This window comes from Hakea prostrata, chromosome 10, assembly GCF_041222555.1.
Source record: "Hakea prostrata isolate BN-2017 chromosome 10, UWA_Hpros_2, whole genome shotgun sequence".
Taxonomy (NCBI): Eukaryota; Viridiplantae; Streptophyta; class Magnoliopsida; order Proteales; family Proteaceae; genus Hakea; species Hakea prostrata.
The window spans coordinates 41,202,627-41,325,280 of NC_142609.1; the positions used below are offsets into that span (position 1 = coordinate 41,202,627).

Consider the following 122,654-nt stretch of genomic DNA (forward strand, 5'->3'; position numbering starts at 1 on the left):
TGTTGGAAACTCTCCCTGCCCCTCCAATGGCTGAGTGTAGCTCTCCACCCTTGCTTCGGTCATAGATCCTCTACTTGGAATCTTCTTGCTCTAATTTGATGGTGAGTGGGACCTTGTTTCCTTGAAAAATGGACATGGCTGATCGTTTGGGATGCGATGGAAAAATTTGTTGCAGCCAAGTGCATCATTTTCGGTCTCTCTCGACAATGGCGATTGAGGCGGAAGCTATTATGGCTTGAGATTGGCTTATTACCTGAGGTTGCAACACCTTTGGTTGTTCTCAAATTGTCTCCCCGTCAATTATGTGTTGAACTCCACTTTTGCTTCTCTCAAGTGGTGCTCAACGGTGGAAGAAATATAGAGCCTGAATGTTTTCTTTCAATCAGTCTAGTTTATCTTTCTTAGAAGATCTAGTGATCTCCTTGCGGATTATTTGGCATTAGGTGATCCATGATCGTAAGTTTATGATGTATAAATCTTGGTGGATAGTTCCACCTTCTTTCGTTTTGAACACTTTTGCTACGAATACTTCCCCTGCTCATTTTGAATAAATTTTCAATTCCTCTAACAAAAAAAATATAAATATATATATAAATTAAGGAGTCATGTATTTTGAGTTTATACCATTGAGAGAAGAGGGAAATGAGGAATTGGAGTTTTTTATTTTTTAAAATATAAATTTATTGATTACCAATATATATATTTTTTTTTATCCAACTTATTTCTATATAAATTTTGGCAATGAATTTCTATGTAATTACTCTCTAATAATGTTTTTAATTCAACGTCCATGATTCTTTGATGAACAAGGGAGCACAGAGACAAGATAGTCCTAATTATTTGATTCAACGACCACGAATAAGAGAACGACACGTTCCACTATCCGACCTAATAAAATACGTTAAAGAACCCTAGCGCTTGTTCTTACTTCTTACCCAATTTCATCCTTCCCTGTTTATCCGGTGGTGCTGCAAGAGCATCTCTCGGTAATTTCAGCTCTGAGCTTCAAATTTTAACCACTTAACCCTTCCCTTCTCCGTGACTTCCCTTGACTCTGTTTGGAATTTTTTTACCTTAACCGTCTCTGTAACCGCTGCAACTAATTTCCGGCCACCGGAAATGGCAGACACCAGCTTTCCCGACCCAGTCACACCATTTCCCGATGCCGGAGAGCTACTTTACAGTCATCGGACCTCCTTATATTCTTACCAAGAAGTAGAACTACCATCTCAGCCGCCGCTGCAGAAGCTTCGTCCAATCAGAGGAGGCAACAAGAAAGAGTCAATCGATTATTCAGAATTTCCATTGGGCGTTGAGACCTTGCCTGAGGTAGAATTTCAGGCTCAGGTGTCTAAGCAGAGTGACGATTCACTGATGAGTGCCGATGAAGTAGAGTTGCAGGAACAAGAGATTGATGATGAAAACAAATGGCCGGTGGCGGAGACTCTAGCGTTGATGAAAATTCGGTTCGAGATGGATTCTGAGTTTAGAAATGAAAACCTCAAGGAGCCTCTCTGGGAAATTGTATCTAGGTAAGGCTTTCTTCTTCATAACCGTAGTGCTGATTCATTTCGCATTCTAGTGTAGCCTGCAGGGAATATTTTTTTTCTTCCCAAGAAAACCCTCCTAGTTTAGATGTGGTAGTTTTGATACGTAGATATTGGGAGCCACCTGTAAGGTTGATGTGGCAATTTTGACATGGGAAAACGGGAGATTTTCAAGCTTGTTTTGCCAAGCGGAAGGGTGATGTGGCAATTTTGACAGGTGGATATGGGTAGATTGGTCGAGAATGGATACGTATTTTCGAACACATATCCAATTGCAGCCTTTTTCTCATGAGTCTTTGAATTCTGTGTTGATCATAACAATTATGAAGGTAAAAGCATGAAAAATGTTGGAAACCTTACTTGCTCAAATCTGGTGCCTAAGGGTATCGCCGAGCACTATCTACCTATGAAATCCTTTACCAGAGAGAAAAATCTACCTATAAAATCTCGGCCCAATATAAATTTGAGTATGGAATGGTAGTTGAACTCCATGTGGGCATGTCATTGAATGGTCTGTAATTGATACATGGCTAATCGGGGGAAATCATGCCAATTGAAAATCTGAAAGTTTTCACTTCAGCCACCAAATGACATGATTGGGTGGGAAATTATGTCAAGCATGGCACATGCACATCAGCATGGTGCAGTGGTGCTGTCCTTTTGTATAATTTCACTTTAACATGTCTTCTCTATTATTCTGCTAGGATTTCTGATAAAATGGTGTCAAAACAGCTATTTCACCCGTCTTGGCACCATCTAGTTTAGCTATTTGGTGGATGATTTTAACTGTCTAGACCAATAGAGGATCCTGCACCTAAAGCGAGATTAGCTAGATGTCAAATTTTGGTTATTAATTCAATCATATGGTTCAGTTGTATTTGAATTCCTAATCTTCTCCGAGTAGAGGCATAGGATGACCATATAACAAGTCAATAAAAGATGGTGAATAGGGATCATGTATGGACTTTATCTAGCTTTCTCATTTTTGTAGTTAACAAGTTATCATATTGACTCCAAAAGTTAGGAGCATTAGGACAATAATGGAACATAGAGGTGCAAATAGTGGATTTGGATGGACAAGCTGGGTGGTGGAAGAAGCATATGAGAATTTTAAGGAGATTCCAATGAAGCTTATTTTTTTCTTGGTAAAGGGATCTTAATTCGGTCGTATTAAATAGCTTCATCGTTGCCTGTTGAAACTTGAAATCACATTCAGCTTCTTGTAGATGGAAGCTTGAGCCATGTTTTACTAGTTGACCCCAGCGGCCCAGCCCAACCTTGGATCAACAATTCAACATTGTGCTTGTTGTCAATGTTATGCTATTAGGTTGTCAGAACCATTTGGCAACATTGAAATTATGAAGGAGGGTTTGAATGACCCTGGGTGTAGCTCAGTCCAAGTGTGGTGGTATGCAATAGAAAACAGAAGGGTGTGTAAGATGTCCTTAACTTCTTTGAGGTGGTGGAAGCTGGCTTTTGTTATAAAAATTAGAACAGGCAGGTTTTGGGTCATTTAAGAAGAAAAAAAAACTGCCAGAATAAAAACCCTTATGGTGATCCCCATGATTTTCATGTTTGTTGGAACTTCTAGGGGGAAATCAGATTATAATCAGGGTGTCTTTTCTTTATTGTGAATGCAACTGTTAATGGCTTTTAACTGTGAAAGCAAGTGAACAAGACATAAGATAACACACATGGTTCTTACACATTTCCTTAATCCCTCTGCATTTTCAACATTCAATATATTTAGTTTTTAACTTTTGTTGTTGACCTGAAATTTTATGCATGGACAATTGATGGTGTTGGCTAGATATGCAGCCAACCTGATCATTGGAGTACCAGGCTGGCTGTTACGTGCGAATTGTGATTCTGTGACATATGAGTAGGCCATTGTGACCATAGTTGTCAGTTGTCACGTCACCTAAGCAAGCAAGGCACCCAAGGTGGGGACAGATTCGGGCGGATCCAACCAAGGCAACACCCTGGATGCCTAGGTGAGGTCTTGACAACTATGATTGTGGCAAACTCTATGGTTGCAATATTGCACTGCCAACTTCTCAAATTATGAGGCATTTTATAAGGATGACATAAAACAGAAAGGAGGCAAAGATATGAGATTGAATCCTGCCTTAATCCCCCTTATCCCATGCCAAAGACCATGTTTTCCTTCACTTGGGGTGGTTGAGGAGAAGAAACCTACATTTTATTTAAGCACAAGTTTAAGATCGTCAACTTAGGGCTGAAATACCTAGCACACATTTTATAAGGACGACTCCAATGGTGACTTGATTTAGATTGTTTTGAGATGCAGGAGAATTTTACAATTCGATCAAGGATATTTTTATGAATTTTTTGTTCCATTGCAAGTTGCAACCTAGACTGGGCAATCAGATTTGCCTGCCAACTTAAGAATGGGGTAGGAGTTACTGTTTATATATGACTTCAATCAAGGGCTGATTTATTGATATTCTCATGTCCAAATGGGCACATGCTTTTCCTCTTTTTTTGAGATGTGGGCTTTTACTTGTTTATTTTTGCTGCTTCTGTTATGTGCTGCATATTTCTTCTATTCCCCCTTTTTTCTATCAAATTTCCTCAAAAAAGGAAGAGCTCCTTATGGAAATCATGCTCTGCTCATGTTGTTTTTTTTTTTAATCAGGTACTATCTTAAAATTTTTATATCGATTGAAATTCATCATTGACCAGTTGAGGTTGATTTATTGCATATTTTAATTTCGTCTTCCTCACTCCAACAACCCCCCCCCCTCAAAAAGAAAAAAGAAAAAAAATCACAACAAGAAAAGCTCATTTGCTGGATTTTCCTAAACTAGTCTTTTGTTGTTGACCAATCAGGAAGCTTGAGAGACTGGGATATCACCGACATTCTATGAAATGCAAGGAGAAATTCGAAAACATCTACCCTAGTATTAAGAGAACCAGAGGAAGACAAGTGGGAGCCAGCAATGCTGACAAGTTCTTCAGTGAACATGTAGCCCTGCATGGTTCAGACGACACACCACCACCACCACCACCCCAATAGCTGAGACCACATTACCAGACAAGACTGGAAACCAAGGTTTATCTCCTGTTGAGATCCCATCCCAATTGGTCAGACTTGAAACCAACTCAGTTGATTTTTCACTTGATTTCAGCACTTGTTCTTCTTCTGATGATTCAACATCAGAGGACATTTCAGAACCCATTAATCGAAAAAGAAAAAGAAAAACAAGGAAGAACTTGCAACATTTCTTTGGAAGTCTAATAAAAAAGGTACTTGAGAAGCAAGATCAAATGCACAAGCAGTTGATAGAGATGATTGAGAAGAGGGAGAAAGATTGGATCACCAGAGAAGAAGCATGGAGGCAGCAGGTAATGGAGAGGTTGAAAAGGGATAAGGAGGTGAGGGACCAAGAGATTTCTCGTAATCTAACCCTTATTTCCTTTATACAGAAGATCCTTGGCAAGGAATTCTACATCCCACAATCCCCAGAAACCTTGTACCCTGAAGAAAATCAAGATGAAGAAAGTGACAAGAAGGACAACAAATTTGATCCAATCAACAGGCGCTGGCCAAAATCTGAGGTACAGGCACTAATCACACTCAGAGCCTCAATGGACAGTAAGTTTCGTAGTGCTACTCCAAAAGGTTCAGCATGGGAAGAGCTATCACTGGCAATGGCATCCATGGGTTATAACCGAAGTGCGACAAAGTGTAAGGAGAAGTGGGAGAATATTAACAAATACTTCAAGAGAACAATGGAGAGTGGCAAGAAACGTCCAAGAAACACAAAGACTTGCCCATACTTCAATGAATTGGAGATCTTGTACAAAAATGGACTCATAAATTCCTCAAATGCCTTCACCATTGTGAAGAATGAAAATGAAGACTGCAGAGGAGATGAAATAGTTACTGCTTCGACACCTGCTTCTAATTCTTTATCAACACATGAGATGATGAAGAATCAAGTTGATGATCAATTTCATGTGCAACAGTCGGACTTGTCCAGTGGTATCCATTGACCAGTTTCCTGATTTCCTTTGTGCACCTCACCATCCTTCTTCCAATATATTTAGCTCATGATTGCTTGAGCACCATGAGAATGAATTACTTCTGTTTCTTAATATACCTTGGATGGATTAATATATAAGAACTTAAAGTTCAATTCAGCAGCCAACCTGTGTAATGGTATCCATTGGTCATTTCTATGATTTGCTGTGGATCTCATTGCCCATTGCCCTCTTCATGCTATCTTCTGCATCGTGAGAAGAATTACTTCTGTTATGTTATTTATCCTTGCAATGGTTTAGAAGAAATAGCCGACCTCATTTAGTATGGGGGAGGCTGAGTGCTTCTTATATGGGTTAGAAGAGACTCTTCTCTCCCCCCCCCCCCCCCCCCCCCAAATTCCTTTTTGCAATGATACCTTTAAATGCAGTGTTCAGTGTTCCGTGAGGCAACTTACTGAGAAGATGCTTCAATGCCTTGACCTGCGGCTAGTCGGTATTAAATTTGTGTTAGTTTCATTCTACTTGTGCCTATTTTCACCCCCTTGTTTTGTTAATTTCATTTCACTTTTTTTTATCTGTAGGGAGAAGAAAAGAAAATAAAAATGACCGGGTGGAGATAACCCGACCTCCAGGGTCATCATGCATGGTGGGTCTTTTAGGTGTGATCATAATACCTGGTGTTGGCCACTGCAGAAGATGAAGATGACACCCATTAACTCTCTAAACAGGGTGGTCCCTTTACAGATAACAAATAGGGTGGTAGTCTCTTTTTAGTACCTAAATTTTCTTTTATTGTCAAGTGCTCAGAGCCTCAAATGCTGCTTGGGGATGTAATGGAGAGAAAAAGGCACAAACCACCAGCTCATCACATTTCTAAATATAGAACAAGTTGGAAGCCTAACAGTGCAGCTTCAGTTGGTTTCTATTGTTTAGTTTCTTACTCAAGAAAGCGTACAGGTGCTGTTGACTCTAACTTAAATATAGCTTAAATGTAGTTTACAAAAAAAAGATAACAATGGATTAAATTGGAACCATCCTGGCAAAGTGGCAATTCATATCAATGCAGTGTCTTGTTTGGTAGACGTATATGCCATTATGATGGTTTCTGGGTTGGTACCTTTCCTGAGTTGTAATTGCTATAAAGTGGGGTTTGGCAAAAAAAAAAAGGTCTCATGGCAGGGTAGCTACTCTTTGTATCTTTTCTCCCTTTTTACATGAAATGATTTCATTCATAATTGCATGATACTTTTCTGACCTATATCATTTGTGTGCTTTTAATTTCTTTTCTTCATATGCTGATTCCATGGATTAATTTTAGAATCAATGCAAACATCAGTGAAATTATAGATGCTTGATAACCCATTAAAAAACAGTTTGTAGTGTTTCTTGCTTTGAGAAATAAAAGAATCGGTTGAGAATTGTTTGATAAAACTGTTTTGTTTCAAATGATTTATGAAACATTAATTGCTATTTATGCTTTGATAAATACTTTGACGCAAGCGACAATTTTTGTGACTGTTTCTTGAAACAAAAGTTATGTACAAACCATGTAACTGAAACAGTTTTTAAAGCAGTATTCATGGAATTTGCCAATATTATTCTAAGCATAAGAAATTAAGAACCTTGATAAAATCGTCTCAAGGTGCTAAAACTTTTGTTGCTTCTTCAACTTTAATGGTTAAGGTTCGTTGATTCTTTCATTTTGGGGTTTTGGGTTTCCATCTCTATTTGAAACCCTAGCCATCATCCTTCCAAAAGGGATTTTTGGGGTTGGTTTTTTTTTTTTTTAGGTCTAGTTCTTCTTTACCTTAACAAATTTTATCAATAAAAATACTCAAATTTGTTTCTCATGTTTTTCAAAATAGAAAAACTTTGGCGTATTATCAAACAACCCCTAAGTAACCAAATACACCGTAAATGTATCCAGTTGAAGTTCTAGACAAAATTTCTAAATTTCTCTACCTCTCTGGATTCAAGAAAAATCGTAATTGCGACAATGTAAATACTTACTATGAGAGGGTTTTAAGTGTTTATTTGTTTGAGATGGATTTTAATCATTTTATCACCTAGCATGGTGGGAAATATTGACGTGACATTTCAAAATTTCATATCAATCTTCTAAATTGGTTTGGTAAATTTATAAAAATTTCTTAATTTTTTATCTATTTATTGTCCTACCTTTTTTTTTTTTTTTCGGGGGGGGGGACATCAATTAAATCTCCAACCGGGGGCCGAGTGGTTGGGACATCACCACTACTAATGGCCCGATGGCCGTCTGTAATAAAACTACGGAGTGGTAGAAGGCCATGATGTTGAGTGGCTAATATTTTTAATGTAATTCATTGGACAACACCATCGGTTGGAATACTAGTATATTGGCCAGACGATGGATCTTGGCCATCCTTTAAACCTTGTAATATAGGTGTAATTACAACTTGTAAACTGAGAAGCAAGATAAAGGTATCTAAACAACAAGTAGCGCATTCAAGGGGCTAGGCTTGTTTGCATTCTTGAACCATTATTGAACAGTGAAACCAATTCCACATTGTCAAATTCAATCACCATATTCTACAAACCAACACCTACAACCTTTTGAAGTCTCTCTCTCGAACAACCATTGCTTCTCCCTCCAAGATATCACAAAACATCATTGGGATAAAACCAGCCCTGAGAGATTGTCCCTCAAAATATTTGTTGTCCTATCTATGATTTGTCAATTAAGCAATTCCAAATTTTTTTTGAAACTTCGGATTTGTTTGGGCCAGCTTACGCCCACCTTGACTACTTCTTAGGGTAGTTATTACATATAATTTAAATATAATGCGAGACTTTGTCCTTAACTTTGAAGAAATACAAATTCAAACTTTCTACATTGAAGTGTTGGTCTTTTGCCAACTGTTCCCTGGTGCTTAAATCTAACAATTTTCTTTGTTCTTCTTGAGAAGAAATGACTTTACCTCTCTTTTTTTGACCTTGACAAAAATTGGTCTTCCTGTATTTCAAATTGCACATCAAATATAACCTATTGTAAGAAAATGGGGTTTAACTGATGACGAGCATTTACTATGTTTTTTAAAAATCTTGAACTAATTAACCTCTTTTTTCTGCAAATCCTTTTTGACTTTTAAAGAAAAGGAGGAAAAAGAGAGCCGATTTTAAAGTATTATTTCAATTTCTTTTAAGCAAGAGCAATTATTTTCTTTTAAATTTAATATAGTGTTAGGCACATTTGGATGTTTACAATAAGGGTGTTAATTGTGTATCGAAACCGTTTAACCGTATTAAACAGCATTTTTCAAAATTTGGTATGGTATGTATTGAAACTTAATTTATTCGGTACAGTTATGGTTTAAGATACTCATACTATCGGTATGTATCGAAACTGTACCGTACCAAATTAAGGGATATAAATATAATTTTACAATTAAAACACTTTACCTTTACCTTATCCCTAATTCCCCATTTTAGTTTTTCATTTCATAATTTACTCTTCTTCTTTGATTTACTTGTTTTGTCTCTATTAATATAAAATTTTATCGATTGTTTGATCGCAATTTTATTAAGACCTTAATGAACTACTACAAAAGTGATATGGGTTCGTTCGTACCAAAATTGTATTACATTAGATACCGTGTTTAAACCGTTTTCCTGCACCGATTTAATATCCAAAACTGTACCGAACCATTTTTGCAAATGCCGAAACTGTACTATACCCAAGGTTTAAAGTATCGAGTATTGTATCGGTCAGACGATTTTAAGAGATGTTTTGTCCTGTATCGAGTATCGTATCGTTATGGCTAATGTATTTTAGTATAATTCAATGGAGAAACGTATCGAGATGTATCGTATCGGTTTGGTCAAATATAGATACGTATCGGCTAGTATTGTATGATATTGTGAGATACTTAAAACCTTGATTGTATCGTGTAAATTCGATATAGTACGGTTCTGATTTTCGATATTCAAATTTGGTATTGTACCCAATTGACACCCTTAGTTTACAATGTAATAAATTTAGGAAAATATAAATATAAAAATTTATAAATTATTTGGTTTACAAATAAATAAGAATTTATTATTTATAAATATATTTATCACACCAAAAATCCATAAAAAAAAAAAAAAAAAGGACGAAGAAGGGCATGATGGGAAATTGAGAAGTTATAACTCCAACAGTCCTCAGTTATGGAGGCATGGGCATTGGCGTCAATTGGAATTTGGTAGAGAAAGAGTTCACTTTTTCGCCATGTTTGGGTTGGGATTTGTGAAGCTGTTTCCTATTGAAGTCCTGGGAAGCAATACAGACGTACAGTATTCCATGCCTTAAAGCTCAGAGACTCATTTGGAAAATCTCTTTGCAAGGAAGAAAGAAGAATTGTTCGATACCCACAATGTCACTTGGCTATGCAGAGAAACTTTCCTACAAAGAAGATGTTGGTACAGTTGGAATGTCTGAGCTTTTCGACCCTCCTGATCTTTTACAACAAAAAGTGGGTTCTTTGATTCTCTCTTTCATTTGGTTATATTGTATTTTGCTTTTTAATCCGTACTGTACTTCATCCCTAATCTTGTGATACTGCAAAGTCCATTCAAATTACTTAGAAAAGCGTGATTTCATCTGAGAATATTTGAGTAATGTTACTTTAGAATGAGTTTGGTGGGCTCAAATTTTTGTATTCTCCCTGTTTGTTTCTGGGTCCCGGCTTATATGTTTTCTACTTCTTTGGTTAGTGTGGAGTCGTTCTGCTAAATGAGTTAATGTTTTGGTTTTAAATAGCTTAATGCTGGAAGTTTGTTTTTACTTCTTCGATGAGTTAGTATCCCTATGCTTATGCTGTTTAAGAATCAGGTTTTTGGAATAGCTACTCTGATTTTATTTAGGGTTATAGAAATTTAGTGGGGAATGCTACTCCATGGGGAAATAGAAATATGACCAGAATCGCTATCATCTTTTTTACCTTTGGATTTTTCTTAACAATGGTTTATGTATTTGAGATATAATTTTGTGCAGTTGATTCACGTTGTAGGAACAAGGATTTGCATCCAGTTATTTTAAAACGGGCTTGTTGTTTTGTACAATTTGTTGACAGCGGATGTTGGACGGATTGGTAGGTTGTTGTTTGATATACAGAGATTAGAAGACCACACAATCAATAAATAAACAAATAAAGAAGATGGAATTGCGTTCATTATATGTTTGTGCTTTCTGCAACTGTTGCATGGTTGATCCTGTGTACTTCCAATTGTTTCTTTCAGGTCAGTACCTGGAAAGGAACAATTTTTTGGGGCCATACTTTCCATTCCTAAGTTCTGATCATGGCTGTGTTGCATATTCACCATTATTGATGGGTTATACGCTGTTCCTTCTTTTGGTGGGCAATGACTTCTTAATTTTTGGGGTTGAAATAAATGTCAAAGAATGTGTGATCCTAACACTCATGGAAGGGTATTTTTCTTTAATACATAATCTTTGTTGAAGGGTTTTCAGTTTTTATTGTTCATTTTTTGGTTGGCATTCACTTCTTGTGCATTTTATTTGAAGCAAACATTCTATGGAAGTTGTAGGCTATTAACTTCGAAAGTTTGTGTTGTATCAAAGTTTTAGCAATTCAGCTTGGCTGATCTCAGTTAAGATGCATAGGCCTATAAGACTTGCTTGATTATGTTCTCTTCTTGTGAGTTGGTGAGCAGTCTGATTGTATCAAAGCTTGTTGAAATTTGATATCAAACCGATGGATGGCTTACATTACATGGTCTTTACTTGAGAGGCATGAGTTCCATTGTTTTTGGTTGTAGATAAGGCAGTTCAAATTTGCATGGTTTATTGTGTCCTTTGTGAGATTTGATGCATAATGTGGTGTTCATATTTGTCAGCACTACTTAGCAAAATCAGAAGCAGATATTTATTATGCACTTATGCTTTTCATATATATTCTTTACTCATATGCTATTTATTTTTGAGTTGCTGACATTTGACATTGAGTTTAGTTGGAACTAATACTGTGTGCAATTGTGGCAATTCTACTTTTGCTTTTGAGCCATGGATAAGAAAATTCTTTTTTTTGGTGGGGAGGGGGGGTTTAACTTTGTAATAAAGTTCTTGTGCTTCTCTTAGGTTTTGCTTATGAACTGGACCATCCCCATCCTGATGGTCCTATGGTGATTCCAACTGAATCTCTTCACGATCTGAGCTCACTGAGAAAGAATTTCCTGTATGACACAATATGCTTTATGAAATAAGTTTTGGTTGTTGGACTTATTGATTATCGGAACAGCAGATGCTTTTCCCTATTCCTTTCCTATGCTCTTTTTCTTTTTATGCTTCTTTTGTAATGGCAGTATTCAAGGTTTAAGGCTTCTTATAATGGTTAGACTGCAATCCTTAGAACTTTTCATTGTCTCTTTCTTATTTTGCTAATCCAAATGGATATTTTTTTGGGTTAAATGACAGATTGAAGAGTTAGCTATGATGATAAAAAAGGTGAGACTTTTTTGTTTATAAACGTGAGTTTTTTTTTTTTTAAAATAATTTTTTTTTGTATTGCACCTAAATTCTCCTGGTTTTTGTTCTTTGCATTGCAGAGTAAGCATCTAGTAGTATTTACTGGGGCAGGAATATCAACTTCTTGTGGTATACCTGATTTCCGCGGTCCCAAGGGAGTTTGGACTCTTCAGGTGAAACAGTAAACTTTATTGAGTTACCGATTTACATTTTTGATTGTTTGAGAAGTAGTTTAAGCAGACCCTTATTTCTATTAGTTGCAATTGTAAATTAGTTTGTTTTGTTTCACCTATGAGAATTGAGTCTTGACCATACCTTTTTGGTTCAAGTAATTTGCAAAGAACCAAGCAACAGGTATCTCTGTCAGAAACAGGCGCCTAAGTCTGAGTTGTATCAGTATCAATACATACCTATAATAACAACAACAACAACAACAAGCCTTTTCCCAACTAAATGGATGGATCCTTGCCTTGCAGTCAGCTTTATTTGACACCATACTAGATACAAGGCCTAAGCTAAACATCTCCTTTCTCAAAACTTCTGTTAAGGTTACTCTAGGTCTGCCCCTAGTTCTTCTAATTCCTTTAATTTGGATTAAATTGCTTCTCCACATAGGGGCAATTAAAAGCCTCTGTTGAACATGTTTATGAAAATATGTCCCAGTGCAGATGTTTTTTTCAATGTGATTTGATGTTACTATGTAAACTCATAATAAACTATGATTTTTGCATTACTATAGCTAACTGCAATAATATTATTTTTTATTTTGTTAATTTCATGGAGTTGCAGCGTGAAGGAAAAGGTGTGCCTGAAGCATCGTTACCATTTCATCGTGCAGTTCCAAGTTTGACTCACATGGCGCTGGTTGAGCTAGAGAAAGCTGGTATTTTGAAGTTTGTTATAAGCCAGGCATGTTCCTGAGTTTACATATTACATATCTACTAATAAATATATGAAATTGATGGTGGCTCCTTTCCAGCATTTATTCTTTTCTATTATATCATTTAAAGCTATAGTTCTTTATCAAAGAGGCTCATATTTGGTTTTTGGGTAACTGTACTAAAAAAATGTTGAAGACAGGAAGTTATTACAGGATTTGGACCGTTATTGGAGAAATTAATAATTTAACATGTGCTCGAGTATCTGATGTCATTTCTATGAACTTATATTTCCAGAATGTGGACAGTCTTCATCTTCGATCTGGAATACCAAGGGAGAAACTTTCTGAATTACACGGGAATTCCTTCAGGGAACTTTGCCCTTCTTGTGGAGCTGAGTAAGAGTTATCTTTCAATCACAATTTACATCCTTATTATGCCTTGCAGTTTTCTTCTAATATTTTTGAGGCCATGCTTGATGTGTTAAGAGTCAAAAGCATTCTTTAATGTGTTATGCAAAAGATATAGCTTGCAAATACTCTTTGTTGAAATTCTATTGAACTCAATTCAAGGTATTTGCGAGACTTTGAGGTGGAGACTATTGGACTGAAAGAGACATCCAGACGTTGTTCTGATGTTAAATGTGGAGCAAAACTCAGGGATACAGTCCTCGATTGGGAGGTAATTATTTTTTTCCTGTTTGCAATGTAGTTGGATGATGAGTGTGGAGAAATGTAGATTTGTTTATAAATGTTTGCTTGGGGCTTGAACAATTGTGCTTAACTTAGACAACCTGCAAACCAGCTTGAATCCTTGTGTTGGCTACTATAATGAGTCACTGTTTGTAAAATAACTACCTTTTATGCATTTAGAAGAACTAACTAAGCAAGGCTTGAAAATAGTGCATTAGTCTTCCCTTCTACATGTGCTCATTATTATTCACTTGGTTCACATTAAGTTGCACCTATGGCTTGCTAATTGTAGGATTAGTGATGCAGGGAGTTCTTCACTTATGTTATGTATCCCAGAACCTGAAAATGAGTACCTACTGTGGAGGAAGGGGTAAGAGTGTGGAGGAAATTCTAGAGCCATGATAAAATTCAGACCTTAGTCTATCATGGCCTAGGTCATTGGCTTTGTTTTATTTAGTGTGGTACTAATAGTCTAATTACAGTCAAAGAAGTAAATAAAATAATAACAAAATAAAAATGACCAAGACTCCTCAACATAGATTAACGTAAACAAACTAATGTAGAGGAAGTTCAACTAAGAACAACTCTATAATTGGACCAACAACAGGTTGTAGCATAACATTTATCAAAATTGCAAGAAAATCAGGATTAATAACTTAGAGATAAGAACCAATCAGCAAAATAAATCTAGGTTTGAACTTTGTATTGGTCAAGTGAAGAGATGTTGAAGGGCTGGGGTGATCCAATGATAAGCCAATTCTGATGGTTAACAACTAAAATACTAGGCAGACTCAAAATTTCAAGGTTTGTTAAGATCTTGCCAATGATAATTACAACTGCAAACCAGGGTCGGGTGGAGCTCTTGGTGGTCTGAATTAATCTTCCAAACACATGCTGGGTTATTGAAGGTCGAAGTTGTAGAAGAAACAAGACTGAGAAGCAGGTTCATGGTGATGTTACCACGATTCTTGGGTTTGCGTGATTGTTTCCCTAGACTTAGGGTTAACCCAGAATCCTTTCCTTGTGAACGAGCAAATTAGTTATCAAACCTGGGAATGGGAGATTTTAATGACCCTAGATGGGGTGATTACTGTTTAGGAAAATTAGAGTTTTGGTAAAAGATGGGGATTAACAAAAACCTAAAGGGCTGTAGAATTTGGTTAACCACGGAATGTGGGATGGGTATAAGGTTTTGTTGAGAAGTTAGGGTCCTAGGAAGATCCTAGAGAGTAGAGACAGGTTAGGATTTTGCTAATTTGAGATGGGTTGGTTTTGGGATGGTTAGGGTTTTAACCTAATTCGTATGGGATTGTTTTGAGATACCCAGAATCACCCTAAAGCTGAGAGAAAGGGCTGTGGTTAGGTATGGGAGGGTTTAGGGATGATGAATGAAGGTATGGATAAAGATATTGGCTGTTATAGGGTTCTTGGTTGATCTTTGATTGGATTCCTGAATTCTTGATTGGATCCTGGGCTTTTCACTCCTTTCTTGATCTATCTTTCTTTTCTTTTCCTTTCTTCTTCTTCTTTTCCCCCCTCTTTCCTGAATATCTCTTTTCTTCTAATTTTGCTGCAAGATCAAGAAGGGGGAAAGAGGGGCTGAAAGAAAGAAAGAGGATGGAAGGGTGCCACAGGGTTTTGGGGGGTGGGGGTGGGGTGGGATAGGTTCTTCAGGGATGCCGCAAGGGTGGGGGAGGGGTGTGGGTGAGGGAGAAGTGGCTGCACTGCTGTACTTGAATCTGCTGCTGGGTTGTTGAATTGGCGCTGGAGATTGGAAGAAGCTTGCTAGAATTGATGAAGAATACCTTCTAAAACTGCCATGGCCCTCCCAAGAAAGCCACTTCTTGATTTCCCTCAGGACTCAATTCTTTGTATTCAATTCGACTTATCTTTACAATGAGAATGGGTGAGCTATATATATATAGCCTTCAGTCAGAGGGAAAAGACTTAGACTCTAACTAGGAAACAAAACTTGACTTAACTAGGGAATCCTTTATAGAGTAGGATCCCCTTTACGACTCAATTAAATAACAACCACAAATAAAAGCTAATTATCCAAAAAGGATCTTTATTTAAAATAGATTCTAATTGGGATTCCAATTCTAACTAGGATTCTCATACATGGTATGTGTTATCACAAGATCTTGCTTTTTTGAGATGTTGAGACGAGATCGCAGCCACTCAGCCACTTTAAATGTCATCTCTCAAGCTAGACAGGTTGAGATCTCGACCTATCTTGCTCTCTCTCGCCTCCCAAATCACCAAGACCTTCTAAACCTCCATTTTGCCTAATTTTTTGTTAGATTGATGTCGGATTTTGACCTACAGCAAGGTTTAGTACATCTGCATCAAGAATGAAAGATCAAACAAGGCCATTTGAAGGAGTTCTTCAATCAAGGCCACAACATCTATTCAAAAGGATATACTGCCCCAAAGATAATCTTCATGTAATCTCTCCTTGGGCCCCATAGAATCCCCTAATAATATTCTCACTAAGTTCAAATATCAGGCTGGATAGGCAGTGGAAACTACCAATGGTAGTGGGAATTTTTGGTGGAGCAGTGAAATGATCAGAAAGAACATTAACGGCACGAGCACTTTGATGGGCTGACACTAACACTGAGAGGCAAAAGCTAGGGAATGAATGGGATTAGATACCCCAGTAGTCCTCGTTGTAAACAATGGAAACTAGACATTGTGCATATCAACCTGAATTTGGCATAAATTAATATCTAATCCTCAGAATCAGGTGACTTCAACTCCATTATTGATACTATGAATCATAATTCAGCTTGCATCACTTATCTGATTTATCCATGGTGGGAGAATACCAATATCGGTTGAGATATACCAAATTTCTAGCGTAAACTTGGTGGCCCATCTCGGTGGGTTTTAGGGCCCCGATTGGGCTGAAACTTGGTATTTAGCCTATTTAAGGCCTTTTGAACGCACTAGTGGCCTTAGATTTGTGAGAAAATAACCCAAAGTACGTCTTCTAAGTCAACCCTATGTGTAAAACCGAAATGAAATGCAAGGTTAGACACTATGTAATGTAGAGATATCAAGTAATTCAAGTTATCAACTATCTAGTATCAAATACATTAACATCAAACTATCAAAGAACTTAAATGTCTTCAAAATTTTACAACCATAAGAAGTTTTAGACTTTTAGTAAGTCATAAATCATAATCCATAAGTTCACAATCACAAGAGTACAAGAGTAACAAGATTACAAGACTATAACTCTTGGGTTTATACTAGTAGATCAACATATATTTATACTAGACTCACACACCCATTGTAGAACATTCTATTTAAAAAAAACTCAAATTTGGGGAAAAATCTTACCTTTGTTGAAGATCTAGTTGAAATAGGCTTGAATGATGATAATTTGATGTTGCAGATGTGTTAAGGATGTTTAGAAGTTGAATCCCCAACAAATTTCGGCGAAAAATAAAGTTTCCGGCAAGTTTTGAGGGTTGCAGTGAGAAAGAGGCGAGATATGCCTCTCTCGAGCGAGATAGGGGTTTTAAAATCCCCTAAACCAGGTGGTTGGACCAGAGATGGCCAGATCTCCCATCTCTCAGATCTTGTCTCTCCTCTTGTCTTGCTATCCCAAGATACTGAGATATATCACAAGATCTCCCGAACCAATTTCTTAAAACTACAAGTTCATGGCCAAAAAGAAAGAGTTAGGTTCCAGAGGACTAATTGGTCGAATTGCTAGTTTTTTTATATGAAAGACCCAAAAGATAATGCAGACCTTAGAAAGACTCTGGTATGGTGGGTTAAACAATGGGAAAACTGAAATAAGAAAGGGAAGATTGCAGGGGAAGGAAAGAAAACAACAAGCACACACTCTCAAATGACAACACACTCAGGCCTCTATCTCAATTTGTTCTAGCAATTACTCGATTACGAGCAAATATATAAGGGAATTAATAAGACTCCTACCAAGTACTAAGACTTGAACTACAGATAACCTTGCAACTCAACTCTAACTCTATCTCTCATACATAAGAAACTAAACTAGTAAAGATTTAAAAATAAAATACTGAAGTAATTTAAGTTTTTAAGTCCAACCCTTGATGGACCAAACCCCATTGGACCACTTCTCTTGATTCTTTTATCATTTATGGGTCCAATGGAATTCATAGCTGTAGGAAGAAGCCCTATCAAATAGACTTTTTTGCCCCTCTGTTGACCATATTCGATTGTTAATATGTAGGAGAACCAATACTACAAGCAATCCTACTTTGATCATACAATATTGATTCAATATTTGTGTCTGCATTTTGACTTGTAAAAGATGAAATTCTCACACACAATTCTCAAAGTGGGAGTCCCCTTTTTTTTGGAATATTAAATAATTCATCACCAAAGAAAATAAAGGAAATACAAAAGCACAGGCGACAAAGCCTAGGCAAAACGAGGCAGAGGCCTCAACTAAGAAGCAACCTAAGAGGCATTGAGCCAAACAACTATCTAAGAGCAACAATTAAAGCAAACTCATTACAAGCACAAGTGGCCCAATAGGAGAGTAAGAGGCATCGAGCCTAGCAACTATCTGAGTGAACAATAAAAGCAAGCTTTATACAACACAGAGGCCCATAGTGACACATAGAAAGAGCCCGAGCTAAACTGATGCAGTCTCCAATCCTAGCCATGAGAAGCTTTCCTTGTAACAATGCACATGGACCTACTCAGCAGCACCATGGTCGCAGGGAAGCTAGCATCACAAGGTTGAGACGAAGAATGAAGAGAACAAATCAGAGTCCTAAACAAATTCAGAGAGTTCAACAACAATGGCCCTAATGGCTTTCCCCCAGAGCCAGAGAAGCGCCATTAATGGCTAGAACCCTCGACGAAATCAAGCAAACACCAGAAACAAGACAAGAAGAGGAGGAGAAACAGAGAGAGGAGAAGAATATGGATCTGAGCTCAAACCTAAAACGGAGAGATCAACAATGATGGCTCTTAAGGCTTACCTGTCAACACTAGAGAGGCCAAAGAGGAAAAGAACCCTCAACGATGTGAAGTTGAACGCAAAAACATAAAGGGGAGATGGAGAGTGAGGAGAAATAGAAAGAGGAGATGAGTCAGTATCAAAGTTTGAACTCGATTTAGAGAGAACAACAACGATACCCCTTAAGGCTTCTCCCCTGGTGCCAAGGAGCCATTGAGAAAGGAACCCTCAACAAACAAAGAAGAACCTTGAAACGGCCTCAAACACGCCCATTTTTTTTTTTATAGAGGCTGGGAGAATAGAAGAAGATGAGTAGAAGAGAGAAGTGGAGAGGGAGTTCGAATCACAGAACTGAGATCTAGCTCGACCTCTCCACCAAAGAAATAGAAGGAGAAGAAACAAACAGAAGAAGAGAATCAAAGTGAAGAGAGCATGTTCGACCCAACCTCTGGAGAGAACAAAGAGAGGAGGAGAAGTAAAGGGAAGAGAAGAATCAGAGGGGAAGAGAGCGATACCAAATCTGAGATCAAGATTGACTTAACCTCTACAAAAATAGACTAGAGGCAGGAGAAGGTGCTCAGATATTAGAGCATGACCAGAGAATGGCCAAAACATAGAGGAGATGAGGAGAGGAGGAGGAGAGGGTGGCGGAGAGAACACATGGTGGAGGCCCACTAGTGTCTCTCTGCCCCGAGAGATGCCGGACGAGGAGAAGAACAAGAGAAGAGAGAGAGGAAGAGAGAGAAGGAGGAGGCGGAGAGACACATCGGAGGACCACCAGCGTCTCTTCTCCTCCAGAACCGCTGGACAAAAACCTAGTAACCAGCTGCCAATCAGTTGCCGGCTTCTTCAACTTCTGCCTTGAACCTCTATAGATCTAGCTTTACTTGTTGTCTCCTCAAAACCCAGTTCGTGAAGGCTGAGAACCAAAATGGGCTATCCTCATAGATATTACTATCACTTAAGTGGGAGTCTCCTTAGTTTATATATTTCAGTAAAGTATATGATTGGGCCGAAGAAGGTCTTGAGATTCAGGCTGAGTATGTAAATAAATCACAAATATAATCCAAGTAATAAATGCTTTCTTTGGGGTCCCAATTCCATTAGGCCCCCTATGCTTCCTTAGCCCATATTGCTCCCAGAAGGATAGTGATGCAGAATTGGCAGCATATAGAAAAAAGAGAAAAGCCCAATGGTCAAGCCCATCAAAGCCTAAGGATACGATCCAAAATAGCCCATGGCTTGCATGGGCTAGGACTATTGTAGTGGGATAAAATGAGCCCATGGTTTCATGGGCTTGGATTACTTTAGTGGGAGAAGATCAGCCCACTATTTTGAACTAAGCCCAAGTCTAGCTTTGAAAAGTCAACAATAGGAGCTAGTAGGTGGTGTTGGGTAGTGGTTGGATGTTTCCATTGTTGTTTTGACTAGTGGTGTTGGGTAGTAGTTGGATGTTTCCATTAATGTTTGTAGTAGGTTGTGTTGGGTAGTGGTTGGATGTTTCCATTATTGTTTTGGTCTCTTTAAAGTGCTATATAAGAGACTTATGTAAGAGATGAAGAAAACAACTTATGAATTGAAATCAAATTGCTTGCTAGCATTCTTCCTCTTTGGAGAACCCTTGTGTTTGATCAAGGTAGGTTGGTGTTCGATTCAATCGATCCACCTTGTGGTGTGAAGCCCGGGTGTTAAGACTCCTTGTGTTTGATCAAGGAAGGTTAGTGTTTGATCCAATCGATTCACCTTGCGGTGTGAAGTCCGGGTGTTACATGTTACATTGTTATTGTCACTTTCTTCATAATAGTTCTGCCCCTATTTGAAGATATGTTCAGCCCGTTTCGTTATATGCTATTATCCTTTTAAAACCACTTTAGTTCCAGCCCTCTTTTACATCTAACTTCTGTTTCATCTTAAGTCTATCAAATCTGAACTTTATTCCCTATGAAAGGTCCTATTTGGCTACTGTTTTGATCAATCAAATACAGTACTACATTAGATAGCCATGGTTAGAAAGATAAATTCTTAGACTCAAAACACTATGTATGGATGGTATGAACTACGTTCACTTGAACAAGAATGTGGACGGTGTTGTGGCCTCCACTTCTTCTTCATGTTTTGATCTACATGGAAATGGAAACAGAGTGGACAATGATGGAGGACTGTCAGAACTGGAGCAAATGGTTGCAGATCAAACGATTGCTGAAGAGGAGTCTGTTCCAGACAATTGAATGAAAGGGTTGCAGCTGGCCTGACCAAAGAAATGAAATATTAATCATTAATAAGTGACTAGTCTTAGTTGTACTTCTTTCATGCATTGGCTACTCTTTCATAAATAGCCACTACTCACTTCCATGGGGAAATATGGGGTCATTATGCAGCTTTGACTGGAATGGTCCTTGTTCCCGAAAAATTTAGCTTATGCAGGGACATAGATTCATTTATGACAAGGAAACAGATACCTTTGACTTCTACATGAATGGCTTTGTCAAAATTGAGGGGTTTGGGAAACTTGACACTTAAAAAAAAAAAAAAAAAAAAAAAAATCTGACTAGGAGGTCCCAAAAATTTAACTACTTTTCTTCTATAGTGTTTTCTGTAGAGTTATAATTTGCAACTTTCAGTTTTGATTGTGTTAATTTTAAATGTTATTACTGAGTCAGCCACCACTTCCTTTTTTCTTTTCCCCAGGATGCATTGCCAGCTAAGGAAATGAATCCAGCAGAGAAGCATTGTAAGATGGCTGATGTTGTTTTGTGCTTAGGTACCAGGTAATCATATGTATTTAATTTCCAGATGTCTGATTTGAAGCCACTGTTATTTGTCATTGTTTGCTTATATGCTATACTTGAATGCATATGGTCCTGAACTTCCAGGTAACCGGAGGTCAAATTTCATACATATGGTGTAATTTCACTGCTTGATTGGTTTTATTTTGGATTTTTAATGCATACATGTTTTTGTCAGTTTATAGATATAGAAAATGGTTAATGAATGTTGTGATCTTGGGTTTCAAAATCCCTGTTTGGAATCTCTATGGGCCAACTCAGATGCTAGATATACCCCATTTTGCTGATTGATCTTTAAAAAGTGATTGTGGTGTTTAGGGTGAGAAATTTTACAGGGAACGGAGTTCTACAACGAATGGGAATGGGAATTATACAATGAATAGGACTGCTAATCTTTGTATCATATTGAAAGACTAACATCCAATAACACTCTCCCTCAAGTTTGATTGAAGATTACATCTGAGGTCAACTTGCCCAATACTTCTTAGAATGTTCTCTTGGATAGATCTTTTGTAAAAATATTTGCGAGTTGATCTTCACTTCTTACAAATGGAGTTTCAATAGTTCCATCTTGAACTTTCTCATGGATAAAATGGCAGTCTACCTTGATGTGTTTGGTTCTTTCATGGAATCCTGGGTTAGAAGCAATACGGGTAGCTGCTTGATTGTCACATAAGAGCTTCATAGGTCGACGAAAACTGTCAAATCCTAATTCTTCAAATAGAGATTTGACCAATAACAATTCACTAGTTGCAAATGCCATTGCCCTATACTCAGCTTCAGCACTAAACACACTTTGTTTCTTACTTTTTGAGTTACCAGGTTTTCTCTAACAAATATTCAGGAGCCCGTAGTTGACTTTTGATCAATAGGATTACCATCCCAGTCGGCATCACCGTATCCTTCAATAATTATATTTCCATTCTTCTTCATCCTTGTGTCCTTTGGTAGGTGCATGCATGAATGGACTGACATAATTCACTACATATGCAATATTAGGCCTGGTAATGACTAATGATAGTAAGATTAGTTGTCTAACTAGTTGTTGAAACCAACCAATATCTTGCAAAGGAGTTGGGTTGAAATGGGGGCTCTACTCTCGATTTGACGAGATTTTGCAAGAAGCGTGCAAAATTTCGTCGAGATCCAGCTTTTATCCCCCCCCCCCCCAGAAAAAACAAAAAAATTGCAAATTTTGAGTATATCCCATCCCGTCTTGGATATCTTGGTGAGATATCAAAGAGATTTTGCTGCCTAGTGTTTTGCCCTTGTCTTGTCTTGTCTTGTCTTGTAATTGTCTAGATGAGCAAGATATGACAAAACCTTGCGAGATTGTGAACACTGTATAGGAGTTGCCTCAATTTGTGACAAGCTTCGATAATGACGTCTGAGGTGGTTTGGCCATTTGCAATGGAAGCCTGGAGACTCCTCAGAAAGGAATGATCTGATTCAGAAAGTAGTATTTAAAAGAGGTAATGGCAGGCCTAAAGTGACCATTATTAAGGTTGGGAAGAACAGATGCATATGCTGGGTTTGACCTCAGAGGCTCAGATAGAGCCTATTGGAGGGCAAAGATCCACATTGTTGACACCTTGTACTTGAGATTTTCCTATTTTCCTGTGCTGGTTCTTTTGTCTTTACTTATGATTTCTCATTTTCCATTTCTATTTTCTTGTCTTATTGCTTTTCATTCCCCCCCCCCCCCCCATTTTTTTTCTTATTTGCATTTGCCTTTTTGCAGTTCTCAATTTTACGTACTTTGTTTTGAAAGGAATCAAAGGATCGATGTAGTTGACATCATTTTATCATGATAAGGCTTGTAATTTAAAAAAGAAATCCAGAGACCTAATTTAGTTACAGGCTTACAGCTCAGTTCAGTGGAGGCCTTTAAATTCCTTTGTAAGGAGGAGTGATTTAAAGGAAATACATAGACCTAATTTAGTTACAGCTCAGTTCAGTGGAGGCCTTTAAATTCCTATGTAAGGAGGAGCGATCTAATCTAGATTGAAGGAACTAAAAGCGCTAGGGTAGACCCAAAACAACCTTAGGATAAGTGGTGAGAAAAGATATGCATGGTTTAGTCCTTGTATCCAGTATGGACTTAAATAGATCTAATTTTAAGGCAAGGATCCATGTAGCCAACCCCATTTAGTTGGGATAAGGCTTGCATTTTTGTTGTAATTTAGTTACAGCTCAAATATTATGCCATGGTACACTACTCGCCATACCATGTTACGCCATACTAACCATGATATGCTTTAACAAATAACAACACAGAAATAGAAACTCTATAAGCAAGCAAATATGTTGTATATCAATCGCAGCAGCAGGATTATGAATTCAGTCGGTTGGATTTCTGTGAACAACACATGCACAACTTATAATGGAATCTGGTGAATGCTGTTAGAAAGAAGTTCTAAAGCTGTGAAGATGACATTTCTGATGGTAATTCTTAAACCAGAACAGAAAGCAGGTCTGGAAACGAAACTACAATGAAGGATTTTTAAATCAGATCTGAAGAAACTGTGGAACAAAGGCAGTACATCTACCAGCTGAATAGATTGGCTTGAAATTGAATTTAGTAACTGAATAGTGAAGAAACAAGAAAATAAAACACAACGATGACAGTAAAAAACAGAGATTTGAAATAAGAAATGACATATAGGTATCTCGTGTACTGCAGAGACTGCGTCCCCTCAACTCCAGCCTTTGCCTCCCACAAAGGTTTCCATATCACATCTCACAGTAGACTAGTCTTGAAACCCACAAAACTAAAGTCCGTCTCTCACAAACTCACAAGCTTAAGGCTAAATTATTTTCTCAAATTAGCGCATGTGAGTATGAATCCTTAGGCTTTATTTGTTACTTTATGGAAACAAGTGAAATAACAAACTATTTGGGAGCTGTATTTCTTTCGAGTTGTCTTGATTTTGGGTGTGACCGAATTAAAACACTGTCATAATATGTGGTTGAAAATTGAAACTAAGGTTTCCAAGGAGGCCCACAGTCAGACCTGGTGTTAAAGCCTTGAAATAAGTTTCTCTTTTCTTTTTTAAATTGTCTTAGAAAATCACAAAATATGAACTAACTAATTAATCCTCTATGGGACTTGACTCCCTAATATTTCGGCCTATAGAGTTGACTTATTACAATAGCGTACTCGAAAGTTTAAAGCTGGTGGCCTTTATAACCCATTGAACACTCAAATTTATAACCCATTGAATGCCTAAACTTTTAACCCGTTGAATAGTCTATTAGTCTATTCTTGGTCCAGTTTGATGACCTAAATTTCTGCTGGCATTCTTGTTCTTTTTAACTATGACAATTTCAGCTAGTTGTTGTTTCCTGCACTTATCTTCTATTTATCTTCTAGCGTTGTTGATAATCTCTTGTATCCCATCTCCCACACAGTTTGCAGATCACTCCTGCATGCAACTTGCCTTTGAAATCTCTTCGTGGTGGAGGAAGGATTGTAATAGTAAACCTTCAGGTATTCCCTTGTTCCTTTGTAATGCATCTGTGGGTTTGTAAAGTAAACACTTTTAGAACTATGCTGCTTGGTAAATAACTAGTGCTTTTACATAGCCAAAGTTTTCTCCCCTTTTTTTCTTTTCTGAGATGGCTTGGAAGAACATACTGTTATTATTCTTTTGGATTTTGGGTGGATAAAAATAACATATTGTTATTTTAGTATTCTAAGAAATTAATGACTTGTGTTAATGTTAACTATTATTTCCAGAATTCCCTAAATATTATTGAGAAGCATTATTCTAATTCTTAGATATATTCTTAGAGTTTGTTAGAATTGATAGATTGTTCTGTATGTACAAAGGACATGCATTCTGAGACCATTGATACTCTTTATCTGTTCAATATATTTGTTAATATTTTCGCATGAAAAAAGAGAAACTCTCTTTTATTTTTTTGGTCTTTAAAATACTAATTAATAAATAAGAAAACATTTTTGAGGGATTTTGCAGATAAACTTGGATGTCTGCATATGCTCGTTTATGTTGCTGCTGATTTGTTTCCAATGTTTGATGAAAAATGTTCTGGCATTTTCTCTTTTACACAATGTTTAAGACATTGTGGATGATATCTAATGTCGTTGCACTGGATATTAATCCCGTATGGAGGTCTTTGCACAAGTTTGGGAGGCCTATAAAGTTATTGTGGCAGCAGTCTGATGAGCTGAAAGCTTGAAATGGACCTATGACTAGTTATAATATATGTTGGGCCTTCTTTCTAGTTTTTTCATTGTAACAGGACTGATTATACTCCTAGAAACTGGGGTTAAAGTTAGTACATGGTTACTATTCAATTGTAGTGTTTGAGAATCTGAGATAGACTAATATACTTAAGATATAGTTTTATTTGAGTCTGTTTACCTTATTGAGTGTTTTAAAGTGATAAAGGTTCCTTTTGAGTCCGTTTAAGTAGCTCTTAATATATGTAGTACATCCTCCATCAATTATAGATGATCTGAATAAAGAATTTCAAATTTATATATGTGATTCATCCTCTATCAATTTTAGATGATTTGAATAGAGAATGTAAGTTTTTCAAAGAGTTTTGATGTTATTGACCAGTGCATATTGCATTGATATTCCATACCTTCTTTCTTCCTTCTTCCTCCTAAGCCAGTTGATTTAACCTTTTCTTAGTTTCGTCAATCTGATTTCTTCCCTTGACATAACAGTTGCGTCTTTTATCTCAGACCTTGATCATTTGACTTGCTTGCTAGTTACCATAACCCAGATTTTCACAATATTTGGTGGACAAAAATGAGCGGAGGAGTTATGGGTCCTACATGTCATGGGATTAAAGAACGTGTAACAGAAGGAAATGGAACTATATCAAGCAATGGAATTTTACAGAACTTTTCCAATGTGAAATATTGTTTTGGGCCCCACATGTAATTGGCATTCTCCTCTCTTCCGCTCAAATTCTTGCATGAAATGGAAAATGGATTTTGGGAAGGTTGGGATAGGATAAATGGCTTGCCGCCTAGGTGGACATGTTTCCTTAATTCATGTTAGTAGTTTGCCTAGTTTCCCACTCCAAGAAACCAAACACCTGCTTTTTTTTTTTCTTTTTAAAATTTATGGAAAACCGTACTGTTATCTCACTTTTATCCAGCTTCACTATTTTCCATTAAACAATTACCGGTTCCACTATTTTCTGTAAACATAATAGAGTTTTAGGGATGATTTGAGTAGAGAATGAGTTTTCTCTTCTTTCTTTTTTTTTTTTTTTGGGGGGGGGGGGGGGGTTGGTTTTTGGGGGGAGGGGGTGTGAGAGCAGTGCAAAAGAATGTTACCTGACTAGACAAAAACCACCTCCCCCCCCCCCTTGGAAATGCAGAAAACCCACCTAGGTCAGTGCTTGTGCACAGTCACGTGACCTTGGCGGTGTTCTGTTATCCTTCTTAAAAAAAGTCTTGGTGCTGTTGAGTAGTGCATACCGGATTGGTATCCTATATCCACTTTCTTCTCTTCTCTTTCTATATTTCCTCCCAAGATCCATCATGTCTAGTTTCTTCCTTTTAACAATGCAGTTGCTTGCTTAGCTGTGGTCAATGAGTCTTTTTGCATCAAGAACCATTATTTGGATCTTTTATTGCTTCAAGATCATTATCATCATCAGCAATATGCGGAGTTACAAATGTTTTTTTCTGGAGATACTCTGACCTGAAATTAATCCATCATCGATTCCCAATTGTCATCAAATTCATGGATCGTTATTTCTCATTTGTCCCATTACAGTGATGACTGATATAGATCAAAATATAAAGGCAAAGAGGTCAAATTACTGTTTACATGAACAGTGTTACAGCCCCTTATTTTGCCTTTTTGGAATATATTAGAAGATCCTATGGGACTCAAGACCAGATCGTGTTAAAGATTTCTGAGAAGGCTAATTTTTCTGTGCATGGGGACTTGGGAGTTTACTGACTGTCTATCTTTGACATCGGCTTAGTTCGTATTTTTGTTAAGTTGCTTCTTTCTATTTTTTGAGTTTCTACTTTAGAAACTGTATCATTCTACTTCGCTAATTTTTGTTTCTATTTCCTCGCTTCTAATTTTAGAACACTCTCATAGTTTCCATTTCTTTGTGATTGGAGGGGCAAGCTATTATCATCTATTTATATGTAACAGCTCATAGAGGCTCCTCACACTTAAATGATATATGTGGATATGCTTGTTGTGTAAAACTATTTTCCTATTGTGGAACGAAGGGATGAGAGAGCTAAACTCTCATTCCAGCTAATTCTGTGTTTTAATTTGTTTGGATTGTAATTTACCAAAAAAAATGTATACAATATGGCGGATTTTTTTTTTCAGTGTGAATAATTGCTTGACATATTCTAAACTTCCTCCAATTTTGCAGCAAACACCGAAGGACAAGAAAGCAAGTTTGGTAATCCGTGGGTTTGTGGATAAGGTACTCATACTTTTGTGTGCTTAATATTGTGCCCATCAAATTGGACGCAGGTTGTTAGAAAATAGAAAAGAAACAAGGATTCAGAAACACTAACCCACCTTGCACGAAAGAAAGTCTCTCAGGAAAAGTCAAAATTAGAAAAGTCAAAATAAATTGCTGTGGCATTAGTTAGGGGGAATTTCTGATGTGTGGTAGATGTGAAGCAGGCATGGATTGACAAAGTAAATCTTTTGACTGCCCGAAAGGTTGCTTACCTAATGAATTCAACAATATCAGGTGTAGATGTATGGTGTACCTGGAAATGTCTATATGTCAACAGGACTTAAAAAAGCTTTCTCACTGTCACAGCTGCTTGGGCTTGCTGAAGCTAATCCTTCACATTTCTGCTGTCTGTAGTTTTTGCAGACATTTTAGGCTTTTCATCGGAGAACTGTGATCAGAATTTGTAGTCCATGCGGCAGAAAAAACTTCTTGTTCTACCAGAAAAAAGAACTTGTTATGTCTGCAATGCTATATATGGAGTGGAATGTCAAAAGGATTTGTAAAGCTCACAGATACATGCATGTGTCAGACTTTCAAAAGTTCATACTGTTCACGAAATAGTTATTTAGTTCTTTCCTAGTCTCTTTTCTTCCCAACTACATACTAGGGATGAGGTCTTCAAAATGATCCTCATTTCCCTCTTGGACAGTTCCAGTGAAAAAACCTTGATTGTTCACATCAGTGAAATATTTTCAGAATTTTTTGCCTCAAGCAATTGTTTTTTGCATATTTCTCCCCCTTTATCGCTTTGGCAAATTATGGAGATTAATCGCAATGTGGGAAGCCTTTGGCACTGGGTTCACCCTTTCTAATTGTGATGTAGGAAGAAATTTTAAAGGATCTGTTGAAAATACATAGACACCACGATTGCAAGTCCAGATCGTGTCTACATCGGTTTTAAAATCAATTAAACCCCAAATGGTTTTTCCTCCAGTCTGGGGACCAGTGTAGAATTACAATTTGAAGCCCAGCTCTTTCTGTTGAAAATTCAGATTCTTTGATATCAAAATAAGTAGCCCCATTACCTAAAATGTTTCTCTCTTTTTTTTAGGTTTGGGTGGGGAGGGTGGGTCGTTGGAGCCAACATTGTTAAAACTATAATGAAGACAGGTGGTTCCACAATCTCATGCAGGATGGTTCACCCTATTCATAAATGAAACAACTAATCATTTATATATCTTCATTTTGAAATTGCATATATGAGCTGGTCCTTGCATCTTTTCCTCCCCACCCCACCCTGATATGCCCCCCCTGGCTGGGCGCTCATAAGGGCACCATTGCTATTCCGACTTCAAAGCCATGCCCCTTACTTGTGGAATCACCCCATTATTGTCAGCGCTGTGGAAGAAAATTTGGTACCAGTAGAATGAGTTAACAAAGTCTTGATATTTGTTTGACAGAATCAACCTAGCTTCACCACCATTAATTGTTTAACAGAATCAACCATTTCCTAGCTTCAACACCATTAATATGTGCTGTACGTGGGCATTTACACATTAGCATTTATTACATGGTATATATATTTACTTCTAATTTGAACTGGAACAGGTAATAGCGGGCGTCATGCACTTTCTTAATCTGCGGATTCCTCCATTTGTGAGAATTGATCTTATTCAGATCAGTCTTTCACAAAAAACCAGAAGTATGGGTAATTTTTCTTTGGATTTTCTGTTCTGATTTATTATTTATGATCCATAACTGCAATCAGATGCATAGGTATGTATATGAGTGACATTTTGTTGACACTTGACATAGACCATCCATATGATGGAGCGAACCTTACTACTGTAACAGTGTTTGAGGACTCAAACAGTAGTACAATAGGTCCTTTGTCTCAATAAAAATTCAGTTCTGGAGAAAAATTATTAGAATCAAGTCAGATGGCCAGATCGCTAACTCCAATCAAAGTTCAACACATATAGGAATGAACCCTTGAAGTTCATAGATTAATTCAAGAGTGGGTCGAAAATTATGAGGCAGTCTTAGTTTGTGCCAGGAGAGGCGTTAGAACAGTAATTTCATTACCCAAACAGGTTTTCAGAAATGAGGAATTTGTAGATAATTGATTCTGATTATAAACTTTAGATCTCAGAAAGAATTTGTTAGTAAAACCAGTAAATTGATGCACTATTCAGAGAACATAATCCCTCTTTAAGAAATAAGAGAAAAATAGGAAGATTGAATTTAATACAGATCAGCAGGCCAGAATCACACCAAAACCGGAATCAGGATCGGTGAACAACTTACCCAAATATGGGGTGATTCTAATACTTGGATTGCCATAATCAGAATTCATGCCCAAAAAAAAAAAATTACTTGCTTATGAATTCCTGTTAGAGCATTTTTTTAATTTCAGAGCTGAACTAGAACTTGAAGATGAATTGCATAGAATGGATGGGAAGAAGAATGGAGGAATAGTCTTGAGATAGGAATGCACCTAGGTTTCACACCGTAAGGTCATTTGGATGAATCAAACGACAACCAGCATTGTTCAAATGCAAGGACCCATGACTTGAAGAATTGAGAAGAAGAAAAGAATAGGTTTTTTATGAATCCAATTGTGTACAATGCTCATCTCTCTTATAAACTTTAGATAAAGACTCAAAAACTAGTGCCAGGATCCTCTCCAATGAGCTGGAGAACCTAGCCAGCCATCAAATGCTTAATGATCAGTGGCTGAGTTGGATCCATATCCTAAAAGTGACTCCTACACCAAAAAGGAAAGGCTAAGACGATCCTTATGTTGTATGGGTTGTAAGCCTGTAAGGTGACCTAAACTGATCAGGTAACTGAAATAACACAGAGATGAAGACCGTAACTAACTAATGAACTAATCCCATATATGTAGCATCTTACTACATTCTATATTCATTACAAGTGACACATGACCATAAGACAGATGGATCAAAAGCCCAACAGATGTATAACCCAACCCAGATCTTTCGAATACAAAATTCCAATTTAGGTGATTTTAGTGCCTTAACTCTCCTGAGCTTGAAAACTCTACCTCAAGTTTTGCAAATATGAGGAGAAAACAATATCTGAATTGCAGTCTTAGACTATTCCAGAACAGAACTGCGGTTGCTTATGGACATTGGGACTGTAATCTTCAAGGTGTGGGGCTTTGTTTTTAAGAGCAATGGCATAATGAACTCTATATGCTGACCTCTTAATCGTATCAATTGTGAGCATGGTATTAGTAGAATCTTCCATGTTGGTGACCTTCTTTCTGGTGACTTGAGGCACAAATTCTTTCTCTCAAGAACAACATCATGAATATTGGAGATTTCTTATGAAGTTTTCTCATTCACTATCTCATCTTCCATGTTACAGTCTTGTCTACTTTGATCTATTCAATGTAGAACTCTTCAGTATAACCTTCTACCTTGATTTCAGCCACTGAGAAATGGCTAACCACATGAATGCCATAGGACCCTTTTTCATTTGCATTGGCCTCTTCATTTTCATGTCCAATAGATCTCCGTCTTCAAGTGGATATGGGAATGGATCAGGATCACTATCATTGTCAGTTTCTTTTACTTCAGCTACTACATTTATTTGTTGACTTGGTGGATAAGTGTCTGCAGGATGTGGAAACTCCTGGCAAATGATGGCAATTTGCTATGTTCTTGCTGGTAATAGGTGCCATACCTTTGTTGTTTAAAAAGGGTAGGGACTGTGGCACATGAAGGACCTGTAGGAATGGGATTAGTTGCTGGAAAATTTTCTCTGTTCTCCCTAGTTGAAACCCAAATTCCTCCTTGGAGGTTTGACCAAGTCTTCTGCTTGAATAGCTTTCTCAAATTAATCTGAACATTAACATCTGTAGTACTCATTGCTCTACTGATACTAGACCTTAACTGCAGTCTAAACCAAGATATTATTGATGACTTGATGTAATACTGTATTTGGGGACTCAATATGAAAAGTGGATCTTCTCTCAGAGAATAGAAGCCCAATTAGGGGATTAATTAATAAAAGCAAGTTATATGGTCTGATGACCATCAAACACTAATCGAGTTCAACAGATATAGGGCGACACTTCCTGAAATCTTCAGATTGATCCAAGCGTTGGTTCAGAAGATTTGAGCCATCCTAATTGTGCCAGGAGAGGATGGAATGGTAATTTTACTAATTAAACAGGATCGATTAGTACAACCAGTGAATAGGTGCATTACTTAGAGAACAGAATCCCTTTAGCTGAAGGGATATCAAAGTAAACACAAATCAGCAGGTCAATATTGCATCATATTGGGATCGAGTTTCTAGGTATGGTTGATTGACAACTGATCAAAACATTGAACTGATCTAATGCACAGATTGCCTTAAAGAGAATGCTGCAAAAGAAGCCTTTTATATAAATTATAGTTAAACAGAATTTAATTCAGAAATAGAACAGGAGCTAGTATGAGTTGCAGAAAATAATTGGAACTTGTACTTGTTAATGGAAGGGAAGAATGATGGAAGAATATAGAATAGAGATTGAGAAATGTTTCGGCAGCTCACCGCAAGGTAATTTGGATGAATCAAACACCAACCTCGATCAAATATAAAGTGCCTTGAGCTGACATAGGGTTTCTTCACCAATAGAGAAGAAGAGCAATAAAATCTTTTCATTATTAAAATTTGGAGCAATTCCCCTAGGTTTGCAGACTGTTATGTTTACTCTTTACACCCTGTAAATTTTTTTCTGTTACATGTACATCTCCTATGTTTCAAATTATATATCAACTGTACCCCTACTGTTTGAATAATGGGGGTTAAGTGATGACCCAACATCTACTGTATTTCCCAAGTTCCCCTATTGCACTTATTTAACCTCAAACCCATTTGGCTTTGACTTTCAGGGAAATATATTTTTTTTCAAACAAAAAATAAAAACCCAAAAAGGGGAAGACCGTGCTGTCTTCCATTGATGGGTTGCAACTACTAATTTTTAGGTAATTTTCAAATCTTTCCATCTTATAAAAAAATTCAGCAAGGGCAAATATGTCTTTTTCAAAAAAGCTAACTGTGTTGAGCACAAGAGATGTTTGTAATAGAATACATCTCAGGGGGTGTAAATGTGATAGTTTACAAACCTAGGAGGTATATATGTAATTTGCTCCAAAATTTGTGAAAAATGCTGGCATTCCTTGCAGATGTAAATAGAAAACTCAAAAGCTGACTGCTATCCTTAAAATGAAAGTTAAGGTAACCTAACTTCACTACTGGCTATAGATAAATACACTGACTTAATATCCCGTATGCCTAGCCTCTATCCACACTATAGGACAATTGAAGTGACCCACTGCAGGGAAAACACTTGGAATAAGGCCTAGTTCATAAACAACCCAACCCAAAGGTTACTCCCATGAAATAAACCTGCTTCCCTAAAAGTTTACTTTTCAGGCTTTATGAGCCACTGGTTTTGGGTTAATTATTGTCAAACCAAGCGGTTGATTTTTGGTCCAAGTAGTATTTCTGGCTTGACAAGCATGCATGCCATTTCTAATTTATATATTGATATGCAACTCTAAGAAATCTAACAGTAACAATCGAATCAGTAATTAGAGATGAAGAGAGAAGGTCGAACCAGCTTGGAGAAGAAACTTCCTACAATTTAGACATGCTCCCAGAACCCCTTATTTATAAACTGTTATTATGAATCTGGACAGAATATTCTATCCACTTCCCCAAAATTAGGGATAGGCAAAAATAGAAAATTCTACCTACAGCTTACTCAAAATCAGATCTCAATACAAATAAAATTATAACCCTACTAATAGAAACTTAATTATTGCAACTCTCAACAAACCTCAAGAGATGAACATCTCCATTTGCTGTCTTTCCTCATATAACTCTTCATTATGGTGGTCAATAAGAGCCAAGACTTGATGAAGATCAAGTTGTATGAGCACTAATTTCTAACTTTTTCATTAACTGCTGATTCACTTGTTATGCAGGAAGCAAATACATTAAATGGACCTTGAGAATATCTAGCATACATGGACAGAGAGCTCCATTGCCATTCCTGAAATCAGTTGAGGTAAAGATATTTTAGAAAGGCTTTCCCAGCCCTAACAGTGCCAAAATTAGGATTTCTCAGTTGCAATAATGAAACATTTTGTTCCCTTCACGAATATACCCCTCCTCTTGTAATCTGTACTCCAAATCCTGGTGTACATGAAATTATTAGTGGTGTTTGGTGCTTGCCATCAAGTTCAAGTGCACTTTGATGACTACTACTGTACCTGTTGGTTGGCTAGGTTGAGTTGTTACAGGAGGAATCACCTCTCTGTTAAATAAGAAACATGAGGGCCATGACATGTTCCCCCATCCTCTACCCCCCTTTTTATGAAATGTTTCTCTATTTCCCTGGGAGTTGTTATGGTCCCTGATGTCTTATGTTTAGTTCATTGAATAGTCAATTTTGACCTGCAGATCAGATATTTTTGTTATCCAAGATTATCAGATGTGCATATTTCTTATAACTCATCCATGAGTTTAATACTTTTTCCCCCCAACTCACCTTTTGTGATGTAGGTATCCTTCTCGGATAGGACAGACCTAAAAACAGCCACTCTACTTGAGCAACCATTCCAGCTAAAAAGGTACTTTGTTACAAAAAATCTTGTGCATGGATTCAGAAAGCTATTATATTACGTTTCAAGAGTACTAATGTGTAGTGCATGGGCTGACCCTTTCTTCGATCCTCTCTGCGATCCTACTGGACCCAAATATTGAGCATTATAAAATCTGGGTTGGGCCAGATAGAGATGTTGTGCAGATAATGTATTCTATAAAAAAGGAAAATTATAGTGATGTAGGTCAAAGCCATCAGTAAAAGCTAATAAGCTATGCTCTTTCATCACCAAATAATGCCTTAGGCAATAGAAAGTAACTGAACTGAACCTGATCTGTAGCCTGCTAAGTTCCCTATTAAGGGAGTGGCGTCCTAGGTTGGCCATCCCATTTGCCATATGACTTCATTGGTTTTTGACTTTTATTTTGTACCTGTGTTATGCTTGTGATTCATAGTTGTAGAGGCCCCAAGGCGATCCCAGGATGTAGGGGGATGCCAATGCCCAAGGGTTATTTATTATTTCTTTTTTCCTTACATTTTTTAGATGTTACAAATTATGCCCTATAATTATATCATAAAAATTCAACAGCTTGCCAGATCAAGTCTTCAAAAATCAATATTAGGCCCACCAAGTCATCAAAAATCAATATTAAGTGACATAATTAAATTAGTAAACTCAGCAGGGTCTCTGATTGGAATGAAGGAAAGAAGATGATGAAGGTTAACCAGTAACTAAATCTTCTCAGTGGCAGCAACCTGGTTCCAATGAAAGTTCTAGCAGCAGTTTGTTCAGCAGCTTGATGGTCTTCTTTCAATTAACCGCAGCTACACATTGTCAACTCCAGTAGGACTCGAACAAGAGCAGAAGTGAAGAACTGAAAAAAAATAAGAGGACAGGATGTAACAGGGATATCCTGTGGGCATTTTGAGCTCCCTCAGCAAGGTTCCTCAACCCTGGTCCCTGGGTGTTTAGCTCTCATAGCAGTGCCTTAGTCCTTCTTGGAACTCAAACATGGACAGAAGAATAAAGGACTTGGCGCAAAAGCATCATTCAGCCAACTTCAGAATCACTGGGAGTCCATAAGTGGCCCAATACATATAAATGGAGCATAAAGACTTGCTCCAAAAATTAGTTACTAGTTCTGAATTTGAAACTTACATGAAAATAAACATTAGGGAGTAGGGAAATAGAAACTAATAATGAACATAATAGTAAACTCCTGAAGTCTTCAAGTTTTCTTCTATAACTTCAGCTGAAAGGTTTTATCGTTAGGGTCCAACCTTGAAAATGGTACCTGTGGGTTCTCCTGGAGGTGATTGTTTTCCTTTAAAAATCCTCCTTGTACTCTCCCTAGCTTTCTCTTAATTAACAATGCTCAATAAACTGTTTTCAGTTAAAAAACTTGATCATAGTTGTCGTGACACCAAAGTGATCCAAGGCATTGAGGGCAGTTGAAGCGCTTAGGCTGTAAGGTGCCTGCGGAGGTGGTGTTGAGGCAAGTATGGCGATTTAAGTGTGCATGCCCTTCCCCTTCTTTCTAATAAAAATACACCATACATGGGGGGTTGACCTTCTATCTTTTAGGGACTTTGTTTTTTACTATTTTCATTGGATCCAAATAGGTGATATTTTGTTATTTATGAATAATATCGTAAGTGAATGAAATATCAAATATAAAAAACAATTTCCTATATGGTGTTTGGCATACGTAAATGCCAGATTTTGGTCCAATACCAATTAAACTGGTGCAAGGTGCCCCCCCAAATCGGTGTCGCCTCATTTTTGGCAATAAGGCACCGCCTTGGGGTACTGGGGCATTGTCGGCAACCACCTAGGCCCCAAATGTGCAAATCAGCCTACTAGACCATTGAAAGATTGAACTTAAGCAATGCATGGTGATAAAAAAAAAAAAAACATACTCCCCCCCATCCCGCACCAGCAAGCCAATGCCTTTGACAGATATGCACTTGGTTAACTTGAATGAGAATGAAATGACCAAAATACCTTAAAGTATCTGGGGTTTGATCGAACTAGCCTAACGCGGCCCCGCGGGCCGACTCCCAGCCCTATTGGGCTGACCCAACTTATGGTTGGTTGGCCGGTTGGCCCTATGGCTCAATAGCTGATTACTTGATTCACCAGCCCCAGTGTTATTAGGTCCTCTTTAACATATTTCTCTTCAGATGTCTTGGCATCAGCATCACATACCCACAGACTTTCCATTCTCCTTGGGAGTGAAACTTTCATACAGATCTATATATGCTTGACATATTTTTATCTTTAGAAAGACTTAGTTTGAGATTATCCAAGACGCCCTTGGCAGTCTTTTGAAACATGACATTAGCAGCCATAGATGGTTCCATCCTGTCACGGTGCCAGCAGTGTGAAGTAGCATTTTTAGATTGCCAATCTTTGTAGTGGGGTCGGTGGGTTTTTAGTCCAATAATCCTTCTTATGGTTGAATGTGGTATAAACTTCCACTACCTGAGCCCATATAAGGTAATTGGAAGCCCCATTAACTTTACACAAGTGATGATGTAAACCACACGCAGGGTCGAAACAAGGCCTAGGGTTGCTCCCCAAAACCCTGCGGCCCCAAGGAATCTACATGTACTCTTAGAATTCAAATTGGATTCCTCTTGAGTAAGTTATGAAGGTTCTTTGTGTGAGTTAAAACCTAGCCTATTAGAAGTTGGAGTCTGATTTGGATCGCAAGTTAGAGTCCCAGTTTGATTTCTTTTCTAAAGTTGAGTCCTAATCTAATTTCTTTTGGTAGGCTATAAATAAGCCTTTGAACTTTGTAAACAGCAAGTTGAATTGGATTAAATTAATAAAAACTGATTGAGTGTTGAAAGCAAGGGAAGTCATGGGTTCCCAAGAGGGGGCCTGTGGCAATTTAAGAGCACTGAAGCTTTCATCCTCGACCCCTGAGTATGTGCAAGCCCCTCCCCCAACCCCAGCCCGATTCCCTCTTCTTTTCTTTCATCCACAGCCCTTCCCCACCCTTTCAAACCTATTCTGCAATTCCAGCACACGTCCCTTGTTGCAAGCTTTCATTCCCCCTCCTCAAACCTTGCATCAACAACCTAGGACTCCCACCACCCATATTCCATTAATCCTTCCCCTCCCCCAACCCTAGGACAACCTTCTGGCACCTCCCTTCTTACTTTCTCTCCATCTTCAACCTTCTAACCTGTGGCAGCTTAGGAAACCCGGAAAACATAAAACCAGAATTTACCCAACCCCTTAACACCTAGATTACCTATATCTTCTAAACCCTAACCCCAATTCCCCCAGCGTTTTAGGATCATCTTCCCCATTCTTTTACTCACACTCAATCCCCACCTCCATCCCTATCTTACATCTAAATCCTATAATTTCTGCAACTTGTTTTCTTATTAGGAAACCCTAACCCGAGAATTTTCAAAGCCTATATCACTCTTATCTTTCATCCAAACCTATAATGCTTTTAGGTTTAGCTTCCCTAATATCCAATTGACACTTGACCTTAACCCTAGCTTGATCCAAACTCTAGAAACTTTCTTAAACCCTAACTTAAAGTTACAGAACTGAAATTACAAGTACGTCAAGGTTTCAAGCTCTAAAACATAAAACCCTAGACCCCTAAACCTGGCTGAATCTACGCTAACCGTAGCCTAATCCTTACACTCCTAGAATTCACCCATAACCCTCCACTGTAAGGTACTACAGCCCTAGAATACTGCAGATTCTTTGGGAAGAGGATCATGGAGTGAGCCTAGGTTTAGGTCATTATTCCAATCAGCCAGAGATCCTGTTGAATCAAGTGATCTGCCATCACAAAGAAGAGAGGACCATAATGTGTTTGTCTTTAAAAGGAACCAAGATCAAGACTTTGGAGTGAGCAGCTGAAATGAAAAGAATCAAATACCTTGTGGTAAAACTAATTGGCTATGAAACTTTTGAAATTTGGGAATCTTTAATTGCATCCTGAGGGTGAAAAGAATAACGAATAGCAAAGCAATAGGGCTGCTAGGAAAGAAGGAAGTCTTATCTCCACAGGCAGAAAGGCTAATCTTTTTCAGTCTAGTTGAGTTGAGTCTATTCTGATAAAAGTGACTTACCGCTCTTAAGGGGGGGGGGCGGAGGGAAGGCCTTGCTATATACACGTACAGCTGCCCCCCAGAGATGCCTACGAGAGACTGTGCTGAAGGAAGGCTAGTCTTTTTTCTAGTCCAGTCAAGATAGTCTTTTCTGTTTAGAGGGACTAACCTGCTCTCCATGTCTGCAAGCAGACGCTCACAGGCTGGTAGCTTCACACCTTTGGACTACCGATTATCCCCTTTTGGTCAGGTTGCCTACGCTATAAAAACCAGGATGGCCTCTTGGTCAAACGATATTACCATAGTTTGTAATTGCAATAGTCATCAGGTGATGATGTAGAAAGCACTCCATAGCATGGTAGAAGATCTCGCCACCTTGAAAAAGAGAGATCTCGAACATCTCGGTGAGATCTCGGTCGAGATATTCAATTTTTTGGCGTCAACTCGGTGGCCCATCTTGGTGGGTTTTAAGGTCGCAATTGGGTTGAAACTTGGTATTTAGCTTATTTAAGGCATTTTGAAAACGTTGGTGGCCTTGGATTTGTTAGAAACAACCCTATGTATGATTTCTAAGTCTACCCATAGTGTGAAACCGAAATGTAGTAGGATTAGGGAATGCAATGTTATACAACATGTAATATAGAACCTTTAAGGCATATAAATGAAAAGCAAGTATATCAAATGCATCAACTAACTTAAATGTTATCAAAATTCCATCCATATGAGTATCACAATCTCAATTTTCAAGAATAAAATAATTATACAACCATTAGAAGTTCTATATTAGTCATTAAATCATAAATTCATAAGACAAGTAGAGAATGATTGATCTTCCTTGTTGTAGATGTGCTAAAGTAGTTGCAAGTGAAAATTCAGCCAAAATCCACTAAAAAAGGTAAAAATTGAGAGTTCCAGCGAGATCCAGGGCAAGATATGGCGAGATCTCGAGTGAGATATCCCAACTCTTTGCTCTCGCACTCCATCTCGTCTCGCCAAGGTGAAAAAAACGAGATATCTCACGAGATCTCCCACCATGCTCCATAGCAGTAGGAAACCCTAGTTCTTCACTGTATCATAAGCTAGGGTTTCTGAAAGAAAAAAAAATTATATGTATATCTCACAGTATTTGTTGCTATTGACTAATCAAAGGAGAAGACCAAGGAGGACCAGTAATAGGAAAACAGTGGTGCCACCGGATCTTTAATGCTCTAATACTATTTAACAATGCCAATGACTTGAAGACCTGCAATTCCAAAGATGAAGAAGAAGAGAAGTCAATAGAGAGAAGACCCGGAGAAGAAAATTGGAGTGAACTAGCAAACAGTTTGTGTTGTGAAGTCAACCACACCGTGGGAAGGAAACCGTTTATAAACAGAAGGATAAAGTGCAATGACACCCACCTCCTACTTAAACACACTGTGATGTAAATCCGATCCTAGGGTTAGGGTTTCTCTGGAATATTCCCTAGAATTTAGGATATTCCCAGAATCTTCCAGCAAATAATCCCCATAATTGTATGGGATCCCTAAAATAGATGGGAGTTGAATGGAAATACTTGGGGAAAATTTGATGGGTTCTAAGGGGATGATGGGAATGTTTTTGGGATATCCAAATTCCAAAATTAATGTGGGATGTGACAAAAATAAGAGGAAGGGAAATATCATTCCTTAGAAAAGAAATTCTTGGATTAGGAAACGATGGAGATGGTTGGAATTTGGAAAGTACGGAATAGCCAATATGGGAAGAACCTTGAAAGGAAAAAATAAATCTTTCTTTCTTGCTCTTTCTTCTTCTTCTTCCTTTTCTTTCTTTTTCTTGCTTTCTTCTTTCTTTGCTTTTTTCTTTTTTATGTTTTTTCTGTTTTCTCTGCTGCAAGGAAGAGAGACAGAGAGAACTCAAGAGAGTTGGGAGGGAAAGGGAAGGAGTCATACGGCAGGGGCAGGTACAGGGTGGGGGAGGGCTTTCGGAAGGCTTGCAGGGGTGGGGAGGGGCTGTGATGGACAGGGGGTAGGTTCTTGGTGTTGCGCAAGAACGGGGAAGGACGGGAAGTTGCAATGGGACTGGGGAGGGGTTTCTGGGTGTTTCTTGATTCTGGAACAGTAGGGGATAGGGGCTGCAATAAGGAATGGGAGTGGGAGAAGGGCTGGGGTGCTGGTACTTGATTACTTGCTGGAAATGACTGAGAGATCCTGATTTGTTGAGGAGAAGCTGCTGCAATTGAATCAAGAATCTATAAATCTGCCAGGGACCTCTCAAAGAGGCCCCGACTTGTTTTCCCACAAGTAATATTCAATCTTTATTCAATGCAGACCAAAGTTTACATCATATGTTGGCTTATTTATAGCCTTCCATCAAAAAAGAAAGAACTTAACTCAAACAGGGGGACTCTATCTTGACTCAACTAGACTTAGAAACGAACTAAACTAGGGTTTCCTTTGTAAGTTAGGTTACCCTTTTACAATTAATTAACAACCACCTAAATAAAAGACTGACTTATCCAAGAGTCTTCTTTCGAAAAGGACTCACTGCCTAAGTAAACCACAATCACTAATAAAGGACAAGTTCCAATTAAAAACAAACACCTAAAAGATAGGAACTCTTCTTGTAAAAGATTCTTATCTTATGTACAACTTATCTAATGGAAACCAACTCAGACACAACTCAGTTAAATAGATTTGGACTCTTCCAACCAAGCTAAAATTCTGATATTTAGGTTCCAGCAGTAAAATTGGGTCTAGAATCCCCAAATTGCCACTAAAATAGGGTTTAGCCAGCTTGCTTGGGTGGGTCTTAGGGCCCACTTTAGGGTTTGGCAGGGGGGGTTCAATCCTTCTTCACATCACACTGTTCCCAAACTCCCTCATGTACTAGTGTAAATAAAACAACACATAACATGAAGACCAGACTGACACAGCAATAATTAACATGCGCCATGTAGGCTATCTAACAAATATTGAATAATTCATCTAGGTGGTCTAGTAAATAGTGAATAATCTGTTTGATCCTAACCATCAAATTGGTAGACCTTTCATCTGTATGCCGATGGCATTGTAATTTGTCTGTGATAATTCAAGTGAATCAAGTTTGAGGCCTAAGATTGCATCCAGCAAAATTTGGGGTGAAAATAGTTGGGTATGCTTTTTGTCAAGAGAAATTTTGGTTTAAAAAAGGTGATTTTTTACCAAATCTGTCCAGATATGTGATTTAAAGTGATATCTATGCCGCACCAAATGTCTTTTTGACCATGTTTATGCATTAAAACCTTTGCTGTTTGTGTAGTAGATGCTTGTGACTTGAGCACCAAATGTAAAACAGAGTGGGGTTTGCGGAACACACCTGCAACTGGTTTGTTGATTGTTTTATAGACGTCTTCTATGGCATTGTAACTTGTAGTTCCTGTGAATTTTGCATTCTTAATGCTTTGTTACATATTTGAGTTGAAAACACACAAATCTATTGGGGCATTAAATTTTGAAGTTGTTTGTTGCATTCCTCTGTATTTTACTAACTGAATTGCATGTACTCTTTTGGTTTTTCACTTCTTTACGTCTGTTCATTTGACCAGAGAGACAGTGAAGACAAGGCCATTTAATTTGGTGTTGATGCTCAATTTTGGAGATGGTTGTGCTTCTCCTCCGTGCACTAAAATCGAGATCCCTGTTGACTTTGAGGTGAGGACTTAGGTCTTGTTGGGCATGTTGACTGAAGATTTCCTAACCCATTGTCTTCTGCCAACAGTAGGGTTGTGCATTAGAGGACCAACATTCTTCTAGTTTTCAGGTTTTAGCCCAAAGCATTCATAATGAAAAGGGTATGTTTGGTCTGATACTGCTAACAATAAGATCCCCTGGAATAAAATGAAATGAGAAGATTAAGAAAAAGTAATAGAAAATAATTTATACAGCTAAAACTATTCAAAATTTCAAATGTTTTACAATTCCAATGGTTTGTCATTCTTCCGTTTTTGTTGGGCCTGCTATAACTGCATAAGCAATGATTAACTGTGACTTCTCAGGAACAGATTTGAAAATAAATAAATAAATAAATAAGGATTATTACTTAGTGTGACTCGAGAAATCTGCAGGTTCCGGCAGAAAGTTTTAATCATGGAAAGGATGCTGTCTCACAAAAGCTGAAGGACATGGCAATCCAGGACTCAAGTTGTGGGCAGTATGCAGCCATTGAGAAGAAAACTGTGTTGGTTCCAAGAACAGAGGTCACTGTCTATGCCCTTGCAACCAATGTTGTCAGGTACAACTGCCTTCTGGCAACCCCGAAATCATGTGAAAGCTTTCCAAAGTGTGATGGTAATGGGTTGAAAAGACGCAATGATGGCATGAAAGTGATGGAAATGTCTCCCAAGAGACCAAAAGGGTTCTAACTGTAGGTTCATTTTTTCTTTTCTTGTCCATTTTATGTTTTCTGTTTTTTAGGTTATTCTACTGATTACTAGGGAGGAGATGTTTGGGTTGTGTAGATATTTTAAACTTAGTATACATTGATTCAGGCTGCGTAGATGTTTTCTAGTCATACAATTCATGGTCATGTATGAAGTGGCTGGGTGAATTTTGCATGCTACACTCAGTCTCCCCAACTGTGAATATGTTAATGGGGAAGCGTGTTTGGTGTCTTCTGTTGGTAGGTTCTCAGCAGTGGTGATCACATCATAGAAAAGGTCTGTGGGGTTTGCAGTTCTTGGGTTCTGAACGAGGGGATGTCAGGGGGTTTATTTGCAGTTTTGATGTATACATATTCAACTTTGTGGGATCTTGGTACTCTTGCAATGCCTTCTTGTTTGGATGAACACATTTTGCTTTTATTTCTTGTTTTCCTTGTGGCTTCCATCTTGATAGCAAAAGCTTTTTGAAAGAGGAAAAAAAATTGCAGCCTGTGAATGGAATATCTAAACCAGGGGATTAACAATGACATCTGAGGGTAGGATGGTGAGAAGCATAGGTTTAGCCATAAGTAAATACAAGAAAATCACCAATGGGAATTTAATCAGATTTAATGTCCCGTCCTGTTGATGCAACAAACTGAGCAATGCTAAGAAGTTTGCGGTTGCTTGACAAAGACTTGGTGGTGGAGCTCCGTTCTTCTAAGAAGAAGAAAAATAAAAAATGCTAGCCCACTTCTGGGGTTTTGTGTAGGCCTCTTAGGCCTTGAATTCTTATTTGTAATTCCTTTTCATTGTATTGCTTTGTTTAGTGCCCGCTTGGCATGGTTGGGCTTTGCCGTTGCCTCCTGTATCACTTCCCTCCCCCTCCTCTTCTTTCTCCCCTGAAATGGAAGCACACATAGAAACATGAGTTAGAGATCAGGTTGTAAGCAAAAATCTTCACTTTCAAGACCGCGATCCTCTCATGGGCACTTTTAAGGAGATTTTACATAACAACATGATTCATATTAGTTTGGTACTATTGTAATCTGTCATCTTCTTGTCAAAATCACAAGGACAAACCCAGAAAGAGTGAATAAATGAACCATGGAATCCATGCAAGGAATCCGGTTTGAGGCCTTTGGGCTCTGATTCCAATCAATAGGATAGACCACTGAGGTCAAGTAAATACTGTGTCTGATTGAGATAGCTTCACAATAATAAGAAAGACCACGCAGCGAGATCAACCCACGTGAGAGGTCAATTAAATACTGTGTATGATTTTTCGAGGCCACATTTTGTAACATCACCAATAATCTCCGCAAGAACACTGTCCATTCTTGAATTGGTGGAACCGAATCCGATCCCTGATGACTATCTCTTGTTGGTATATCTTTGAGACAAGTTTCATCACAGAGTGGCAATCTGCACAAGATCTCAAGTTCTTCACAACCCTAATTTTTGTCCCCGGGTGTGAGTTAATTAGCCCAAATGCAACAGCAAGCTTCTCACTGTGATGTTGTAACTGGGTAACTTTCTCCTCATCCTCAATATCAAGCAAGACCTCTGACACTTTGGGGTGGTAACCTACCTCTTTCAGTCGCTCTGCTATTTCATCCAATTTGCTGTAGATCTTTTCTGCCTCCAGGTGATTCGAGTCCCCTGCTACGAATTCATGGATTACACCATTCACCTCAACCTTGCTAGATCCTGGTGGTTTTGCAAGTCTTTTCTGAGTCATGAATTCTCTCACTTTTGCCTTCTCATGCCATTTACCAGCCAGTGCATAAACATTCCCAAGAAGAACATAACTCCCACAATCATTAGAATCCATCTTCATATACTCGAGGTGGCTCATCAAACGCTCTCCACGTTCAATGTCTCCATTAACTCTGCAGGCCCAAATCAGTGTTCGCCATAGAATTGCATCAGGTTCAATTGGCATACTTCTTATAAACTCCTCTGCTTCATTCAAATGTCCAGCACGGGCTAGAAGATCAACCATACATCCATAGTGTTGAATTGTGGGTCTTATTCCATATTTCATCTCTATATCCTTAAAGAAACAATAACCCTCAGTAACCCAACCAGCATTTCTGTAAGCAGACAATACTGCAGTCACTGTCCTAGCATCCAGCTTTAAGTTTGTTTCTCTCATTTCATTGAACAAATCAATGGCCTCTCTGCACTGGCCATGACTGGCTAGGCCAGATATCATTGTTGTCCATATAAACACATCCTTACAGACAATTGCATCAAATACCTGTCGAGCACTATCTATACAGCCACATTTGGCATACATGTCTATCAGGGCGGTGGAGACATTAGCCTTCAAAGCAATCTCACTGTGTTGAATCATTTTATGAACCTTCTGCCCAATACCCATTGCTCCTACATCCGCGCAAGCTCTGAGAACAGAAACCACAGTCGCATCATTGGGTGCAACACCATCTTCTTCCATTAAGGCAAACATTCGGAGAGCTTCTATAGGCCTATTATCGTCGACCAACCCATCAATAATCGAAGTCCAAGAGACCACATTCCGGTCAGACATTTTCTCGAACACACGCATTGCAAAACTAGATTCCCCACAAGAAGAGTACATGTGTATGAGTGAGTTTTGTACGAATCTATCTGAATGAAGACCAGACTTATAGATGACTCCATGGAGTTGTCGCCCTTCGAAGGTGCGATGCAGACGAGTACAAGTTTTGAGCAAGAAGGGAAATGTGAAATTGTCTGGGTTAGGTGCATCATCTTGGAATTGCATTGCGAGGAAAAGGCGCAGAGCCTGATCTGGGTCTGCACTTTTTGCATAACCTCTGATCATAGTGTTCCAGAAATAAGAGTTCCGGGTTCGGAGAGAATCGAAGACTTGACGGGCATAGCTAAGATCTCCTGAAGGGGACAAGGCTGAGAAGGTGAAGAGACTATTTACATTCACAGAGTTTTCTTGTTTTCCCGTTTTGATCATTTGTGCGTGCAGTTGCATTGCATGGCTCATTGTGCTGATCTCCATTTTGTGTGTTCGAAAAGCAAGCGAGCGAGAGATTGAGAACAGGACGACACTTGGTGTAACCGTGTAAGAGCAAGCTCTCTCTGTAATCTCTTGGCTAATATCAAGTAAGACATGAACTATGCAAGTATCAAAACGAGAAGCAAAAGAATAAAACGCAAAAACAGAGCAAGAACAATCGCCCAGAGTAGAGAATCCATGCAAAAACGGATTGGAGAAGTGCAAAAAGCTCCCAGCGAGGATCGAACTCGCGACCTTTCGCTTACGAAGCGAACGCACTACCACTATGCTATGGAAGCCGTTGATGTTGGAATTGTTCTGAGTGTAATTATAATAAAATAATAGTAATACCAGACCCTAAACCTAAAGGCACTGTCATCGTTGGCACTTGGTTAAACTCACCAACTAAACCTCATAATAAAAATAAAATTTAGACAAAATTAGATCAAACCAAGTGTCATATGATCTTTGACTAAAGTTGATAAGATAACACTTCTTTTAGTTAATTTTGTACAATCTATGTTTTTTTTTTTTTTTTTTTTTTTTTTCAGAAAGGAAAATTATATTTAGCTCCCGGGAATGAAAAAAAAAGGAGGACAAAGAGTAGAGGTAGTAAAAGAATTATTTTGAATAAAAGGGCTGGAAACTGTCACCACTCTAGAAAGCTGAAAACTTATTAAGTATTCTACATATGTGTTCTGTGACATATTTACATAGATAAATTTGTACAACCTATATCGAACATGTATCTATACCTCCAAAAGAAATAATATCATAATAGACGCCGTTCTTGATCTCTCTTCTCCTCTTGTGTGATCTCATCATTTCATCTTGTTCTCTTATGTATTTCCTTGTGTACGTGTTCCTTCGCCTTTGTTTCTTTCTATACCAGGCTACAAGGTGACTCAATTGTTATGTGGTGTATGGGCTTTATGAACTTGCAGGCTTAAGTCTTGCTTTTTATCTCACCTTAGAAGAATGTTTATATCTCACTCTTGTTGTCTCTCTCCCCCCGCAGTGTCCTGTCGCGGCGGCCCACCCAACACCAGAGAGTTGGTACCCTCACGAGGTTCCATGGGGAATGTTAGGACCCTCATTTAGTATAATTTGTTTTGAGGCGTTGCAGGGAGCTTTCAAAGCTTCTTATTCCTTGGAATGTCCAAGAGTTGCTTTTATTCTGGCACCCCTACCCTTTCTCGTTCTACTCTTTATTCACCTTCTTCTTGCCCTGTTTGTCACTCTCGTTCCTCCGACTCTGTCATGGCTTAGAACTCTCTTCATCAGGAATTATATTTTGGCATGTTATAGGCTAGGAGAATGAAAATCCCCATTTGGCAAGTCATCTCAACATTTGCTCATTGGGATCGCATCATTCCAGTTCCTCTTGACCCATGGGCAGGCTACCTAGTTCCTCAACTTCTAGAGTTAGGCAGTTAGGTTACAAAGGATGTCACATTCTATGAAAATAATGATGTTGTTATGTATTTATCTTGGGTACTAGCATTGGCAATACAACTTGCTTAAGGCTTGTTTGGATACATGAATCCAGAGATTTGAAATCTCTAGATTCATGAATGTGAGATTTATACCCGTTTGATTGTGAAAATCTCTAGATTCATGAAATCTAGAAATTCGTCTTTTTACACTAAAAACGTGAATCTGTAGATTTATGAGTATGGGGTGAAATCCAGATATTTCATCCCTACTATAAAAACGCTAAACATTTGCGCATTCACAAAAATCACAGATGAATTCATAGATTTCATTCCACATATTCGGTTAACCAAACAGTTAATTTTATAAATTATGACTCCATAGATTTGAAATCTCTAGACTCATGTAATCAAAACTCTATAGGTCGGGTAGTCAGACCAAGGCCTTTGGTGTAAATTTAATTTTCGTAATACCTGTGGAGATTGCTTACGACCCCTAATTTTCTGTAGGCCCAGGTAATGCATGCCAAATACATAAAGGACACTCATTTCCTTGAATTTAACCCCCTTCATCTTGCTCCTAGGGCTGGCACAATCCTTGCTGGCAGAGATATCCTCAAGCATGTTCTAATTAGATAGGTCGGCAATGGGACTAACACAAACATTTACAAAGATCCTTGGCTGCCCTCTCTTCCTTCAAGGGCATAAGTAGCTTTCTTCTCACTAATGGTCCACTTTGGTGCAATAATTAATTAGATGGGAAGATGTACAATTGGATATTCCCCTCCTCCAATCAATTTTTACTCCCATTGTGGTATAAGCAATCCTTACCATCCCTCTCTTGTCTATCAATACAAATGATTCATGGGTTTGGTACAAAAATAGAAATGGTAAGTTTTTTGTTAAATTTGGATATTACCAATGTTTGGTTATGGCAAGTGCTCAAGGTAATAGTGCTTCATCATCTACTCATTTTATTTTTTGGAATCAAATTTGGCACATCCCACCCTTCCTAAAATCAAACATTTTCTTTGGAGAACATCACATGAGGCAATTGCAATTGATAGTTTTTTATTTACTAGAAGAGCCACTTTTGCCCCCTTATGTTTGGTTTGTGGTTATTGTCTTGAGAATGTTGATCATGTTCTTTTTTTTTGTTCCCATGCAAGACGTTGTTGGGAACTTCCCCCTTTCCGCATTAATATGGATGATTTCAAAGGCCAGCATTTTCATGAATGGATGGAATTTATCCAATCAAAGTTTAAGGGCTGTGGGGATATGGATAGAATTAACCAAATCTGGAGTGCATTAATTTGGTGTATTTGGAATACTAGAAATGCAATTATTTTTCGTGGTATTGATGCTTCCATACACTACACTATGAATCACTTCTCCTCTTTATTGGCAGTATCCAAAACTTCTTGAACATTTCTCAAGTCTCATATCTCCATCAATAGCTCATTGTTGCAAATCACCTAGGATATATTATATGTTTTCAACTTTTGGTGGATGGTTAATGGGAGAGCAACACTAGAAAGGGAGGAAAGAGTTGTATTCTCTAGGACACTAATGGAACTTTTATTGCTGCACAATGCAACCATGGCTTTGAAACTTTTGCTTCTTTGATGGAACTTCTTGCTGTGAGAGATGGCTTACTTCTTACACTCTCTTTAGGAGTTTCTCATATACAAGTGAACTCTGATTGCCTACTAGTCTTTTTGGCTTTCCAAGGCTTTAGCTCTTCTTTAGATTGGTCTACTCTTAGTTTAGTTTTTGAAATTCTTAAGATACTTATAGACTTTAATGTGGTTCTGTTTAATTTTGTTCCTAGGACTAGCAATGTTTTTGTTGATTTTCTTGCTAGGGGGCACATTATCTTTCCCTCTCTCGATCTTGGTGGAATATCCCACCTTTATTCATGGTTGATGTCTCTTTGTTGGCGTCCAGGTTTCTTGGCTTACACTCTTTTACTTAATGATATGATTTTTATTTCTTGACCCAAAAAAAAGAAAAAAAGGAGAAGCAACGACAATTACAAGGATCCTGATCGAGATCGTTCAGCATGGGATGGATAAGATTATCATTGAATCGACCTGTCTGTAGATTATAGGTCCTTTAAGTAAAAGTCAGACCTTTGCTCATCTTTTTGATGGACCCATAGAGGACGACATCTTCGTGTTGAAATCCCATTTAGTTGTTTGTTGAGTTTACTCATGTTGCTCGTTTAGCTAATGATGTCGTTGATGAGCTTGCTAGGAGGACCAACTTGAATGCAAACTTGAGTCTTGTGTCCATATCAAATCTATGGTTGATCAGTTGTTGTAACTTTTCAACTTCAAGTTTTGTATCACAATAAATTGCTTTGCACCAAAAAAAAAGAAGAAAAAACTTATTGATATGGAGTCAAAGTTGATACTTTGATTTGTTTTAGGATGGATTAACATTAAGGGATAATTCATGAATATTTTATCTTAATGTAGGTAGAGGATCTAGATTACATCCAGAGTTGTGATTATGTTTTTCTCATGAGTCCAAATCCTCTACCCTTGCAGGTCCCTTTACATCCTTCCATTACCCATTTAGGAAGGTTCACCTACAAGCAAGGTGTGAAATTTCGTTGGGTATGGCCAAATTGGCGATAACTTCAAAGCCAAGACTCCCCAGTTCCCATGCCCTATTCTCGATAGTTCCATTCAATCACAAAAAAACAAAGCTTAATTCAACGTTGTCTACTGTCTCCCTCTTTCTCTCACCCATTTCATCAAACACTCACCGTTTCTAAAGATTGAGGCAAGTGGCAAGTTGCAGTGTGCGTGTGGTGGTGGTGGTTCTCTGCAACGTACGTGTGGTGGTGGTGCTGCTTTAGCACTGCCGCTGCTACTGGTTCTCTTCTGTTCTTTCTCTCTCTTTCTTTCTTTTTTCTTCTTCTTCCCCTTCAACTAAACATCTGATCCAAGTATCCAACTCAAAGATTTGAAGGAAAAGATAGAGATCTAACGAGATTTCGACCATTTTTGCTGGTTTTGCCGGAAAATCGGCAATTTTCCGGCGACATCTAGGAACTTTAATTTCGATCCCCTTTTCGTATTGCCCTTCAACGAAACTACTGAAAATATGTTGTTCCTTGCCTATAAGAGACCAGAGGTGGGCCCCCTTTCTAACATGTGGTGATGAGGTGTAAGAGGGCCCAACTCCTCTACAAATTTTTTTTAAAGAAAATTCCAAAAATTTAAGAATTTAAATGTTCTCTCTTATTATTTATCAAAAAGAAGATTTTGTATTTAGAATTTTTAGATGGGACACATTGAAATTTATACTCTCCATGTGGGTACAGGATCCGGGCTTGGTCACTCTGCAAAATTCTCTACGTATATAAAGGGGATACGGTGCCTTTCCCCAAATTTGAAATCCAAACCCCGCCCACGCATAGAAATGATATCTGCTCCGTACATTTCCTAAAAGCTCCATGAAATGAACGATCTACCGCGGAATTCCGGAGGCAAAATTTCATCCGAATCACATCAGCACAACCAAGGTTTCAAACTGTTTCATCATCTATCTTCAGCCTCTGTGCGCACTGGCTAAAGCCGAAGCAATGCTTTTCATACTCTGCTATGCTCACCGTTCTAGTCCGTCCATCCTATTTTCCTTAGGTTACTGATTCGCATTTCTTAGATTTTATCTGAAAAATGTCTACTCTCGAGAAGCTGTTCGTCCAGATATTTGAGCGCAAGAATTGGATCATAGATCAGGTCAAGCAGCAGAGAGATTTATATGAGCAGCAGCTAGCCTCGGAACTGTTAATTAAGGGTATTCGCCCTCCTCCGTGGCTGTGGAACGATGGAACAGAGGCTGGAACTTCAGATCTCACAGGTATGCTGATTTAAGTAACTTCACTGATTTATCATTTTCTGGTTGTATTTCGTTTTCGGCTTCTTACTTTAGGGTTCCTTCTGGATTATATGTTTGTAAGGTGCAAAAGGGGCTATGTCTATTTACTGGCATATGCTTCCTTTCTGTTCTTAAAGTAGTTGATTGCAGTTCAATGTCAAATATGGAGTGGAATATGCGTCACAAAAAGGAGCTCTTTCTTCTGTCTACTGTCATATCTATTCATTTTTCCTTGATGAATTTTGGGATGATATATATAGGATTTTCCTATCCTAACTGGGGGAAAATTTTGTTAGATGATATCCATTGGTTACTTGGTTGCCTCCAGGATCTAAAAGTTTTGATTTTTATTGCTCGGTGCAGTATCCAATTTATATGTTTATATTATAAACCTCAACTCTTTTGTGCTCTTTGCAGTTATCAAACTTTGAAATGTTTCTTCATCTTCATTTATGCTAGTTTTAGAATTTACTTTATACTTAAAAATTTAAAGTTACCTGTAAAGCAGGAGTTGGTACCCTGGAATTTGTATTTCTTTTACGAGAAAATCACTCAACTACTTCTGACAATTTATTCACATGCCATGGGCTTCATCTTCTCAGATTTAACAAACTCTTAATTTTGCCGGAGACAGAACATGTATTAATGGTACAAAACTATGTCTACATTGAGAAAGTTGGAAATTATGAGCACGGCTGGGAAGTTGTTTTTCTTATTCTTTTATATAGAGGTTTGAGGTTTTGTGGTATGTGCAAACTATGCATCTGTGTGTCATCTACATACAATACTTGCCACATGGGAGATTTTATGGGGCCCAAATTTGGTCAACTGGTAGATGAAAGTGCCTTGCTCACATGCCAAGTTTTCAACCCAAATGGATTTCCCAAGTGGCAAAAGAAATTATCAAAACTAAAACTTCCAAAGAATGTACAAGCGAACTGGGAAAATAATTGAGTACTTGAATTTGACCCCAAAATATGGACAATCATCCCTCAATAAATTCATAGTTAACCAATTTACGTAATTTCCAAATCATTCATCTACGCTGCACAACTTAATTTGCAGACCATATAAGTTTGTGTGTTCTGCGTAAACCATAAAACCTCTTGCAAACATGTAGCTCAGGTTGGTTCTGTACTTTTTTGTTGGTTGTTGTTTAAGAAAAATGGTTCATACAGACCCATGGTAGGTATCTTCCCTAAGACCATTTTAAAATATGGCAACTAAAAAGATGATATGGCTCTTCCAACCTTTGCGTAGAGATGTCATTGGTTGGATTTATCACATGTCAAATTTTTATCCTAATTCAATCAAATGCCCTCCCATGCATTGCCACACCTCATTTATGTACATACAGTATTTGCTGACTACTGTGTACTCTTCCGTTGCCATATAATATTTGAATCTCTCTTTTGCCACATGATGATAGGTTTGAGACTTGACATGAGAGGGAGCTTGAGGACCTACATTTCTACAAAATTTGGTCATGATATAATCTGCCAAGTGATTGTTGTTGGCATCACAAGTGTGAATATAGGGAGGGTTCTTACCACGTGCATGTAGGGAGGAGACATTGTTTCTCTGTCTGTTTGTGTATCTGTCTGTCTCTCCCTCTCGATATAAAGAAGCAAGATTTAATCCTCATGGAAAATCATAGCCCTCACAGTCATAAACTATCATACAACAGTTGGCACTTTCTGAGGGTTTTTATATATCCATGGGGTTATTATTAGCCAATTTGTGATTGCAAAAAAAAAAATAAAGAGGACTTTCCAAGTCGAAGATTGTGAAAAGAGAATTTTTACTTGATAGAAAAGAGTACAATGACGAGATCTGTAACAGTGCTTGAAGCCAATAATTTTTCTTAATGTTGTTGTGAAATCTGCTTTTGATGATGCGGATCACCTAAAAAAGGTGAAAAGTATAGAAGAGGTCCAGAGTGGACTCTGGGAGGGAGTCTCTGATGCTTAAATTAGATCCAGGGCAACTTTAGTTCTGTTTCTGTTTGAATGCCAAAGGCTGGCTTTTCTTATGATTGTTTATCTTATTGCAGAGCTGAAGAAACAGGAACTAATCCGTGGACTCTTAATTCCACCACCACGAACCAAGGTCCCTTCTACCGGTGATCATTGCACCTTTTACAGCAATACAGCTGTTAAGTCATATAACAAACCTACTTCAGACAGTGTATTTCTGGAAACTTGTGCTTCCAATAAATATCTTGAGGGAAGGGACAGGTTGACGGTGGTTCCTGATTGTCATCTCCATGAAAATGAGACTGCTGAAAAGTGTGGTTTGAATGGGGCTTGTAAGCTTGATCCTGCAATTGCTTCTCCTCAATATCAGGCAAGTTTAAGGGCCTCTGATAATTCCTTAGAACCAGATCAATCATTGGCAAGGATCCAAAGGTCCAAGCCAAGACAAAAGGCTTTAGAACTTCGAAATAGTGGGAAAGAAAAAGCTGAAGGGTCTTCGAGCAAGGAAGCTAATTGTGGTGTTTATTCTGGTAGAATTACGAGGTCTAGAACTGCTTGCCAACAACCTAACAGTGTCCAAGAGTTGCTTGAATTGAATAAGGCTTCTGATATTGCCGATGAAAGTGGTGATAGGGCAGCACAAACAAAAAAAAAGGAGTGTCCAAGCAGTGGAAATGATATCACTGTTGATTCTGGTAGACTTACAAGATCAGGGGTTTCTTGCAACCATGTTCAGGAGATGGTGGAAATGAGTAACAAGTCTGATACTGCCGGTGAAGGTCCTGATAGAGTGTCAGGTTTTTGTTCTGCCTCCCTGCACATGAGTGATTTTGACAAGTTGTTGCAGGCACATGGAGCTGTACAACAATTTGAGGGAAATCATAACTTCCAGGATGCACAGGCTTCTCAAATAACAGTACAGAAGTTTGGTTCAGGGCAAATGGTTGAGAAATCAAGTGATCCCTTGCAAACGAATCCGGGATTGCGTTCAAGCTATAGAGACGTCTCAAATAGATGCACAGCTTGGAGTACATCATCTAGTATTCTGGATTTCAATCACACTGAAGGGTTCTCTGAAGCTAATGACCCAAAAGATACAAGTGTTAGACGTACATGGTCTAGATCTGTTTCCAGTGGTAAACCTTCTCAAGTTGGAGAACAATTGAGGTTGGTTGAAGGACATGACCGCAGGGAATCATCCGATTGTCAAGTGGATATCCTCCCATGTATGGATGCTGAAGGTATTGTCAATCAGGAAAAGAGGAACAGTGACATTGCGGATACTGATCTGGGAAGGCTTTCATGCTATGATGACGTCTCAACCAAAGACATAGCTAGAAATACAGCGTCTAGTGTTCTAGAGTTCAATTATGCTGAAGGCTTCTCTCAACCTAATGACCGAAAAAATACTAGTGCTAGATGTACACGGTCTAGATCTGTTTCCAGTGATAAACCTTCTCAAATTGCTAAACGACTAAAGATAGTTGAAGGACATGACTTCAGGGAATCATCAGGTAGTCAACTGGATATTGTTCGGCATAGTGATATGAAAGGTATTGTCAACCAGGAAAAAGGGAATGTTGACGTTACAGAAACTGATCGTATTTTAAATGGCCCAGTTGAAGCCTGTTCTTTACTACAGCTTAATTGTGCTGCAGGATCATTACAGTTTAGTGACTCCTCAAAAATGAGCAATGGAAGAGTTACATGCTCTAAACCTTCCTCCACTGACAATCCTTGCCAACTTGCAAAACCATTGAATTTGGTTGAAGGAAGCAACCTCCAGAAAGAATCAGTAGCTCATTTGGATGCCCTACCATGTGATGATGATGGCACTGAAATGGTCAACAAGGAAAATGCCATTGTAGGAACCCAGCATGTTTCAAGTATGCCAGCTCAATCCTGTTCCATTCACTCTCAATCCAACATGCAAGGAGGGAGTCATAGAGATGGATTGGATTTTTTACTCAAAAGGCTACCCTCGGAGTGTAGCATGCTTTTGGAGCCAAAGCAGCTTATCTTTAATGATGTGGAAATGTTCAACTTGAAGGAGGGTGTTGATACTATGGAAGAGGGTTCATTAGATGTAAGATCCTTTTCTTCAGTAGGGCCTGCTCAATCTTTAGGAAAGGATGCCATTTCTGATGTGTTCCACAAAAAGGGTGATACATCCATGGATATGCTCATGGTGCAGAAGGAACTGGTGAAGGAAGTTCTAAATAGAGAAGAGGATGCTCAAGGGGCTTATCCTGAAGCTGAAGCAGTAATTGAGGCAGACAAAATTGAATTAGTTGGAGCAGAGAGATCCAGATGTGACTCTTACACTACATCAATTGGGAAAACTTCAAAATCTCCTGCTGTGTCATATAGGGATGCAGCATCTGAGATTTATGAAGATGCAGTTCATGATAAATCCCCTGAAATCGTCAAAATCTCAAGTCAGGTTCCTTGCTTAACGGATGATCTAATAATACGGCAAGTTGGTGAGAAAACTCAGGATGGAATGGTGGATTTTGGTTTGCATGGACTACATGTGGGTTCACAGGTAGATAGATCTGGCCAAAGATGTGATCCAGAGCTTGATATTGGGCCTGGTAAGAGGTTTTCTGAAGATTGTGAACTTTTAAAAGGTGCATCTAAATCTGGTGAGAAATGTGCTGAGGAGTTCAATCTGGGGAAGATCTTTCCAGAAGATGAAAAAATTGGAAAAGCTGCAACTGGAAGTCTTCTTTGCCAGATGGTAGTGGGAGACAGTCCTCAAATGGGTAATGCAGGGACAAAACCTCATTACTTCTTAAGGAGCTCCAACAGTCATGAAAAGAGTGTTAGTTTTTCTGAAGTAAGTGATTCTGTTATTACAAAGAATTCCACTATATCAGTCAAAACCAAGAAGAATGCCATTGAGCATTCATGGCCTCAGTGTAAGCGGAGAAAACTTGAAGGTCATTCAAGTAATGTCTTTACTACTTCTGCAAGGTTAAGGAGGGGAAAACAACTTCAGGAGATTAATGAGGAGGCTTACTATAGATTCCTGGAAAAGGTAGAAAATGGGGTAGAGGCTATCTCAGAGGTTCAGCATTTCAATCCTTGTGAAATAAACATTGCTCAACCAAACACTGTGGAGAGTCCTGATATTCAAGTGCACGAGAAGAAAAGTTTTCAGAAGGTGGAGTGTTTGAAATCTCCAGGCAGCCTGCATGTCAAAGAGGTAATAATGCGATGCTAATTGCAAACCAGTGAAATCCAGTGGGAGACTGAGTTGCCACTGGATCATTTTGAAGGAATAAAAACCCAATTAGTGGAAAATTTAATAACACATTCAAATTAAATTTGTTAAACCAGAAAGTTAGGGTTGAGTGCTAAGATTAACAAGTAGAGAAGGCCTGAATAATATGATGTGATTCTCATGGATACGTTTAACTTGTGCTAGTTGGAATTAAACAATAATGCAGCATTGATGGACGGTTTTAGGGGTTTTAAAAGAACTCATTAAGAGAAGAGATAAAGCAGTCAATAAACAAGAAACTGGATTCACACAGTCAGAAACTTAAGTCAGATTTAGAAAATCAAGAATTGAAGTAGGTTTGAATCAAGATTCCTAAAATTCAGATGGAAATCTGACTTGAAAACAGATCCTGTATCTAATATTATTGAGGCAATCAATAACAAAAAGTAGCAAGATTTGATGAAGAACTAATGCTGAAACAGAAACAGAAATAAACATAAACTTGGAATATTCTGAAAGAATTAGAAACCAGAGGAGATTGGTAGTATAGAAATTTCGACCAGGTTTGTTGGAGAAGCAAACAGAAATTAAATGGAGGATATGATCTAGAATCCAGCTGAATGCAAATCTGGAACCCCACCAGGGTTCACTTTGAATCTCATGGCAGTTGACTCTTCTTAACACAAGAGTCAAAACACTTCAATCCCACAGATGTAAGCTGAATCCACAAACCAAAATAAATTAAAAGTGTTCTACTGTTCTTAGGGCATATCCCTTGCATTTGTTTAAATAAATTACTTTGAACAGGATGAAAATTATGCCTGAAACTCTGCGTGCAAGCTATGGATATAGTCTACTGCAAGCCTGCAACTATAATTCTTATTAAATGAAAAACAAGCTTGGAATCAGATAGTCATAATTCAACCTAAATCAAATACTTAACGAAATGTAAATAAAGAGATAAGTCTGACTACACTAGTAAGAAAATCAATACAGTTAAAGTGGTTTATACAGAGAAAACCTATTGCACCAGGGGCCTAATACATGTATAGTCCAACCCTAGGTTTAACACCACTAAAATAAAGCATATTTCTGTGCTTCATTTGCATCAGTAGTTCTGTCTTTTGTTTCTCTCTTTTGTGTTCAATATAGCTGATCCACACACACACATGGAGTGTCATGGTCTTTTATATCTATGATTTTACTTTAAAAATCCAGGGAATTGCCTTGGTAAATATTTACCTGATTAGATGATCATAAGTCATAACAGGTCATCAATGCCCTGCTCCTGAAACATTAAATGTGCATGGGTGAGTGCATTTGTGCTTGTGTTTCTGTGTATTAAATGTTTTACATCTTTGAGCTGATTGGGGGATCCTAATAAGTTCCAGCCATTTTTTTGAAAAATAATTATTCTTTTTTTTTACACGCATCTGTATGCATGTCTTTAGACAATTAATTAACTATGCAACCTGACCACATGGTAATGCACCAACAAGTGTAAAAACCTTACTAGTAGGGGTGTCAACCTTAGCCTGAACAGATGACTCATGGTGGTGGGTAGGCAGGATGAACCCTAGGTTCAGGATAAATACCTTCTGGACAATATCCCAATCAAAGCAAATCCTAAAGTCAACAAAAAATACAGATGAATATTAAATGCTGACAATAAATCACAAATATATAATAGTTATCCTTCAGACTGATCATTCTAATGACTAATGGTCAGATTAAGAGTAATTAGCAGATGTTCAAATCTGAAACTGAAGCAACTAGGGGAACTCTAATTAATAACAATCAAGAACTTAATGAATGTGAAATTCAGGTTAAATCTCACTTTAGTCTGATTAAATTCAGCCCTATAAGATAGGTTAGATTGAAGGGTTGGATCAAAAGGTAATTTTGGAAATTCAGATATGAAATAGATTGTAGACTGAAGACAAGAGATTCTTAGTAGTACAAAAATAAAACTCCGAATAGGGAGATACCCATTTTGAAGAGTATTACGGTGGCCTTGTCCAAGTTTCACTCCCAACTTATACTAATTCTGTTACAGGTGAAGAACTATAGATCAGGCTTTAGTGATGTAAGACAACAAGAGCAGATTAAAAAAAGAAGAAGGAAAAACTGGAAAGTTACAGGCTGATGTTCTAATTCAAATAGAGAAGCAGACTTATGATGGTAAGGCCAATAGATGGGGAGCCACATCAATATCTTAAAGTTAGCATAACAGAATTTAGAAGAGAGATAAGAAAGATAAGATAACAATGGTCTCTTACCAACTTGATCAATATCCCACTGTTTAGGGCTTCACACTTATAACTGAATTGAACAGCCCGATAGCAGAAGACTCAGGTTGATAGGGGTGTGTTGTGCCTTGTGCTATGAAAGTTTCTTCTACAACACTGGCAGGTGGTTGGTGGTCCCTAATTTCTCCTGTTCATTAATAGTATGGACATAGAAGCCAAATGGAGTTTGTCACTACATGCTTATTCAATTTTAACCCAGCCCTGTGAGCAAGAAGAGGATGTACTCCAGACCATAACACAATTACATAAAATCTTTAAAATTCAGGACCATTGTCAGTATGAAGTCTTGATTGTGAGGATACTAGACCCTTACATAGATCTGGGACTCTAATAAGTACTAACTCCCTCCCATTCCCCTCTTGCCTCTCCAGTCTGAGGCTGGGTTTTGGTTTTCTGGTTTTGCCTCCACTTTTGGAGGTTGTTAGCCTCTTTTGATGTTGTGGCTCTTTCTTCTGTTTATAATTTCTTTCATTCACCCAAAAAAACTTGCTGTATGTCACTTAAGATCAGGACCTATACAGAAAAAGGTGCTGCCTCGTAGCTAATAAAAAGAGCATACCCAATGGACATAGTTCTGACCATTGTGGTATCTTGGAGGGGCATAATGTATGCAGCCTTACCCCTTCTCCTCAGAGAGGCTGTTCCTTGGAACTTGATCACCTTTCAGGTTATGCATTACAAAATTGTGTAAAACCAAATGACTTCTAATCCTTCAAGTGTTGCTCTTTTCTGACTTTTTACTGTCCAAATAAGCCCACAAGATTTAGTCACAGGAGTTATCCATTGATGCTGAATTTTGGTTCTTTTTAACTTTTAGACCATGCAGGCCCCACCTAATACTGAGTCCTGAAACTTTGTTTTGAGGCCTCAAACCTTTTCAACGGTCTGGTACCCATAAATTCATTTGACCAGTTTGCAACTCTTTCTTTGGTGGCTTGTATGAACTATAAACTTAATGTTATGCTAGGTACTCTGTGTTTGACATCAATTCTTATGTGTATCAAACCTTATTATTTAGTTCTGTTTACTCTTTTGGTTTTATTTACCCAATCATGTGATCATAATGTCTCATGACTATATTCCTCAGGATGAGCTAATCTTGGAAGAGAGAGATCTAAGTGCGGAGACAACCCGAATATCCAATGAAAAACGTGTTTTGTCTTCTCTTCAAGACTACAGTTCACTTTCCGATCGTCTAGTTAGCTCCCCACTTACCAAGGTTGTCGACTTGATAGGTGCTAATCAGCCTGAATTTAAGGTACTTAGTATGGGAGAACCTTTAGAGAATGATCTGCCTTGTGTTGCCAAAAATGTAAGCGGATTTGATCATTCAGATCTTTTAAGCAACTCAATTGGACAGGATAGTGCTCCGGATCAGTTATACAGGTCTTGTAGAATGATCACGCCACTACCCCATGCTTCAACAAAGTATATGGTGCACAGAACACCAGAAATATACCAGTCCTTACCCAAAGGACTTCTGGAGCACATGTACCTGAGGAATTCTCTGCTCTTGGATGCTAATGAAAGTAAGCAAGTTAAGTGTAACTATGGTGGGATGGGTGCAGAAACTGACCACAGTTTTCTGGGGAGGTCATACTCCGACGGCATGCCATCTTCAAGTTTTCGATTCAGTTGGGATGTTAAGAGACCACCTTGTACACCTCCAGTTGGAAAGCTCTGTCAGAGAACCACTGTATCCTCCAACAGTAATTTGGAGAAGCAAGAGATGTTAAACCCAGAGCTTACTTGCTTCCGGATTGAGGAAGATCCCAGCATTAGTGAGGAAAATGAGGAGATGGATGATCCTGTTAATGAAGGATTTCAGTCCAGGGGAAAGAATACCTTGACTAAAAAAGAACCACTTGGTGATGTGACTAATAAATATATTAACCCTTCTATATCTGTTTCTTTGGCTGATAAGTCTATTGAAAGAGATAGCCTGAATTCTGTTAGTGCAGGTTTTGATATCTCTCAGACACAAATGGATACCAAAGAGAAGCTTCAAAGCTGCAATGGAACTCAGAGAAAGTATAAGAACAAAAATAAGGAGAATAAATGGTCTTCGCTAGGTTACAGCAGTTCTTTGAAAGCAACTGAATCTCTTCAAACTCGGTTCTGCAAGCCAAAATTACCAGGGAAAATAAGTGAAGGCAAAGTAGGCGGGAATTTATTAGAGAAGGGGAATAAGCGTAATAATATTGTCTCCAACGTCTCATCATTTATTCCACTTGTTCAGCAAAAACAACCAGCTGCAGCTTTTACTGGTAAGTTATATGGATTCATATCTGAGAACTATTATTTTTTGATTTTGTTAATTGGATATGTCATCATTCATTCCACTGAAGCACATTTTGGAATTCTCTCTGCTTCTGGTGAAAGATCAACTGCTTGTGCTTTATACAGGGGTTGATATGATCTGTTTTTGGTGGATTCAATGTTTTTCTTCTTTTCTGCTTATCAACTCTTTGTTGTCAAAATTTTCATTAGATAGTCCGAGATTTTAACTCTTACATTTCGTATTTGTCTGAAGTCTATGTTCTTGAAGGAAAACTGTCTTAAGTAATTCAGCCATTGGGCATGAATCGATTGCTGTGCCGGATTGGGTTTATGCTGGACAGCCCATGTTTTACTTTAAGGAAACTGTCAAATGGTGCCTTTATGAAACTCCAGCCCCGACTCAAGGAATCCAACCAAAGTGCGATTGAATTAAGTCTCTGGTCAAGTACTAGGCAATATTATGCTCGGTCTGTGGCAACGTATTTATCATATGTGACTTGAAAAGATTGAGATTTAGAACACCAGAGCAGAACTATAAATTGCACTGTGAAAACAACACTCAAAAGCCATCACTTTAGTTAATACATGTACACACATAGAGGTAGATGGTTTCATGGCATACAAATGAAGTGATCAAGACTTTAGATGAAGGCTGCATACCCCCAGCTAACTAAAAATTGTGGCTACTCCGAAGCTTGATGAGCCCCCAGATTGAGCTCTTCAAGGCTTAAACCATGACCCCTGCTACAAGTGCAGAATCTAACCACCACAAAGTCTCCAATTAAAGGACCCCAGGAATCTAACAAAACCGAGCAACTGAGCTCATAGCACCTTCAAGTTGGAAGGACCAAAAACTACACCTGCAATCAGTTAACCAGTGTTGCATTAAAATTGTTATAGAAAAGGTACCAACTGTCATAAAATTAAATGTTAATTGAAAAAAATATCCAGAGATTGCTGTGTTTCTTGTTGCTTAGTATTATTGAGTTGTTGACTTGTTTCTGAATTTAATTACTGTAGTTGTCTCAGAGAGTCAGTGGTTCTGGATGCTACAGAACTTTGAATATTTTTTTCTTCTTCCTGGTGTTTTTGTCATTCTGTGCAGGAAAGAGGGATATTAAAGTGAAAGCTCTGGAGGCTGCTGAGGCAGCAAGACTTCTTGAGGAGAAAAAAGAGAATGAACGTAAAATGAAGAAAGAAGCGGCGAAGCTTGAGCGAGCAAGATTAGAGCAGGAAAATCTGAGGCAATTAGAACAGAAGCAGAAGAAGAAAGAAGAGGAACGGAAGAAGAAGGAAGCTGACCTAGCGGCAAGGAAAAAACTGAGAGAAGAAGAAGAAAGGAAGGAGAAAGAAAGAAAACGCAAGTGTATTGAAGAAAATAGAAGGCAGCAGAGAGAACATGAGGAGAGATTACGAGTGGAAAAAGAGGGAAAAGAGACAAGGCGCCGAGCTGCTGTAGGTTGCTTTTCAGAATAATATTTACAAATGTTATTTACTCGTACATTGTGACCCTTTCTCAGACCCTACATTGGTGGGAGCCTCATGCACTGTGTATGCCCTTTTTATTTAGTTGAAAGAGGTGGGACTTCAGTGCAATGCTAAGGTTCTCCATTGTAGCTAGTAGTTGGGGGTTCATGTCCTTACCTCTGCTTAACAGAGAGGCTATTTCCTGACATGAACCGTAAGGCACGGTACTTTATGACCATTCCCAAACTTGACAGTGGTGGGAGCCTTGTGAGCTGGATATGCTCTTCTATTTACTTGTTTTATTGATAGCATCTATGATAATTGTCTCTGCTGTAGGATGAGAGAGGGCGTAAAGGAAATGAGCAACCAGATGAAGCAAGAAGGCTTAAGAGAACAGGAAAAAGTGGGGAATTATCTGACTGTAGGAAAACGACCGACACAGAACTGATTGCCATGGTTTCTGAGTTTGATGCCAGAGAAGCTAATGATTTTCGCCAAACTTGTCAGGCTCCAAAGAAGTCAGATAAAATGGAAAAGGTAGAGTTGACAACTGATTTAAATCTTCATGTTTGAGGGGCAATTATTTTATGTGTGTTATTTTAAGTGCCTACAGCAATCAGTAGGTAAGTTTTTATGGTAGTGGCAAACAAAGAATATGAGGAACATTAGCCTGTCCTTTAGTATATGCATTGTTTTGTGTGGTTATAGATTAAAATAAGTTAGAGCATGATCATAGTGTTTCAGATCTGAGAACTGGAACCTGTACATTATTGAACTGTAGAGCATTTTTCCCGTTCTGCTGTCTGGGCAGTAGTTGATGGACAGGAGTAACTTTCCCATGTCACATATCAAGTAGATACCAAGATGAGCCGGAAGATTGTAGTAGCAGTATTGTCGAGAAGCAACTCTAAATTTTCTTCCCCCCCCCCCCCCTCTTTCTCTCCCCTCTTCTTCTTAAGTCTTTTTTTTTTCCCCAGAAGAATGTAGTTGATTTGATACTGGGATACCTAATAGCCTAGGAGACAGTCAATGTTTCAAGGCAGACTCTTAGTGGTTGTTAGTCCAACCTCCTGGCATTTGTGCTCACCATCCTCTAGGTTTAGGTTTGTCTTTTTTGGAGGGAGGGGAGGAGGGGGTTGAGATTCGAGACAAGTTTCTTGTTTAACATTCTTTGAGAATTTCGTTTCCAAAATGACACTTGTAAAATAATCCTGAAGGATTATAAAACTCTTCCTGATCAGCAAGTAGAGCCTTTTACTAAGAATTTTTGTTTATCATGTCTAGGAAATTTGTAACCTCGAAGATGTTATCTCTGTCACTGAAGGAAGCCTGCAGCAGTCATACACAATTTCTCCATACCAAGGGTCAGATGATGAGGAGGAAGATGAGGATATGCCTAATCAGAAATATATCCCTTCATGGGCCAGGTAAACTGACTCTTTTCAGTCACACCATGTGATTCTGTTTGTTATGTTCTTATATTATAGATTTTAAAATTCTCCTTCCATAAATGCTCCACTCAAAGAGAAGCGTGTCTCTACCATCACTATCTGATGATGTGCTTGCCCTGCTATTTGACTGCCCTACCTTGTTCTTCTTTGCTAAACTATTTGTGAAAGTTGGCTGATTTGGTGACCTGTGGCAGTTTCTTTCCACACCACCAAATTTGCTTAGTATGATCAATTCCTTCCACTTGTGGTAAGTCTCTCTATACATCCATCACTGGAGTGATCCAATAGCTGGGTCGGGTTTGGTCTATTTGTTTTTATTTGTTCCCCCCCCCCCAACCCCTCCCGGGGGGGGGGGGGGGGGGGGCCCCCCCCCCTTGGGGGGGGGGGGGGGGGGGGGGGGGGGGGGGGGGGGGCGCCCGGGGGGGGGTGTTTTTTTTTTTTTCTTCTTCGGCGGGGGGGGGGCCCGCCCCCGCTCGGGGGGGGGGGGGGGGGGCGCCCCCGCGGCGGCCGCGGTGTTGTTCCCCCCGGGGGGGGGGGGGGCGGCGGGGGGGGGGGGGGGGGGGGGCCCCCGCCCCGGGGGGGGGGGGGGGGGGGGGGGGGGGGGGGGGGGGGGGGGGGGGGGGGGGGGGGGGGGGGGGGGGGGGGGGGGGGGGGGGGGGGGGGGGGGGGGGGGGGGGGGGGGGGGGGGGGGGGGGGGGGGGGGGGGGGGGGGGGGGGGGGGGGGGGGGGGGGGGGGGGGGGGGGGGGGGGGGGGGGGGGGGGGGGGGGGGGGGGGGGGGGGGGGGGGGGGGGGGGGGGGGGGGGGGGGGGGGGGGGGGGGGGGGTTGCTGATGGTCCTGTATGGCATTTCCACCTTGCATTGACAAGAAACTTTTCCCCCCATCTCCATTCGTTGAGACCTCACATCAAGCTTGATTGCATTGCTGTACCTGTTGACCAGCACACCTTTAGGGTGCCAATTATCCTGCTACATACGAGTACCCTTTCCAAGCCTCTATCACCAATTACATGCTGTATGAGGGGTTCTGCTTTATCCCTGTACTTCAGAGCCTTCTGCCAAATCCAAGAATAGTTAGCAATTGGTTTAACTGTCCATATAGAATCTTGTTTAAGATGTCTACTATATTCCCGATGTACCCATATACTCTCTTTCTTGGAAGCAATCTACCGAATTTGTCTTAGGATACCTGCCATGTTAAAGTCCTTTATGCGATGAATCCCTAGTCTACCATCCTTTGGCTTGCACACTGCATGCCATGATAGATAATGCCCCTTTCTTTCTAGAGATGGATCCAACTATAGAAAGTTAGAGACATGGACACCCAACTTTTTTTTACCACGTTTCCAGGCAGACCAAAGATTCCAGTCTAATAAGTTTAGCACCCTTGGAGCATTGTGGACAACAACTGCAACCTTCCTGCATAAGAAAGGAATCTGGCTTTCCACCCCTAAGGGTGCCTTCTCAGAAATTCTGCATTAAATTTACTGGAAGAACTTTTAATTTGTTGATGGTACACCTAATGGAACTTGTACGTCTTTAAGTAACTTCTATGTGCTACTGCAGTGAAAATTGTCTGGCTCAAGTCTTACCTGCCTTGAAGAATGTGGACCCAGATGGAATTTTTCCTCCATCAAGCTTTTGCAGCGTTGCAGAAGGTACTTGACTTGTATGTTTTGAGCATCTGTCGTTCTTTTACCTCCTATGGGATGGGTAGGCCTTGAAATAGTTTACTTTCATTTGTATGCAGTTCTCCTGCCTCGGATAAAACAGCCGAGATAGGCAGCAATTTTGATGAGGATGGAGAGTTGGTTACATTATGCAGACAAGGATGGAACACCCACTGGTCTGGTTTTAAGTACAAGATGATGAGGTATTTATACTAGTTCAATCATAATTATTGGTTCTCCCTTGGGTGTTTGACTCTTCAGTTAGGTTACTTCAGAATGATCAATGGTTCAAACTGAGTTGACTCAATTATGTTGTTGATTTTTTTCAGTTGATTCTGTTTTACCTATTTGTTTTTCTTTTAATGAAGTTCTTTCTCATATGGATATGTGAGTGGGTTAAAATGCAAAGTGGCTTGTGCCAATTTAATTTCCTATTCTAGTAAAGCTTGTCTTTAGATGCCTGAGTTTTGTGTCTGTAGGTGAGCCTGGTATGAGCTCTAGTAATGTTCTTCTGTTCTGAGGATCTGATATTTCATGCATCACATTTGCCTTTTTTCCTGCTTTCTTCCTATTATGAGTATTTACCGTTGATTTGACCCTGTACTCTTTGATTATTAATGAGCTGGCCTTTAGTGTCTAGTTGTATGTTTTGATCTGCTACGCCTTGATTTGTGTTCTAAATGCCATTGTTATATGAATGGAAAAAGGCTATAGAGGACCCATTTGATAACACTTTTAGTGTTTCTGTTGCAATTTGCGAGAAACACCAAAATGTTTTTTTTCTTCATATTTCTGTTGCAAGAAACAATTTCTAAGGCATTTGATAATCTTGTTTTTAGAAATGTTTCTAGAATCAGTGGGTGTTCGATAACATCTGTTTTAATAAGAATCCTGCAACTTCTTCAGCAAGGTGTGCGAGAGAGCATTGAGGAGATAATTTTCATGAACCACTGCAGCCACCTAGAGAAATGCATAGTTCCATAGCTTCCAATGCTACAAGTCTCCTTGAAAATAATTTCTCACCTCACCACAAAATGAGAGTGTTGAGAAAGCCAATTGTGGTAGAATGGTTTAATAAGATCAGTGTGATCTCAAGCCCTCTATTTATAATAAAGTGGAAAGAGCACTATTACATAAATACCCTTACTTGGGTAACAAGAAATAGAAATTTTATATGAACAAAGACTCTAGTAGAGTTAAACCTTAATAGAACTCATCCAACACTCCCCCTCAAGTTGAGGCATAAATATTAGTCATGCCCAACTTGCATACAATAGGAAGGAAAACTCCTTTCAAACCCTTAGTGAAAACATCTGCCACTTGGTCTCCAGACCTCACAAAAGGCATGCAGATAAACCCTTGTTCTAGCTTTCCTTTGACAAAAGACCTATCAATTTCAATGTGCTTAGTTCAATCATGTTGCACAAGATTATTAGCAATATTGAAAGCAGCCTTGTTGTCACAATATAACATCATAGGGTTTGGAACTTGGACTCCAATATCTTTAAGTAAGCTTTTCAACCATAGTAGCTCACAAACTCCACGAACTATAGCTATATATTCAGCTTCCGTATTGGATAAAACTACCACATTCTGTTTCTTACTTCTCCAAGTAACTAGATTACCTCCAACAAAGGTACAGTAACCTAAAATTGACTTCTTGTCTAGAGATCTAGCTTTGTCTGCATCAGTGTATGCTTCTACTCTTATATTATCAGTAGGTGACAAAATTATTCCTTTTTAGGAATTCCCTTCAAATACAACAGTATTTTGATAACAGCCTTCATATGAGCTAAATATGGATCATGCATGAATTGACTCACTATCCCTACGGCATAAGCGATGTCTAGCTTGGTGTGGGACAAGTAAATAAGCTTCCCTACCAGCCTTTGGTATCTTTATTTATCCAGTGGTTCTCCCTTTTTTTCCTTAAGTTTAGCTTCGGCTTCAATAGGGGTATCAACTGCTTTACACCCCAACATTCTCACTTCGGATAATAAATCTAGGACTTACTTTCTTTGGGATAGGAATATACCCTTCTTTGATCGAGCCACCTCAATCCGTAAGAAGTACTGTAACTTCCCTAGATCTTTAATCTCAAACTCTCTGCCAAGAAAGTCCTTTAGCCTTTGAATTTCTTCACCATCGTTTCCTGTGATGACAATATCGTCCACAAAAACAATGAGAAGTGTGATGTTAGTACCTGATTTCTTGACAAATAATATATGATCAACATTGCTTTGCTTGTACCCAATAGAAGTCATTGCCTTCAGGCTTCCATACCAGCATCTAGGAGACTGTTTTAACCCATAAATTGACCTCTTCAACCGACAAACTTTCTCTGCAGTATTGTCCTTGGAGAAACCATGTGGGATTTCCATATACACTTCTTCTAACTCCCCATGTAGGAAGACATTCTTTACATCTAGTTGGTGCAAGTTCCAGTCTTTGTTCATACCTACAAGACAACAAAACTCGACAGTGTTCAGTTTTGCAACAGGGGCAAAAGTCTCTTGATAATCAATCCCATAGGTTTGGGTAAACCCCTTTGCAACTAGTCTACCTTTCAACTTGTTGACTGATCCATCCGTATTTTGTTTAACCACAAACACCCATTTGCAGCCCACGGGTTTTTTTCCTAGAGGAAGTGTAACCAGCTCCCAAGTATCATTTTTATTCATTACTTGCATTTCCTCTACCATAGTTGCCTTCCATTTCTTATTAGCATAAACTTCCTGCCAACTCTTAGGAACATACATAGATGATAGAGAGGATATAAAAGCCTAGTAAGAGTTAGACAAAGAGTCATAAGAAACATATTTAGCTATGGGATGTTGAGTATAAGATCTAACTCCTTTTCTAACAGCAGTGGGAAGATCAGAAGAAGATACCTCAAGGGGAACAATAGAATCTGATTCTGAAGCAGAAGATTGAAGTGGTAACTTGTCGCCTTTCTCTATCTGCTTTAACCAATTGTAATTCTTCCTCTGATAAGTCTGCACCTCCTTATTCTGGTTAATCTTGTTTTGAAGGACCTCAATAGTGTGCTTCATAGGAGTGGTCTCCCCCTGACCAAGTTCTTCACATGGTTTAGAAAACAGAGGGGGAGAATTAAAGTCCTCAGGCGTATTGGCTGAAGTTTCCCCCGGTCAGGAAATACTTCTTGAACTCCTAAGTTGTGTTGTGGTGATGTGATAGAAAAGTTTAGAGTTGGAAAAAACACCTCTCCTCTAAGACTCTTCCCCTGGAGAGGTGTATAGTAAGCGCAAGACTCATTAAAAATTACATCCATGGAGACAATAATTTTCCTGGAAGGAGGATGATAGCATTTGTACCCTTTCTAAGTAGCATAATACCTTAGAAAAATGCATCGTAGGCCACGGGGAGCCAGCTTACTTTGATGGGCTGTGATTCCGGCATAACATACACATCCAAAAACCTTGGGGGGAATAACAAAAGAAGTGGTTCCCTGGAGAAGCTCAGTAGGACATTTAAAATCAAGTATCCTACTGGGTATCCTATTCATAAGGTAAAAGGCATTGAGTATAGCATCACTCCAGTATTGGTCAGGGAAATTCTTAGCAATCATAAGTGAACGAGCTATCTTTAAAAGATGCAGATTCTTCTTTTCAGCAACCCCTTTTAGGCAACTGTATCAACACAACTGGTCTGCTGTATTATACTAGAGTTAAAGAGATATCTCTGTAATTCACCATCAATATACTTTGTGCCATTGTCACTGTGAAGGATCTTCACAATGGCATTGAACTGAGTCTTAATCATATTATAAAAATCATGAAAACATTGAAAAATCTCATTTTTTTTTTTAAAAGATAAATCCATGTAAAACGAGAGTGACAATCAATAGAAGTAGCAAACTACCTATGGCCAGTAATAGACAATCGTCGGCAAGGGCCCCACACATCAGTATGAATTAGTTCAAAAGGAATATATTTTCTATTATAAAGAGAAGGTAAATAAGTAGAACGAGTTTGTTTCACAAAAATGCAAGCTTCACAAAAAAATTCATCCTTTTTATAAGAAGAAACTAAATTAGCAAATAGTATTGTTTAAGGGGGGTGATCTAGCCTACGGTGCCATTGTTGAAGGTCTAATAGTACTGAATGGACCCGATTAGGAGATCTAGTCAGAGCAGAAGTAGATCCTCCAATTGGCTTTAACAGATAAAGTCCGTTGTCTAGTTTACCACGTCCAATCTCCTTCCCCATTACCAGATCCTAGAACACATAGTAAGATGGGAAAAAAGTCACTTTACAATTCAAGTCATGTGTAAGACTATTGATAGAGAGCAAGTTAGTAGAGAAAGAGGGAATGTGTAAAACTTTAGACAAAGAAAATGATGGAGAATGCTGAATGGTCCATTTTCCAGCAATGGAAGAATAGGATCCATCAGCAATGTGAACTTTATCTTTTCCGGAAGTGCGAACATAATGTAAGAAAAAAGAGGATGAACCTGTCATATGATCTGTGGCTCTTGTATCAATGATCCAGGGAGTAGAAACTGAAGAAACATGGTAGCCAATAGAAGTTTCACATGAAGTAGCAATGTAGGAGTTGGTATGGGTTGTGGAGGAAGCAGTAGTAGAGGTTGTACTGGCAGTAGAAGACTGCAAGATACGACGCAGAGTAGCTAACTCCTCCTGGGAAAAACCAATGTCTGCAAGGGGTGTTGTGGAAACTGTCTCAAAAAGATTAGCCTTCGGTTTTTCCCTTCTTTGTGCACTTTTTTGCTCAAAATCAGCAGGTTTCCCATAGAGCTTCCAACAATTGGCCTTCGTATGATATGGTTTGTGATAGTGCTCACACTTGACAATCTCCTTAGCCAAAATCTGATTTAGTGCTAACAAACTATGAGGATGATTTCTCCGCAATAGGAGCATGAAGCATGGCTAATCGATGACTTTCCTCACACTGAACAAGGGCATAAGACTATTCTAGTGTAGAAAAGGGAGAACGACTTAATACTATTACTCTTATTTGATTGTATTCCACATTCAAACTTGCCAAGAAGTCATATACCCAAATCTTATCAACGTGCTTCCTATAAGTAGTCACATCATCTGGATTAGTGGGGTGATAATCTCCATAATGGTCCAACTCATGCCAAAGAGATCGCAAGTCAGCATAGTATTGGGCCACAGTCAATTCCTTTTGGGTAGTCTCATGAAGCTTCTTTTGTAGCTCATAAACCTGTGCATCATTCCCCAACTGTCCATATGTTTCAGTAGTAGCCTTCCAGATTTGGGCTGCAGTATCAAGTAATAGGTATCCTCGAGCAATATTTGGATTCATGGAATTCAAGAGGAATGACATAATAAGAGAGTCATTTGAGATCCATTTATCCTGTGAAACACCTGTAGTAGTAGGTTGGATAGTGGTTCCCGTAATGTGTCCAACTAGTCCTCTTCCGGCAATAGTCAGGTAAGCAGATCAAGACCAAATCAAATAATTTGTTCCATCAAATCTTACTGAAAGTGGATGAAGAGTGGGGTAATGTTCAAATCCAGTGGGGGCAGTAGTACCATTAGTAGTTGCCATGTTGAAAAAAATGTTTGCAGTTCTTCAATCTTCAGCCTTTCAAAGTAACTAAGATGTCGCAGAATGCAATAGTCAAACCACCCAAACGAATGATAGGATTCAAAAAGTGCTTATAAAGAATACCATGTCTTTTTCCTCTTCTTCTTCTTCTTCTTCTTTATTTCTCTTCCCCCCCCCCTCTCTCTGGAAACTATGGGAAATTACAGATAAGCCCCTGAAAATTTTGAATTTGCAATTAGGTCCTGTTTTAAGAGTCGAGAAGAATGAAGAAGACGATCGATGGCGGTATCGGAATCTGCGATTAGGTTGCTGCGATAGAGGAAGGGCAACGGCGGTGGTGGCGGCGCAGGAGCAGCGGTGGTAGAGGAAGCAGCGAAGCAGCGGCAGTGCAGCGGATTTCTTCTTCTCTTCTTCTTTCGTTTTTTTCTTTTTTCTTCTTGCTCTTGTTCTTCCCTAATCGTCTCGAGGCTTCGATGCCATGTTGAGAAACCTGATTGTGGTAGAATGGCTTAATAAGATCAATGTGATCTCAAGCCCTCTATTTATAATAAAGTGGAAAGAACACTATTACATAAATACCCTTACTTGGGTAACAAGAAATAGAAATTTACATGAACAAAAACTCTAATAGAGTTGAACCTTAGTAGAACTAATCCAACAGAGTTGGCTTCATCATTGCTGAATGATATTTTCTTGTATTAAAAGAGGAAGAAAATGGATCAAATGAAGAAGTTTTGCAGAATATGATCAAATTTTATTTATAAGATAAAACAATGAATCTTTTACATATATTAGAAGAATATTAAGGGGAAATCTGAAATCCCCTCCAACGAATGAACATCAGACAGAAGGAATAAGATCAAAAAAGAATGAAATCCCAAATTTTCAATAGAGAACCCAATTTGCAATCCTTACCAATTGTCTCCCCTGCATCCACATCCAAAAACCAAAACCAAAACCAAATCCAAATCCAAACTTAATTCCATTTTCAAGAAAGAAATTATAAGAACCGAGATGAACAAGAACAGAAAAGGAGTGATTTCCTGTCCATTGCTGGAGGACCATGGATTGATAGTTTTAGAAGGTGCCGTTCATATTCATTGCTAAGATGCAGGAGCATCAACAGCATAAACCAGAAAATAGGCGAACAAGCACTCTTTTGTTAGATCCATTCTCCCAAATCCAAAAACAGAACAAGAGAAGAAAAATTAATGTGGTAAATGCTGACGTACTTCCTTTGGAAGTATTTGATGGATTAGAACCCCTTGAAATATCAATATGCTGAAGATGAGATAAGACTTCACTCAGAGTAGGTACACTTTCACCAGCTAACAGATGTTCTTTTATATGCTTGTGTTCAGGCTCCAGTTCATCATGGAATTTGGAGACAAAGAATTCATTGTGCTGAGTCTTCAAGTTTCTCAATGTCAGTGGTGATAGGCTGAAATTTATTTCGATATCCCATCATACCTTTAGAGGAGCTATAATAGTCTCACAATGGTTTACCAGATTGCTGAAACTGAAAGAGTCGTACATATACATCATAGATTTGGTTAATATTTTTCTCTTGGGGAAGTGTCTTCTGCAAATCATCTCATATTCTCTTTGCCGTGGAGTGAAACACAATGTTGGCTGCCACAGTCAGTTCCATACCATTCCACAAGCACATCATAATTACTGCATCATATTTGGACCAGGCTTCATATTATTTATTTTTAGTAGATTCTTATTATTTATTTTTTGGGGGTGGGGGGGTGGGACATGGACAGTTTACTTTAGCCAAGATATATACTCGAACAGCCTGGGCCCTTAGAAGATAATTGGAGCTCCCTTGAGCTTCAGATGTGATCTGAATATTGGGTTGTTCAGATGAAAGCGATGGTGTATTGGTTTCAGCAGGTTCAACAGTTGCTTCAGTGGCCATAGGGGCAGAAATCAGGACTGAAAAGTGTAGGACAGCAATGCAATAGTTCTCACAACCCCAGATTCCTATTTACCAGAAGAATAGTGAGCTGTAGTTTGGGCAGATTATTTCATAAATTCAATTGAAGAAGAATCTACCAGTCCACATAGTCACAGCCACCAGGTAAAGAACAGAAAAAGATGAAACTTGACCACAGACGAGAGAGAAGAAGGAATCTATTAAGCTAATCATAGGAGCTCTGATACCATGTCAGAATCTAAGTTCTTGCAATCAGCTTAAGAGCAGAAAGAAGGGAAAAAGAAGATTGAGAAGAAGAGGGGAGGAAAACAGGCTATTGCATGCAAGAAGGGCAGCCTGCAACTTGATTTCTTTCTGTCGCAGGCCCCAGATTCATAAATATTTCAATCCCAGAGAACCCTAAATTCACAACTGAAAAAGAAAGTGCAAGGAAGTCTCTCAGATCTTCATAATCATAATATGGTGTACCTGTAGTTTGTTGCAACTGATTGGTAGTGCCAAGATTGGAATTGATTTGCTCATCTGGCTCCATCCTTTTCTCTTAGCCCTTCTAAGTTCTCTTGCCTGCCCCTTCTCGTTAATCTTTACCGCTTTTCTGACAATAAAAGTACTATTCTGGCCCTACTTTAAGTGATCGCAGAAATACAATGTGAAACATGAACCAAAACTTAATATAATATAGAGGCAGCATGACAGATTTGTCCTTGCAGTTGCAGATGGAACAAGTGTCCTGAACATCGCAGAGCTTCAACTTTGTGGTTACCACTGAAGTGGTAAATCACACATATCTGAACAATCTATAATTAGTTGTAAGTGTTATTCCCTTTTCCTTGTACCTTGGTTAACAAGCACACCATTACTAGGCTTAGTTTCTAAATTTTTGTGAATTAAAATCTAATTTCTAATTTAGTCTCTAATGTCTTTTGAGTTATAGATAAAATATGTGTGAGCGGGAGAGTTTCATGCTAAATTTTGCTCTCCTCTTCTCCTTGTACTCTTCCCTTTCTTCTCTCTCATTCCTGTATCTATTTCTCTATGATTCTGGTTTTCTAAACTGAGTTGCAGTCACATGGTATCCGAGCTTTTATCTGATCCTTGATTGCTATTTTCTTCAGAGGCTTTGAGAGTCCTTAATGGTTTTTGGTGCTACTTTTCTCCGCTTACTAATTATTGATGAGACAATCATGGAGATGAAGATCTAAACCTTCTATAAGTCTGATCTGTGTTGGTGCTAACTTGCAACGGGATCCTTCCTCTAGAAACTTTCTAACAGTTACCTGTTATTTGTGAGTCGTGAGTTTTTGAACCATGATTATGACTTCTTGTATTCTTGTTGTCCGTGCATTTTAATGAAAGTTTCTATATTTTCTTATGTATCCATGTTTAAATTTGTGAAAATACTTGATCCAATTTCGGACGTGCATGTGCAATTCAATTATACCAGTTTGTGTTATGCATTTTCGTAAAAAAATAATGTTGGAATTGTGTTTATTGGCCTTAAATTAGGTTGTACACAAAAAAAACTAGGTGAAAAACCACTTAAAATCCAAGGAAACCATATTGTACCATGTTTTGGTGAAACTAGGTCAAAACACTGAGTTAAAACGAAATTTAAGACAATGAGCTAGATGACATTTCACCGAGCCCCTATTTGGCCTTGCCTTCATGAATGGGATGTTGCCAGCTGGTCTTCGGGTGATCAATACCCTCCAATTTGAGGGGGAGTGTTAGTGGTTGAGTTATGTAAGTATACATGACCAAGTGTACCATGGGGGTGCACTTGTGTCTAATACACATTAGTTTTAGGTGTTGTTTGCTGTTCTACCCCTTTTTGTGCTTGGTTAACAAGCAAACTATCCTGGGCTTAGTTTCTGTTTTGCTGAAGTAGTATCTAGTTTCTGATTTTGTGTAACCCAGTTTAGGAAATTATTCTTAGACTGGGATTGGATCTTTGACTATAAATAAGATATACATGAGGGGAAGAGTTTCATGCGAAATCTCCCTCTCTTCTTCTCCTCATTCTCTTCTCTTTCTTCTGTCTCATTCCTCTCTTCTTCTTTTTGCGGTTCTGGTTTTCTATAACATACAGTCACAGCGTCTATTTTTCGCCTAAATATGCTTAGATAAATTTGCATCATAAACTCTGGAGACAATCAGTTAGTTTTCAATTTAACTAAAAGGAATTATTTAATGATTGGGTGGATTGTTTGGATCAACTTATCAGGTCAACATATTTAATCGTCAGAACCTTCGAAAGGGCTATGTGGATGGTTAGCATCAATTTATCAGTTCATATTCATTTTATATGGGTAAAGGTGTCTTCTTTGGCTGTACTGTCAAAGTGTGATTTCCAGGCTTCCAGCAGCTTCAGGTCAAAATTTCCTACTAGTATGCTTGACTACTGTTAGAATTTGAGCACTTGTAATCAGCCTAGGGACTGAAAAGAATTCAGAAAGAAGAACAATAGAAGAAGATTGAAGAAGAAGAAGGGGAAGAAGGGGAAGAAGAGAAGGGGGAGAGAGCTTGTGCATACATCTTTTGGCTCTCCCTTGGTACTTTATTTATAATGTAAAATAAGTCTTAGTTTAAGAAAGTTTTCTAAATTGAGTTACAACAAAAAGGAAAATTACATATTACAGAGAATTTCCCAAATCTGCTGAAAGGGATATTGTCTAGGGAGATTACTTGTCAACCAAGTAATAAGAAAAATAGAAAGTAACTAAAATAGAAAGTGATATTCTAACATTCACCCTCAAGTTGGAGTATACATATCAAAGGTTTCAGCTTGGAATAACAAGAACCTATCAAGGAGCTTCATTACACTTGAGCGTATGTGGCAATAATAGACACCAATAGTACTTCGTTTAGGAGATAAACAACTTAAGTAAACAATATTCATGTCAGATGAACCATCCAACAATAAGAATACTAGGCAGTGGTGAAGATGAACCATATCCATAAGTATAACACCAACAATTACATCAAGGGTACTATCCAAATAATGCTAGTAATGGGGAGGAATTTCCACATAAGAAGATTAAATTTGAGTTAAAAGTTGCATAGCAGCTCTTCGCAAGATGGCAAGTAGTAGTTAAAAGTATTGGTAGGTAAAAGACAATAAAGGTTATTATAAACCAAATAGGTAGGTAAAAGGCAATATGATTTACTATAGGCTAAGTAGGTTGACAAGTGACAGTAGACTAGTAGAGGGTTACTATGATCCAACTAAGTAGACAAATGACAATATGGGTTACTGCAAACCAAGTAAGTAGGTAAAAGATAATATATGTTACTAAGGCCAAGGTAGTAGATAAAATGTAGGATGGGGTTAGTACGGACCAAATAGGTAGATAAAAGGCAACCAAGTAGATAGGTGTTACTGTAGAATACCATCTTAGCCCTTATGAGGATAAAAAATCTTCACAAATAATACTCTTTAAAGACTTGAGCAGATATAGACAAAGGCTCCAATCTCCCCTTCAAGTGTAGCATTACACGTGAATAAATAATGACAACAAATTGCCAATATCTCAAAGTCTGAACTGAGGAACTACTTGGGTACTTGAAGGAACCATGTTACTTTATGAATCCAAGTACAAGAACTTCCAATCATTACAGTAGAAAATTATGAACCACTAGCATCAACTCAAACGAGGCAATAACAAAAGTATATGCAAAACATCGTAGCAATAACACTAGTGATGGGATCAGTAATAATTGGTAAAGAAATAAAAAGGCCTCACAATAGCAATTTGCAGGAAAGGAAGTTTCCCCCTCAAAAGAGTAACTGTTGATGTAGGTTGTGGATAAGATTCATACTCCATCGAACAAAGAGGAAGACCTCCTAGGGACACAGTCAATTCCCAGAATAGTGAAAAAAAATTCCTTGGATCTTGTATCTCAGTAGATCACGAACTGAATAAATAATGGCAAGAAGATTTTCATTGGATTGTATACCTTTAGTTGATCACAAATTGAACAAATAATGACAAAAACAACCTTTGTCCTCTGGGCCTTTAGTAGCAATATTAGATAGACAAAAATCATGTCATAAGTTGGTAAAGGATGATCTTAGTTACATGGATACAACAACAGTAGGTTGCTGCACACTAGGTAGAAGAAAAAAACTCAAGAAAAACAACGATAAAAGATTGAGAGAGAAGAAACAGTCACTAGGTTGATTAAATCTACTCTGTTACCATGTTAGAATTTCAGTACATGTAATTAGTCTAGGGACTGAAAGGAAATTCAAAACAAAGAAAAAGACTGAAGAAGAAGGAGAAGAAGAAGAGAAGAGGGAGAGAGCTTGTGTATATATCTTTTGGCTCTCCCCTGGTACTTTGTTTATAATGTAAAATCAAGTCTTAGTTTTTGAAAATTTCTAAATTGAGTTGCAATAGAAAGGAAAATTATATACTGCATAGAATCTTCTAAATTTAATAAAAAGGACAATAAAAAAAAATAGAAGGGTAAATATTACTTTCCTCCCCTCTTAGTTGAACAAATGGCACTTGGACCTTCTTTTAATTGGATGATATTGCTTATCTCCCCTCTTATCTAGTAAAGATATCAATACGTCCCTTCTATTAACTTTTTCCGTTAAGTTCTAGTTTTACCATTAAATATTTTTCTAAAACCTCTAATTACCTTTAATTAAAAAGATATGATAGTTTAAAACCCGAAATTACACTCAATTACTTTTAATTAATATTATTGTTAAAATCTCAAATACCTTTAATTACTTTAATAGTTAAAACCTTAAATTAATCTCAATTAATTTTATTCCTACGCCCTAAAATACCTCTCTCTATGTCTTTTATTTAGATATCTTTCTTTCATTAGGGAAAAAAAGAAACCTAAGGAAGACGTTCAATTTTTTTGATTGATTTTTTTAATTCTAATGAAAAGAATCGTATAGATTAAGGAACACTAGGGTTTTTTTTGCGATTTTAATAATAAAATAATTTAGGGTAATTTAGTGTTTAACTACATTGAGGGTATTTTAGGTTTTAATGATATTATTAATTGCAGGTCATTTAGGATTTTAACTAAAATATAATTTTAATTTAGGGTTTTAAAATTTATTTAATGGTAAAAGTAGAACTTAACTGAAAAAGTTAACAGAAGGGAAGTGTTTAATAACTTCGCCAACTAAGAGGGGTGGTAAATGATATTATCCAACTAAGAGGGGATTCAATTGCTATGTGATTAACTAAGAGGGGAGTTGAGTGATATTATCTCAAAATAGAAAGTAAACAAAATAACAACTGATTGCTTTTTTGGGTAAACTTCTAACTACTGCTTCATAGTGTTTTTTTATTTTAATTTTTTTGGCAGAAAGTAAATTTATTCATCCAGTGCAAATGACATGGCTGAGCTGGGCTCTGATAACCACTTAGAGAAACATGGCTGAGCTGAGCTCTGATAACCACTTAGAGAAACATGACCACTCGGTGGTGTACGAATCCCTGAGTGCTTTCCTAGCTAGGAGATCCACTAAGAAATTAATACCCCAAAAAAAAAAAAAAGAAGGGCCCAAAGCCCAAACTCCTAGAAACAACTACTATATTAGTCAGGAAGATCAATTTAACTATATGTATTTTACCAATTTTCAAGTCTAGCCTTTTATGTTCTTATCTTAATCTTATATTGTTACCATATTTGATTGTCAGTAGCTAATTGTTTTTCATGTGCATGTAGGGGGACATGTATAAATGGGCGTCTATCCCAAGGTTATCTGTTTACCGAATTGTTGTTGGAGAAGGTGATACCTTCCTCTTTTGACAGTTTTGTAATTGATACAACTCAGTTTCATTTGATGTATATATGTATGTTCTAGGTATGTTTCCATCAGAGGTCTAGGAAGCTCTAAATTTACCTTCATTGAATTTCTGCCCTAGATTCACATACACAGAAGCTCCTTCACTAATTCTTAAGGCTCTGTAATCTTCTTCAGTTCTTCCTCACTGAAAAGTTTGAAATCCTGACATTCAAATTATGCAATTAACCCACAATTTTTGCCTTGCATTCAGGACTTCTTGTTCAATCTTTTTTGCTTCCTATCATTGATGAATGTTAACTATTGAGACTCCTTATCAAGGTAGATTAGACAGGCTAGTAAAAGTCGGCTCATCCACATCTAATTTTTCTGCACACTGCTGCCGTGCAGAGCTTGAATTCTACAAGCAGGTGAGATGATATTGTTGCAGAACTTTGAATCATCTTGGGCCATGGAAGCCCTTAATATAGGTACCATGATGGGTGCAAATTAGTACTCCATAGCTGTCTCCTGCATTTGAGAGCTCATCGATCCTTCTTGGACCCACAGATAGCTCATGTGGATACTCTGAACTATTCAATGAATTATAAGATTCAACCATATGAAATATTTTAATTCAAAGGTTAGGCTAAATTCAATAAGTACTCTTCAATTTGGATTAGAATATTACATTCTCTTAACTCATTCGACACTGAGAGATTTCCTCCAAAAGAGAGGAGCACAGTATGAGCCATTGTCAGTGAAACTAAAGTGGTGAAATTTTTTAACCATCAATGAAGGAAAAAGGTTTTCTATACTATGGGTGAAGAGGGAAAATTCTTTAGTACTAGGGGTGTCAATAGAGAGGGTTGGGTTGGGTTGGGTTGGGCCAGTCTAAACCCAAACTTACTCTATGGATTTGAACCCTAAATCCAAACCTAATTCAATCTTTATCCTATTTTTCGAAAAAAACAAATAAAGAATTTTTTTTTATTTTTCTTACCTGGGTTTTAGAAATTCCGTATCCCAATTCAAACCCACTGCTATGGTTCTTCTAAGCCAGGCCCGCCCGTTAAGGTTAGGTTAGTGGTCAATGAGATTTAAACTCTTGACCTATTTATGTAGTGTTAGTATTTGATTACTGTTGCTCCAAAATTTGTCAACTCTTGAATTGGTTTGAAGATGATCCAAACTAGTTATCTGCAAACAAGACAAGTGGTAAAAGTGGGCTGTCTCTATGGACTTGATACACCTTCTCCCAAATGCAAGAGTAATCGTGGCTTACCTTCTGATTCTTTTTTGTTGCCCTTATAGACCAATTCTAGGCTCTTTCTGAAAGGGAACAAACCTTCACCATCCGATCTATTTGTTAGAATGGAGGGGCCTAGATGGGAAATGTCACCAATCTTGTTGGAGAAATCAAGGCTCAAATCTTGCTGGAGAAATCATGGAGTTGATACACCTTCTCCCAAATGTGCCAGTAACCTTGTCATACGTGGACTTAGATGTGACATGTTCTCTCTCATGCTCCAGACTAATCGTAAAGAAGCAACTCCTAAGAAGATTTGGATGGGTTTGCGCCCCCTAAGATAAACATTAAGTACTTAAGGTATTGGAGCATAACATTAAATGTTGAATTTAATGCTTTGATGCGCCTACAGCTATAAACAGGTTGTCACCCATCACCTTACCAACTTTACCGAGAAGTAACATTTCAAATATCTACTGTGTGTTCATGCCGTCATGTTAGCATTTTCACATGGCAACACCCTAAAGGTAGTCCCCACGGTAAGTCACTTCCCGGAAAGTGCAAGTTAACATGTTACTAGCTGATTCCTTGAACCAAATCAGAGCTAAATGTATCCAGCGGAGTGGTTTGTTCCGGTTCAGTGGTCTAAGCCAAATTTTGGTGTAACAATTACTAAGCTAATCTCTTAGGGTTGTTAGTGGGATAGTTAGTTAAATAATTATTAAATTTAAATTTATATAATTAATTATTAAACTCAAACCTATGTATAGTGTTAATTTAACCAAATTTACATAGTATTGAATAGGATTTAATTGGATTTAAGGTGGGTGCGGCCGATTCAGCCAACATCCTTCCGTTGCTTTACTTTATCCCTAGTAGTGATAGATTCAAAGATGTGGTGGAAATTTTCTCCATCTAACTTGCCCATTTATCCGAGCTTGGAAGGCACTCACCATTACTTGTAGGACTGAGTGGCCATATTCCTTATCCTTCCCATGGTTTCATGGGCTGTTGTATCCTCTTTTTGGGATCCATAGTCTACCTGAAATGAATAAACTCTAGTGAATGTGTGCACAAGCTGACACGGATACCTCAGTACCAACCACCCGAATGCCACATAAAACAACAAATCACTGAATCCTACATAAAACCACAAATATGAAAAGTAGATGGAAAGTGTGTTGGACATGGTTCGCTATTTCTGGAAATTGCTTGGGCCATGCGCATTAAATATGCATGACCATCAAGCTAAGATTTCGGACCGTCAGATCCGAAATCTTGGTCGAGATTGAATGTCGACCATTAAATTTCAATCGTCGAGCGACGATTGAAATTTCAATCCGACGGTTCAAAATGTGTGGCTTGATGGTCCTGCATATTTAATGCACAAGACCCAAGCAACACCCGCTGTTTCGATATTGGCCTAGGGGCTAGGCTGTACCCTCTCACCACCACGTTCCACTAAGTCGATTACATCACCATAGTACTACACGTGGGTGCACATGAGACTTAATTATTGTGGGCCCCAAAGTGAAAATATTCTTGTTTGGTAGAAGCAATAAAATAGTTGAAAAATCTTCATTCTTACTAACCGTTGCAAACCCCAAAAAAAACTTTTCAAAGTTCAAACCACCCAACTCAACGCGCCCATTCCGACCGTTGAGAACCCATGTCCCAACTCCTAAGCAAAGATTCTCACCGCTATTCCCACTACGATTCACGCATTACCTTTTAACTGTATTCTCTTCCTCCGTCGTCTTCTTCTCTTTTTCAATTCTGTCCATATCTCCAAATTCCAAGTAAAATCCCGTGACCTCTGCAATAAATCGTTTTCTCCTCTTATCACTTGTGGTTTCAGATAATGCTTACTTCCCCTGAGTTCTTGAGCTATGTCTATGGTTAGAAAGAAAATGCCGAGTAGAATTATTCCTCTTTTGTTTTCTCTAGTTTTCTCTTACAAAATTTTGACCGTTCCAGCAACTGTCGCCGCCGTGAATATAAGCTTCGATTTCTCTTCCTTTGGCATTCGGAATTTCAGTCTCCTTGGCGATTCTTACCTCAAGGACGGTGTTGTGGGTCTTACGCGAGAGCTTGATGTCCCTTCATCCAGCTCCGGCAGCGTAATCTGCAATTTACCCATTTCCTTCTTGGATCCTGAGACCAACAACTCAGCTTCTTTTTCCACGAGGTTCTCTTTTGCGATTACCAACGTGAATCCAAGCTCATATGGTGATGGGTTAACGTTTTTCCTTTCCCCTGATAATCAGACGCTCGGAAGCCCAGGTGGGTTTCTAGGTCTTGTTAATTCCTCCCAGTTGACAAAGAATAGCTTTGTTGCTGTGGAATTTGATACCCGTTTGGATCCTCAGTTCAATGATCCAAGCGACAACCACATTGGGTTGGATATTAACAGCCTAAATTCAATTCAGGCCGCAGATTCCACTGGTATTGATCTTAAGAGTGGCAATTGGATCACAGCGTGGATTGATTACAAAGAAGATCAGAAGAAGTTGAATGTCTGGATGAATTATTCAAGTTCCAAACCAGAGGAACCAGTCCTGTCAGTGGAAATAGACCTATCTAAATATCTCACAAAAACGATGTATGCAGGGTTCTCAGCATCTACTGAAGGTAGCACAGAGCTCCATCTGATCAGGGAGTGGACCTTCCAAACTTTTGGGTTCCAACCTGTGAAACCAGATTCTGGGCCTCAGAATGTCTCTGATCACCCGAAAACTTTTGGCATACCTGTAATTCCAGTCTCTAATTCGACCAACAAAACCCAAAAGAATCTTGGATTGGGCCTAGGAATGGCTGGTACTGCGTTATTTTTTGTAGTTGCCATGGTGTTAAGCTGGATAACTGTTAGGAAATGCATCATCATTGGGACACATGGTAGCTTCAAGAAGGAGCTTCTGAAGGGTCCAAGAGAGTTCAATTATAAAGAGATAAAAGCTGCTACAAAAGGGTTTAGTTCCAGCCGAGTCCTCGGCCATGGAGCATTTGGAACTGTGTACAAAGCTATTTTTCTTGGTTCAGGAACTATTTTCGCAGTTAAGAGATCAAAACGTTGTCATGAAGGTCTAACTGAATTCCAAGCAGAGCTTTCCATAATAGCTTGTTTGAGGCACAAGAATCTAGTTCAGCTTCAGGGTTGGTGTGCTGAGAAAGGTGAGTTATTGTTAGTCTATGAGTTCATGCCTAATGGGAGCCTTGATAGCGTCCTGTATCAAGAACCCGGTGAGGGTATCTCACTAAATTGGCCCCAAAGATACAACATTGCATTGGGGATCGCATCTGTTCTTGCTTACTTGCACCAGGAATGTGAGCAGCAAGTCATCCACAGGGATATAAAGACCAGCAATATATTACTGGATGGAAACTTCAATCCAAGGCTTGGAGATTTTGGCCTGGCAAGGCTTATGGAGCATGACAAGAGCCCTGTTTCAAGTCTAACAGCTGGGACAATGGGATATCTCGCTCCTGAGTATCTTCAATACGGGAAAGCAACTGAAAAGACAGATGTCTTCAGCTTCGGTGTGGTTATGCTTGAAGTGGCCTGTGGGAGGAGGCCCATAGAGAAAGATGTAAATAGCCAGAAGATGGTTAATTTGGTAGATTGGGTTTGGGCTTTGCACTCCAAAGATAACCTCATTGAAGCAGCAGACGAGAGGTTGAATGGGGAGTTTAAAGTGGAGGAAATGAGGAGGTTGTTGCTTGTGGGACTGAGTTGTGCAAACCCAAATTGCAAGGAGAGGCCTTCCATGAGAAGAGTTTTCCAGATCCTTAATGGTGAGGCAGAGCTTCCCCTTGTTCCAAAGACGAAACCAATTATTACTTTCTTATGCAGCAGCTTGCCATTAAGCCTTGAAGACATTGTTTCTGAGTCTGAAGAAAGCAAGGCACCTAGCCCTTTGAAAGAGATCATAATCAACTGAGGTAAGCTCCAGAAATTTGTTAATTAATCCAGCAGATGCTGGATTTTAGTAGCTATTACTTCATTTCTAGATTGGAAACTTCATTGCTTTACAATAAATGACTTGATTTTATCTGGTTGTGTGATACAGATAAACTGGTTATTCTACTTATTAAATTATCTTCCAATTGAAAATTTGTAGTTTGTCCTGAAAATAAAAAGTTTCCTCAGCACATTTGTACTGAAACTCTGCTTCCATCTTAATTAATGATTTCACAGTAGTGATTCTGCATCTGGAATCATTTAATTTAAGCAAAATCTAACCCCACAATACACCATGATAACGAAGAACCTTGGATTAAAGATTGTATTTTTCTTCTGTTGGAACCGAAAAAAAAGTTCTGCAAATAATTTGATCTCTATGTTTCTTCTTGTACAGACTCAGACAAGGTTCATCCAGAAGAAAGTAAGCAGTTGTTGAAAGCAAAAACATACAGTCTTTACTATCTTCTAATGAGACTAAAATTGAACTTTAAGCCACAGCAGCAAGGAACCGCATAGACTGGACCTGAGGGGATGGTTGTCCTTGTCTTTTATGTTCATTTTACATTTTTTTCAATTGTTGGTATTTTTTCATTCTTTATTGTGTTTGTATAGGTGTTGTATGTGGCCTTTTTCTGTTGTTAAAGTCAAAGGTGCCTTCTTCAGTGATTTGTTTCTCCTTGCTTACGTACTTGAGCATGTCTCCACAATAAGAAATACAACTTGCAAATTTGACAAATCTTGCTGTTCTCCCTTTTTTCGGAAACTTATCAGCCTTACATTTTACTTCAGCAATCAATGGACTTCACTATCCAGTGGTAGACTGTACAGACTTCACTTTGTTGCTCAAGCAAAACCATTTCCTGACATGGTAAGAAATTAAACTTTGGCTGCTGATGGGAGGGGGGGGGGGGATTCAATTCATTAGGTTCAATCAGATACTCATTATTTCCAATTGAACCATGGGATATTCTATGTGATCTGCCAGTTTTCAATAGTAAACTGCATGCTTGATATTGAGAATTAAAGTTGGAGAAGGTATATGTAAGAGTTACTTTAGTTACAATAGGAATTCTATCCGTGCTGGCCGAAGTCCTTGCAAGTCTTCTACAGAAAAGTAGACAAAAGCTAATCTCGGTTGGCCTGGATTGGCACAAGTCAATTTGGTCATGTTGGCCCTTCACAACTTGTGTCTTGTCCTTCTACGAATTTGAGTTTGTGACAGAATAACAGGCAAGGAAACTTGTAAAAGATCCAAAGTAGATTAAAATGTGAACCTCCATCTGGTACCAGAAAAGCCATCCTTGTTTGATCTTTTTAAGTTATTGAGTCAAAATCTGCTTAGAAATGAAGAGAAAGTATAGATGCCAACAAAATTTTTCTATCCTTTTGTTAGAAAACAAGATTTAAATAATCAAAACAATAGTTGAACTTGAACAAAGAAAAGAGAAAAGAGAGATGAAGAACCAATAGAAGAGGCTTGTGATTCTAGCCAAAGAGTCTAGAAACACTGAGCCCTTTTATTTATAACTTCTAATGAATCTAATACAACTTGAGAGACAAGTAACTGTCCTTTAGAAAGAAAAGAAAAATAAAACAAAAAATTACAGTTTAGCAACTTTCTAGCTTCTAAAATAAAAAGTTCTGAAAATATAAACTACCATCAAAATAAAAACTATGCTTTCTAGAAACTCCCAAAATTTATGTAACAACACTCCTACATTAGAAATAGAAAGTAGAGTAGCATCACTAGAATAATACTTTCACATGAACAGTAAAATAGTCCAAACTTGCGTATACTTCGGCCTCAAGATGAAGCATACAAATCTCTCATGCCTAGCTTACAATAGATAGATTGAAAACTTGGTCTGAGCAGAGCTTTGGTGAACAAATAAGTTAGTTGGTCAATAGAGCTTACCAAAGGAGTCGTTATAAGCTTCTTCTTGACTGCATTACGCAAAAAGTGACAGTCTACCTCTATATATTTCGTCCTCTCATGGAACACTAGATTACTAGCAATGTAAGTGACTACCTGATCATCACAAAACATTTTCATAGGGGCAGAAACTGGAAATCCCATTTCCTCTAACAACGAACAAGCCACATCAATTCAACAACGGTGTGGGCCATAGCCCTATACTCAGCTTCAAGCACTAGATCGGCAATGGTGGATTGTTTCTTACTCTTCCAAGTCACAAGATTTCCACCAAGAAAAGCACAACAACATGTAGTTGACCTGCAATCTATGACGTATCCATCCCAATCTGCATCAGAAAAGGCAACCAAGTCATACTTCAATTTGGTCGACAGATGAACCCTTTTCTAGGCGCACTCTTGAGGTATCGAAATACTCTCATCGTTGCGTCCCAATGGGCCTTTCTAGGAGACTGCATAAACTGACTCAACACACCAATATAATAAGAAATATCATGATGAGTAACAATAAGATAAATAAGTTTCCAAATAAGACTCTTGTAACGATGGACATCATCCAACAAGTCACCATCATCACGTCTTAACTTCAACTGAGGATCCATGCAAGGAACAAAATTCAACCGAAACAGGAATTTCAACCTTGCAAAAGGCCGAAATTTCTATGTTTCGGTCGAAACTGGACATTATTTTTTTGGAATTTGGAACACTTCAATTTTGGGCCTGATATGGACTCAAAATGATTTGGATTCTTTCATACTACCTATTTCAAGCATAATAAACACTGTAGAACTACTAGTTTATCAAAAAAAAAACCATTTAAAATGTAACATCCAAGTATATGCTACATGTGAGAAGAAGCGAGAATGTTACCAATTACAAATCTACTCTATTCCATGTCTCCCTCTTCCATCTACACCCCATACAAATGACAATACAAGTCCCATAATGTTTTCCCCATATAGTTGTCAGCGTAGTCCGGCAACTGCAATGCTATACGTGGCCTCATCCACATGCCTAAGATTTCCTAATGGCGGGAAGTTGTGAATCTCCGAATAAGGAACTAGGTCAACTGCATATGGAAAGGCTAGTGGTGGTTGTGGTGTAGAGTGTGGAAAATCTGCTCAACAAATGAAGGAGCACCCTAGTTGTCAGCATAAGGTCCATATGGACAATAAAGTTCCAGTGGCTGACTCTGATAGGTGACAATGGGAGGGATACCATAAGATCCATAAGCTCCATAACCATAAGGCTCCACTAGTGGCTGACCCTAAATCTGATAGCCATGAGGGACACCATATGGTCCATAACCATAAGCTCCATATGGTCCATAACCATAAGCTCCATAAGTCGACTAGCAGAACCAATACTCTCCACAACAATATCATATGAGGACTCTGCAGGCCTATGCCATCTGGATCTTTTGGAGGTGGAGAAGTTTCTGGAATCATCTATGCTCATCAATCTCATAGATCCCACCAAGCTCTCGGCATCAGCTAGACGGTAGGACCCATATGATGGTGTGTCCTCTGTGCGATAGTCGTGTTGTCTCCCCTTCCCCTTCCTCAAATATGTAGAGGAAACATTTTGACCTTAAGATGCAGCTCCAGTATGGTCTGAGTCCTATGTCGCGTGGGTGAACTGACTCTTGCCTGTGAATCTCAGTGCTCGTCCTCCTCCCTAACTCTCACATACTGCTAGTGCTGGTGGTCGTGATGGTAGTGGTGGTCTGTCCCTAAGATCAAATCCTAATCATGAGGTCCAACACCGTCCTCATCCCCTCTCTCATCATCATCATCGTCATCGTCATCATCATCACCATCGTCGTCATCGCCAGAGGCTTGAGTCACATCATCCTCAGTGTAGGGCTAGACAATCAAATCCTCACTCTGAGTGGATGCACTAGAGTGTGGCACGAAGGGATAGGCAAGCCTGCATGTGCACTCCCCTCTTAGGCCATGAAGTCATCCACATCAACCCCCATCTCATCTGCAATCTGTCTACTGGGACAACCTCCCTCCTCATCCAACAATGGCTCTCCATTGTCCCTGATCTAGTCAACTATTGGGTTATCATCATCATCCATCTCAAATATGTCGGCCAACTCGATATTGTTACTCTCTCTGTCCATCCCTTGTCTAATATGATCCTCCGTCAGTCTCATATTATAATGTATGTAGACAAGGTCCTTTAGACGCCTCACACCCAATCAGTTGTGCCTCTTTGAGTGAATGAGGCTAAAGGTGCTCTAATATTTTCGCTCACAACCAGTGTCAGAACATGTCTGTGAAAGCACTTTGCTTGCAATTGCACTCAAGTGGGGTGAGTCACGTCCAAATTGCAACCACTCAACTGCAAACATAGACTCCAAGTGAAGCTCCCAGTGGCATCCTTAAATGCCTTTATCTACTATTTAAAGAAGAAAAAAAACCATAGCTAGTTACTAGGTTAATAACTTAATATAAAACTATGAATTGTGAATATCAAATCACTATCTCATCTCTATAAGGAGGATTACCTGTTTAGATGGATCCGGTTCCAACTTCTCCACTACAGTTTAGACGACGTCCATTAAATCTTGCCTCATCCCAAGATTGTCCTTGTAATGGTACTTGGAATTTAAATAGTATGAAATGTAAGAAAAAGTATGTCATAAAAGGGAATATTTAATGCTTAATAGTGTAATAACATAATGAAAATTAAATTGAATATTAGACTTAACAACTCACTAACATTATGCTGCAATATAAACTGCCATCTAATTTGGATGATTTCCAAGACTTTCTTGTTGCCGTGTTAGTGGACCTGAGCAACTTGCTGCTTCATTCTCTCAACTACAGCAAATATGTGTGGTAGAGTAGGTCTTCTCTGTTGATCTACCATCCTCAACACATGCAACACAGGCTCAAGCCTCTTCACCACTATCTTCATATTATGCCAGAAAGTCTTATCGAGTATGGTCAACTATGCTCTCCTTCCTCCTACAAATGAAGAACCCTCCCAAGTATACCATTGCTCTTAAGGCCAGTCTTTTCTACTCTCAAAGCTCTGCAGTGTTATCCAATTAATAGCAAATCTGGTTATGCCTGACCTCACTAAGTCACCTAACACTTGTCCCTCATCATGATCTTTAACATTTCTCCTCTTCTCTTTCTTGCTTCTGTTCAAGTATTGCGTCTCCTGTGCGAACAGCCCCAGCGAGTGAACAGGAAAAATCTCTATTAGACCCTCATCTAGCCAGGAAGCTGATATACATCTGAGGTGGCGTATTTGAAGGATTCAAGAATCAGTCTTCATAGCATCAATCCACAGTCTTCATAGCATCAATCCACTTCAGACTGATTTACACAGTTTTCTCCAAAACCCAGATACTCTTTCATCCTTAACTTCACAAATCCACGGATATGGGATAAAGGTCGGTGTTGATCAGTCTCCATCCATAGCGAAGTGGTCAATCTGATACTGACAACTCGAACCGTATCACAAAAAGATTTTCTTTTCCTGTATGATAATGATGAGATGATTATTATCAAAACATACAATGATAAGGATCACCTTCAACCTATCAGCGAGAGCAGTTGTGCTTGAAATTGTTAGTCTTATTGAACATAGAGATTCTTCTTTGAATTATCCAGAGACGTGTCTACAGCTTGGAGTGGCTCGAAATTGTTTAAGCAAATCAAATATAGAAATTTTCCCTTTTTTCTTGTTAATTAACAATCAAATACCATGCAATAGTCAAATATAGAATGTCACACTGGGTTGAATTCTATAATTTATTGGGCACTCGATCACTGGAAAAAAAAAATTCAGTTCTTAGTTATCAGACAGTTATGCTTAATCAAACAGTGTGACATTTTTTTTGAGTTATTTCATTTTTTTTCTCTTCTTTTCTTTTTCTTCGTTAGATAAAATAAACTTCACTAATCTATGGACATGTACATGGATTGGAAAAAGTTTTACATTTGTCAAGGACCTGTTAGAGATTGGCGTGCCATATGTGCAAATCATTTTGACAAAAACTTAACCTGGTGACATTTTTTTCTTTTCTTTTGATAACCACTTAACCTGCCGACATATTCCTTGCAATGTTAAGAATTAGTTTTAGAGAGTTCAAGCTTTTTTTTGTTAGGTTTGATAAAAGATTAAGGACACCTTTCTCAACGCACCAAATTTCGTCATCTTAGTTTGAAAAAAGTTTGATGTGATCTAAATCCAACCTAAGGTAGTCTAGCAAAGCATTCAAAAAATTGTTAGATTCACTTCATCTCATTGTCATAACTTGGAAAAAGTCTTTTTTTTTTCTTCTTTTCATGTCATTTCTGTTCATCTCTTGCCAATCAAACCCACTAAGAAATCATTAATGTCTTTCAATCCCAACACGTTATTTATTCATTCAAATCACGGATTCTCTTCAATGATATTTAATCACCATAGCAAATCTGTTATATATCCATAGGATATGGGCATCACACTCCATGAATGGTGGGAGATCTTAAATGTGAATGGAGGGTTTTGTTTTGGATACATTAGAGTTTTGAAATTATTATACAATGTAGGGACTAGTGACTTTATGATAACCACACAATTATCTTTCTTTTTTTTTACACCCCTATAGTTACCATCAATCTTGTCACAAGTAACTAGGGCTGATAAGCTATAGAGGAATGAAATGGGTGGAAGGAGGTGTGGATAGATAGAGTTTCGAACAAAAAATTTCTAGGTCTTACTTATCTCTTTATATAAAAGGCTATCACCATCATGTTTGGAAGCACATCCACCAATATTATCTTTTCACAGTTGGGCATGAAAGGTCTATTTAAATCAATCACTTTCTTCCAGTTCTAAGTTGCTCCCAGGCAGGCTTGGATCATAACTGTGCTATTTAACCTAGCCAAGCAATCTCCTGCCTATGTTGCTATAGACTATACTACCTTGTGCAGCTACCCGTATTTCATTTATGGGTTCCACATGGACAGCAAGGGCATATGCAATCTTTATTAATGGAAAGAAAAAGAGAGAGAAACAGAAATCGGAGAAAGGGCTTTTGAAGCAGTTTTTGGTAATCACTGTAGTGCTAATGGGGTGGTCGTCTCTTTCTATAGTTATTGCTAAACACTAGGTTCCTAGTCACCCAGGTCCCATGTATCCACGTTCTTCTGTTCTTCACATGTCACTGATCACCACCACCTCACAGAGATGGATGAAGAATCAGAAATCTCAGATTCTTCTGATCACCCAAGAACTCTCTACATAATTAGCAAAGAAGATATTAATGGACTCTTAAATCGATACTCAATAGAGATTCTCTTTGATGAAGAGTGAGAACTCTTGGATTCCACTGATCACCATGTAAATTAGAATCTAGCCCATCTTTCTTTCTTACGCTTCTTTATCATACAATAGAAATGAGGTCAATGTAAGACCCATTGGAGTTTCTATCTTTGTTTTAGTTAATCAATATTCAAATATAGACCCCCCTATTGTGTGGTAGAAAAGCATCACGAAAGTAGTATGTGTTCCTCCTATGGGGAGATGATTCAGACTCCTGGAATGAATCCGAGTTTTCTATCCAGCCGTCAAAATAAAGTTCTACACTCCTCTCACACCTTTCTATCAAACATTAAGAGGTGGGAACATTAAGAGGTGGCTCACTTGAGGTCCCACCCATTATTCACTTTGTTAACATCTAGAGATGGGTTTTTCCTCGACCTAACATATGGTGAAGAAATGTAAAAAGAGTACAATCTCTGTCTTGACGAGTAAAAGATTCCTGAGTCTTCAAGAACTCTCTACATGGTCAGCAAAGAAGATATTAGATAGACACTGAATATATATAGATTATTAGAATTCTTAGATAGACATTGAATATAGATTATTAGAAGATATGATGGTCAAAGAAGAGTAGAAGGGTAAGGTGAAAGCGATTTTGTATTCCTTGTCAGTAATCTGAATTCTGAAGGTGCCAAAAATGAAAAAAATTGTCAAAAAGAGAGCTGTTTTAAGTGCATGGGCCAGTTACAGTACACGTTAATCACTAATTTTAGCGTCCCTTATTGAAAACGTTATTAACTACATTTGTTTTTTATTTTTGCCTGCCCTACATCTCATTTAATGCCATGACAAGCAAATTAGCTCATTTTAGTAGATTCTCTCTCTCTCTCTCTCTCTCATTTGTTTTCGGAATTGTCCATCAACCAATCTCTCTCTCTCTCATTGCCCACTTCAACCATCTTTTCCGGTCATACTAGTCCACCTTTTGCCGGTCATTCATAGTCCCAGAGACCTATAAATAAGAACCTTGCGTTTCTCCTAACAGGTACAGCATAGAATTGTTAGCTGATACGTCTCTCTCTCTCTCTCTCTCTCTCTCTCTCTCTCTCTCTCTCTCTCTCTCTCTCTCTCTCTCTCTCTCTCTCTGTGACTCTTTTTTGATTACTGATCATGTTTAGCCTTCGACATGAAGGGGATTTCGTGGATAAAAGTGATAACCCAGAAGCAAGCTTTTTCTCTCGCACAGATACGTGCATGTATAATATACATAGAGCACATTGCACATCCAAGCATGCAGATTCCGAAGCACATGCATCATCTTGTTATTGCCCTGCAGCCATGGTCACCTGATCTTTAATTAGTTTTAGATGTCCATGCATGCATAGCCCTTGTATGTTATATATGTTTGTCATCATCAGATATGATCAGTTCTGTTTGCAGGGGAGTTCATGTACATGTATGCTTACACAGCAGAGGTGTGGAAGGAAAGTTTGAGAGTAGAATATAAATGTTGACAGAAGAAAGAGAGCACAACCCATCATGGGCCAAAGAAAGTCTTGGCTATTGCTGGGGTGTGCTCTCTCTTCTTCTGTCATCGTTGTCCCTCTCTCTCTCTCCTGCATCATTTTCAGGTTCATCCATTGCTGGAATAGATTAATCGAGGTCTAGAACACATTCTGTAGCAGAAAACTAGTGGAGAAATGGGTATCAAATGCATTCTAGTCTCTGAATCTATTGCACCAAACACAGCTCAAGTGTCTGAGGTGTGTACCAGGGCGTTTATAGCACAAAATATCTAGAATAGTGAGATTAAATCCTGGGCTTTTTTCCTTTTAAGTTAAGTAATCGCTCTTTTTGTCTTAATCCCTACTCCCAATTATTATCACTATCTATGGAGCATTGTGGTTGTTATTTTTCAGAACAGGAGGTGGTGGACCTTTGTGACAGTGGTTACAGTAGTACCTGTAGCTCTGCCTTTGGTCATATATGGAAGGTAATATGACCTATTCTTTTCTTTATACCTGTGAATGAGGCTGAGGCCCCTACTAGGGCTTCCACAGCTACAGTGGCAAGTGGAGTGTAAGGCTTCAGAGGCCTGATCAAGTGCATGCACCTCATCATATGCACCAGCTATGCTACATATATAGTTGAAGTCCCACTGATCAAATTGTCGGAATCAGGCCATGATAACAGTGAAGACATGACTACGACAAGGAGATGAAAACTGAAGCTCTGAGAATGACCTCCACCACCACAATGAACAATGCATCAATGTGAGGCTTTATGTTTCTTGCTTCCTGAAATTATATTCCTTTAATTTACATGATGAGCTAGAGATATTCCTGAAAGCAGACCCTCAGTTTCAATATTTTCTAGTCTTTGATGAACTGATACAAGTGTATCTTCAGTCTTCAAAGTGATAATCCCAGGGTGAGGTAAGGAGAACATGGTATCAAGAATCAAAATCAGATTGTCCCATCTAGCTCATCCAGTATCTTGCAGAATAACCCTAGATATATGAAGTCTTTGTGCATTCTAACCCTAGATATCAAGTCTTATGCTGATTTCAGTGCTGATCCAGACTGAATACCGATTCGGAGCGGGACCGATCCATATCTGGATTGCATGTTTTGATTCCTCGGTGGGGGAAGGAAGGAAGAGGCAAGGTGGAAGGCTTATGCATGTGATCCTGCTCCAGCAGGCCATTATGTTTCACACGGAAAACATGTGTGGAGTTGTTGAAGGACTTTGTCAATTATTGTAAAAGAAAAGATGTTCATCATTGTATTTATCACAGATTGTAACCAACTTCATATTAATATATCAGTTTCAAATAGGATCTTTTAGGCTTGTAGCTAATTGCAAGTTATTAAACCTTGCTTTTGAGCATTAACATTGATCTAGCAAGAGATGAGGATACCCAGAATACTTTTACCTAGCTGTTTAGTTATGTCGAACTCTTCTTATTTAAATGCTAACCAAACAGATTGTATTAAGGCTAGCAAACCTAACAACTCAATCAGAAGAATTCAAGAAATGTGAGGTAGGGCAGTCCACCATTTTAATACAAACAAGTCGCATGTGATCCTTGGGAAGCACAGCCAAAACATAAGGGCATTGGATAATAACTACCTTTTCTCATCATGCGATTGCCATCATCTGTGAGATTTTTTTCCTTATTCTTTCCAGAAAAAAAAAAAAATTTATGAGCCTTTCTTCTTTAGGGTTACCAAACCCTAAGGGTCCAATGTGACATGTTTCTACTAGGTTTTGACCAATCAGCCTCACGAATTCTGGATACCACAATAGAGCTGAGTTGGGTCAGGTCAGGCCCACCTGAGAAATCCTGTTTTGATCTGCCTTCAGGGTTAAGCTAGAACAACTTGGTGAGGCCGGGCACAAACATCAGAACTGTCGGACATGGTGCAGCTCACATCATCAGTGAGGCTCATCTAGGCTTGAGCAAGCCCTTTCAGTGTTGACACTCAAAACCATCAAGTATGAAAACAGAAAGAGGATTTAAGCCGATGCATTGGGCTGGAAGGTGTTGCTGATGAATACCTTTACCACACAAAACATGGGTTTTGAGCTGTTTGAGCCCTAGCTACACTCAAGTCACAATAGATCTTCAAAAGATTTAAGCACCACTTGAACTGCAATGTGACATTTATAACCATGTACTGAAATGGCTTCATTTTAAAGTAGAATAGCTTTGGAACATGAAAAAAACAATTAGTTATACAATTACAATGAAATGGACAACATAATCTCTTAAACTAAGCACTAGTATAGCTAAATATAGCAGCTTCTAGCAGTGTTCACAAGACATTCACTCATTGATTTGCAATTTCACCACTTATACCGTCTAATCAAAGCATAACTTGGGAGAAATGTTGATAGAATGACTAATTAACCGTCCTTGGAGGAGAAAAATATTATCAGCAACAAATTAAAGTTTGATGGTCTAGAAAAACCATGCCTCCCTATTCCCAGTAGCAGGCAACCAGCCAAAGAAGAATGCAATACGCTCGCAACAAACCAGAAATTTTAGAAATTGATGCCCAATCCAATGCCCTTTGAAGATGGAGCTTGTCATCCAGTAACAGAGTCTTGCTTTACCTGCCCTCACCTGCGCTGTCTAGTTTTGAGATCAATTCTTTTCATGTCAAATACCATCTTTCTGTTTCTAATGACATGAAGCATTTCTCAAGCATGGTCCAAACGCCGAAGTATATCTTGTTGATGTCCAATCACAGCTTTGATCATTTTGTGCATCACCTACAAAAGCCTTCTGCAAAGGATTCATTGACCTCATATTCTTGAAAATGAACAAGTAAAACCCAACCAAGTTCAGACAGTTTTCACTTAAATCTTACATGCTACTCTACAAGGACCGTATCAGACGAGCTGCAAAGGATCCATCGAGAGAATGTTTAACAGGGTTTGAGAAATAGAAGCCATTATCAGTTACAAACTTTGATGGAACATATCCATCAACAGGATCTATGTGGAATTCCTGCAAAAGAATAAAGAATAGAAAACATTAAATGGTACCATTAACTTCTTTTTCTGGTAAAAAGTGGTACAATAACTAGAACACCGAAATCCTTTGAGATCTCTTAGCCCAAAATTTTCTTTTGTAAGCCATTAGCCATGACCAGATAATACTGACTACTCAGACAGCTGCATCCAGTAGGAGATTCAGCAACATTATGTATTAACCCCCCCCCCCCCACCCCACCCCAAAAAAAAAAAAAATTCAGCAACATTATGAACAGATTTCCCTTTTATCATCACATAATGCAACATTGTGGGCATGTCAGTCTTAAAAGTACAGAACGGATTTTCAAGGTAAATGAGATGGCTCATCAGTTTCTAATATTTGTCCTTGCCGTCTTAATTACAAGCTGAAAATGATCAGTTCAAACATCCCCTTGGGATCATCTTCCCTCTTCTAGATACACAAAACAGAGAGACAGAAAATATAGACAGTTCAAAGATTCCCAATCAGAAGCTTTACCGGATGTTTAAGAAGAAATGCATTAACTCGCTCCTCGTTCTCGTCAGGATCTATGGAACAAGTACTATAAACCAATACTCCACCAGGCTTTACCAACCTATGAATGCAATGGCAGATAATCACAAAGTCAAGCACTTGTACGGTTACCCGAACAGGTTCAATAAAAAAAACAAAAACATCAAAGACAATCTTTTACATGCCTCCTCTGCCAGTTTACATGGTCAATTAAGATTTAAGACAAAAAAAAATAGTTACATCTATACGCAATATTAAAAATAAGTGAAGAAATATAAGATGCAGGTTGAGGTTCTCATAACATAAGAACTGAGTCATTGAGGCTAAGGGAGGGAAAAGTGTATTTTGGATTCTCACACTGAAGCAGCATTGAGTAGATCATCCTGTAAGTTCTTCAGTTGCTCCATATCCTCAAATTTTCTATTCCACCGCAAGTCCGCTCTCTTGAACATTGGCAATGATGAAAGAAATATTTAGAAAGACGTCTAACCTCACTTTAAAGCTGCAAGCATCTGTGTATATACTGTAATGTTTGTGAAGCCACAACCAGTTGGTCCCATGAAAGAAATACCTTAGAAAGAACCCCCAGGCCCGAACAAGGAGCATCCAGCAATACTTTGTCAGCTTTTAATGGTTTCTCTTCCTATAAAGAAAAAGAACTGCATATAAGAGACATTAAATGGCCCATATTATTCTTTCCTTCTCGTTTGGCACAGAGTGGCAAACTTACAGCAAAGATACGAAGATCAGAATGGATAGTGGTGACGACACTATCAACTTCATGCAACTTGGCAGTCTCTTTTAGAATTCTTAACCGACCTTTGTTTATATCAATTGCAAATACCATTCCTGCAATTTGATAATTATTCTCTGAAATTATTCCAAACTGCTATATTGCATTAGTCAAGGACACAATCAATGATATCAAGAAGACTGCAAGAGATCAAGATCCAAAACCAATGGTAAAACAAATTATACCTCAGATGTGGATTAGTCATTCAAGCAGGAATAGAAGGGAAATTTTGAAGGAAATAGACGAGTGTAGACATCTTCATTGCAATAAAAATTGGATACATATGTAACAAATGCACCAACATCTCAATCTGACATATTGCATCAGCAAAAACTACAATTCCAAAATTCAACCAGAATAAGCAACTAAATCTACAGATATTTCTATAATGAGCGTATAGTCTTCTAAAATACGGGTGGAACCCACACTGCTGCAAGCCATCATCATATGATTGAGAAGGAAACAAATAGGAATATGATATTAAGGATCCAGTGTCCATGAAAGCATAAATTATCCATTAAAGCACAGTAAAAAAGCTCAAATTACTTCCATCAAAACATATACTTCCCATTAGAGCAAAAACAAACAAGTTCTTCTAACATTAAGGATCCAGTGTCCATGAAAGTAAATCACACAAATGACAAAGAAGTGCATTCATTAGTATCGAAAAAATCAAAGCCTCTTTTTCAGCGTACGAATTTTGCAGATGGGTTATTACTTTCCAGTAGTCCAGCCAAACACATATATTCATATTCACCACCAGTGACTCCAACAACATTGATTTATCAAATAGTTTAATTTGGAAGAGGCACTTATGCACAGCCGCACAGGTATTATGGAACAATATAATTTTCCCCCTCATTTTGCTTATTAAGTAATAGCAAACTTAAAGAATGATATAATACTTATACGTGTCATACTTGCGGAAAGCAAAACGAAGCATTAAGAAAGAAACAGAGGTATCACCGTTCATGATTACCTTGGCCATCTAAAGTTGATGCCATGAAAAGAGTCTTGCCTCCTGGTGCTGCACAACAGTCAACAATGGTGTCTCCAGGTTGTGGATCAACAACAGATACAACAAGACCTAGAGCCACATAATCATAGACTATTTTAAACCATTTACCATAGAAGGAGCCAAAAGTCATATCAAATGATTACAACAAAGTATTAAGACACTAATCCAACTTTACATTGTACATATTCAATATAATCAAAACACAGAATATAATTGAATCCAGTCAGCAAGACACGCATCACAATAAATTGTGCCACCAAAATAACCGAAAAATACTGAGGTTCATTATCTGTGTGCACAGAAAGCATAAAACTGCAGCCAAATTCATATCTTTGGCATATATCCACTAAAATAACCTGAGTAAAATGAATTCTTAAAATTAAGCAGCAAATTTTTACAGATGCCTCATTTTGCAAGTAAAGATTCTGAAGAGATATTTGTTGGATATCCAATGCATCCTATCACATGTCTTACATATTACCATAAATATGGCTAGGCAGTCAATAAATACCACAGACTTACATTGATCATGTCCTCCATGAACTCATATTGACTCATGCAACCTCAATTACCCAATCATATAGCAGAACTCCCGTAAATACAACATCAGTATCCCAAATAGAACCAAATATTGAAAGGGCTACCTATTTGATAAGTCCTGTTAGAGCTGACAGCTATGTCTTTACACTAAAGACCATGCCCTGACCAATGTTGGAAAGAAGGACTGACCTGCACTCTCATCCTGAACTGAACACAGACCTTCTTTCAGTAATCCAGCTTGTATGACACCCTGAGGAATTAGAGAACATTACAGGCCCATAGAAACCTTGAAGATGGTTTAAAATCAACCAGCCAAATCACATAGCCTTTACAATATACTTTGAATTAATTTCACAATGACTAAATTCAACTAAGTAGAAAGATAAGATAATAAGAAGATTATGGTTGATTCCCAACTTACGGAAATCATCTCCTTTTGAATAACCAAAGCATTTGAATGCATAAGTATGCTCTTGAAAAGGAATTAACTAAGTTCAGCCTGATTTCTGATGGTCATTAAAGTGCATAAGAGATGGGGGGGGTGGGGGGAAGCCATTATTTATATATCATTTTTTTAGAAAATTAGTTCATTTCATACAGAGATCACAAACATATTATAAGTTGTAAACTTTCCTAACTGCTGAAATGTCTAATATAGGATCCTCAGGGCTGCAATAATTCCCCACTGAATATTTCCAAACACCCATCCTTCTACAACAATAACAGCTTTGACTACTGCTTACAAATATAACAGGGGTCAAAAGAAAAAAAATTTAATGATGTTTACAACCACACAACTGACATGTCAAGGAATGAAACTAAATTGGAACCTTGAGACTTAAGTGCACAACTTACCTGCATGCCTGTTTTTAGACGGACAAAATCATCCAGATGCAAAGAAGTCTCATATGGAACCTGAAATTTCAAATTATAAAAGCAAACTCAATAGACAAAGAACAACTATAACAGAGCATACCAAATATTGGGACTCTCAACATTTAAATTTAATTTGAAGCGTCACCCATAACTTCAGATTTCAAGGATATATAAATGCAGGGGACTTGGGTCAAGGATTTAGGGCTGAGATTTGGGTAACGGGTCAGCAATAACCAATCCCAAGTCAAATCAACACAAAAATAAGCGAGAGCACTCCAAAGAACATCATATCCACTTCAGCTGAGTTTGAGGAGGGATTAGCAAACTAACTGTGATCAGTCTGGCCCAATATGGCTCATCCCAAGTCAACTTAGCCATATGACAGATTCAAAACCAGTCACTAAATGAATGATCTAGGCAATTGATAACAGGCAGCATGTCATTCTAACTTTAGCCAATTTCGTGCATGCACGTGATTTTGTAGGCTCATATGGAAAGCAAACACACAGCACCTTCAACATATCAAGCTGCGTCACAAGTTCGGCTCTTCTATAACCTTTCCTCCTGTTTGCCCTGACATAGAATCAATAAGGTGGCAGCACATCAGCCATTTCATCAAGCATGGTTTAATAGCATTGACTAAAGGAAACATCATGATTTTAAAACCTGAGGCTGAAACTCGGTTCGCTGTTATTCCACACCATCAGCCTCACTGCTTCTTCTTCTCCAAGAAACTTTGTCCATCGTCTGACCATCCACTATATAGATAGAATCATAACATAAGAATTTGTATCACAGATTTAAGGAATTTACCTTGTTGTCATGGTTTCTAACAAGCTAGAATGATTGTTTTTCAGTTAATGAGTATTAACCTCATTATAATACAAGACATCATTCAAGACTCAGGTTGCTTTTTCAAGTAAAATGGATAAAAAGGAGCCTAGTTGCATCAACCATGTAATAGTTCATCTGGAGCGTCCAGTCAACTAGCATTGTTCACGTATAAGAAGAAAGAAATGCCAATCCAATCATTCTCACCTAACCAACCATCCAGAAGAAATGTTCCCCACTTTTTTCCTAGTTTAGTTCTGCAGGAGCTAATCATAAAACCTTGGTCACATGGGAGCACCCAAAAGCTGTTGGCTCTCACATACATGGACCAAACACTCAACCAGATCAGAAGAAAACTTAATGGAAACGAATTTCAACTCCAATTAACCCCCAATTTGATATTTGTGCAAGCAGCTTTGATCTCACCATTATACTTTCTTATAAAGGATTTGTACATTGTTAGTGTTAGGAAGGGCAATTTGGGAAAGGAAAAACCAATCGAACTTGGGAGATCCTCTCCTATTTTGGCTCTACTTTGTTTCCTATATAGATTCAACTTGTAAAAGAGCCTATATATAGTGAAGTTTTTTGGAGGAGTGCTCACAAGTTCTATTAGAGCCTCCAGCAAAATCACCAGTTTATCTTCTTCTCTCCTTCATTCTTTACCTCATTCTCTTCTCAAATTTTCATGGTATCAGAGCTGTAGGTCTTCCCTTTCCTTCGATCCTAAAATTACATGTAGAAAGAAATCTAAAGAGAGGAAAGAGATCGTACCTGGTTTGAGAGTTAGATTCAAAAATTAAGAGGGGCAGCAGCTTACACTGCACTCTTGTTTATCTTTCAATTGAAATTTTGAAGCAGCATCTCACACTGCAACTATATGCGAGTTCTTGGTTGAAGAATACAGAGTTCGATCGTTGGCGAAGAGGCGCTCTTGGCAATCTCTCAATAGAGGTTAGTGCCTTCTTCTTTTTTCTCTAGGGGGCAGAAGTATTTTGCATTGCTGTTGTTGCCAAAGTTGTGCCAGAAGTTCCCCTTTTTTTTGGTGGAGAGTTCTCTGCAACTTGGCAGAGAAGTTCCCTTCAATTTGGAGAAGAAAGGATAGGGTTGAGTGTTTCAGTTTATTTGGCTTAGCTTGACGGTTTAAACCTGCAGGTTCAGTCTGGTGCTGGTTCAGTCTATTTTGGGGCTGGTCTTTTTTGGTTCGATTGGTTCAATCTGGTTCCTTTTCTGGGATTAATCTGATTCTGATTTCTGGGACTAATCTAGTTCTCATTTCTAAGATTAATCTAATTTGTCTTGGTCTTAATTGTGTTTGGATATGGGAGAAACTTCAAGTAAAAATACCATGACTGAAATTATGTGTTCATCCTCTCATCGGTTGACTGAGAAGAAATTGGAGGGTGTCTCAAACTTCCATGGCTATAGTTAGAGTTGTTCTTACAGGACGGGGACAGATAGATCATTTGACTAAGACTGTACCTAAAGATTATGATACTTGGGCAATTATTGATGCTTATATACTTGGGCAAATGTTTACTTCCTTGGCTGATAATATTGTTGATTTGGTTACTCACTTGCAAAGTGAGAAGGAATTAAGGGAGTATTTGAATGTGTTGCATTTTGGTTAGAATAATTGAGGAGGTTAGAGCACAAATCCTTGGTAGTGATCATGTACCCACTTTAGCTGACACCTTTTCGAGAGTTCTTCGAGTTGCAAGGGGAGTACCACTAACTCTACAGAAAATTCAGCTTTGGCAACAGTTTCTGGCGGCGGCACTTCTGGAGGACAGACCCCTGGTGAACAGAGTACAAGACGAACTCAAGGAAATAATCTTGGGAAAAATTCGGGTTCACACAACTCTATTGACAGTACAGGACAAGTTAAGACTTGTCATCATTGTGATCTTTCAAGACATATTCAACGATATTGTTGGAAGCTTTATGGGAAGCCCCCACACATTGCTAATGTAGCCACCACCTCTAAACCAACCTTTACAACCACTAAAGTTCAACCTGAGGGTAAGACTGTAAAGATGACTGAGGAAGATTATATTCATTTCACTTAATTCCAGGCCACTCAACCACAATCCACTACCACCACCCTTGTTCAGATAGGTAACGCTACCACTTGCCTTTTGACCACATCTTCCCTTGGATCATTAACTAAGGAGCTTCTGATTTTATGACTAGGACTATTGGTATATTTTCCTCTTTTGATCCATTATCCTCTTAAGTTACACTTGTTGATGGTTCCCATACCAATGTTAAAGAAATGGGTATTGTTCAACTCACTCCAACCATTACCCTACCCACAGTTTTTTACATTCCTAATTTACCTTTTAACTTTTTATTTATTCATAAATTGACTTCCACTAATAATTGTTCTATGACATTCTTTCCTAGCTATTGTTTATTTCATAATCTTACGACAAAGAAGACATTTGGTATGGCCGTATGTCAAAGGGGTTGTATCTGTCTGAGGAGATATCCTCCACTGCTTGTTCTAGTATTTCCATCCCCCATCAAATACACTACCGGCTTAGGCACCCTCTTTGGAAAACTTAAACTTAGTAGATAAACATTTTCATTCTCTTTCTAGGCAAGACTGTGAGTCTTGTCAGTTTAGAAAACTTCATCGTGTGAGTTTTCCCCCTCATATAAATAGAAAATCAGACCAACCTTTCTCTTTGCTTCATTCTGATGTGTGGAGACCTTGTCCTATTACTTCTATTTCAAGTTACAAATACTTTGTTACATTTGTGGATGACTTTTCAGGAGTCATTGGGCTTTATTTAATGAAAAATCAAAATTGTTCAGAACTGAAAAATTGTTCAGAACCCCATTTGACATATTTTACAATTTTGTCATTGACATTTGTGCTCAATTTGGTGTTCCTATTCATACTTTTTGTAGTGATAATGCTAAAGAATATTTTTTTGATCCCTTTTGTAAATTCATGGCTTCTAATGGAATTCTTCATCAATCCTCCTATATTGATACTCCTTAACAAAATAGGGTTGCAGAAAGAAAAAATAATAATAATAAGCACTTACTAGAGGTCACCCGTTCTCTCTTATTTGAGATAAAGGTTCCTCAAAACCTTTTAGGTTGATGCTATTTAGACTGCCTGTTATCTTATTAACAAGATGCCTTCATCTATATTACAAGGTGGCATTCCTCATCCTCTGTTATTTCCTTCATTCCCCTTATTTGTTTTGCCTCCCCGCGTATTTCGTTATGAATGTTTCATTCGTAGTCATCGCCCTGGAATTTCTAAACTTGATCCCCGTGCTCTTAAGTGTATGTTTGTTAGGTACTCTTAGACCCAAAAGGGATATCGTTGTTATTCTTTCGAATTACGGAAATATTTTGTTACTAAAGTATAATTTTTGGAGTCAACTCCTTTATCCACTGAATCTATTAACTTAATTGACCTAAATGATGATCTTTGTATTATTTAAGAAGTGTTTTTCCACAAGGCACAGTTCCTTCACCTTCACCTCCACCGGCCATCACCAAAATGTATATACGTCGTCCAAAACCACTAGCTCCCCCCCCTGCAGCGGTTTCTACGTCTATACCGACTTTGTCTGCTGATCTTGAGGACGTTCTTACTACATCTGAACTTGATATTCCCATTGCTCTTCAGAAAGGTACTCGTCGTTGTGCTCAGTATCCCATCTTTAACTTTCTTTATTATTCTATTTTATCCCCTGGTTTTTCTCCTGCTCCATGTACTATTCATAAGAATGTTCTTGAAGCCTTGTTTGATCCTGAGTGGGCCAGCGCAATTAAAGAAGAATTATAGGCCTTAGAAAACAATCAAACTTGGGACCTTGTGCCTTTACCCTCAAGAAAGACTGTTATTGGTTGTCAGTGGATTTTTAGTGTGAAAGTTAATCCTTATGGTCCTTTAACTCACCTAAAAGCTCATCCCGTTGCAAAGGGATCTGCTCAACTTTATGGAGTGGATTATGCAGATATTTTTTTGCCTGTTGCCAAGCTTACATCCATACGCATTTTGATCTCCATTGCCGCTACCTGCCCTTGTTTCAGTTGGACGTGAAGAATGCATTCCTCTATGGAGATTTGCATGGGGAAGTGTATATAAAGCAACCAACCTGGGTTTGTTGCTTGGTTGCTTAGGGGGAGAAGGGTGTGATTGTTGCCTCCGCAAATCATTATAAGCTCTCGAGCAGTCACCTTGAGAATGGTTTGGATGATTCACATCTGTTGCAATAGAATTGTGAGGGTGATCACTCTATATTCTTTAAAAACCCTAATGCAAGCAAAATCTTTGGTGTGGTTGATGATATTGTCATTACAGGAGATGAAACTTCAGGAATTGATAGGTAAAAGGCCTATTTACAAAAGAAATTTTAGACCAAAGACTTGGGCAAGTTAAAGTACTTTCTAAGAGTTGAAGTTGCCCAATCAACAAAGGCATCTTATTGTCTCAACGGAAGTATGTACTGGATTTACTCTTTGAAATAGGATTGTTGGGATCAAAACCCCTAGACACTCCCATGGAAACCAATTTGAAGTTAATGCTAGAAGATGAAACCATTCTTGACGATATAGAGAAGTAAGACTTGTAGGGAAACTAAATTATTTGACCATGACTCAACTTGACATTGCCTTTCCTATCAGTGTTGTGAGTCAATTTTTGTCTGCCCCACGAATAACACATTGGGATGTAGTTATTTGAATTCTAGGGTGTCTCAAGAAAGCACTAGCACGTGGACTTTTTACACTAATCATGGTTATAGGAATGTTAAAGGATTTTGTGATGCTAACTGGCAAGGTTTAAAGTATCTCACGATACCATGCGATACTAGCCAATACGTATCCATATTTGACTCAACCGATACGATACATCTCGATGCGTCTCTCCATTGAATTACACTAAAACACATTAGTCAGGGCGACACAATACTCGATATAGGACGATACGTCTCTTAAAATCACTTGACTGATACGATACTCGATACCGATACTTTAAACCTTGCTAACTAGGCTAGATCACCTATATATAGAAGATTGACTACAAGCTATTATACATTTGTTGGAGGAAATCTTGAGTCATATCATAAAAGAATAAGAAACAAATCGGATTCTATCTAAACCGCCCTCCCCCTCTCCACTTCTTCCTAGATCTGGAAAAAGCTTCTCACCTTCAGCCTCATGCCCTCTCTACTATCTTGGTCCAAATCTCCTTCGGGTCCTCCACTTCATTCTGGCTTGACCCTAGCATCCGATGGGTATTTTGTTCCATCTCTTTGATCCCCGGGCTGTATATAACTCATGAATCCCAAAAGATATTCCCCTCCCCTTGTTCATCACTAATGGCTCTTGGTCTCCGCTACTCCACCTGAGTCTCACACAAATTTGGAACTCCCTCCCCCCTGTCTTCCTTTTCTACCGATCACCATTTGGACCCCTTCCCATACCAAAAAATTCACAACTGCCTCTGCCTGGAACTCCTCAACACCCCTTCCCCCCATGTCCCTTGGTCCCCTCTTGTTTGGTTTAAAGGCCACATCCCCCACCACTCTCTCACCCTTTGGAGAGGCCTTAACTTGGCCCTCCCAACCCAAGCTTTCCTCATCAGTCGCCACATCCCTACCAGCCCCATCTGTAGCCTCTATTAGAATGGTGTTGAGGACATTGATCATCGCTTCTTCACCTACCCATTTTCCCGCTCTATCTGGAACTTAGCCCTTGCTTCTATTTGGCCTAGATCGAGACGCTCTTTTGGTTTTGCTCGAGATTGGAATTGGATCCTAAGTAAGTTCTCTGGTTCCACGATTTGCGACCAAGTAGATAAGCTCGTCTTTGTTGCTACAATTCAACATTTATGGTGGGAGCGCAACATAAGAAGATGGACTTCCAAATTTCGATCTCGAGTCTTGATTTAGAATGCCATCTATTTTGATGTTTCTTCTAGGCTCAGTTTCTTTCCCTCATCCCCAGTTATGGACTCTCCAAAGAATAAATTGATTGTTAGTTCCTAGAGTCTTAGCTCCTCCCTACAGTCGCCTTGCTTGCTGCCCCCCCTCCCTCCCTCTCCCCTTGTATTCTTTGGTTCGGTTCTTTTATATATTATTTATTCATCCAAAAAACATGAAACAAATTGTGTTAGCAAGGTCAAGCGAAGAATCTGAGTATCGTGCTATGGCACATGCCACATGTGAGATGGTATGGATAAAATAATTACTCTATGAGAGTTAGGATTTGTTGATGACACGCCAATGAAGTTATAATGTGATAATCAAGCTGCTATTCATATAGCATCCAATCCAGTCTTTCATGAATGTACCAAGCATATTGAAGTTGATTATCACTTTGTTCGGGAGAAGTTACAACAAGGCATAATATTGCCCAGGCATATGAGGATTGGAGAACAACTTGCAGATTTGTTTACCAAAGCTTTAAGGAGTGCAAGGATTAGCTATATTTGTTACAAGCTGAGCATGAGTAATATATATGCTCCAGCTTGAGGGGGAGTGTTAGGAAGGGCAATTTGGGAAATGAAAGTTCCATCGAGAGTTGATAGGAAAAGGAGGCGGCAGTTAGATGTTCAAGATCAATCGAACTTGGGAGATCCTCTCCTATTTTAGTTCTACTTTGTTTCCCATATAGATTCAACTTGTAAAACAACCTATATATAGTGAAGTTATTTTGAGGAGTGCTCACAAGTTCTATTAGAGCCTCCACAAAAAAATCACCAGTTTATCTTCTTCTCTCATTCATTCTTCACCTTATTCTCTTCTCAAACTTTCAGTTAGTTATACAATGAAAAAGATTGTCACAGTGCAAGAGGCTCCTGATACTGTAGAGTTTGGAAGTGGCAAACGTATGCAGCCCCCACTTTACCAGAGAGGCTTTTTCCATGTTTCAACCTATAACCTAAAGGTTACAATAGTACAACTTGCCAAGGCTCATCCACAGTTCTTAGCTACAAAGTCTTGTCATTTGAAGGGAAAGGGAAATTTTTCCATTTGAAATTAAACTAGTAGTCAATTTTCCTGATACTGTAGAGTCTGGAAGTGGCAAACGTATGCAGCCCCCACTTTACCAGAGAGGTTTTTTCCATGTTTCAACCTGTAACCTAAAGGTTACAATAGTGCAACTTGCCAAGGCTCATCCACTGTTCTTAGCTACAAAGTCTTGTCATTTAAAGCGAAAGGGAAAATTTTCCTTCTGAAATTAAACTAGTAGTCAATTTGCTCCACTCTGGCCACGCTGCACAGACCTGGCTAAGGGACTCGCTGCAACAGTTGCATTTGCTTCCTTGAGACCTTGAAGCACAAAGCGTACTCAAGTCTAATAACTGGGTACCTGAGCCAACTTCTGTAGGCTTTTTTGGCAACTTTAAATTCTTCCCCATTTGTTTGGTGTCTTGTAGCTAAATGTGATGTAGTTCAAGGGAGAAACTTTGTTCATGCATTGCTGTTCACGTGACGTTGTTCATGCATTCTATCACGTGAACAGTGATCATGGAACTGTTCAGGCGCACAGTTGGGCCATAACATGTTACTGTTCAGGCACATAGTTGGGCAAGTATGTTGATCATGTTTTTAAGCCCACTGTTCCAGCCTTATTCTGCCCCCAAAATGGCCAACAACAAGCAGTATTAGAAGGTAATTTCAACAGCATGGAGGAGAATTTGTAGAATTTTATTATATTTGGTGGGACCCCTCATTGACCATTACATGGCAAATAATTCAGTAGCTGCCTTTCAAGAATATCAAATCTATAAGATATTTGTGGTCCCCAAAAAATACTCAATGGAACATCTTATTGATGTCATTGTCTGGTTTCTATCTTCAGCTTTAAAAAGTCGATTCTATTTCATTATAATAGAATCTTTGTAATGTTGGACTTCCGTTCTCAGCCTGTCAGTAGCCCATGCCAATTCTTGGTACCTAACTTTTGTAGTTCGATCTAATATTTTATTAGAAAAACAAGAAAGGGGGATTGTCTCCATCTCTCTGGATGTTGAAATTTTGGCTTTGCCATTGACTGCTATTTTATTCAGTTATGTGAGAGAGTTATTTGTTATGTGAAACATGGGTGACAGGCCCTTCCCTGTCTCTCCTTCCCATCTTTTCTTCTGTTCTTTTGTTCTTTGACTGTCAATACGGTTCCGTTAAGTCCAGCAAGCATACTTACAATCATGGGTTTTTTATATCCATGTCGTACAGCACCCCGTTTTTTTGTCTATTGGCATAGCCTGAACTAACCACCCATTTTGGAATATCAAACCATCAATTTGTGGAGCTTTCTATATCTTGTTACAATCCTTATTAGCTCCCTTCAATCCAATTTTTGGACTGCATAAAACTGTTGTATTGAGAGTTGCATTTTTCTTTGTTAAATTCTATTTCTGATCACCTAACCTTCTATGTCTTAAATCTTAATCTGTTTGTTCTCTTATTCCACCACAGGATGAGTTTGAAAATTTGAGCACACATTCAGCCCAATAGAACCAACCTTCAACAGTGAAACCAGCCCCATCAACTGTTATAATTTGAAGTTATCAATCTTTTACCATTCATCTACAGATTCTTGCAACGGTTAGTGAGTGATTATGACTTTTGAGGTATTCTAGTTTGTTAATCCGTCCAACAGTTTATTGGTTTGCAATGACAGCCCTCTTCATTTTGAAGGAACTTCACCTGCTCTACTAAAAAAAATTTAATTGTCGAAAGGGAGATAAGGCAGGAAGAAGAAAAAAGCCACACTTCGACATTTCAGCATCATTACAATGATTTTAACATTTCAACAGTCTACATGATTTCAACCAAATACCCCAACTACATTAAATCCAGGTCAGATTGATATTTGCCATCTCAGACCAACAACAGACTGGAAAAGCCAAAGAATGAGAATGGAGCCATTCGGTTTTCGTCCAGCTACAGGTTGACTAGTTCTGAGATGGTTTAAATTAGGGGTGCAAGTTTGGCCCTGGCGGCCCGACCCGCCCTAAGCCCGAATAGGGCTTGGGCTAAAGATTTTGGCCCTAAGGGCGGGTTAGGGCCAAAATATTCTGGCCCTGAACTAGGGCCAAGGGCGGGCTGGGATTACTCTGTAGCCCGCCCAACCCATCCCGGCCCGTCCCTGATTTTGGCCCTAATCTTGGCCCTGATTTTGGCCCTGATTTTGACCCTGATCTCGACCCTAATCTTGGCCTTGATTTTGACCCTGATCTCGACCCTGATATTGGCCTTGATTTTGGCCCTGATTTTGACCCTGATTTTGGCCCTGATTTTGACCCTGATTTTGGCCCTTATTTTGTCCCTGATTTTGACCGTGATCTTGGCCCTAATTTTGGCCCTGATTCTGACCCTAATCTTGGCCCTGATCTTGGCCTTGATATTGGCCCTAATCTTAGCCTTGATCTAGGCCCATGATTTTGGCCCTGATTTGAGTCTGGACCCTCCACCCATATGGAGAGGAATTAATTATAATCCACATGGGTGAATATTTGACACGTGTCAAATTTTAAAAACATGATCATGTTTTGTAAAAAATTAATAAAAATAAATTATATCTTCATTACCAAAGTAAGAAGCATCCACCTTATTTTGGCCCATCCTGACCCTAATTTTGGCTCTAGTCTTAATGTTAATTTGACCCTAATCATGTATTAGATTTTTACCCTAATCTTCACATTAACATTGATATAACTATAAGTTTCGACTTTGACCTTCAGTCATTTTGATCATATTAGACTATGGTTCACTTTTTATATTATTTTTAAGACAATTTTTTTTTTCGAACTAACTCATTTTTAGTTAAAAATCATAGATTTTTTTTTTGGACTAAGGCGAGATAATATATTATAAATAATAAAAGCTAATACATAGAGAATTAATATCTAACAAATCTACACCCCAACTTCTCATCATGAATATTGACATCTTTCTTTTGCCTCCAATGTGATATTTCAAGAGGGGGGAAAAATAATTTATCAAGGACATATAGTAATGTTTGTAACTAAAATATAATTTTCATTAACTACGAAAAAAATATCAATACTAAATTATCGTTGATTTACTTGTTAACAAAGTTTTGATTTTTTTTTTTTTTTTTTTTTTAATAAGGATATCAATGGGAAGGGTTTTCAATTTCCATCACCAAAGTAATGGGAGATGTTTTCAATTTCCATCATCAAAGCAATGAGAGACTTCCAGAGATCAATATAGAACTATGGAGTATTAATTTATTTATGTTTAAAACAACACTATCAATTTATTGACTATTTTCATTTTGTATGAGCTTGAATCATCTTATATTTCTATGAAAAATTTATTTTTAGTTTATTTATGATACTTTTATTATTATTATTATTATTATTATTATTATTATTATTATTATTATTTTATGAATTTACATTTGATATTTTAGGTCCAAGGATAGGACCAATTAAGGCTAGGGCCAGCTAGGGACAAGGCTAATTAGGGTCGGAGCCAATTAGGGCCAGGGTCAATTAGGGGCCAATCAGGGCCAGGGTCAATTAGGGGCCAATCAAGGCTAATCAGAGTCAAGGCCAAGGCCAATTAGGGCCAATTAGGGCCAATCAGGGCCAACCCATCCCGACCCGGCCCAATTAGGGCCAATTGAGGCGGGAATGGGCTTGGCTTGGCCCTGTAGGGCTTAGGGCCAGGGACAATAATCCTTGGCCCTGAACTAGGGTCAGGGCGGGAATGGGCTCAGATTAAAACATATAGGGCTGGGCTTGGGATTGCAAAAGCCCGGCCCAGTTGCAGCCCTAGTTTAAATCTGGATAGGTTCTGGTAGGGGTGTCACTCACTCACTCACTCCTCCAGATTACTCTGGTTTCAATCAGATTGAACAAATTCTGCACAGTACTGAAGGTAATTTCATTTTCAGTTCGGTTCGGTCCTGTACGATCCCATTTTGTTTCAGTTTTCCTTAATGTGTACATATGGGTCCAGTATTGGTTTCAGGCCAGTTTGGTTTGGTTTTCCATTTATTTTCTCATTTATTAATTTAAATATATATTTATATATATGGAAGAAAAAATATTTTCTTGTTTTCCAGTTCTTTATAGCTGTTTGGTTTGTTGGTGTACACTTCTACCAGTTTCTAAAACCAAACCAAAGTTAAAACAGTAAGCATTCTGTTTGTTTCAGGCTGAACAAATTATTTCTCACTGATCTAGTTAGGAACTATACACCCCTAGGCTTTTGTTTCCATTTTTTAGGCACACATACTTGCACCAATACCACATGTACCATTTTCCTATGCACATGCAGTGTGCAATCATTAGGGGTACAGGTTTACTATGAGGTAACCATATGGTCTCTGACACAGACTCCTGTCCACAAAAGCCCTTCGAAAATAACATGAGAACTTCTACAAGAACCACCCTAAGAGGTACAGAAAATCAGTTATTTTGCCTCAGCAAGTGAGAATTTCATGCCCGAGTTTCTTTTGAAATCCTCCTTCTATAGACCAAAATAGTTAAGCACCTTCAGTCAGCAATTGTAATCACAGACTTACAACTGGATGGGAATAAAGAGTGGCAAGTGCACGTGCTCGTGAACGATCATCACCTTCCACTTTAGGCAGAGGAAGAAAATTCTTGTCCTGAATAGAAAAGATATTGAAAAGGCTAAGCAATTGAAACTCAGTTACAAGTAACCACTTAGTTCAGCAAAGCATTTCTTGAAACACAAACCTTGAGCAAGGCCAACTTCCGCAAAATTCCATTCACCATATTACCTGCACCAGGCCTCAGAGCAATCTTCGCAATCCTAACACACTGAAAAAAGTGATAAGTGCCAAACAGAAATCATTAATATATGGAAATTGAAGTCACAGCAAAGATTTCAAATATAACTTAAGACCAGAATAACTGATCATGTACAAAGTACAACAAATATTGGATTCAAGATGTCTGACTTCACCAAAGGTCAGCTTGTGATATACACTTGTCATGCATCTAGAATCCAACCTATGGTTAAATTATTCCCTACTCAAGGGATCTCTGGGGCAGTTATGGGAAATCTGGATATTGTACGAACTTATCTACTCTCATTTACCCACGGTATCTGGTCTTTTTGTTTCCTCAATAGAAAATGACAAAGAATTATTATGATAAACATACTGGGCTGATCAGCGGTGAAGCAGCAAACTCCAGCAAGATAATATGTAAAAATCATCCATAAAGCCTCAACAAGGAAGTCAAATGTACAAAGCACATAAACTTAATAGTTTGCACAGATACCCCTTCTCCTCCACTTCGGGGTCGCACATAAACTTCATAGTTTGCACAGATACCCCTACTCCTCCACTTTGGGGTCGTAGGAGAAGCAACTGTTTACTAATCACCACCTTGACGAAGACTTCATTGTTGAGATCAAGTCTTTATAAGAAGAACAATAGGAAAAATTAGCACAACTTCGTCTTGGCTCTTGGTCCAGGACTTTAATGCCTAGTTCCCTATTTTTTGTTTTGCCTCTTGCTTAGAGCCTTGTTGGCTTCGTTAGGGCACTGCTCTTTGATTCATTCCTTGTATTCCCCCCCCCCCCCCCCCTCTTTCTCTCCTTTGGTCAATGAATTCTCTATTCATCCCCCAGGAAGAAAAAAAAAACCTCTATAGTTTGTACATGCCAATATGCCATACAAAGTCATATTGGGACTTTGAAGCAAGACTCCCCCCCCCCCCATTATGGTCTATTAGAATAGTAAGCATGTAATCTCAGGGAAACAAACACCTTACCTCATCCACGGAAGCATACGAGGGTATACCCAACTTGTCAATCTCATAGCAACCAATTCGTAGGATCTAAACACATGAAGACAAATATTTAGGTATAAGAAATTGAATTATGACAATTAAAATTCCAACATCTGAATAATTTCTAAGATAACTTTAAACCAACAAGACTATTTTTAAATTCAGGTTCTTCCATTTACATTTGATAGGAAATAGATTACCCAGCCACATAATGATATGGGAAATTATTAACACTCAAAAAGAAGCAAACCAAATGTTCAATTTTTAAAGATTTACATACATTCAGTGATCTAAGTGACTTAGATGTGAATATTGTCACCTTATAAAACTTTAGTGAATACTGAATAGAGCAAGTTGACCTGCAGGAGAAGAGGTTCCATTCCTCCAAATACTTTCTCGTCATAGCATAGTGACATTATCAGATGATCCAGATACCGTTTCCAACGAATAGTACCTCCGACGACCTCTGTCACCTAAGATATAGAGGAGTAAGAATCAGACCTAGAAAAGAAGAATAGAAATTCTTTTCATGAATGCTAACCTTCAACCTCCATACTCAATGGAAGGAACTTACAAAAAGAAGCCATATATGGCCAAGAGAAATATTCAGATCACTAATCTTGATCAATTTTCCCTTTTCCAACTCACTACATATCTAGATAAGCTCTTCTGCTTTTGAAGTTCCAGAAGCCACCTTCTCAACTTTAAAACACATTGTGATTCTCATGCATTCTCAAGTTTATGCAGTAAATCTCAAATGCTAAATTTTGGCTAGCCAAACATTATTAATTCCACACAAATTCTAGAAGCTGGATCTTAGAAGCCCTGTGAGAAGCTTACCCAAACATGCATTTTACTGCCTTTGAAAAGGAATTCGAAATAACACTAACTTTTGGATGTCAAAATTAGTTGTTCTTTGAAGAGTATTACCAATCTAAGATCTCTATCATCCAAGTCCCGGGTGCGAAATCCAAGGGTCCTTTCAATGTATGCCATCTCATTTTCTGCAGAACCCTTTCCTTTCTCATTCAGAAGGTCAGCAAAAGCACCGCCAAACTCTATCCTCATCAATCTCACTGCAGACACTATTATACATGCAGGAAAGGCAAAAAATGAGGAGTGAAGGAATAACAGATTAGGACAAATCAAATCAAATCAAATGTCAAAATCCAATATCTGTTGAAAGAAAATATTAAAGAAGCCAGAGACAAGCTCAGACGTTTGAAACGGCAGGCTCATTAAACAACCCCAATAACCCACATGACTAAATGCTCGAACAAATTAATGGACCGAAGCATCAAATCTAAGCGCCTCCCCCCCCCCCCCCAAAAAAAATATATATATAAAGATGAAAAACAACTCCAAGAATAAAAATTGACTTTACCAGCTCTATGGGGTGAAACCTCGAGATTCAAATTCCGAGTCTTGTCAGCTGCAATCAGGACAACTATAAATTAAAACCTTAGAAACCCTTACAATAGGGGAAAGAGGATCACCAGCATCATCAGTAGAGAATTCATGTTAGTACTACTTATAAATCCTCCGCTCAACCCAATTTCGTCTTCTTCGTTGATCGTTTATCATTTTCACAATCACATTAACGTGAAGAAACAAACTACTAACAACAAGAAAACAAACTGAACCAAGAGAAAATCAGAAATGCTCCACTGGAGAGAGGATGATGGAATAGGCTTACCTGCTCGATGACGAGAAGTCTCTGAATCGGAGTTTCTGTTCCTTTTAGCAGAATTTAAAATTCTTAAAGAATCGTTACACCTTTGTCCATGATTAATTAGTTGATGTGAAAATAAACTGTTCGACAATGGGAACTTCGCAGGCTGCGACTGAGATTTCTCGCATGGTGAGAAATTTGAAATGGAGAAGCGGGAATAAACGCGGGAGAGAGTACTTCCATCCATTCTCGCTGGAGAAGTAATTCCCGCGCAGGGAAGACGCTTTGCAGAGTCCGCGAAACCGCTATTTGTAAGAGCTTATCTCTTTCACTCTCCAATGTTTTCTTTCTCTCCAGCCAAACAGAGCCTTATCACCTGGTGGGGCCGTGGGGTTGAAACGACACCGGACATGATTTTCAAAATATCCTCTTCACCGCATATTTTATTAGTCCGAATCACTTCCTGTGAGAAGCAGACAAGCGGTACAAGCTCTGCGGTGCTTTTTTACCAGAAAAATGGGTGGATGGGTTTATAGTTATTATTCAAGTGTAGATTTTACCTCTAATTTTTTTATAATTATTATTCAAGTGTGGGTTTCACGTCATTTTTTTTAACCTCTTGATGGAGAGGCGATCCCCAACTCCATATTTACAAGGAGGGTTCTCATGCATTTTTCGGTTCACATTATTTTTTATTTTTTTTTTTTTTTTTTGGTAATTCAGACATTCATTGGATAGAGGAGCAGGGGTTACACAAGGCATCTTGATTACAAATATCAAGGAGCCAATATTCAGATAACTGTCAAATTGTCCTGTCTGCTAAGGACAGAGCATGTTATGCTAGGGAATGAGCTACTCTATTAGCATCCCTACTAGTGTGACGAAAAGTGATAACTGTGAAATCCCTTGAGAGAAACTATATCTCTTCAACTATCTGCTGAATTTCAAGGGCGAGATATTCTATGGGTCAATGAGGAGATTGATTAGCTGAAGGCAATCTGACTCCACCTCACAATGCAGAAATCCCTGCTGAGTGGCAAAGGAAATTCCTTCTTTAATTGCCAAGGTCTCTCCCATCAAAGCAGAGGTTATCATTGTTTATAAATGGGTCACTTGTTAAATGTATGATAAAGGGATATGAGATGAGCACAAACCTCTACTTCAATGAATAGTGAATCGTGACTCTTCTCGATCAGAAGAAAACTTTTGACCTATAGAATTTAAAGAAAAAATTTTCAAAAATTGTAAATTTAAAATATCTTCTACAATCATGATATATAGAATTTAAATTAATTACTAATTTCTAATAGTGAGACAATGAATTTAATATACCGAACCGTCCTCTTTTCTCCCTTGGTTGTTTTTCCCTTGAAACCTCTATTTTGTTGACTCATGTCACACTAACCATTACAAGGGGGAAAAAATTTGCATCCATGGCGATAGTCTTCACATTCTTAATAGAAAAAAGGCATTTTTCCTTGATTTAAAGTATCTTTTACAATTATGATATACCAAATTGAAAATAACTACTAATTTCCAAATAATCAAACAATGAACCTAAAATACCTAGTGTGTCATTTCTCCCTTTGTTGTTTTTCTCTTAAACCTCTCTTCTATCCGCTCATGTCACCTTAGCCCTTGGAAAAAAAAACTAAATAGCCATCCATGTCAATAATCTTCACATTCTTAATAGAAGATAGGTATTTCTAATAAATTTTCTATCCATCATAACAAATTATGCTATAATTATTAAGACGAATGAATAGCGTATTCAATGTAATAATTTGTGTAATAGAACATTGTCCAATTGTACCACATAAGATGTCTGACCACTTGAGGTTTCTATCCTTGTATAGGGGGGAGGTAGTTGTTTGCAAAATGCCAAAGACACTTTGCATCTTAACGTAGGACCCACAAGGCATACAACTAAATAGCATTTTCTCCCCCCCCCCCCCCCAACATGATTTAATTTCCTTGTTTACCAAAAAAAAAAGTTTTTAATCTCTTTATAGTGTAATAGTTTTATCTAATGTCCTTAAAGTATCTATCTTGTGTCATTTTTTATTGATTTTAGATATAAATTCGCATGTTAGTTTTAGAGTCTAATTCAAATAAGGGAAAAGGTTTTGTCTATAAATGTGACATATACCAAATGGAAACTTGATTGGAATCATAATCAATGGGTGGGTAATCATGATAAGATGTTGATAGTTACATGTTGAACTTTTATTCTTTGGTTCATTTGGGTGGCCCATACTAAGCTTGTTTTATGAGAAAATCATGGTGGCCAAGTGAGACTATTGCAGCAACAAGTCAGATGTTCCAAGATTAGTTAAGCACATAACCATACCTATAGACCCCTTCAGTATAGCCTTATATGTGAATGTTGATGTCCTAGTTATGTAGTGTCTTGATAATGATCAATGTGTCTGGTTTTCAGATGTGACCATTGATAGGGAGAATGAAAAGGTAAGATTGGAGCTTAATGGTGAGGCCATTGGTTTGCATCAAGCATTGCTGGAGCTTAGGGATTGGCATGTGCCTAAGGGGATTTTAGCTACAGACAATCAGTTATTAGAGGCAATAGGGTCAGGTTGGGCCAAGCTTTTTCAATCTCAAACCCAACCCTCTGTATTATAATCTAAGCCCATTATTGCCCTGATCTTAATTCAAGGCCAAGGATTATTGTCCCTAACCCTAAGCCCTATAGGGCCAAGCCAAGCCCATTCTCGCCCTAATTGGCCCTATCCCTAGCTCTATCCCTAACCCTAGCCTTGATTGGCCCTATACTTGGCCCTGTCCCTGGCCCTAATTGGCCTTGTCCCTAGCCCTAGCTTTGGCCCTAGTTGACCCTATTCTTGGCCTTGACCCTGATTGGCCATATCCTCGTCCTTATTCATAATTTCATTGAGATCAAGCATTAGGGACAAAATTAGGACAAGAATTAGGGTTAGAATCAGGGCCAAAATCAAGGGGTTATAGCAAAAAATCAAGGACTAGTCAAGACAGACTTGGCGGACCAAAGAGTAATCCCAGGCCCGCCCTTGGCCCTAGTTAGGGCTAATATTTTGGCCCTAACCCACCCTTAAGGCCAAAATCTTGAGCCCAAACCCTATTCAAGCTCAAGGCGGATTTAGGGTGGGTTAGGTCCATCAGGACCAGCTTGCACCCCTGCTGAACTTCAGGCCATCACAGTCTCGACACTCTCCCATATGCGTAGAGAGCAAGTATAGAAGGTTCTAGAGCAATTCTACTTGTCGTTTTCTCAGTCTCTTCTTCATCGTCCTCTTCTTTGACTTAGAAGCATATCTGAAGCACATTGGTGAATTCTACTTACTTATTTTCCATTTCTTCTTTGTCTTAGTTCTTAGATCTTCTTGTATCTTCTCACTTATGTTTAGTCTTGAAAATGGTTACCGTGCTTATCATTTTGTTTTGATCAAATATATTGAGTTCATAAGACTCTAACCTCAAATCCTTATTTTAGGAACTGCGAATCTCTAAAGTCTGATGAATTTTCAAGTGAAATACCTCGGGAAAAATTTGTAGGTTGCGGTTTGTTCCTAGTTTTCACTTTTCTTCTATTTTTTTCTGCAGTTTGTTCTTCATTTTCACTTTTATTTTCTTCTTCCTTTATTATCTGTTTCTTCATTCAAAATGTTGAATGTATTAACTCCCTAAAATCAGGTTAAATACCTCTGGAGATTTATTTTTCCCTTCTCCTTCACCTCCAACCCCCATTCCCCAAAATTTATTGACCTTCTATTTGGAGTTTGAGGTTATAATATGAAATTAATGGATTTAGTTCTCAACGATCTCTAACACTTCATTTCATATATATGGACATGATGTAGACCTCCTTTAGGTTGTTGCCATTTGTACAATTGCATTAGTGCCTTCAGCCTTTCATTCTTCCTTCTTTTCCTATTTCATCGTCTCATGTGTGCTATTTGTGTTTGTCTCCTCAATCCTTGTTTTCTTTCAAGATCCTTCAGATTCAACTATATATAAGGCAAAGGTTTCAAACTATTATTTGTTTTCTCCTCAAGACCTACAACTAGGTTCACCGTGGAAAACATACATAAATCATTGTCTCTATAGATTCAATTTTGATGGTTAATAAGTGCAAAGGTATTTCAAAATTGATGGTGTTTAGCTCAACTGATCTTACACAAGCACTTAATATTGGTGGGACATGTCTTTGGGTCCCTACTCCAATCAATATTCACCATGTTCTCTTTGATATTGATATACTTAAACATGGGTTTATTAGTTGTTATATTGTATATTTTTCAAAGCTGAGGAATGTGATTGGTGATACTCTAACTCATAGGCTTATGTCATTGACAAGCACGATGATTTGACACATTTCCATGACCAAGCTTTGTTAATCAACTCTCTACCTTTTGTTATTGATTGTCTCAATAATATTCACTTTTTATCCCCAAAAGACAATATATACCAACACTCCAATGAGACTATCTCTTTCCTCCCTATATGAACAAAAATTTATATCAATCTATTTGAATGAGTGATGGACAAAAACATGAGAGTACTACTTTTGGACAAAACCACATCCCCTTCAATTAAATATAACCGTTTTAACTTAAGGGCACTTATTGTTTATACTCATACTCACACATTAAATCACGAAATACCTTAATAGTCCATAAAGGAGTTAAATGGAATTAGTGCTTTATATTTGGATTTATCATCCTCTAATTATAAAACTATTATGTTGCACTTTGTTGATGTGCCCTCCTAAGCTAGATGAACGCATATAAAATATAACAAATTACTATGACACCTCAAAACAGAGGGCTTAAACATTAACACCCCACTTTATATTTGAAAAGTAAAGATACCCCAAACTTGAACTTTAATAGATACATTAGTCCAATCCATTTATGAATACTGTTAAGCGATTTATTTTTCAAGTCCCAAAACTATCATTTGAATTATATGATATACTTCATAAATTTGTTTATTTACTCAAGTTTTAACATGCACAAGTTCCATCAAGTACATAAGTTTTTTTTTTTTTTTTTTTTTTTTTTATATTGAAATAATCATATGATTTCAGCATTTTCCTTTTATTTCGGGTTTAACCATGGGATGTGTTCTTTCATCTCTCTAATCAATTATCTCTCCTTTATTGGTTTTTGTCTCTTTAGCCTTCTCTTACTTCCCAGGTTTTAGCAACACCGATAAACAATAAATTCCGTTTTAATCAAATATAACATTCATCTTAATTCCAATATGGAGACTCTCATCTTCTTCGTGATCATAATCTATCTAATGTTTTTATGAATTATGTTGGTACACCTAATGAAATTGTTGAATGAGCACCAAATGACATAGCTAATCCATTTACATAACATCAATATAACATGGAAACAACTTTACCCAACCTTGATTCCAAGGAAATTAACACATTAAAGTGGATCAATTACTTATACAAGAGGAGGTTATGGTAAAATTGTTTTAATCGACAATGGCTTATTCAAACAAACTAAATACGGAACACAACAATAAGAAGCGACAAGTTGTTTTTGTGTAGAGGGATGATTTCATGTAAAAAAATTGTTAAAATACAAAATGGGGATCCAATTGATCCGTGCAAATGTTGACTATAAACCACAAGCAATCATAATGACCCTACAACTAGTTCTTGGATTTGAATAACTCAGGGCTTATTAGCGTGAATAGATCATATTGAAATAGGTACTGGTGGTGGTCGGTGCCTCCAGAGCCAAAGAAAAGAGCGGAAGAGACAAGAGTCAAAGAGGATAGACAATAGGTTAGAGAGATGAGAAAACAAACCATAGTTAAAGATTGAGAAATACTAGCCCTATGATTTAATATGACAAATGTTCATCATTTTGATGGTTCACCAAAAATCGAGCAAAAAAAATCCGATATTTTAACCTCGAGGGATGGCTCAATTGGAAAAAATCAACACTTCCATGTAGGAGGTCAGAGTTTGAATCCTCTCGGGACTAGGGGCAAGACCTTGCCTCTATATAAATTATATATAATAGCTCCCCCCTTAAGAATGTAGTCAAGGTGCGTGAAAGCTGGCTCAAACAAACCTTATTTCCAAAGAAAAATCCAATATTTTCAGTCTGTTATACATTAGTTACACACGTACCACTAACTATTATAATGGAACTAGAGCCATGTGTTTTTGAAAAGTCAAATGAGGTAACGATGTTTAAAGGCGTTATTTTGGAGTGACAGAGCAATTTACTAGTATAAAATGCAATAAAGTAGTCATATAATTTGATTTTTACCAACTCACATTGCAATAATATTTCCCTTATTTTTCATAAATTATATGAGAAAACGAAGGTTATTTGATCGGCTCTTACACATGGACAAGTTAAGCAAGTTAATAGTTCTCATGTATCCGTGCCCTTATACTTTGCCCGGGGGGGGGGGGGGACAACAATTTTTTCTTCTGTTGGGGGAAGAAAAAAAAATATTACAAAAACACCCCTGTTCTTATTTATTTTGCCCCCTCTCTGGGCGGGGGGGGGGGGGGGCCCACTTTGGGTTGGTCCGTTCCTTTTTTTTTTGGGGTTTTGTATCGGTTGCCCGTTTGATGCTTTTTGTCCTAGTGATAGGGGTGAATCAACAATATTTTCTAATAAGGGTTTTCCCCTACTAGTGGCTAAATAAGTTTGTAATAATGCATTTGAATCTCTTTGAGCCTTAATCTAAATGAGCATGCATATGATAGCATCTTCAACAATATAAAATGGCATTGATGTTATTTATTCTTAATTATCAATTTATTTTTTTGGGTCGGTTTGGTTATCAACTTCATGGTATATTGCTGTTCAATTATCAATTCTTTTGTTTTTGTTTTCTACCACAATTATTATTTTATTCTTTTTGGCTAAGAGTCTAATTATATATTTTGAATTGAATAATAAACTTAGGAGTTATAGAATAAAACAGATAATTCTAAATTATGGATTTAATGTGTTTTAATATTTTTTTTGTCATCATCAATCCAATTACAAGAATTAGGGTCCATAAGCTAAGAGAGGCAAAGGTGGGGGAAAGAGGAGTGGATTGAGACTTAAATTAAAACCTCTTTAGTTTTACTGTTTCTATATAGAAGGCTACTACCCAGTGTGTGAAAAAGATATCTACGTATCTAATGTGTCAATCCTTAAGAATTGTTAGGTTTGATTAGATGCTATTTGACTCGTGTCCTTACACTATGACTAACATGTGTGATAAATGTGTCAAATCAACCTCATGGGTGGCTCAGTTGGTAAAAAACCAACCCCTCCAAGTAGGAGGTCAGAGTTTGAATATCCTCAAGGTCAAAGACAAAGCCCTATCTTATATTTAAATTAAGAGCAAATTGCACTGACACCTCAAAATGGAGGCCTTAAAGCACTGACACCCCACTTTATGTTTAAAAAACATAGAGACCCCAAAATTGAATTTTCATTGGATATATTTGTTCAATTTGTCATTGAAAACCTTTCAACACTGTTTATTATAGGGATATTTTTGAAAATAAATAATGAACTAACTATTTTCAAGGATAAATTTGACAAATATATCCAATGAAAATTAGGGGTGTCAATTTATAGTCCGAACCCGTTAAAACCAAACCGCACCGGCTCGTTATAGCCCGAACTGGCATGAACTAAACCTTAATGGGCCGTAATTGGGCTGAGGGTTCGGAGCCCACACCAACCCGAAACCGAACCGCAACCCGTTAACCCGTTTTATAACCCATTTTGTAATTTTACATTAAATAGTATTTGAATCATTATATTACCATTATGTAGTTGGTGTAGACAATTAAAAA

The 122,654-nt window shown here is 38.3% G+C and overlaps 4 protein-coding genes, 1 non-coding gene and 2 pseudogenes across 11 annotated transcripts; 4 read left to right on the top strand and 3 right to left on the bottom strand.

The window, feature by feature from the left end:
- The first annotated feature begins 944 nt into the window (after positions 1–944).
- LOC149003029 (trihelix transcription factor GTL1-like) lies at positions 945–5,878 on the top strand (annotated as a pseudogene). The gene is made up of 2 exons (XR_016170386.1): positions 945–1,532; positions 4,401–5,878. The product of XR_016170386.1 is annotated as a trihelix transcription factor GTL1-like (transcript).
- A 3,885-nt stretch (positions 5,879–9,763) lies between these two features.
- On the top strand, positions 9,764–43,445 carry SRT1 (sirtuin 1). Of its 2 annotated transcripts, none has more exons than XM_089139002.1 (14): positions 9,764–10,045; positions 12,007–12,036; positions 12,138–12,230; positions 12,847–12,966; positions 13,233–13,333; positions 13,508–13,616; positions 21,282–21,361; positions 24,791–24,869; positions 27,770–27,823; positions 29,414–29,513; positions 33,811–33,893; positions 34,391–34,458; positions 42,079–42,184; positions 42,598–43,445. In XM_089139002.1, the coding sequence occupies exons 1-14, from the start codon at positions 9,947–9,949 to the stop codon at positions 42,892–42,894; spliced, it is 1,419 nt and encodes a 472-aa protein (XP_088995128.1). In that variant the 5' UTR covers positions 9,764–9,946; the 3' UTR covers positions 42,895–43,445. The 2 variants fall into 2 exon arrangements, with proteins under 2 accessions (XP_088995128.1, XP_088995129.1); XM_089139003.1 differs by having other exon boundaries at positions 29,414–29,507; positions 42,598–43,444.
- Positions 43,446–43,820: 375 nt separating this feature from the next.
- LOC149003031 (pentatricopeptide repeat-containing protein At4g21065 pseudogene) lies at positions 43,821–45,995 on the bottom strand (annotated as a pseudogene).
- Positions 45,996–46,134: 139 nt separating this feature from the next.
- Positions 46,135–46,206, bottom strand: TRNAT-CGU (transfer RNA threonine (anticodon CGU)). The gene has a single exon. It is a non-coding gene; the product is annotated as a tRNA-Thr (tRNA).
- Positions 46,207–50,676: 4,470 nt separating this feature from the next.
- Positions 50,677–79,331, top strand: WYR (inner centromere protein, ARK-binding region protein). 4 transcript variants are annotated; one of them, XM_089136553.1, is made up of 10 exons: positions 50,677–51,213; positions 53,285–56,415; positions 59,830–61,009; positions 62,128–62,477; positions 62,826–63,026; positions 63,774–63,916; positions 65,505–65,596; positions 65,689–65,811; positions 74,225–74,402; positions 78,810–79,331. In XM_089136553.1, the coding sequence occupies exons 1-8, from the start codon at positions 51,030–51,032 to the stop codon at positions 65,718–65,720; spliced, it is 5,313 nt and encodes a 1,770-aa protein (XP_088992679.1). In that variant the 5' UTR covers positions 50,677–51,029; the 3' UTR covers positions 65,721–65,811; positions 74,225–74,402; positions 78,810–79,331. The 4 variants fall into 4 exon arrangements, with proteins under 4 accessions (XP_088992679.1, XP_088992681.1, XP_088992682.1 ...); XM_089136555.1 differs by having other exon boundaries at positions 74,225–74,395; XM_089136556.1 differs by lacking the exon at positions 74,225–74,402 and having other exon boundaries at positions 59,830–60,610; positions 60,704–61,009.
- A 2,440-nt stretch (positions 79,332–81,771) lies between these two features.
- On the top strand, positions 81,772–84,934 carry LOC149003034 (Concanavalin A-like lectin protein kinase family protein). Its single transcript, XM_089138868.1, has 2 exons — positions 81,772–84,055; positions 84,472–84,934. Exon 1 carries the CDS (start codon positions 82,006–82,008, stop codon positions 84,052–84,054), a length of 2,049 nt encoding a protein of 682 aa, XP_088994994.1. The 5' UTR covers positions 81,772–82,005; the 3' UTR covers position 84,055; positions 84,472–84,934.
- A 9,604-nt stretch (positions 84,935–94,538) lies between these two features.
- Positions 94,539–115,117, bottom strand: LOC149003035 (NOL1/NOP2/sun family protein / antitermination NusB domain-containing protein). Of its 2 annotated transcripts, none has more exons than XM_089136334.1 (18): positions 114,845–115,117; positions 114,533–114,580; positions 114,079–114,233; positions 113,508–113,621; positions 113,131–113,196; positions 112,087–112,170; positions 111,909–111,995; positions 100,209–100,300; positions 100,055–100,115; positions 99,522–99,581; positions 98,856–98,916; positions 98,088–98,195; positions 97,046–97,164; positions 96,887–96,958; positions 96,673–96,758; positions 96,301–96,397; positions 95,657–95,796; positions 94,539–95,568 (listed from the first exon to the last, which is right to left on the bottom strand). In XM_089136334.1, exons 1-17 carry the CDS (start codon positions 115,065–115,067, stop codon positions 95,665–95,667), a joined length of 1,665 nt encoding a protein of 554 aa, XP_088992460.1. In that variant the 5' UTR covers positions 115,068–115,117; the 3' UTR covers positions 94,539–95,568; positions 95,657–95,664. The 2 variants fall into 2 exon arrangements, with proteins under 2 accessions (XP_088992460.1, XP_088992459.1); XM_089136333.1 differs by having other exon boundaries at positions 94,540–95,571.
- Between the last annotated feature and the right edge of the window lie 7,537 nt (positions 115,118–122,654).

Coding starts and splice junctions, on each gene's coding strand:
- SRT1 (XM_089139002.1), top strand. CDS start 9,947: ATGTCACTTGGCTATGCAGAGAAACTTTCCTACAAAGAAGATGTTGGT. Junction 12,037..12,137: donor TAGCTATGATGATAAAAAAG/GTGAGACTTTTT, acceptor TTTGCATTGCAG/AGTAAGCATCTAGTAGTATT. Junction 21,362..24,790: donor GTTTTGTGCTTAGGTACCAG/GTAATCATATGT, acceptor TCTCCCACACAG/TTTGCAGATCACTCCTGCAT.
- LOC149003034 (XM_089138868.1), top strand. CDS start 82,006: ATGTCTATGGTTAGAAAGAAAATGCCGAGTAGAATTATTCCTCTTTTG.
- WYR (XM_089136553.1), top strand. CDS start 51,030: ATGTCTACTCTCGAGAAGCTGTTCGTCCAGATATTTGAGCGCAAGAAT. Junction 62,478..62,825: donor AGACAAGGCGCCGAGCTGCT/GTAGGTTGCTTT, acceptor TCTCTGCTGTAG/GATGAGAGAGGGCGTAAAGG. Junction 63,027..63,773: donor AGTCAGATAAAATGGAAAAG/GTAGAGTTGACA, acceptor TATCATGTCTAG/GAAATTTGTAACCTCGAAGA.
- LOC149003035 (XM_089136334.1), bottom strand. CDS start 115,067: ATGGATGGAAGTACTCTCTCCCGCGTTTATTCCCGCTTCTCCATTTCA. Junction 100,116..100,208: donor GAACCGAGTTTCAGCCTCAG/GTTTTAAAATCA, acceptor ATTCTATGTCAG/GGCAAACAGGAGGAAAGGTT. Junction 98,917..99,521: donor GTCTAAAAACAGGCATGCAG/GTAAGTTGTGCA, acceptor CTAATTCCTCAG/GGTGTCATACAAGCTGGATT.